Source organism: Euprymna scolopes, chromosome 4, assembly GCF_053919585.1.
Source record: "Euprymna scolopes isolate OS-2025 chromosome 4, ASM5391958v1, whole genome shotgun sequence".
Classification (NCBI taxonomy): Eukaryota; Metazoa; Mollusca; class Cephalopoda; order Sepiida; family Sepiolidae; genus Euprymna; species Euprymna scolopes.
This window is the reverse complement of record NC_136485.1, coordinates 166531315-166660718: the sequence shown is the minus strand read 5'-3', so window position 1 is coordinate 166660718 and position 129404 is coordinate 166531315. Positions and strand designations below refer to the sequence as shown.

Genomic DNA, 129404 nt, shown 5'->3' with positions numbered 1-129404 from the left:
TGTTGACGAAATCACAAATTTGACAAATTTTGTGGATCAACGTCTTTTACAAGTCATTCATAAAGAAGGATCGCATATCCCCTACTAATTATGTCAACATAGAAATTGCTATGTAGTTATTGTGTTCTAAGCATTTTTCGTAGTTCATTTAATGTTTGAAAATTATTTCAATAAACAAGTTATTAGTATATTGTATTTCTTTCTCAACCTCGTTAATAACTTGACACACTTATATCAACAGATATTCCTATCTTCTGCCATAGTTTCGCTAATACTGCTTTAAATACTTTTATTTTCTGACTGGAGTCGCTGAATAGTATTGTAAGCACTTTCTGAAAGTTTCAGGGATTTTTATTCACTCGTTCCTTAAATATTTAAAAAATGTAAACTCGTTAATAATTTGATACGCACTGTATGTTGTCCCAATTTGTACGGGACTATTCAACATGTCCGAAAAATATGTAGCCGGTACATAACAATTGTAGTATCTGTTCTGATGCAACTTAATCTATTTTATCCTCATTCAGTGCATCTGAAGTCCTTCTGGACTGAGGCAATTTATATTTTTATTTCAACCCAGTGTGCCCCTTTTTGGGGAGCTGATTTTTCTCCCAACATCAAAAGTCGACTTTATGCCTAACTTTGCCTTCATGAGAAGGTAAGTAAATCGAAACAGCTTACGTGTTATAATCACCTGTAAATAGGAGATTACTTTAGATTAAATTAAGCAACATTTTTTTATGCCACTCACAATCAAACATATATTGTTGTTTTCGTTTGCTCTGACTATTTTAAAAATGAAAAAACCTTTCTTGTGATTAAACTATTGGCCGATTTTACAATATTTTTTTCTTTCCATTTTTTTATTTGTACTCACTAGCAATTCTAACACAGGCCATCGTCAGAAATTACTCACTGATAACAATTCCCTGGATTCTGAGTGATAGCAAATTTCTCCAAATTTCCAGTACTCTCTACCTTTTTCAATAACCTTTGCTATAAAAGCTGTACATTTCCGCTTGTCAAGTAGACGAATAGTAAGATTCTTAATTTAATAAAAAGATTACTTGATAAAATCTATTGTCCTATTTTCATTACAAACGCCTTTTGCTAAAACAGAAAAAAAAAGCAGAGTCAGAGTTATATATTTTTGTTTGTTTGTTCCTTTGCGACGGTACTGCATGGCGTGGGGATCTCAGAGAAGTTTGAACACGGCTTGGGTTTGAGCGTAACGGCTTACTAAAACTTTAGCTTGCTAAAACTATTTTTTAAGATTTTTTATTTAATTTATTTTTCAGCTGTCTTTATGACATACAAAATAAATGATTACTTGTCACTTAACTGTGTGTGTGAGTGGGAAGGGGCTTGATTCCTAAAAAAAATTGTAGAACACTATAATTACTACTAAGATTGGGGGGGGGGGGGGCTTGTATATCGAACTTAGGATTAGTGGTTAGTGATAGGAATAGTCATTTATTTCAAATTTCAGGAAATAAACCTTTTCCGTAGTTAAGTGAGAAAGCAGCTATTTGTTGTTTTTTCTCTTGTGTGTAAAGACCTCTGTGAACAAAATAATATTTTAAAATAAAAGCTTAAGCTTTTTGTACAACATGGACATCTGTTTAAGGAAACCCTGAATTAACATTCCCACAGAGGAATCATAACTAAAGGCTCCATTGCGTATAGATAGCAAATTCAGTCACTGTTTTTGCAAGGGACTTACCGTGAACCAAAGAACTTTCATTTACTGATACATCTTGAATAAAATTTGAGTTTTAAAGGTATGGGTTTGTTTGTGGAGTTCCATTTGCTTTCTACAGGGAGGAAATTGGGTGTGTAGGGAAGAAATCTCTTACATTAATTGCATTTTTTTCTTCTTATTTTAACGATATTCTTTGGAGTAATAAAAAAATAGTAAAAAACAAAATTAAAAATTAAAAACAAAAAACAGGGAGAGATTCGATTCTTCTTCGTTACTTTTTGTTTTATTTTTTTTAATTCGGTGCAGCTTAGATAAGTAGGTCCCGCAGACGAGCCTCTTTCTGACATTCGGAAAATTTAGCTTAGCAACTGGTGAAACTACCGAAAAGTAACCTTTTTGAATGAAGATGGATACAAACAATATTTTTGAAAATTAATTTCTCGTTTTAAAACTCAGTATTTTCTTTAATTTTCTATTTTTGAGCGATTATCGAGACTCCTAAGACGTGATCCTCTTGTGTCGAACATTTTTTTGTTCAAAAGTACCACTCGACATTACTTGTTTTTTGTTGTTGTTGTTTTTTTTTTAACTAAATAAACTCTTTAAAACAATTGAAACACCAAAAACTTAGAAAGCTAGTGTAATGTTTTGAAGGGTTTAATATAAGAACAGAACAAAAAGAGAAATATGAAATACGACAGGATTTATTGACTCCTCTTTCAGCCCCCGCGTGGGCCTTGATTACATTACATTTCTTTGTCTCCCATTCCAAAAGAGTTCAATTAAGAGGAAAGAGGGTTAACAGTCCAAGGGAGATAATTCCGATTATTCCACATCCCCCTTTCAAGTCCCAAATTCATAGTGAAAGTTTCTCTGGTGGTTGAATTTTTCTACCACTCTTTGTATATTTTACTTTGGGACTTTCTGAGTTAAAGGATTGGATATCCTCATGTACAGTTGACTGCACATCTGTTTGGTTAGTTTGTCCCATTAAATTATTGTAGCTGCACTCAGGAATGTCTCTGGATGCATTTGGTAAGACAGATAATTCTGTCGGTGCAGCTATTTGAGGAAAATCGATGTGCTCATTTCTTTTTCGAAGATGGTTTCTGTTTCTACGAAACAATCCTGAGTCCGTTTCAACCAGGACTGATCTTGGAGTAACAGTATCTACCACTTTGGTTGGGCTCGTTTTGGGTGTTTTCACCCAAACTGTCTGTCCTTGGGTAACAGGGGTTTGTTCTCTAGTTCTATGACGTTTATCAAAATACAACTTTTGTTTCATTTTGACCCGAGCGTCTGCTTCTTTGAATTTTTTGACACTTTGTTGATAATTTTCATTTTGGTGAGGAAGTGCTGGAATGCGAGTCCTGAGTTTCCTATTCATCAACAATTCTGCAGGGCTTTGGCCATGCTGTAGTGGAGTAGTACGGTAATTAAGTAAAGCAATGTAAGGATCCTTTGACTTTTTAAAAAGATTTTTGACTGTCTGAACAGCACGTTCTGCTTCGCCATTGCCTTGAGGATAGTGTGGACTGCTGGTAAGGTGAATAAAACCATGGATTTTTGAAAACTCCAGGAAATCTTTAGATATAAATTGAGGGCCATTGTCACTTATTATCATTTCAGGTATACCGTACTTAGCAAATATTGATTTGCAGTGGTTTACGATACAACTTGCATTGGTATTTTCAAGATGTGATATTTCTATCCATCTTGAATAATAGTCTATAACTATGAGGTATTTGTGGCCATTCAATTCAAATAAATCCATTGCAACTTTTTGCCAAGGGTAGTCTGGCAACTTGGTTGGTTGTAGGGGTTCTGGCGGATATCTTCTTTCTTTTTCACAAATACTACATTTTTCTATTTTCTCCCCTATTTGCTTTGAAAGTCCTGGCTACCAAACATTACTCCGTGCCAACGCTCTACATTTCACTATACCTTGGTGTCCCTCATGAAGACGATCCAAGATGTCTTTTTGAAGATCCGCAGGGATGATTAGTCGGTTCTGATACAGTAAAAGTCCTTGGCAGACTGTAAGGTCCTGCCTTATAAACCAGTAGGGTCTTAGCTGAGGGTCTCGTGTAGCGGTTTCAGGCCAATGGTCCATTTTATAATAGTTCATGACTTGACTGCAGATTTTGTCAGAGTGTTGTTTCACCCTTATTTCTTCCAATCTCCTGTCGGTAACAGAGATGTTTTGTATAATTGAACGGATGAACATGTCTGTCTCTGTCTCCTGCTCAAATTCATGTTTGGTTGGTAGGCTGTTTGGAGCTCTAGATAGAGTGTTTGCTGTAATGAGATTTTTCCCAGCGGTATGTATGATTTCATAGGTGAATCTCATTAAGCGCATACGGAAACGTTGTATTCTTGGGGTTAGTTCATCAAGCCGTTTTGTTTTTAATAATGCCAATAATGGCTTGTGATCCGTTTCAATTATGAACTTATGCAGCCCAATCAAAAAGTCGGCAAATTTTTCGCAACACCAAGTGACTGCAAGGGCTTCTTTCTCAACCTGAGCATATCTCTGTTCCGTTTCAGTAAGTGCTCTCGATGCATAAAATACAGGTCTCCAGTCATTCCCTTGTTTCTGGAGCAGTACTCCTCCCAAGCCATAGGAAGATGCATCAGCCGAAATTTTTGTTGGCTTATCAGCACTATAATGGAGCAGTACCGGTGCAGAACTCAGATTTTTCTTTAGTGTTTTAAATGCAGTTTCCTGAGGCTCATCCCAAATCCATGCATTGTCTTTCCTCAGGAGATCTCTGAGTGGTTTTGTGGTCTCTGCTAAATTTTCAGCAAATTTACCAACATGATTTGCCATCCCTAGCAGTCGTCGCAGTTCAGACACGTTTTGTGGTCTGGTCATGTTCATGATTGCGTTAATCTTCTCTGGGTCTATTTGGATACCTTCTTCGGAAATGAGTTGCCCAATAAATTTAATTTTGCTAACAGAGAATACACATTTATCATTTAATGTTATTCCTGCTGCCTCCATTCTCTCTAGCACTATTTTTAAACGCCGGTCATGTTCCTGTTGGCTTCTCCCACTGACAAGAACATCATCTATGTCACAGATGACTCCTGGTATTCCTGACAAAATGTGTGTCATTTTGCGGTGAAAAATTTCAGGGCCTGAACTTATTCCAAATGGTAGGCGCTTATAGCAATATCTTCCAAATGGCGTAATAAAAGTGGTAAGCTTCTGAGAATCTTCATGCAACATAATTTGATGGAATCCGCTGTTGCAGTCCAGTTTACTAAATATCTTGGCTCCATCAAGTTGAGCTAATAACTGGTCCGAAGAAGGCAGTGGGAAATGTTCACGCTTCACACTTTCATTAAGTTTAGTGAAGTCAACACAAAGTCTGATTTTACCATCCTTCTTTGGAACTGCTACAATAGGAGCACACCAATCAGTAGGCATTTCGATTGGGCGGATGATATCTTCACTTTCTAATCTTTTCAGCTCATCCTGGACCTTTTGTTTCATAGGAATGGCTAGTCGTCTGGGAGTTGTAATTGAAAAAGGTTGAGCATTCTTATCCAAATGTATTTTATAAACATGCTTCAGTTTTCCTAGTCCCGTAAATACTTTTGAAAAATTTTTTTTGTATTGGTGATCTCTGCCTTCTATAGAGTTGATCTTGCTCAACAAGTTCAAAGGTTTAATTGCTGGTCCACCCAACAATGGTTCAATCAAGTCCTTAACGATGTACAACTCTTGCAGTGAATTTTTTTCTCTATAACAAAGTGTAGCATCTACTTTTCCAATCACCTTTATCTTGTTCTGACCTGGTCCATATAGTCTTTTATCCGTCTGCTTTATTATAGGAGAATTTTTCCTAAAGAACCGGTCCGGCACTACAGTAACATCAGCGCCTGTGTCCAATCTGAAGTTGACTATTCTGCTGTTCTTCGCGGTGGTGACCTTTATATTGGCTTCCCAGTCAATTTTTCCTTCCTCTTCACCGTTTTAAATGTTTCCCAATGAGATCGACCCTAGGAAGTCATTTTCTTCTTTTGCAACTCCCCTTACCGATTTTGTTCTACATTCCGATGCATAATGTCCTAGTTTTTTACATTTATTGCATGTTGCATGCATCGCTGGGCAGTCATCTCTGTCATGTGAAGTAAAATATCCACATCGTATGCACTTTCTTTTAGTCATTTTATTATTATACTGAAAATTATTTTTTCTAAATACACGGTTTATTTGTGTATCTGGTTCTGCTGAGGATATAGCTTGTGACTGTTGCTTTGAGGTTTCATGCCTCTGCTGTTCTACCCATTTGCAGGCATTTATCTAGAGTTAAGGTTTTATCGGCTTAAAATTTTTCCCTTAACATATCATCCTTCACCCCAACAACAACTTGATCCCTAATTAATCTGTTCGTTAATTGTCCAAAATTGCAACTTTTTGCAAGCTGGCGTAGAGCCGCTATATAGGTTTCTATATTTTCTTCCGGTTCCTGCTTTCGAAGGTGAAATTTGTATGACTCGTACGCTTCATGCGTTTCTCCAACAAAGAAGTCCTCAAATTTTTGCAAGACTTTTTGAAGATTATTTCGATCCTCCTCCGAATTAAAATGTAACCCTTCAAAAATATCGAAACATTCCTCACCGATTATAGAAAGGAAAACAGAAGTCTGATATACTGAATCAACCTCGTTTGACAATCGACTGACCACAGAATAATTCAAAAAATTTCGTTTAAATTTCCTCCAATTGTTTGCAACATTTCCTGACAGAGACATTTTTGCCGGGGGCGGTATATTGGCGTTGAAATTTCTTTGAGCCATAATTTTATTTCTTTCTTTTTTTTTTTTTTGTAAAAATAAAACAAACTTACTAGTTTTCTGACGAAACTCTTTTTTTTTTTTTTTTGGTAATTTACTTCGGTTGTCCGGGTTTGTTTGCTGTTTTGATGTCTTTCTTTTTTCCTTTTATATATAAAATTCTTCTTTTTTTTTTTTCGATCTCACTTCTGACTCCATGTAATGTTTTGAAGGGTTTAATATAAGAACAGAACAAAAAGAGAAATATGAAATACGACAGGATTTATTGACTCCTCTTGCAGCCCCCGCGTGGGCCTTGATTACATTACATTTCTTTGTCTCCCATTCCAAAAGAGTTCAATTAAGAGGAAAGAGGGTTAACAGTCCAAGGGAGATAATTCCGATTATTCCACAGCTAGGTAGAAAACGAAAACTTAGAAAAATAAATTAAATTTTTTTAAGACAACAGTAAACAAGTAAAAATATTTTTTTTTAAATATTATAGGATGTGTATTCTCTTTTAAAGACAATATCTTCTTCAAGAACGGTCATAAAATGTGTTTTCAATCGATATTTATTCAATAAGGGACCAGTTTTCCTACCTAGCAAAAGGGGAGTTTTCCGGGATCGAGTTTTCCTGGATCGAGTTTTCCGGGTACGAGTTTTCCGGGGACGAGTTTTCCTAAACTCTGCTTCATTACAGCTAAGAACACTGACAAAGTAATAGAAAGATAAATGACGCAAACATTTTAGGGTTAACGAGTTCAATATAGACAATTTTAATAAAATATAATCAAATAAAATGTTCATTTTTTTCGGCGAGGGTTTTCGGGTTTCTATTTTTTTCTAGTTTTTAGCCTTTTTTTCTGAAAAATTTAGCTTCAAACCACTGCAAAATGTCCAACAATGAAAGAATAACTGGCCAAAAACCCGCCATCCAACGCTAGACTCTGCGTTCGCGTTCCTTTCAAACATCTATGAAATTTTCATTTTTTTTAATAATTTTTTTTATATCATTATTATTAGGAAGGTTGCGTAGTAAATTCTGGTATGATGTTTTAGAAAGTAAATCTTCGAAATTTGTACTTTTTCTTTCTTTCAATGTTTGTAAAGTTTAGACACTTCGAATCACGACCTGAAGACTCTAAGAGAAGGAAAGGGAGGCGGCGCGAAAGGTAAGAAGAAGAAGAAGAAGAAGAAGAAGAAGAAGGAAGAGGAGGAGGAATGTCATTCGTCCTTTTCATCTTTCAAGCTTTCAAGCCGCGACATTCGCGCGTCTAGTCCACAAATGGAGTTTTCTTCACCTCAACAGTTTGAAAATGTTTCCTCTTTTTCTGAATTGAAAATTTTGGCGTTAAAAAATTTTTTTTTTCATTCGATTCAGTCATTTTTTTTTTTAATTTACAAAGCGTAAGTAAAATTTCTTTCTTTTAAATTTTCGTTCAGTTAACTTTTAGCGATTCTCACCGGAGCAAAATATAGTATCTGTTCGGTAAAAATATTACATTAAGGCCCGTCTCGCGTACGTATATGATAATGACATTTTCGGTTTGTATTACTGTACACATAGATTCGAAAAAGTTGTTAAAAAACAAATATATAACAAATAAATGTTATCAAAGGCAAGATAAGTTACTTTTCTACCAAACTGGATATATTTTTCGTGTTTTTATTCAATGTAACATGCTTATTCAGCTGGAAAAGCATAGTGTTTACCGATGTATTGGAAAATTCAAAATGGCGCCCGACACTCTCTTTAACACGGTAAGTTCAGGAAAAGATGCTATAAATAATAAACTAGACAAAATACTGTTAGAAATTCGCTCATTATATGTTACCGTGACATAAGTCGACATATATTCGGTGTTTTTTTAAAAATACTATTAAAAAAAACACCGAATATATGTCGACTTATGTCACGGTAACATATAATGAGCGAATTTCTAACAGTATTTTGTCTAGTTTATTATTTATAGCATCTTTTCCTGAACTTACCGTGTTAAAGAGAGTGTCGGGCGCCATTTTGAATTTTCCAATACATTGGTAAACACTATGCTTTTCCAGCTGAATAAGCATGTTACATTGAATAAAAACACGAAAAATATATCTAGTTAGGTAGAAAAGTAACTTATCTTGCCTTTGATAACATTTATTTGTTATATATTTGTTTTTTGACAACTTTTTCGAATCTATGTGTACAGTAATACAAACCTACTTTCCCGTTCTCATTAATTAAATCGAAACATTTCCAATTAAACAATTACGGATATTTTATTTACTTTTAAAGCAACATTGGACTTTTATAGAATAAGAATTTCGAGGGTGGAGTAATTAATATTTACCTTCATTTTGTATTTTTATAGTGAATTTAAGATGTTCCTTACAAAATTGAAATCATGGACTTTTTATGCTTGTGGGAGGGGATTTTTTTTTTTTTTTTTATAAATACATTTGTGCCAAGGAACATTAGTTTACATTTTTTAAGTGTACTGGAGAGTGTTAAGAAATATTTGAAAGTGTTTAAATAATTGTTGATAAATTTGTAAATGAGTTCCCTAATCTAAATCCTACTCCTTAAAAATAATTTTTTTAAATTTTTTTATAGGGGATTACTAGTTGAAAAAAGCTATTTAGAGTTGGGAATTGGTTTTGTATATATAAATATGAATTTAGGAAAACTCGTCCCGGGAAAACTCGCCCCGGAAAACTCGTCCCCTTTCGCTAGGTAGGAAAACTGGTCCCTTATTGAATAAATATCGATTGAAAACACATTTTATGATCGTTCTTGAAGGAGATATTGTTTTTATAAAATAGACTATAGCCCCCATAATATCTTTTGAAAATATTTTTACTTGTTTAATTTTTTTTTTTTTTTAATAAAATCGATTTTCTAAGTGTCCGTTTTCTACCTAACTAGCTAAGTTCTTAGTGGTTTCACTTTTTTTAAAGCGTTTATTATGTTCATAAACGAGACCGCATATTTTTTTATATTAATATAAAAAGAATTTACTGTTGTTTATAAAAGAGTAAAATCGATGTTTCTACCTCGCCGACTATGTTGTTTAATTTATTTGAAATCGTTTATTCGGTAAAGAAAAAAAAAACACAGAAAACAAATAAACATGTCGAGTGTTACGTGAGAACGAGAAATAATGTCCGGTATATCACATCTTAGGGGTATTGATAATTGCTAAAATATAGAGAATTAAAGATATTACTGTGGGAGATTTGGTTTTAAAAAGAAAATAATAAAGTTTAATATTTTTTAAAATATAATTTAGAGAGGGGGGGGGTAAAAACTATATCTCCTTCCGAAAAACAACCAACAAAAAATGAAATTAAAAATATTCTTGATAAACGATAGCGGAGTTTTCAATAAAATTGATTAATAAATTTATTTAGTGATTACTTTTTCTCTTAATGATTGATTTTAGAATTTTGAAGTAAAAATTAAAAATTAGTTAACGAGGGGGCACATGGGCCTGGCATCTCTCGCGCCAAAAAAAATATTTCGCTTTTAATTTATTAGTTAATTTTTGCAAAATTTGACAGGACGACAATAAATGGTGATGATTGATAAAATTATAATTTTAAATAACGCATGAGTGCATTTGGTATGAGAGAAACCAAAAACATAAAAAAAAACTATCATAATTAAAAAAAACAAAAACAAAAAAGTAACGAAAAATCGAATCGCTCCCTGTTTAATTTTTTTATTTTGTTTTTTATTATTGTTTGGGTTTGTATTACTGTACACATAGATTCGAAAAAGTTGTCAAAAAAACAAATATATAACAAATAAATGTTATCAAAGGCAAGATAAGTTACTTTTCTACCAAACTGGATATATTTTTCGTGTTTTTATTCAATGTAACATGTTTATTCAGCTCGAAAAACATACTGTGTTTACCGATGTAATACATCGGCGATGTATTGGAAAATTCAAAATGGCGCCCGACTTTCTCTTTAACACGGTAAGTTTGGGAAAAGGTGCTATAAATAATAAACTAGACAAAATACTATAAAAAAAAAACACCGAATATATGTCAACCTATGTCACGGTAACATATATTGAGCAAGTTTCTAACAGTATTTTGTCTAGTTTTATATTTATAGCGCCTTTTCCCAAACTTGCCGTGTTAAAGAGAGTCGGGTGCCATCTTAAATTTTCCAATACATCGGTATGTTTTTCGTGCTGAATAAACATGTTACATTAAATAAAAACACCGAAAACATATCCAGTTAGGTAGAAAAGTAACTTATCTTGCCTTTTATAACATTTATTTGTTATATATTTGTTTTTTGACAACTTTTTCGAATCTATGTGTACAGTAATACAACCCCTCCCCCCCCAATTCAGACCAATTGTCCATCCAAATAGCAATTTAACCCAATTTCTTTTAGCTAAATGAGATAAATTGTGTATTTTTTGAGGAAGAGGGATTGTAAAAAAAACTTCGTAAGCTCTACCACAAACCCTAAGTCTGTGTAGCAACGAATTTAGGAAAACTCGTCCCGGGAAAACTCGTCTCCGGAAAACTCGTCCCCTTTCGCTAGGTAGGAAAACTGGTCCCGTATTGAATAAATATCGATTGAAAACACATTTTATGATCGTTCTTGAAGGAGATATTGCTTTTTAAAATAGACTATAGCCCCCCCCCCCCGATAATGTTTTTAAAAAATATTTTTATTTGTTTAATGTTTTTTTTTGTTTTTTTTTCTACCTAACTGGCTAAGTTCTTAGTGGTTTCACTTATTTTAAAGCGTTTATTATGTTCATACAAAGTTAATTAAAAAATTTTTTGGTTCTTATTTTAACGATGTTTTTTGGAGTCATAAAAACAATAATAAAAAAAACAAAACAAAAAAATTAAAAACTGGGAGCGTTACTTTTTTGTTTTGGTTTTTTAATTATGATAGTTTTTTGTTGTTATGTTTTCGTTTTCTCTCATACCAAATGCAATGCACTCATGCGTTATTTAAAATTATAATTCTATCAATTATCAATATTTTTTGTCGTCCTGTCAAATTTTGCAAAAATTAACTAATAAATCAAAAGCGAAATATTTTTTGGCGTTAACTCATTTTTTAATTTTTTTAATTTTTACTTCAGAATTCTAAAATCAATCATTCAGAGAAAAAGTAATCACTAAATAAATTTATTAATCAATTTTATTGAAAACTCCGCTATCGTTTATCAAGAATCTTTTTAATTTCATTTTTTGTTGGTTGTTTTTCCGAGGGAGATATAACCTCCCCTCTCTAAATTATATTTCAAAAAATATTAAAATTTTGGTTTGTATTACTGTACACATAGATTCGAAAAATAATAAACTAGACAAAATACTGTTAGAAATTCGCTCAATATATATTACCGTGACATAGGTTGACATATATTCGGTGTTTTTTTTAATAGTATTTTGTCTAGTTTATTATTTATAACACCTATTCCCGAACTTACTGCGTTTAAGAGAGAGTCGGCCGCTATTTTGAATTGTCCAATACATCGGTAAACACTGTATGTTTTTCGAGCTGAATAAACATGTTACATTGAATAAAAACACGAAAAATATATCCAGTTTGGTAGGAAAATAACTTATCTTGCCTTTGATAACATTTATTTGTTTTATATTTGTTTTTTGACAATTTTTTCGAATCTATGTGTACAGTAGTACAAACCCAAATCGATTTTACCCTTTTATAACAACAGTAAATAAGTAAATTCTTTTTATATTAATATAAAAAAAATATGCGGTCTCGTTTATGAACATAATAAACGCTTTAAAATAAGTGAAACCACTAAGAACTTAGCCAGTTAGGTAGAAAACGGATACTTAGAAAATCGATTTTATTTAAAAAAAAAAAAAAAAAAAAACATCAAACAAGTAAAAAAAAATTTTTTTTAATATTATGGGGGGGGGGCTATAGTCTATTTAAAAAAAATAATTTCTCCTTCAAGAACGATCATAAAATGTGTTTTCAATCGATATTAATTCAATAAGGGACCAGTTTTCCTACCTAGCGAAAGAGGACGAGTTTTCCCGAGACGAGTTTTCCGGGCACCGATATGACCACCATTCTATTATTATTTTTTTCTTTTAGTTTTATTGATTTATCCCTCCTTTCTTTTGAGTTGACTGGGAAATATAGGTGTGGATGGGGTGAGGCATTTTAAATGTGAATATAAAGAGTGTTGATTTTACCAACAAGCAGCTTCTCCTTTCAAGTTCAGACTCTGCGACGCCACCTCCCAGACTTCATACATAAAGGGTGACGTGAAAAATGGAGAAGGTTTTATGTGGAGACTGAGTGCTAAGAAGACTAAAGACTTGCCAATAAATACAAGTGAGTGGGGGGAGAGGATCTCAGGATGTTGTATTTCAAGCCAGGCTTATTTCATCTTTTGACTTTTACCAATTTAGAAATTGTATCGGGATACTACTCAGGACCTGGCACAGTGCACAGTAAAAGTAGCACCACCGGTAAAAATGACATGAATTTAGAAAAACTCGTTCCCGGAAAACTTGTACCCGGAAAACTGGTTCATTTTTGCTAGGTAGGAAAACTGGTCCATTATTAAATACATATTGGGTGAAAACATTTTATGACTGTTATTGTTTTTAAAAGAGAATGCACATCTCATAATATTTAAAAAAAAAAAAATATATATATATTTTTTTTTTTACTTGTTTACTGTTGTTTTAAAAAATAAAATTGATTTTTCTAAGTGTCTGTTTTCTAACTAGCTTTGTAAGTTTTTAAGTGGTTCAACTTATTTTAAGGAGTTTATTTAGTTAAAAAAAAGAAAAACAAATGTCAAGTGTTACTTTTGAACAAAAAATGTCCGACCTGAGAGGATCATGTCTTAGGAGTATCGATAATCGCTCAAAAATAGAAAATTAAAAAAAAAATACTGAGGTAGATATAGTTTTAAAACAAGCCTCCCCCCCACCTCCAAAAGAAAATAAATTTTTATTTGGTAATGTCCAAGATCACTGCTCGGAAAAAATCAAGCTACCAAAAGTGGATACGTTAATTATGTAACGAAACCGAACGGAAGACACGAAAAACGAAACCATATATTTATTTAAAAAAAAAATACTTTAGTTTTTAAGGGTTTGTATCATCATACACATAGATTCGAAAAAGTTGTCCAGCAAAAACAAATATATAACAAATAAGTGTTATCAAAGGCAAGATAAGTTACTTTTCTACCTAACTGGATATTTTTTAGTGTTTTTATTTAATGTAACTTGTTTATTCAGCTCGAAAAACTTAGTGTTTACCGATGTATTGGAAAATTAAAAATGGCGCCGAACTCTCTGTTGAACACGGAAAGTTGGAGAAAATTTGTTAAAAATAAGAAAACTATACAAATTACTGTTAAAAACCTGCCGAATATATGTCAGCCTATGTCACGGTAACATATATTGAGCGAGTTTCTAACAGTATGTTTTACATTTTTTTTTAAATTTTTAACTCATTTTCCCAAACTTACCGTGTTCAACAGAGAGTCCGGCGACATTTTTAATTTTCCAATACATCGGTAAACACTTTTTTTTTTATATATATACATATAAATAAAGCATCGTAATTTGTAACAATAAAATAAAAATAAAATAATTTTTGCAGGAACATTACAAAAAAAGTCTGTATTAATAAATTCGATATAACTACAACATATGCAATAACCTATATCTATCAGGTATAACTGTACTCCATATCAAATGTTCTCTTGTATCTATACTGAGCATATCTTATCTTTCAGTCTTACTAAATATTCGGTTTGGGCACCAAATCAGAATCGAAGAAAAATTTATTTCTCGAACTACCAATATTATCATTGAATTAAGCATTGTTTATTTAACATTTTCACAAAAAAATATAATTGCAAAAATTATTTCTACTTTTTTTTACACTTACATTTTCAACGTAATCTTTGCATGTAAGATTCTAATATTTTCATTGCACGCAAGAACGTATAATTATCAACGTAAAATAATGTTCATATAATCTTGGAAAATAAAGTAAAAAAAAAAAAAAATTGAATTGAAAAACAGGAACATAGAAAAATAATTTAATTAAAAAATGGCAAAAATTATACGAACGTTCCATGTCGGTAAATACGGATGTACAGTTGAAAAGAAAACCAGTCTGTTTTGCACACTCTCCTCCTCTTTTGAACGACCCGCCTGTTTGTGTTTATCAACTTTACATTTCAGGTAAACATTCTGATAAATTTTAACGTAAGTCTGTGTTTTTTCAGTGTGTAATTTTTTTTCAATGATTATTGTGGGGGTCGCCTGGCCTTTTTTTGGGAACTGACTTCCTCCACAAATAATAAAAATAAGAAATCTTATGTGCAACACAAATGGAGGTTTATTTCTGGAATAGAAATAACAAACAATAACAAGTTAAAACATAGTTCTCAATATTTCAGAGTTCTTTTTTTTTGAGTTCATATGAAAGATGGAGAGTCTCTTTTTTGTGTTCTTTGAATGTTCAAATATGTAACATTGACAATATTAATGTTCGTCTGTTAAAAGAGAGTATTAATGCGCGGAGCAGTGGAAATGAATTAATTGATGTTTGTACGCGTGGTAAGTCCATATGAGAAAGCGTTGAATGAGTCGGAAGAGTTTAAAGAGACGAAAGAATGCTCGAAAGGCTAAGAGACAAAAGAAATAGATTTTGTGTTTGTGCATGTTTATATTCGATTTGATCGGCTCCAAACGAGCTCTAGAAAATCAGTTTTAAAATGTGTCCTAGGAGGAATTCCATTGGACGGAAGACATCACATGGGGTGCTTTCAACTACGTACGCACCTTTGGTATATAAAGGTCACGCCGGAATTTGCATGGGTGTCATTTTTCATTTTTTTAACGCGCCGAAACAATCAATTGCACTGCGCGCCTAAATTGTATTTAACGATTTTAAATTTGAATATTAAACTGTGCCAACTGGCACAAATACTCCCCCCAGATTGGAAAAAAATTTTTTTTTTTTAATATGTAATGTATTCCTTGAAATGTTTCGGCCAGTGGACTTTTCTACCCGTTTTTGTCGTGGGTTTGGTGTCCTCGTCATTTTCTGCTGGTCTCCCATGTTCTAAGGGAATTTGTTCTGGTGGGGAAATTGTCTGAGGGTATTCCTCAATCTATGCTGGTTTAATTCGGTCGATCGCGATGTTGTCTTTCCTGTCTTTCCGTTGGACAGTAAAATATTTTTCACTTCTGTCCAAAACTTGGTATGGTCCAGTGTAATTTGGACAAAATGGCTTTTTGACCGTATCATTCCTGATAAATACAAATTTGCATGTGTGAAGGTCGTTCGGTATATATGTTTGTTTGTCCGCCCTCCTGGTGGGGGTAAATTTGAGAGAAGACATTTTGTTCTTTAATTCCGTCACAAATGTAGCTGTGGGTGAAATATCTGTGTATGCATTAAAATACTGTCCAGGTAGTGTGACTACGGATCCAAAAACTAGCTCTGCTGGTGTGCTTTGTAAGTCTTCTTTTATTGTGTTTCGGATCATTAATAGGATTAATGGTAAATTATCTGACCAGTCCGCGTTGTTAAGACTCGTGGCCAAAGAAGTTTTTAGCTGTCTGTAAAAGCGTTCGACAAGGCCGTTTGAGTAAGGGTGATAAGCAGTAGTCTTTATGTGGGTTGTTCCCAACAATTGGTTGAACTCTGCGAAGAGTTTCGATTGAAATTGCGAACCTCTGTCCGTTGTGAGTATTGACGGTACTCCAAAAATTGCTATCCAGTCTTTTAGTATTGTTCCAGCTACTGTCGCTGCCGATGTGTCTTTCACGGGTATGGCTGTTGGCCATCTGCTGAACCTGTCGACTATGGTGAGAATGTGGGTGTGTCCTTTTGAGGGCGGTAATGGCCCCACCAAGTCAACATGGATATTGGTGAATCTGGCATCAGGCGCACTGAAAGTGCCCAGCGGTGACTTCGCGTGCCTGTGTATTTTATTTTTCTGGCAGGATACACACGTCTTGGTCCAATTTCGAATATCTGCATTCATATTCGGCCAAACAAGGCGGTCTGTTATTATTTTTACGGTGGCTCGTTTGCCTGGATGCGACATATTGTGAAAATGTAGAAAAACATGTCGTCTGATGCTTGGCGGTATGTATGGACGCGGTTGTTCTTTTGCTGTATCACAAAGTGTTGTTACACTAAAAGGTACGGGCATTTCCTTCAGTTGCAAAGACGTTTTCTGTTGTACGTCAGTGAGTGTCTTGTCCGTCTTTTGTTCTTGTGCAATTAATTCCATAGTTAACGAACTGGAATTTAGTGAAGTTATTGCAGCTCGTGATAATGCGTCCGCCACGATGTTTTCTTGCCCCTTGACGTATCTGATGTCTGTGGAATATTGGGCAATATAATCAAGGTGTCTGATTTCTCTTGGACCATATTTATCTACATGCGTATGCAGTGCATATGTTAACGGTTTATGGTCAGTGTAAATACAGAAGTTTCTTCCTTCTAACAGATGTCTAAAATGTTTAATTGACAAATAAATTGCTAATAGCTCCCTTGAAAAGGTACTGTACTTTGTCTGTGTCTTGCTCAGTTTGGCTGAGAAAAACGATATAGGGGTCATTGTATCCCCTGTCAGTTGATGTATAACTGCTCCTACAGTTATGTCTGACGCGTCTGTTGTAAGTGTAAGCTTCGATTCTTCGCTGTCCTTAATATAATTCAATTTTGTGAAATTTACTAAGTCAGTTTTAGCTTGATGGAAAGCTTTTAAAGCTGATCCGTCCAGTTTTAATTGTTTGTTTTTCGTTTTGTTCTTCAATAATGACGTTAACGGTGCAAGGATTGTGGAACAGTTGGGTAAAAATCGTCTGTAATAATTAATTATACCTATGAAGCGACGAACTTGTCTAACAGACGTAGGTTGTGGAAAATCCGTAATGGCGCTTACTTTTTCGGGTAATGGTGATATACCATCCTTATCAATTGAATGTCCAAGGAAGTTTACTTCTTGCTGACTGAAAATACATTTGCCCAAGTTTATTTTTAAACCGTAATGGGACAGTTTTTGAAAAATTTGTTCCAAGTGTTGTTTATGTTCGTCGAGGTTTCTACTAGAAATTAGGACATCGTCCACGTAAGCGAATACGAATGGAAGGTCCCTAAAAACCTCGTCTATTAACCTTTGGAAGGTTTGACAAGCGTTTCTAAGTCCGAATGGCATTCTGACGAATTCGTAAAGTCCAAATGGTGTGGTCAGTGCTGTTTTGTGGATATCTTTATCCGCCACCGGTATTTGGTAATACGCTTTTACTAAATCCACTTTGGAAAATACCGTGGCATTTTGCAGTCCGATTGCAAAATCGTGAATGTGTGGGATAGGATATCTATCCGGTACAGTTTGTGCATTTAATCTCCTGAAATCGCCGCATGGACGCCATGTTGTCGCGTCTGCTTTCTGTACCATGTGTAGAGGAGATGACCACGCACTTTTGGAAGGTCGGATAATTCCTTGTTGCAACATGCGTTGAAATTCGTCTTTTGCGATCTTGTACTTATCCGGCTTCAGACGTCTGGGGGTGGCGTAGACTGGTTGTCTATTCGTTTTAATATAATGCTTTGCATTATGTTTAATATTATCCGTGACTTTGAATGGCTGAGTAAGTTGTGGGTATTTTTGAAACAGCCGACGAATGTACGTCTCTTCAGGTAAGGCAGAACTAATCCCAGTAGACTGGTATCTTGTGGTGATACCTTTAATTACGATTTTTGTTTGGTTATCAGTCAGTGTGCGACTAGTCATGTCTACCGATAGATTAAACCGTGCTAGGAAATCTGCTCCTAATATTGGTGTCGTCACGTTGGCTATGGTAAAAATCCATGGAAATGTGCGGCGCAGGCCGAGATTGACGTCTAAATATTTTTCACCGTATGTCGGTATTTGTGTGCCATTAGCTGCTTGGAGGTGGTAAGGCTGTGGAATAGCTTTTTGTTTACGTAGAGGTGGTATCACGCTGATTTCAGCTCCAGTGTCTATTAAGAAATTATATCCATGATTATTATCACGAATAAAAAATAGACGACCTTTAGTGGAAAATCCAGCGACAGTCGTCGTCTCTACTGGCCGGAATATTCGTTTCCCTGATTCTTATTTTTAAAAGAACAAGGGTAAGTGCAACGCCGAGCTTGTGTGCCAAATTTTTTGTGGTAAAAACAGATTTCGTTCGCTCGTTCCCGTGTGTTGCTTCGACCTCTACTAAGACTTCGTTTTCGGTAGTCCGATCATTTATTAAATTAGTAACGATGGTTTATTTGTATTAATTCCTGCACTTGTCGAGTGAGATTTTCGACCGTCATTTTTAGTCCCGATATATCGCCGTCGCACGTCTGTTTCTGCTGTGCTTGTGCTGAGTTTACTTTGCGGTGCCTCAGATTTTCATGGATTCGATCTGCCATATCGGCGAGTTTTTCAATATTTGTCTCTTCCGTTGTGGGTGCTAGGATTTGTACTGTTGTGTCTGGAAGTTTATCCAGCCACAGACTTCTCATTATATTTTCGGACATTTTGTTGTCCCCTAGCAATGTACGCATGTATCGCAAAAGTTGTGACGGAGTGCGATCTCCCAATTCTACTTGGGTGAAAAGATTGCGTGACCTTGTTTCGTTTGAAAAGCCCATCCGTCGTAAGATGGCCTTCTTAAGTTTGTCATATGGGTTGTCTTCAGGCACATTCTCCAATAAATTCGCCACCTCTTCGACGACGTCTGCCGGGAGTTTTTCCACCAAGTAACAGTATTTGGTTCGTTGAGACGTTATCCGCTTTGCGTCGAAAAGGGCCTGGATTTGGATAAACCAGGTCTTTATGTTGGTAGGATTAAATGCTGGTATATTTACCGTTAACGTTGCCAGAGGTTTTTCAACACAGGAAGGTTCCATGTTTGTTTTCTTCGCTCGAAAGTGATTTCAAAGCCTTTAAACTGTCAACTGACTTTTTCCGATGACGCGGAGCTTGAAATTGTGGGCTACATAGAGAGAATGGAAATATTTCTCACAATCTACCTAATTATTTTCTTTAATTTTCGGACATTTTTTTGTTAAAAATTATTTACTAAGTAATGTCGAGTGCGACATTACTTTTATTTCTTTTTAACTAAATAAACTCTTTAATGTGAGAAATATTTCCATTCCCTCCATGTAGCCCTTTTTTGGGGGCGCCTAGCAGTGCATGAAAAAATATAAGCAAACAACAAAATTACCTTAAAATTGAACAGACGTCTTTATTAATGTAATCCTCGAGGTTGCAAAAAAAAATGCTACACTTTTTTCAGCTGCACATAACTGGCTCGGGTATAATAGGATCTTATGATCCAACAGTTCCCTTGGGAGTATCAGAGTTCGATTTACAGAGTTAACAGTTTATCCAGAGTTAAAGTCCATCTCCTTCTCGTTTCAACGTAAGTCGTCACTGTCGACAAGTTGAGAAATGTTTAACTTAGACTTTTCGTCTAAAAATGATTTGTTAACATCGGCACGCTGAAACACGTTTAACTTAGATTTTTCATCATAACGGTTCACTCATGCCTTGTTGGACAAACAAGTCCAAAAATTAATTAAACCCATTTTTTAGGGTTTTTAAAATCCCCTCGTGGGGAATATCTTTAGGCAAAGGCTGCCATATGGTGCGGCGGGAAGGGTGACGTCTCCTCCGTTCGCTGTCTTGTCAAAAAACTGTCTCCTGAAAAACAAACAGACACAAATTTCGCGCCCAATCTCTTCCGAGTGGCGTGACAAATTATTAACCAATGATGACTCCGCTGCTACTACTATAATTTCTCACACACTGCCAAGGGAGGGAATAAAAAGTAATGTGTTTGCATTACATTTTTGAAAATTTGTCGGTTAACTGACAATTACAATTTTTAATTATTATGAGCACTACAATAATATGTGTGTGTCTGTCCAACCCCTAAGATTTATAAATTTTTTTTTTTTTTTTTACAATAAAACAATGTTGATAAGTAATTACAATAATATTAAACACTAACTGATGAAGAAATTCAACTAATGATGTGTAGTTGTAGAACAATTGAAACAAACCCACTCGCCAATTTTCACGGACACGTTATGATTGTCCCTAACCAAGGGAAGCAACTCAAACTTCCACGGAAGGTCAACAAAATAATAACCTCTCCGCAGAGATATGGAGTCCTCAAACTCCCTAATTTTTCCCGTGTCAGTGATCGAACATTTTTCACCCTCCTCAATTCCGATTGAATCGAGAGATAAAAATTTTTCAATCCCTCTTTTGACATCCGAAATACCGAACAGGGATTCAAAGTTGTCCTCATAGGAACAAAGGGGGTTCAAAGCAGATTCAACAAGGAAACTGTCCGTTGGACTTAATTTATCGTATTTGCCCTTGGGGGGAGGCAACTCAGACCTTTCATCCAAGACAACTCCTGCCCTTCCCCATGGAATGAGGGTCTCATCTATCTTCCATGCCATACCTTTTAAACAGGGGGTGGCCCTTAAATTTTTAATATGTTGCAAAAGGTCCAATCCCATGATACCTTGCAACTGCGCACCGTTCTGGTCCCTATACCCAGGACACAGCCGGTAACCATTCTCTTCGAGATTGTGTATTACAGCCTCAAAGTCACTAACTTGAAATCTCAAGTTCAGGTCAGTCAGGAATAGGGCGTCATAGCTAAAAGGACTTTGAAGACCTAATTTTACAGACACCCTATACCGAAGAGCACTTAAGTTATTTTGACCCGTAAGTGTATTGATCGGCAAACGAGTCCTTTTAGCTCTTACAGCACCACCGACATGGAGCTGCTCAAGCAATTTGGAAGAAAAAAACGACCTCTGACTTCCCGTGTCCATCAGAACAAAAAAATAGACAGGGCCTCCCTCTGATTTCAAAGAAATCTTGAAAATGGGAAAAATGCTAGAACCATCCGAAGGAAGCATATTTTTTCCCACGAATGGTCTAGTCTGCTTGGGGCACATCACTGTAAAATGTTATTTAGAACCACAAGCATGACATGCATACGGAAAACCTGAATTTCCTTTGCAATCCTTTAATGAATGATTGCCCAAACAATTAGTGCAAATGCCTAACTTTTTGGCTTTCTTCAGTCTATCTTCATAACGAGGATAATTAGAGCAATCGCTCAACGAATCTCCTTTTACGTCGCACAATTTACAATATTTACTCTTAACGGTAGGAGACAGCACCGCCATCTTGGATTTTCCAACCGAAGAAGAAGAACTTGGCACCATTTTTTCCCGCCCAGAATTTTCAATGGGGGTGGCGATTAATATTTCTAAGATGTCGAAAACCTTCGACATTATAAAATTGTAAGAGGGAATTCTCTCTTCGCTCCTACAAAGAAGTTCCCTTTTAACGTTATTAGGGAATTTTTCAAACAAGACATGGGCTACTAAGGAACCGCTTGTCGAGTCCGGTCTAGAGAAATCCGTGTTAAAGGAATCGTCCAATTCACCCAATTCCGCTTTCACTTTTTTTAAAAAGAACTGTAGCTCCTGAATTTTCGTGAACCTATCAGGAGAAGAAAATATATCCTTATAAATTTTTGATTTTATTAATGAAGGGTCCAAAAATTAATCCTTCAAAATAGAAATTGCAATATTATAGTTGTCGGCTTTGATATCAAGATGCGATATTAAGTCAAATGCGCGACCATTTACTTTGCTTTTCAAAAAAATTCATTTCTCTGCCTTATCTATGTTGGCAGTGCAAAATTCAAATTTATTAATAAAAGTTCGAAACTCGAACTTATCTACATTACTACTAGGACCGGTGAAAGAAGGACAGTCTATATTAAAAGAAGCAGATTTGGAAGGATGGGTCGTTTTACTCACACTTAAAGCATCCAATCTACATTCTATACCTTCAGTAAACTTTTCGGCCTCCTGACTCAACATTTCTCTATTTTCCGACGAAGATTTAACTATCAAATCGTCGTAAAGTTTGTTGATATCGAGAAGCCAAATGGAGACTCTATTTCTTTTAGCTTCGGAGATCTCCGCTTCCTTTAAAGCACAGTCGATTCTTAATTTCTTCGACTCAATTTTGGCGGCTAATTCTTTCACCGCCATACCGAAGCCTTTAAAGGATCCCCCCAGCAAACTTTGTTACCGTGAGGCAAAGGCAAAACCAAAGTAAAAGGAAACAACAGACCAAAAGAATCACACTAAATCGTCTACATAAAAATAGCACCGATAGAATTTAATCAGAAGGACAGACACCACTTTAAATTTAAAACTGTGACAACAAGTCCCAGCAACAAAACTTTTTTGAAAATTTACCGATTTCGGTTTATTTAAAATTTAACAGATATTATTATTGTTTTAATTAGGTATGATTCCTCCTTTTTTATTTCACGACCTCGTGGGTCTTACATAAAAGGAAAGAATTACGATACGTTAGTAATATCAATATCGAATTAAAAATGTTTTCAACAACAATTTCTCTATTTATTTTAATATTCATCATTTTTCATTTTTTTTTTTGCAAGAAAAAGGGTCTACATGTGAGAAATATTTCCATTCCCTCCATGTAGCCCTTTTTTGGGGGCGCCTAGCAGTGCATGAAAAAATATAAGCAAACAACAAAATTACCTTAAAATTGAACAGACATCTTTATTAATGTAATTCTCGAGGTTGCAAAAAAAATGCTACACTTTTTTCAGCTGCACATAACTGGCTCGGGTATAATAGGATCTTATGATCCAAAAGTTCCCTTGGGAGTATCAGAGTTCGATTTACAGAGTTAACAGTTTATCCAGAGTTAAAGTCCATCTCCTTCTCGTTTCAACGTAAGTCGTCACTGTCGACAAGTTGAGAAATGTTTAACTTAGACTTTTCGTCTAAAAATGATTCGTTAACATCGGCACGCTGAAACACGTTTAACTTAGATTTTTCATCATAACGGTTCACTCATGCCTTGTTGGACAAACAAGTCCGAAAATTAATTAAACCCATTTTTTAGGGTTTTTAAAATCCCCTCGTGGGGAATATCTTTAGGCAAAGGCTGCCATATGGTGCGGCGGGAAGGGTGACGTCTCCTCCGTTCGCTGTCTTGTCGAAAAACTGTCTCCTGAAAAACAAAACGACACAAATTTCGCGCCCAATCTCTTTCGAGTGGCGTGACAAATTATTAACCAATGATAACTCCGCTGCTACTGCTATAATTTCTCACATTAAAATAAGTTTAAACACCCAAAACTTACAAAGCTAGGTAGAAAACAAAAACTTAGAAAAATCAATTCAATTTTTTTAAAACAATAAGCATGTAAACATATTTTTAAAAATATTATGGGATGTGTATTATTACCTGAAAATATACAAATGTATTTTCGGGTTTGTATTACTGTACACATAGATTCAAAAAAGTTGTCAAAAAACAAATATATAACAAATAAATGTTATCAAAGGGAAGATAAGTTACTTTTCTACCAAACTGGATATATTTTTTGTGTTTTTATTCAATGTAACATATTTATTCAGCTCGAAACCCATACAGTGTTTACCGATGTATTGGAAAATTCAAGATGGCGTCTGATTCTCTCTTTAACACGGTAAGTTTGGGAAAAGGTGTTATAAATAAAAAACCGGTTAAAATACTGTTAAAAACTCGCCCAATATATGTTACCGTGACATAGGCTGACATATATTCGGCGGGTTTTTAATAGTATTTTGTATAGTTTTTTATTTATAACACATTTCCCAAACTTACGGTGTTAAAGAGGGTGTGAGACGCCATCTTGAATTTTCCAATACATCGGTAAACACTGTACGTTTTTAGAGCTGAATAAATATGTTACATTGAATAAAAACACGAAAAATATATCGGATCAAGTAAAGAATAGATACCCTGTAGCAGACGACGCCGCCTGGCGGTGACAAGCGCACAATTCAACTAACACCGGTGATTCGACCTTGACATTGGCACAAGCACATGGCGTCGGGTGTTTGTAAACACGTCAAATAGCAAACATGCTCGAATATTCGCCAACAAATTTTTTTTTAATATATTTACAAAACATTTGAAGATTTAAAAGAAAAAGAATATATTTACAAAACATTTTTTTTAAGTAAGTAACAAAACGAACGTATTTAAATAAAAGATATTTAAATAAATGGTGTCTTTCTGTTTCGGATTTTTTCGACCCAGATTAATATTTATGTACCATGTTTTTTTTTTGGGGGGGGGGGGTTCTATGTGCGTTTTTAAGATAATTTATTATTTTTTTAATTACATTTTCACCCCAAACAAGGCGCATTGCCACCTTGGTGTAGGGGGATACTATCAAGGGCAACAACTACTGGGGTACTATGTTGGGATTTGGGCAGCAAGATGTCGGTTCACGTTACACTTGAACTTCTGCATGTCAGTACAGTTGGGGAAGCACTAAGCAGTGGCCTGGGATGGCATTCCAGAGTTTAATTATTCTTTAAAACATTACCTTCAGCGGCAATTAATATATTTTTAAAATAATATTTTTAAATATTAAATTTTGACGAATATTCGCTAGCAAGATTTAAAAAAAAAATAAAAGATATTTAAATAGATCAGTGTCTTTCTGGGTGCGTTTTTAATATATTTACAGAACTTTTAAATAACTGTTTTATTCTTTTTATCAAACAAAAATAGAACTTTTATGACATATATATTATGGTGCCCGGAAAACTCGTCCCGGGAAAACTCGTATCGGGAAAATTCGTCCCGGGAAAACTCGTCCCTTGTCGCTAGGTAGGAAAACTGGTCCCTTATTGAATAAATATCGATTGAAAACACATTTTATGATCGTTCTTGAAGGAGATATTTCTTTTAAAAATAGACTATAGCCCCCCCCATAATATTTAAAAAAAAATATTTTTATTTGTTTAATGTTTTTTTTTTCTACCTAACTGGCTAAGTTCTTAGTGGTTTCACTTATTTTAAAGCGTTTATTATGTTCATACAAAGTTAATTACAATTTTTTTGGTTCTTATTTTAACGATGTTTTTTGGAGTCATAAAAACAATAATAAAAAACAAAACAAAAAAATTAAAAACTGGGAGCGTTACTTTTTTGTTTTGGTTTTTTAATTATGATAGTTTTTTGTTGTTATGTTTTCGTTTTCTCTCATACCCAATGCACTCATGCGTTATTTAAAATTATAATTCTATCAATTATCCACATTTATTGTCGTCCTGTAAAATTTTGCAAAAATTAACTAATAAATTAAAAGCGAAATATTTTTTTGGCGCGAGAGATGCCATGTGCTAACAATCTCTCGTTAACTCATTTTTAATTTTTTAAATTTTTACTTCAAAATTCTAAAATCAATCATTCAGAGAAAAAGTAATCACTAAATAAATTTATTAATCAATTTTATTGAAAACTCCGCTATCGTTTATCAAGAATCTTTTTAATTTCATTTTTTGTTGGTTGTTTCTCGGAAGGAGATATAGTTTTAACCGCCCCCCCCTCTCTAAATTATATTTTAAAAAATATTAAAATTTGGGTTTGTATTGCTGTACATATAGATTCGAAAAAGTAGTTAAAAAACAAATATATAACAAATAAATGTTATCAAAGGCAAGATAAGTTACTTTTCTACCAAACTGGATATAATTCTCGTGTTTTTATTCAATTTAACATGTTTATTCAGCTCGAAAAACATGCAGTGTTTACCGATGTATTGGAAAATTCAAAATGGCGGCCGACTCTCTCTTAAACACGGTAAGTTCGGGAAAAGGTGTTATAAATAATAAACTAGACAAAATCCTGTTAGAAATTCGCTCAATATATATTACCGTGACATATGTTGACATATATTCGGTGTTTTTTTTTTAATAGTATTTTGTCTAGTTTATTATTTATAACACCTTTTCCCGAACTTACCGCGTTTAAGAGAGAGTCGGCCGCCATTTTGAATTTTCCAATACATCGGTAAACACTGTATGTTTTTCGAGCTGAATAAACATGTTACATTGAATAAAAACACAAAAAATATATCCAGTTTGGTAGGAAAGTAACTTATCTTGCCTTTGATAACATTTATTAGTTATATATTTGTTTTTTTGACAACTTTTTCGAATCTATGTGTACAGTAATACAACCCTAAAATTTATTATTTTCTTTTTAAAACCAAATCTCCCTCAGTAATTTCTTTAATTTTCTATTTTTTAGCGATTATCAAGACTCTTAAGATGTGATATACCGGACATTATTTCTCGTTCTCACGTAACACTCGACATGTTTTTTTGTTTGTTTTCTGTGTTTTTTTTTTCTTTACCGAATAAACGATTCCAAATAAATTAAACAACACACAACATAGTCGGCGAAGTAGAAAACTCGATTTTACCCTTTTATAACAACAGTAAATAAGTAAATTCTTTTTATATTAGTATAAAAAATATGCGGTCTCGTTTATGAACATAATAAACGCTTTAAAATAAGTGAAACCACTAAGAACTTAGCCAGTTAGGTATAAAACGGACACTTAGAAAATCGATTTTATTTAAAAAAAAAAAAAAAAAAAAAACATTAAACAAGTAAAATATTTTTTTTTAAATATTATTGGGGGGGTGCTATAATCTATTTAAAAAAAAACAATATCTCCTTCAAGAACGATCATAAAATGTGTTTTCAATCGATATTTATTCAATAAGGGACCAGTTTTCCTACCTAGCGAAAGGGGACGAGTTTTCCGGAGACGAGTTTTCCCGGGACGAGTTTTCCGGGCACCGCTGATGCTGTACACACATAGATTCGAAAAAGTTGTCAAAAAACAAATATATAACAAATAAATGGTATCAAAGGCAAGATAAATTACTTTTCTACCAAACTAGATATAATTTTCGTGTTTTTATTCAATTTAACATGTTTATTCAGCTCAAAAAGCATACAGTGTTTACCGATGTATTGGAAAATTCAAAATGGCGGCCGACTCTCTCTTTAACACGGTAAGTTCGGGAAAAGGTATTATAAATAATAAACTAGACAAAATACTATTAAAAGACCACCGAATATATGTCAACTTATGTCACGGTAACATATATTGAGCGAATTTCTAACAGTATTTTGTCTAGTTTATTATTTATAACATCTTTTCCCGAACTTACCGTGTTAAAGAGAGAGTCGGCCGCCATTTTAAATTTTCCAATACATCAGTAAACACTGTATGCTTTTCGAGCTCAATAAACATGTTAAATTGAATAAAAACACGAAAATTATATCTAGTTTGGTAGAAAAGTAATCTATATTGCCTTTGATAACATTTATTTGTTATATATTTGTTTTTTGACAACTTTTTCGAATCTGTGTACAGTAATAAAAACCCATAAATTCTTTTTATATTAATATAAAAAAGCGGTCTCGTTTATGAACATACTAACCGCTTTAAAATAAGTGAAACCACTAATAACTTAACCAGTTAGGTAGAAAGCGAACACTTAGAAAATCGATTTTATTAAAAAAAAAAAAAAACATTAAACAAGTAAAAAAAAATTTTTTTTTAATATTATGAGGATTATAGTCTATTTTAAAAAACAATATCTCCTTCAAGAACGATCATAAAATGTGTTTTCAATCGACATTTATTAAATAAAGGACCAGTTTTCCTACCTAGCGAAAGGGGACCAGTTTTCCAGAGACGAGTTTTCCCGGGACGAATTTTCCTAAATTCCTTTTTTTATGCGGGTCAGAGAAGAATAGATTTGTTTATGGCGCGCGCTCGCGCGTAAAAATGGCCGCCAAAGAATACAATTCATAATACAACTTTTTATTTTTCGCTAACTACTTATTTATGCAAAATTTCAATGCGATTTTCGTATTCAGCATCGTCGAAAACCGTTAAAAGTCGTAATTTAAAAGAAAATTGTTGAGGTGGACCTAATCTGAAAATTTACCCAATATCTCATTCAAGAACGTTAATTAAATGTGTTTTCAGTCGATATTTATTTAATAAGGGACCAGTTTTCCTACCAAGCAAAAAAGGGGGAGTTTTCCGGGTACGAGTTTTCCGGGCTCTCTCTCTCTCTATATATATATATATATGTATGGTGTCGTTTTCCGTATCTTGACTCCGTTCCGTTCTATAATCAACCACCGTATACCGTTTTTTCACATTTGATTATAAACCCTGAAAACTTTTTCACTGAAAATATTTCTCTAAATCCGGCTCATCCCCAAAATACTTCTTTCCTTACAAAACACCCTAAAATAAAACCCCCAAACCGACGTGAACGTAACGTCTCCATAAAACTGGTGATAACCTCCAAGCTCTCTGCTTCATTACAGCTGTTCTTAGCTGTATAAGAAAGTAATAGAAAAAAAAATGACACAAACATTTGGGAGTTAACGAGTTCAATACAGACAATTTTAATAAAATATAATAAAATAAAATGTTCATTTTTTTTTTTCGGCGAGGGTCTTTCTAAAAATGTGCCTTTGGGTTTTTATTTGGTCTTTTTTAGCCTTTTTTTCTGGAAAATTTAGCTTCAAACCTCTGCAAAATGGCCAAATAATGAAAGAATAACTGGCCAAAAAACCCGCCATCCAACGCTAGACTCTGCGTTTGCGTCATTTCAAATTTAATCTGAACACCTATGAAATTTTCATTTTTCTTATAATTTTTTTATATCATTATTATTAGGAAGTTGCGTAGTAAATTCTGGTATGATGTTTTAGAGAGTAAATCTTCGAAATTTGTACTTTTTCTTTCTTTCAATGTTTGTAAAGTTTAGGCAATTCGAATCACGACCTGAAGACTCTAAGAGAAGGAAAGGTAGGCGGCGCGAAAGGTGAGAAGGAGGGCAGAAGGAGGAGGAGTGTCATTCGTCGTTTTCATGTTTCAAGTCGCGACTTTCGCGCGTCTTTAGTCCACAAATGGAGTTTTCTTCACCTCAACAGTTTGAAAATGTTTCCTCTTTTTAACGCTTTTCTGAATTGTAAGTGTTGACGTTTAAAATCTTTTTCATTCGATTCAGTCATTTTTTAAATTTACAAAGTAAGTAAAATTTATTTCTTTTAAACTTGCGTTCAATTAATGTTTAGCGATTCTCGCCGGAGAAAGTGTAGTTGTTTCTTGGTAGTACCCTCCACCTTTCAGTGAAAGCGAAATCTTTCTACACTGAGGAAATGCAGAGTTCCTTTTTGGGGGGAGCTGTATTTTGTCCCAAAATTAAAAACTGACCGTGGGGTTTGTATTACTGTACGCATAGATTCGAAAAAGTTGTCAAAAAACAAATATATAACAAATAAATGTTATCAAAGGCCAAGATAAGTTACTTTTCTACCTAACTGGATAATTTTTCGTGTTTTTATTTAATGTAACATGTTTATTCAGCTCGAAAAACCTACTGTGTTTACCGATGTATGGGAAAATTCAAAATGGCGCCCGCGCCCAACTCTCATTAACACGGTAAGTTTAGGAAAAGGTGCTTTAAATATAAAACTAGACAAAATACTGTTAGAAACTCGCGCAATATATGTTACTGTGACATAGGTTGACATATATTCGGTGGATTTTTAATAGTATTTTGTTTAGTTTATTATTTATAACACCTTTTCCCGAACTTACCGTGTTAAAAAGAGAGTCGGCCGCCATCTTGAATTTTCCAATACATCGGTAAACACTATGTTTTGAGGGCTGAATAAACATGTTACATTGAATAAAAACACGAAAAATATATCCAGTTTGGTAGAAAAGTAACTTATCTTGCCTTTGATAAACATCTATTCGTTATATATTTGTTTTTTGACAACTTTTTCGAATCTGTGTACAGTAACACAAACCCTGGTGTTCTAATTGGTAAATGTCGGTGTGTTAGTAACACACCGACATTTACCAATGTGTTACTTACGGAAAAACGGTTAACTAAACTGCAGAAGCACCTATTAAGCCACATAAGTTCTATAATTGAATCCCCCTCCCGCAAAAAAAGTATGGAAAACATGAAGATGTTTGGTGCTTATGTTTTTGTAAACCGCATTAACCTTTTTTGTACCAATGTTCCTTAAATGGAACATAGTTTTCAACATACTATAGAAATTGTACTTTTGCTTTAAATTCAATTTTTATAAGTTATTTCTATTAAAGTAGCTTCATTTTACTCCAGATTCATGAAAACTTTTATAAATTATTCTTATAGTTATATTTAAAGCAAAATTACAATTTCTATAGTATGTTGAAAACTATGTTCCATGTTCCATTTAAGGAACATTGGTACAAAAAAGGTTAAAAACTACGTGAGACAAAAAAAAAGGTCCCCCAATTTGTACTTTTCTTTACCTGTAAGTCATTAAAAAAATCCAACAGACTGACAGTCCGTAATTTTTTGATTGGTAATGGTACGCCATGTGAGAAGGCAGTTTGCTAGGTGAAACAAACCGTCGTTCATGCTGCAGCGAGCGCGCGTAGTGTAAACGGAAGCTGCAAAATGGTGGAAAGTACTTTGTGGGTTCAGGGGTAAATACCATGCAAACGGTAAATTTGCCCCAAGTTTCACTATCAGATTCGTTGTCAGCGACCTTTAAAAAAAAACAAAGGTACTGGTCGCGGTAAGAGTTCCCTGCCGAACACCATCAAAAAACAATGACTTCTCCCCGCGCAGGCGCAAAGGACATGTTTTAGTTGCCATGGTACCTATTTACTATGGCTCCCCACGGGACAGAGTTAGACACCAGGGTCGTTTTTTAACGTGGAGAAAAGGTACAAAAATAAAAATTGTCTCAGTCGTGAAGGATTTCTCCTCCACCGAAAGAGAACAAGAAATGGAAATGCAGCATCCGAAGAACAGATACTACACTTTGATCTCGTCCCGAAGGCCAAGTAGTTGCCATAGTAACGAAACTTTTTATCGACATTGTTTTACTGTTTATGAATATTGAAATAAAATACATTACTACACATTTATTAATATCTTTTTTTTTTTTTACTGTTTGTGTCAATTTTATCGACTTTTTAAATAAATGTTATCAAAGGCAAGATAAATTTACTTTTCTACCAAACTGGATATATTTTTCGTGTTTTTATTCAATGTAACATATTTATTCAGCTCGAAACCCATACAGTGTTTACCGATGTATTGGAACATTCAAGATGGCGTCTTATTCTCTCTTTAACACGGTAAGTGTGGGAAAAGATGTTATAAATAAAAAAACAGATAAAATACTGTTAAAAACTCGCTCAATATATGTTACCGTGACATAGGTTGACATATATTCGGCGGGTTTTTAATAGTATTTTGTATAGTTTTTTTATTTATAACACCTTTTTCCATACTTACGGTGTTAAAGAGGGTGTGAGACGCCATCTTGAATTTTCGAATACATCGGTAAAGACTGTTTTTCGAACTGAATAAATATGTTACATTGAATAAAAACACAAAAAATATATCCAGTTTGGCAGAAAAGTAAATTATCTTGCCTTTGATAACATTTATCTGTTATATATTTGTTTTTTGACAACTTTTTCGAATCTATGTGTACAGTAATACAAACCCTAAATGTATTATTCTATCACCATTTTGTGGTACTAGTGCACTTATTGATCCGTGCTGAAATAACGTTATTTAAAAAGCCATTCTTAACACGGGGAGGGTGTTTTGTACCTATTCTCTACTTTAACCTTACAATTTGAATAAAAAACATTAAACTTTAAGCTTAGAAATACGATTTAAAATATAGCGCGGATCATAAGTGCAGTGAGTGCACTAACACCCATTTTCTTATTAATAAATGTTTAGTAATTATTTTTCTTTTAATATTCATAAACAGTAAAAACGTCGTCATTTAAAAAGAAAATAACATTGATTAAACGTAAGTAAATTTATTATTCTATCACCATTTTGTGGTAAGTAAATTTCAAGAACCGCCGACAGATGTCGTTTGTCAGCCAAAGAATCGGACCGATAACTATTGTTGTAATGAAAAAAAAAAAAAAAAAAGTTTCATTCAACACACAAAACTAAAAACACAGATGAAAAAAGTTGGGAAATTCAAGAAGATATTATTAATAAATGTGTAGTAATGTCTTTTATTTCAATATTCAATATAAGAATAATTTCAATATTTCATATATATAATATTTCAATATTCATAAACATTAACGTTGTCATTTAAAAAGAGCAAAAAAAAGTTTTAAAAAGTCGATAAAAGTGATTAAAAGTGAGATTAATAAATGTGTAGTAATGTATTTTATTTCAATATTCATAAACAGTAAAACAATGTCGATAAAAAGTTTTGTTACTATGGCAACTAAAACATGTCCTTTGCGCCTGCGCGGGGAGAAGTCATTGTTTTTTTAGGGTGTTCGGCAGGGAACTCTTACCGCGACCAGTACCAAAAGAAATTAGAGTGGTCGGTGTACTGTTTTAGCGGATCTGGATATTTACCGAATTCACTGGATTATTATTGATTGGACACTAATTAGCCAGATTATGAAAAAAAAAATTTGAAATGGGTACTCACTTTTTAGTTACAACGTTCTGATAAATCAGTCACCCATTTTTTTCTTTTTTTTTTTTTTTTTTCCCCTCCTAAATACGGAAGTGTTTTCGGAAGATATGAAATGGTCCCATGTTGACAAAGCAGGAGGCGGGAGGCGTCGGATATGAAAATTGACAACGGGATGGAAAATTATGAAACATTTCTCCAGCATGTTAGTGAAATTTATAATACTTAATAAAAAAATAAAAAAAAACATGCGACATTAAATAAAAACACCAAAAACGGTACTCCTTGGGCGTTGAGTTCCATGGCGACCAGCTGAAAAAAAAACACGCGTCGCTTTCTTCCTGGAGCATGCGCACGCAACATTTTTATATTTATTGACATTGCCGTGCCGTAGTAACTAAACAATTATTATTAATAATGTCTCACTTTTACAGACATTTGTTTTTAAATTTCTTTTTAAATGACTTTTATCGACTTTTTATTTACTGACGTCGGAGTAACTAAACGATTATTTGTCACATTATTTATTTATTTTGAAAAAAAGTTTTACTCTTTATGAATATTAAAAGAAAAGTTACTAAACCTTTGTTAATAATGTCTCACTTATACAGACATTTGTTTTTAAATTTCTTTTTGAATGACTTTTATCGACTTTTTTTTTTTTTTAATAGCATTTGCGGGTGGGTAAAAAACGAAAAAAAATAAATAAACCATTTACTGATAATTTCTCACTTTTACAAATATTTTTAACAAAAAATGTTATCAAAATCAAGATACCGAGAAATTGTCAGTAAATGGTTTAGTTATTTTTTTTCGTTTTTTACCCATCCGCAAATGCTATTAAAAAAAAAAAAGTCGTCATTTAAAAAGGTACTTGTACAGTTTAGTAAAGACATTAAAAAATGAAAATATTGAAGTTTAAATTGTATGTATCCGTTATGGGACGAAGTTCTCTGAAAAAAAATTTCACTTCATTTCATCAAGTTTTTTTACAGCGAAAAAACAATTTATGATACCGAGCAAAATGTTTGATTTTTAGGAAGAAAAGCTAGTATTAAAGATGGGGAGGAGTGTCAGCGCTTTAACTGGAGTTATCTCCCTTTGTCATTTCTAAAATTCAAACAAACGTTTTTTTTTTAATCCAAGATGGCCACCTTCAACGCGCTCTCATAAAAACGTGTTTTTCCGCTGTAAATTGTATGTATCCGTTATAGAACTTCGTTCTATAACGGATACATACAATTTAAACTTTTTTCGATATTTTCATTTTTTTATGTCTTGACTAAACTGTATTAGCGCCAAAAAGAAAATTGAAAACAAATGTCGGGTTTGTATTACTGTACACATAGATTCGAAAAAGTTGTCAAAAAACAAATATATAACAAATAAATGTTATCAAAGGCAAGATAAGTTACTTTTCTACCAAACTGGATATAATTTTCGTGTTTTTATTCAATTTAACATGGTTATTCAGTTCGAAAAGCATACAGTGTTTACCGATGTATTGGAAAATTTAAAATGGCGCCCGACTCTCTTTAACACGGTAAGTTCGGGAAAAGATGTTATAAATAATAAACTAGACAAAATACTGTTAGAAATTCGCTCAATATGTTACCGTGACGTAAGTTGACATATATTCGGTGGTTTTTTAATAGTATTTTGTCTAGTTTATTATTTATAACACTTTTTCCAAAACTTACCGTGTTAAAGAGAGTCGGTCGCCATTTTGAATTTTCCAATACATCAGTAAACACTATGCTTTTCGAACTGAATAAACATGTTAAATTGAATAAAAACACGAAAATTATATCCAGTTTGGTAGAAAAGTAACTTATCTTGCCTTTGATAACATTTATTTGTTTTATATTTGTTTTTTGATAACTTTTTCGAATCTGTACAGTAATAAAAACCCTAAATGTCTGTAAAAGTGAGACATTAATAAATTTTTAGTAACTTTTTTCTTTTAATATTCATAAAGAGTAAAACTTTTTTTTCAAAATAATGTGACAAATAATCGTTTAATTATTACAACGTCAGTAAATAAAAAAAGTTACGTGCGTTTGCGTCAGGAAGGGAGTGACGCGTATTTTTTTTTTTTTTTGCTGGCCGCCATGGAACTCAACGACCAAGGAGTACCAAAAAATACACACACACACACACACACACACAAACGATAAAGTAAACAAAAAAAAATGTTTTGGTTTTCAAATAGCGCTCGCGTAAACTATTATGAATATGTCATTTCAATTTTCTGTTTAAAAAAAAAAACAATGTTTCATGAAAAACTTTCCCGTTCTCATTAATTAAATCGAAACATTTCCAATTAAACAATTACGGATATTTTCTTTATTTACTTTTAAAGCAACATTGGACTTTTATAGAATAGGAATTTCGAGGGTGGAGTAATTCTTAATATTTATCTTCATTTTGTATTTTTATAGTGAATTTAAGATGTTCCTTACAAAATTGAAATCATGTTTTTTTTTTTTTTTTTAGATAAATACATTTGTGCTAAGGAACATTAAAAATTCATTCTACAGTTTACATATTTTTTTAAGTGTACTGGAGAGCGTTAAAAAACATTTGAAAGTGTTTAAATAATTGTTGATAAATTTGTAAATGAGTACCCTAATCTAAATCCTACTCCTTAAAAATAACATTTTCTTTTTTAGGGGATTACTGGTTGAAAAAAAACTATTCAGAATTTAAAGTTGGGAATTGGTTTTGTATATATAAATATAATGTACATTTATAACCCAATTCAGACCAATCGTCTATCCAAATAGCAATTTAACCCAATTTCTTTTAGCTAAGTGAGATAAATTGTGTATTTTTTGGGGAAGAGGGATTGTAAAAAAACTTTGTAAGCTCTACCACAAACCCTAAGTCTATGTAGCAACAGTTCCTCCAAATCCCTTAATTTTATCATTAAGCTCGAGTTCAGATGCCCCCCCCCCCCCCCCGTTCCAAAAAACGAATGCTTTACATCTAAGAATTAAAATGATTAGATGCCATTCAAATGCAATCTGGTCAAAAAGTGAAAAATGATGTTAGACTCGTGTGTGAAACTGATACCTTAATCTAAATTACTGCTGTTTTTATTTTTTTTCTTTACTCAAGTTTTTCAGAGTGTTAATACTAATGTTGGGATGATTAATTAGAATCGGGAATCAGAAAAATCAGAACTTTTTAGGGTATCAGAATTGGAAAAATTATTTCCGATTCTAAAAAAGGGTTCTATAAAAAGTTTTTCTTGACAATAAAGAAACAAAAATGAATTTATTAGAAGTTTTTTTTTTATTTATTATTATTTATAACATAAGACCAAGGGCCACAAGGTCACAGATTAGGAATTCCATTCGCAAATTTACCATTAGATTTTCAAAGTTTATGGTAAACAAAGTAAACATTCTATTCCCTGATGCACACACAGGTGCAATAATAAGTGAAGAATTGCACAATGTCTTGGATGAGTATAAAATCTTCAATAAAGTTTTCTTAGTCTTGCAGGATTCATGAACAAATATGGTTGCTGGTGTCAGAGAATATGATTTAGAATAACTATCATACATTGTAACTCAGGCTGTGAAAACAACCATTACATACATAACAGAAATAAAGTTTCTCACTTTAATCGCTTTCTATTAGTAATTAGTAAATTAACTGAAATACAGGATCAGCTCCGTTTGAAAAAAAACACTCATTCAAGGTGTGACCACATGGTGGAATTCAACATATATCCTGAAAACAAATTAAGAACAACAAAAAGCTCTTGATGATAATAAAGAGTATACACTACCCTGCTTCGGTTGGAGAAGCACGAACATGTGTAAATGACAACATGTCAACTTTGAAAGCAACTGACAAAAAAATGTCACAAAAATGCTTTCAATCACTCTTTGTATACGAAGACAATAGGAAGTAAAAGTACAATTATTTCTAATTTAATTTTGGCCATCATTTTTAAGGTGTGGAAAGTGAACATTGCATCATTTATAATTGCAAAATTGCACTGATGGACAATTTTTAAAGTATCATCAAATAAAACTGAATTAAATGACAGTAATTTCTTTACATCATGATTATTATGCCTATTTTTTTTAACAATTCCAGCTGCAACTTAATTATAAGTTGATAAAAATGCTGACATATTCCATTTTGGTGGCAAAAATAAAGTAGTAAATGTCATAAACGCATACTAATTTGAAAATCACATGTCATAAAAACTATTAAAAGATACAATATTTCATGTCTAATCAATACTGTAGAAAGCTATTCGTCCAAATGTCAGAACTTTACACTATGTACTTCTTAAATAGTATTCGCAAGAAAATGTAATTTTATGTAGAATTTTTCACTTTGTTTTTCATAGTGATCTAATTAAGTAAACATGTTCAATATCAATTTAATTTTAATAAAAGAGAGAACTGAATGTTATCAGCAATAGTCCTTTATACAATTGTTATTTCTTTGCGATTCTGTTGAATTCTTCACTTGGCACTGATTACATTTGTCCATTTGAGGTAGTTCCTTCAACCCCTTCCCCAGTCAAACACATACAGAGAAAAAAAAAACTCCAGTTGTCCTTCTTCAATGCTTGTGGCACAAATCACTTGTTTTGTATTTATTAAATTGTTAGGTGAAAGTACAGACTAGTTAGAAAAACACCCTCTCCTCCACATAAGAAATGGCTTTCCAAAAACATACTCTGCATAAGTATTATTGGTTTTTTAATTTTTTTTTTTTATTCTTTTAACGTCTTTATTTTATTTTTGTATGGGCTTTGTTCAAGTTAACACTGTGATTGCTTAAAATGATTTATTTCTGGTTGGTGCAGACCGTTCTGCTTTACGTTGAATGCCCAGAAAAAGTCCCTTCTACCAATTTTAAAATAACCAAACGAACTCGGCTGTTGTTTAGAATAACAATATTTTTTCATCTGGTCAACATTAATTAGAAAGGAGTTTTTTCATGGCATATATGAAACAGAATGATTCGAAGAGATTTGTTAATTTTTTTTTATTTCATCCGAGAATTTAGGACACTATAAGATTCCTACCTTAACAATTTACTAACGGGGACTTGTTCAAAAAATTGTCCAGTTGAAGAAATCACGAAGAAGCAAGTCACAGAATTTCAATCCTATCGATAATACCTACAATTTTAGCTTTATTTCTTTCAAAAGCTATCCCATCTAATTCTGGTATTTCTGACTTGAGTGGTAAAACCAACACAAAGTCAAGTATCTGCAGAATGTCTTCTTGGTTCCTCCTCTTCTCTTTTATCTCTCTCCCAACAATCGAACACAGCATATAATAACAAAACTCTAAAGCACGTCTGACAGCACTGACTTCTGCCAACAGTCTGCCCCTCCTCTTAACAACACAGGCTTTTTATATCGCAAAATCGTTCACCTCTATTTGCATATTCTTCTAACTCACGTGATCACTACTCTATAAATAAGAGTCTTGACCATTTCTTTTCTTTCTTTTTATTTATTTTTGGTGACCGACCCGCACGTGGTCTATCCAGGTAAGTCACGCATTTCTCCACACTCCCCCCTGATCTCATGATCACAAACAGGACATGCGGGCAATCGTCGTTGGCGGGTACTCCTTCGAAGAAGCACTTCCTCATTGCTGTTTTCTTCATTACCACCATCATTACTACCAGTCTGTTCCATTATCCCGTCTCGTGGTTCCATAGGCGGTGTCTCACAATCAGGGCAGGGGGGCAGTATCCGTCTTTGTCGGGTACTTCTCCGAAGAATCGGAGGCGTCATCTCCTCGGTATGCTCCATCATCCCTTCTCGCTGGGTTTCGCAATCACGGGGGGTGGGCAGTATTCGTCTCTGTCGAGTATTTCGATGAGGCATTACTTCCTTGTGTCCATCGCTCTCCTCACTATTGTCATCAGTATGTCCCATCATTCCCTCATCTGGTTCTGTTGGTGGTGTTTCTATGCTCACCTGAAGGGGCAGTAAGTGATCAGGATCATCTCTGAACGGTGTGTGATCCTCCTCATCGTCCTCAGAATAAGAAGAGGTATAACAAGGGCGGATATCTTTTACGTGACGTGGTATGCCACCAATCAACATGGTCTGAGGACTTATGATTTCATCTATTTTTCCCTGGAAAAATTTCGTAGTGCACCCAGCATTTGGGGGTTTTATCCAAACAAGGTCTCCCACCTGATATGGTGTATTGACAACACTCACCACTGATGGTATGGCATCAACTCCTTTCACACGCTGTTCATATTGGTAAATCCCATTGGCTGGTGCAGTTGCTGGTGTTGCATTGTCCTTGGGTGTTATATTATACCAGTACACAGCTTCTGGAATAGAGCACTGCGTCCTGGCTGCAATTCTTTTGATGGTGCGGTGACACCGTTCTGCTATACCATTACCCTCGGGATAATATGCACACCGATAATGCATTTTAATCCCCCATTCGTGCACGAATTTCTGAAATTCTTGACATCGAAATGTGGCGGCATTATCAGTCAGAATTTCAATCGGGGCACCACGTTCAAAAAAGACGGCTCTCAACTGTTGTATAATGCTGGCTGCATCCTGTCGTGTCAACAGGCGCCATATTGTGAAACGCGTCGGGCCACAATCCGTCATGGTCAAAAAATGTTTGCCCCCATAATGTGTTATGTCCATCCCTACTCGCTGCCAGTTGCCCTCCACCTCGAGCTTCCCTTTTTGCCATTGGGATGGTGCCGGATCAATTCTCTGACACTCTTCACACGAACGTATGGCTGCTTTCACTGATGCTTTTGTAGTTGCAGGGCATACTCTTCGGACAAAATATGCAGTCCTCTGAATTCCAGGATGTCCAATCTGCTGGTGTATCATACGGATCTGGTCAGGTGTTAATTGATCCGTTACAGTCGCGCATGTTTGTTGTTGAAGATCGGATCCCTGCCTCATTGCATCGATCCACCTCTTTGGTACTCGAGTCAAGCTATCAGCCAAATTCTGCATCGACGAGACTAACGTAATGTCTACCTGCAAGCTGTATTCGTCAACTAGACGCTTAATTATTGCTAGTCTCCTTCGTACTAGCATTTCACTTGCAGCTCTAGTCTTAACTCGAGCCTTTCCAGTCAAGGTGTCGGTTGACCAATGGTAAACACACAATGAGTCAGTGTGGAGATGCACAACATTAGTCTGCCATTGCAATGCGAGATTAAGACCTTTTAACGTGGCATCAAGTTCTGCCAAATTTATATGTTGGGCATCATTTTTCGGACGAAGCCAGCATGCATCTTCCACAACAACACCTAGTTGCTCCAACACGACACCTGTAGCCAACGAACTTGCGTCAACCCATGCATTTAGTTCGTTTCCAGACACTTGCCACTCACCCCGGGCAGGGTCATTCCTATGCACTCTGGACAACATTTCAGCCATCATTTGTTGGAGAGAATCATCATCCGCAACATCGTCCCATCCTTTTGTTACTGTAGTCACTCGTCTTTTCACCACTCCTGTTGCCGATCGGAGCCATCCACAGACAGGTAGATGTCCTACCAATTTACCACAGATAGAAAACACAGTACGTCTTGTTAATACATTGGGTAACTTTGGAAGTGGGCTCCCTCGTTTCCATCGCAACGTATTGCCCTCCTCCCAGACCTCGAGGCCTAGCACGGGCACTCCATCCTTTAGGCGCTTAGGGTCTTTGCTTATTAACCCAAACGCTTTCAGTTTTATTCGAACTGCATCCGCAGACATTATGTCCTCATTAACATAGATGTCATCTATGTAGGCTGAAGCAGCTTTTGCTGTGGTCTCATCCTGCATCAAAACAGTTTTAATAATGGTTGTCATAATCAAGGGTGCTACGTTTAGGCCAAAACCCAAACGTGTCAACCAATATAGTTTTCCTTTGAGTAGTACTGTCTGAAACGGCCATAATGACTCATGGACACGTATCTGCAGGTAGGCCCTCTTTAGATCCAGAAGTGCTACATTGCTCCCTTTTTGACGCCACTCTCTCAGTTTAGCAGCGCACACATCTGCGTTTCCGGTAAACGCATCAACATGCCGATTCAACTCTCGGTAATCCATTACGGGACGAATTTTTTTCTTTGGTAGGTTGTTCAACAGCCATGAGCGGAATTAATCCCTTGGGTGGTCCCAGACGTTCCTGTGGGTATGGTATTAACCAACCGTTGTCAATCCACATCTGAAGTTCTTCTTCATATGCGGCCCTATTCTTGGTAGAAACTGCATACTCTGGAATCGTGTTGCACAGCCGATCTGGTTCCTGGCCCATGGCCCATTTCCACTTTGCAGTCCACACCCTTTCGTTGTCATCAAATGTAGCACAGAAGTCCTTTTCTTCAATCGACATGGCTGCACAGACGTCTTTCCCTTCTCCAAGCCTGATACCTCTAGCTGCTGTGATTGTAACGCCTCCTAGTGCTTGTATTGCATCAATTCCAAGCAACATGTCGTAGCCAAGGGGTTTCTCCTGCATCACCAGAACGTCAACTTTAGCTGTGTCACCCTTCTCAGTGCAGATTGTGACTGTCCCTTCACCACAACATACCCGTGATAAGCCATTGATGGTCATAACGCCAACTGGGTTCCTCCGCCACACCGGACAGCAATGGGCACTAACTATAGACCGGGAACACCCCGTGTCTATAAGTGCTGAACACTGCACATCATCAAGTTTAACGCTAATGACAGGCAATCCTGTGTTTATTGGTTGGCAGGGGGCAAGGGTAGTGATAGTACCTTGCCCCCAACTTCGTTTCCCGAACAGTTGCGAGATATGTGCCCAAACTTATTGCAGCGATAGCATTGCACTGGTCTCTTTGATTGTGGATATACACCTCTCCTATCACTCCGGCACTCTTTAGCAAAATGATTGGCCTCCCCACATTTATAGCACACTGGGGTGGCATGCTTATTACTATCTGGAAGAGAGTCCACATTGCCTCCATGTCGAAAACGAGCTGCTGCTGCAATTGGTTCCTGTTCCTTACAGATGTTTCGAGCTCGGGCCAATAACTCATCAGTTGACAATTCATCGATTCTTGATGATGCCCGCAACAGTTTACTGACCTCCTCGGGTAGGCCTACCAAAAAAGCACAGCTTAATATTTTATCGTTGACCCCACCAAACGGTACAGATAATTTTCGCAGGTCGGCTAGGTACACGTCGACTGTTTCCTTGGGTTGAAGTGTCCGGCTCGTGAACTGTTGCCACGCAACAAATGGATCTGTACCAAACGCTGTATACAGGCTCTGCTTGATTTCATCCCAGTCTGGTTCATCCCCGAGTTGTTGGTAGACTGCATAGGCCCCTCCGGTTAGCCTCAAAGGGATAACTGTGGCTGGTTCTTTAATTTTGCACAGTTTACAGATTTTCTCTGCCTTTTCAATCCATTCAACGACAGCCGGTCCAGTGGTAGATCCGTCGAACTCGGGTATTAAGCGAATGTCGAATCTGTCCATTGTTAGTAACCGCACACCAAGCGCCGAAATAGCTTAAAACCAACATAAAGTCAAGTATCTGCAGAATGTCTTCTTGGTTCCTCCTCTTCTCTTTTATCTCTCTCCCAACAATCGAACACAGCATATAATAACAAAACTCTAAAGCACGTCTGACAGCACTGACTTCTGCCAACAGTCTGCCCCTCCTCTTAACAACACAGGCTTTTTATATCGCAAAATCGTTCACCTCTATTTGCATATTCTTCTAACTCACGTGATCACTACTCTATAAATAAGAGTCTTGACCATTTCTTTTCTTTCTTTTTATTTATTTTTGGTGACCGACCCGCACGTGGTCTATCCAGGTAAGTCACGCATTTCTCCACAAGTGGAATCCTTACAACTGTTAAACAATTCAATGAATCAATAGAAACAAGATTTTCATCTTATCTAAATTATAAAAACTTGTCTACTTTTCTTGATCCAAGATTCAAATTTAAATTTCAAAAGAATGACATGGAAAACAATATTAAGAATTGGATTCTACATCTTCTACTGATGATAATGAAGCAGAATCGGCAGGATACACTTCAAGTTCTGTTGAGGGTCAAGAAGATCAAAGTGAAACTGTATCTCTTTCAAACCTGTTTGATGAATTAGCTTCGAATAAGTCTACAGTAACAAATCAAAACTTAGAGCAGGTAGAAGCTGAGTTAAACCTGGAGACTACAACGGAAATACAAGAATCACGATTTAAACTTAAACAGAAGTAAATCCCTTATTGTTAAGTGCACAAAAGAACTTGACCATTATGTAGCTTTACAAATTCTCGCAAGAGTTGATGATCCATTTCATTGGTGGAAGAAGGAGACCTTACCACTGTTGAGTAAACTGGCCTCAAAATATTTAAGCGGATCACCTTCATCTGTGGAGAGTGAGAGATTCTTTAGTACAGGTGGTAATGTGTATGAACTGATGAGGAACAGGCTGTGTCCTGAGAACAGAGAAACTCTAATATTTCGACATTACAACTTAAAAGTGTTCAACTTTAAATACTCTGAGAGGAGGCAGGCAGCAAGAATAGAAGAGGAAATAGAGCAGCAGCAGGTGCAGAACATCAGCTTATACTTATTCACTTAAATAATTACAATTTATACTTTGTAGTTGGTTTGTAATTTCTTTTTTATCTAATTGTTTAATTATATTCATTTAAGAATTGGAAATTTGTGTTTTGTAATTTTAGTTAATAAAGGCTAAAAGCCATAATAGTCGCCAGACACTCGAGTTAAATAAGCAGTTACTATGTACATGTATCAATGCTATCTGATGAGTTTCTTGGCAGTGATGAAATGATTTAAGTTTAATAGTAAAGAGAAAAGTAATTAATCAGTCAATTAATCGGTACAACCCTAGTTACCAACTAAACTTAAGGGTAGAAGTAGGAAAGTGGCAGATTTATGACAACAATGACGTATATTATGCTAAAGTTGAATCAGGAACATGACAGATTTAAAACAAACAAAATTGCTTACATATTCTTGACCGTCTGGTCTAAACGTGGGATCACTTTACATATTTTTATGCGAAACTGATGTTTTATTTGTTTTACCACTAAGTTTTTCAGGTGCTTGATTGCTTAAAAATTGGGAATCACATTTTTGTTTTTTGTTTTTGGTGAATTAACATCGGGCGCAGAGATGTAATAATACCTTATTATAATTGCAAAGAAATTGGGGGTGGAAAACCCTCAAAAAACAACAAGTGCCAACACTTTCATAAGAATGTAGTGTTTACAAAAATGTTTAAAAATGAAATAAAAACGGTTTTATCCTGAAAAACAAATACTGATATTAATTTATTGGTAATTATAAAGAAATTTAATATAAAACTATTTCTTTAATTGAGTCCGAGATCAGTTTCACACAAATTTAATGTAAAATGAACTTCTATTTCTGAGATATCCTATCTTTTTTTTTCTATGAGAGTTAAATTCTGTGTATTTTGGAGGGTGTCTATTTAAAAAAAATTATGCATGGTTTTACGACCTTGTCAGACTTAGCAGTAAAAAAAATTAGTGAACATTCCTAAAATGTTTCAATGCATGGGAATGATGATTTGATGTTAAATTTATATACGAAACCGATCTCCGACTCGAAATTCTAAGTTAATTTTGGAAATTTTACAGTATAGACAACAAAACGAAATAGTGGTAATAAACAAATATGTAACCAACATGTTACCAAAGGCAAGATAAGTTACTCTTCTGCCTATCTAGAAAAATTTTGTGTGGTTTGACATATTTTAAAGCGTCTATTGAATTTGTATTTCTAAGAACGACAAGATGGCTGACATCGGACATTTAACTGGAAAGTCTCAATAATCGCTTAAATCATGAAAAATAAACTAAATACTGATTCACCCAATAAATGTTATGGTGACACTTATTGGGTGGATTTCTACCAGTATTTTGTTTATTTTTCTAGTTTTGAGCCATTACTAACACGGCAAAGACGACATGTTCCTGTCGGCCATGTTGTTAGTAGTAGCGTGACTTATTTCGTCTTTGATAACATTTTTTGTTTATTTACCATTTTTTCATTTTGTTGTATATACAGCAAATGATATTTTTTCTTTCTACAAATGTTTTCAGTGTTTTTACATGTAATCACTTATGAATTAGAATTTTTTTTTTTTTTTTTTTTTTTTTTGGCAGTGGATGCGTATTTAGTTTAAGGTGCCCATCTACACATTTGCCATTATTGTTAATAGTAGTATTACTATTATCTTGGTTTATCAAATCAATCTATTAGCTGACCAAATCTAATAAAAACTAAACATTCTTTGATAAAGGAAAGACACATTAGTTTTAACTCCCCCCCCTTTACATATTAAGAATGGTTTTCTGAAGAGTACTATTATTTAGAAAATCTTTCTTAACATGGAAGAGGGCGTTGTTACACCATTTTTGTATTTTGCATATCAATCGACTTTTTTCAATTGTTTATTGAAAAAAAATTTAAATGGGACTTTTACACTAACAAAATTAATACAAATCTTGTTTCAAAAGAAAAATAAATCTTTAGCTGTCTCACGATTTTCAATAAATTGTGAGGAAAATATTTGAAAAAAAAATAGAATATGTGCATTTTGTACATTTACAAAAATATATGGATTTATTTAACAACTTATCGATTAAATCGTAATATAGGAACCACTACAGGATGCATAATGATTAAAGTTTGTAAGGAGATTGTTTATCTTCCAAACTGTCATGACCGATTCTTTTCACCTTCAGTGAAAGGAAAAACTCGGTATTTTTATTTTAGGCTTTGCCCAACACAACTACACACGTGTCTAGGTGAGTAATGAGTTCAGAACAGCACTTAAATATTTAAACTAGATAATATATAAGTATAAAGTACTTTATTAAAACAAAGCAACTTTACTTTGCAAATCACAATCGTTGCTCATTCTCTATCCCTATTTTTCTTTTATCACTCACTAGTTCCCACTTCCTCTTTGAGAGTGATCTGCTTGTTCTATTATACTATAAGTTCCTGAATTTCAAATAATTACAACTTTTTATATCACTCTATGGATTTGCGTAGCGAAAAAAAAAAATTAAGTACAGAGTCCTGGAGGGGGACTAAATAAACTACATTTAGCCATGTATTTTTAATGTTTGATTTGACTATTAAGTGAAGGGTTTAATTCTCTTTTTCATAAGCGATATATACATTTGTTGCCTACATAACCCCCAAAGCTAAGCAATGATGAGGCTGGCCAGTACCAGACGGGTGACCATTTTGGGAATCCTAGGCGTCGTATGTGTTGAAAACAACTCCTGCATCGAATATCACGGTTGTATAAAAAAAAATTGCAGTTTTAGCAAAATGTTCAGTTATCGATTTTTTTTCTTTTTAAACTTTAGCAAAAAAATAAAGTTTTTTTTTTTTTAAATCTGAAAGATAATTATGAACATATTCAACTTATTTTACACTTCAAAATACATTCCAAAATTTGGATTTTTAACCTTAAAATCTGATACATGCACAGTTTTTTTTTTTTTTTTTTTGCTTGCTACAATCCTAACCCTCCCCACAATACAATATATATTGCTCAGTTTCGGGTAATTATTTTAAGTATGTTTATACCAACAAATAAAGAAGGGGGGTTATAGGCAAAATCGATTATGAAAAAAAAATACACAATTATAAAGTTCATTCTTCACTTAATTGGTGAAAATGTATTGATTGAATAATTACTTGATTTTTGGTAGATTTTTAAAAAGACTCTGTCAAAAAAATGCTTACTTTATCCTTTTGTTTTAGCCGTGCCTAGATGTACACAAATTAAAATCAAAATGAGATAATGTCTTTGGAAAGTTAGGAACAAAATATATAATTAAGAATTTACTTTGAAATAATTACTCTATATAGATATTCTCAATTATTTGTTAATTTGAAGCAAAAAAAAAAAAAAAATTCAACCTCCTTTGACAATGTCTTTTACATCATATCTTTACAAATTAAGTGCTCCTCCATTTGATAAGATGATAGTTCAAATTGGTTAATATTTGACCTTCAATGAATAATGGAGAAATTGGATGTGTTTAGCTGTTGATATTAAATACTTAGCTAAAAGAAACCTGTAAATGGACATTTTGTTTAATGAAGAGCTGTATCACATATACTGCGCTGTTACTCCCAACAGCTCACGTATATTTAATTATTACGTTCTCTTTAATAGTTATTACCAAATATAAATGTAAAATCATTGGAAAAAATATCTAAAAATTAAAAAAAATAAAAAAAGACAAAACGTTTGAAGTCCAAATTGTTTCAAGAATACTTAGTTGTAACATTTTCACTAAAAATATACAATTATAAAGTCCTACACAATATTGAAGACCAAACTTAAATTAATTCTAAAGTGTTCTTAATCGGAAAAAAAAGCCAAATTTTTTAAAAGGCCAAAAATACAATTTTTGAAAAAAGAAAAAAAAGGCCAAATTCGCCAAATTTGGCTTTAAATCTGGCAACCCCTTTTTCTTACTGGTCAAAGGGAAATAACTCTTGATCCTGAAAATTCTCCGATTGAAATTAACAATAAATTATTGTATTTTGAATTTGATAATTAAATACTAATTTTAAAAATTAATTTATTGAACCGAATGAGTTTGTTTAAAAAAATAAAAATAAAATATTCAAATACCAAAAGCTTATTTATTAACAAAACAAACAACCGAGATGACTCATCTGACGAAACGAAAACAAAAGCGTAACTTAGTTGCCTGGTTTTGTCGTGATTTCTTTTCTCTATCTTATCGCATTTTTTTTTTTTTTTTTTTTTTTAATCGTTATTTTTTGTTTTTCTATTCTATTTATTTTATTATTTTCTATAAAAAATAAAAATGATTTCGGTTTCATATTTGTCTCTTGGGGTACGTTTTTAGGATTACACCGGTTATTTGAAAATACGATCGTGGCATTGTTTAATATTTGTTCTTTTAAAAACGATATAAAAATAAATATTCGATTAAATAAAGCACATTTGTAACCAATTATTATTTTAAGCAAAATATATTTTCTCCTAATACTTTTTATAATTACAAATTAGCACTTGAAAATCGAACTCGATTTAATCGAAAAAAAAAAGTAAACAATAATAATGTATTCCTACGCGCATGTTGGAAATTGGAAGATTCTTTATTTAAATTGCTTTAATGTTAAAATAAAAAATATTAACTCTGCAATTATATTTTAAAACTATTATAATAGTATACAGAAAGAAGTTGGATAATTTTCTGGTAAAATGATTATTTGTAGATTTTTTTATTGTTGTTTTAGTATTTTTTTTCTATGCTCGTTTCTAGTTTTCCGAGCACCTGCTAATTTAAAGAGCGCGTTTTTAATGAACTGCATCGCTTCTCGGCCTTATGGCTAAGATCAAAGTGTAGTATCTGTTCTTATCAGCTTAATATCTGATACGTCCCCGATTTGGGGACTACGATATTAAACTGATTTTTGCAACATGGCGAAGAGTTAGGGGCTTGCTCCACCTTTGCCACGGGTTGACCTGGTATTGCAGTACCTCCAGGATTATCAGCCCAGTTTCCCACCAGGGAAACAAATAATCAAATCTAAAAACAGACTCTCAACTCTTCTTGTCACATGACACACATACTAATAATAGCAAGTTACAGTCATCATTATTGCTGCAATTGTTTTGTTTAATTAGTTGAATATAAATATTTTCTTGAATATTATTATAGGCTATTATATGCCCATGAATAATATCTTTTCTTTTGTATTGTTTCCTTAGGTGTATCCTGCATTCATGTTTATGGATGGTGAATAAAATATGGAGAAATGTTAAAAAAGCAATGTCTTGCTGAAATATGTGCTAAGTGATGATCAGTGTGACATTTTTAAAGGTTCAATCCTCAGTACGAACGATACTGAAATACTGAAGATACAATTGAACATTACCTGAGCATTCTCTGCACAGCATATGGAACCACAAGAAGATGTTGTTAAAGAAAGGGTTCCAATACAGATTCTAGAGTTTGACAAGTTGCATATAAAAAAGATTGTGAAAATAACATCCAAAATGAGAAGAGGCAGAACAGTTGGCAAACAAAAATCTCAAATGGAAGCATGTCTAGCTCAAGCCTGAATACTTGTGCAAGAGGAGGACGACCGTCTCTACTGAATGTCCCCTGTTACCTCGGCTATAAACAGCTGAGGGAAGTGTTTAGCCAGTGGGGAGATGTTGAGTCCAACCTCGTGTTGGGGGATTACAAAATTAACGTGTGCATTGACCGCACCAGGTTCAAAGCTATTCTGGCCCTGCTCAGGTTCAAGCCATGAATGTTGTCCATAATCATCGAGGGCAGGAGGCCCCACTTTTGGCACTGCCAGCAGCTGGGACACATGCTAAAATTTCCCAAACAGAAATCCCTACTGCTACCATTTCATCAGCAAAAAACAATCTTTGGGTGGACCAAAAGTTGCAACTCCTGTTGTCCCTGAGGTGGAAACCGGTTGGAGCATGGTGACCAAAAAGGGCAAAGCCACTAGCCCCATCAAGACAACCTCTAACCAACCTCGGGTCACAGCGGAGCCTCTGTGTCCCGGTAGAACAGCAAAATCATTATCACCAGCAGCGCCACAGGCACCCAAAAGTCCCCGAAAAAAGGAAAAATCAAAGACCACCACTGCAAACACTGTGGCTAAGATCAAAGTGTTATATCTGTTCTTATCAGTTATGAAATGGTCTAGTCTCACCACTTAATTGTGAAGCAGCACTCACACCTGCCTAGCCAAACTTTTGTCTGTCTTTCTCTGCTCTTCTCCTCACGGGGGATCGAGACTGTACTAACCACCCACTTTCTCTCTTCCAGTTTTGTTGTTACTTTTTTCATTCCTACCCCCCTCCGGTAGGAATGGTCTAGTTCTCCCCCCTTAATTGCGGAGCAGCACCCTGTCTGCCGAGCCAAGATTGTCTCTCTCTCCCTGCTCTTTCCCTCATGGGGGATTGAGCTGCAGGGGGAGGGGGGGATCACCCACTCTTTCTCTCTTCCTCTTTTAACACTCCCCCTCTCAACATATCTCCCCTCCTCCCCCTCTTGGTGCCATTTTCTTGGTGTCCATTCGGCCAACACCCCGGACGCTGTCTCCAAGTCGGTCTGTGCAAATCGGTCTGTGCAACATTTAATGCCAAATGAGGAGAGGAGAAAAAGTGGAAAGTGGTCCACAGCCCATGGATCCCCAAACCAAGGAGCAGAAATCTACCCAGGAAAGCAACTCTACAGCAAGGGAAGAGGCGACTGTAAGTGAAGGTGAACCACAGTCCCTCTATCCCCTACACCAATAGCAACAACATCCACCGCCGCTCTCCCAGAAAGGGAGCTTCAAGCAAAGAGCAGGCGACGCCCACAAGCGGAAAAAGTGAACCACAGCCAGTGACACCACAGGGTCATCGTTCCCCAAGAGCCGCTAAGAAGTCTATCTAGGCTCCCCACAAGGGGAGATCACCAGCAAGAAAGGGAGATAGGCCAGCGTTACTGGTGATGGTAACCATAAACCAGTAACAATACAAGTCCCTCAGTCCACATCATCATCATCTGCCAAGAGCACCAACCCAGCTCCCCAAAAGTACGATTCCACCAAAGGGGAGAAAGACTATTTCTCAGGGAGAACCGAGGAACTCATCAACGCTACCACTGAGTCCATTAAGTTTCTCTTTGAGGAACCTGAGAAGGATGTCCAGCAGGCAGCAAGCGCTCCCCAAGAGGACAGTCGTCCTGCTAAAGAGGCAACAAAACTATCCAGAAAGTGCAGGTGAATGTGGGAGCCCAACAGAAGAGATCCAGAGCGGCAGCTGGATCCAACGCAGCAGCACCTGCTACAAGAACCACCGAAAACTCCTCCTCACAAAGGGGAAGCAACAGCAACTCCGCAGTGTCCACCACGGAAGAAAAAAGGAGAAGTCCAGAGAACAGGGAAAGGCAAACCGACAAACAAGGAATGGCCAGCCCTTGCACCCCAGACCCAACAAGCTACTCTCAATCAACCGCAGTCCCAGAAGGACAGCCAAAAAACGGCGACTGCATCTACCAGTCAAGAAGAGGGATCAACTTGGGGTCCGCAATCCAAGTTGACACTGCAACTGAAAGGCAAGCAGAGGGCATTACATCTCAAACTGCTGACATTCAAAAAAGTTAGCAATCGGCAAAATTTCCTTAACGCATTTTTGATGATGACCTTCATGTGAGCAGATCATGACAACCACACCCAGGTCCTTTGGATCATGATCAAGGCGGCCAAAGAAGCCTTTGAGAAGAAGATCGTAGATGATGAGGACTCCTCGTTCAGATCTGACAGCGTGAAAACAGAAGGTAGGGTCTCCATTTATGTTCACCCTTCATTCTACAGGGTATGCAAGGTAACTTTCTCGTTGGACGTGGGAGGCAGGAAGCCCCACTGTTGGCACAAAAAGACAAGCGTCCCTGCTGCCAAACCCACAGAGGAAAAATATACTTCAAATTATAAGACTTTCTTTTTTCAATGAATTGAACTCTTTTTCTCACTCACACACACACACACACACACACTATAATTTTGAAAATTGTCAATATGCTTATTAAAACATTGCAGAGTCATTAAATAGCTTGAACTCCACCGGACCGACCCCATTGTGTGTGGCAGTCAGGACTTAAAAACCGACCCCTTTTTTTTTTTTTTTTCTTTTTTTTTTTCACCACTAATTGGAAATCGTGACCTGGTTTTTTGCATGTTTTCTTTCTTCGTCTTTTATCCCCTTGAAGCAGAGATGGTCTAATTTCTCACCTCTTAATTCACTTAGCAGCACTCTGACCTGCTAAGCAACCACAAAGTCTTCCTTTGCTGCTCTCCTAACAGGGGATCAAGCTGATAACCAACTTTCCTTTCTCACTTCTATTTTGAGAAGAACTCACAGAAGCAATACCCTTAAAAGGGAACTCCGCCCCCTGGAGCTCCCCAAATAGAGGATTAAAGTCAGCAACAAGGTCGAACCTAACAAAAAAAAAACCCTCGCCTAAACTATCAGAAGGATTGTTCTGAAACCACTGCCGGGGGACTGGGAGGTGGTTCCTTGTCATTTCCAACCTTTGGGAAAATTGTGGAAAAAATGGGAGAGCTCCTCCAAAAATGAACTGCATCGCTTCTCGGCCTTTTGGTTAAGATCAAAGTGTAGTATCTGTTCTTCAGTGCAAAAACTTTTGCTCTTCAGCTACTTGTCTGCGAAGGGATCTGCCACCGGGCTCTTTAGCCAGGTTCAAGGGTTTTTACGTCTGCAAGGACCAGACCCCCTCCTTTGGGGAGTCAAGACCTTGATCTTAGCCTAAGATTTAGTTTTAAGTTTTAGTATTAAGGTTTTCTTCTTTTCTCCCTCTGTCTGGGAGGAATGTCTACTTCTCCCTAATTACTACTACCCGCTAGCCTTTGTCTTCCTTCGCTGCTCTCCCGTTGGATTGAGCAGACCGGGTCTCTTTGTCGCTTCCTGTTGGCGTTGTACGAGGGAACGGTTTTGGGGTTAATACCTTTCGTTTCTGCCTTCTCTCTGGGAAGAGATGCCTATCCCTCTCTTTCCTTAATTGCGACGCGGCACTCAGACCCACTGGCCACCACTACGTCTTACTTCTCTGCTCTCCCTCCCCGCAAGGGGGGATCGAGCTGACTAACCCGACTTCCCGCGAGGGAGGTCAACTCTCTTTTTCTCTTCACCCCTGACCGCCCCCTCCATCCCCTTTGTCCCCCGCAGTTTTATTTTTCCTCCCTCCCAAGCCTGGTCTGCGTAAGCAACCAATCCCCCTTCTACGATTCCAAGCAGGTGGGGTATACCACCCCAAATGCGGAACATCGCTCCCCTCGAGGAATCCCCGGAAAAGGGAGTCAAATCCCGGCCACGGGTCAGTGGAGAAATGGAGAGAAGAGCTGGACAAGATCTTGTTGACAGCAAGGTAGGGCCGCAGCCCGCGGCGACCCTGGACATTACAACCATAGCCCATGAAGAGCCACCAAGCGCGTTCCCAGCTCCCCAAGAGGACCACTCCCCACCAGAGGCGACTGCGAGTGGAGAAAAGGTACCACAGCCCATGGCAACTGGAGCCCCGCAGTCCCCTACATCAAGGCAGAAACAAGCTACCGCCTTTGCTCCCCAGGAGGGGAGCAAAACACCCAGGAAAAGAGGGAAGGAGCCAGTGAGTGAGGCCAAAATCACTGGAAAAGACAGCCCTCAACCGGTTACGGCATACGCCCCTCGAGCCCTACCATCGTCACCAACCAAGATCGCAAGTCCTGCTCCTCCAGAGGTCAACTCCACGCAAGGGGAGATGAACCAAGAAAAGGATTTCTCGGAGAGAACCCTGGACATCATAAACTCCACCATTGAGTCCATTAAGGTCCTCTTCGGGGAACCCGTGAACAATCCCCAAGCAGCTCCCCAGGAGGGGAGCCGCCCTAACACATCAGCTCCTGCCACGATTACCACTGAAGCTGCGTCGGCAGGAACAAAGTCCCCAGCCAAGAAGAAAAAGGGAGAAGCCCGGGGAACAGAGCCAAGCCCACGAATCAACAAGGAATGGCCAGCCCTGACTCCCCAGAGCCAACAGACTACCACTAAGCAGTTGCAGAAGCAGGATAGCAAAGAGGCATCTGCATCCACCAGTCAAATGGAGGGTGCAACTTGGGGTCCACAATCCCAGCTGACACCGGACGAATACAGGGAGCTATTCGAATCAACATACAAAGAGCTTACGGACGGGAATACCATCCAGCCCCTTCCGGGCTCCGTTGAAGATATGAAGAAAAGAATAGTCTCCCTGATAACCTCCGACATCAGAACGAAAAGCCTGGCGGGTATCGGAAAAGATACCATGGTGGATGTACTGCTGGAACTGAACATCCCAGTTAGGTACATCTGCAGAAAAAGCTTTGCAATGTATGATATCCTGCTCCCGACCCAGCAAGAGGCAGAAAGCATCGCAAAGAGGTCGCAACTCCGCTCAAAGAACATCAAGCTCCAGGTGGAGTACATGAGTCAGAGGAAGACAACAGTCTCTGTTCTCAACGTACCCTGTTTTTTTTTTTTTTTTTTCTTTTTTTTTTGTTTTTGTTTTTGTTTTTTTTTACATGAAGTTCACCACTTATCAAGGCCCAATGGCCACTCAGGGATAAGAGTTATTGTGTGTACAGTAATCAAAGGGATAGTGTAGCAATAATATTGGAGAATTGGTAAGGTGTCATTACTTAGGGGGGAGGTGGCGGTTCATCAGGAATTTGTTTGTGTTGAACTTGAAGACATCCAGGTTGAAGTCGGGAGGGAAACAGGCAAGCGGAACAGTTCCACAGGCGTGCAGTTCTAAGAAAGAAGCTTTGTTCATGGTATCTACATTTTGATTTAGGCACAGATAGGGAGTGGGGAAAATTATTGACGGTGGTTTCAGCTAGTCGGGTGTTTTTTGAGAAAGATTGGCGAAGGGGGACCAAAGAATGGAGCTCAGACGAGCACCTGCCACGGAAATAACGATAGAAAAAAGACAGGCTCGCTACGTCTCTTCTGTAGGAAAGAGGTTGCAGTCCTGGAGCCCAAACAACTAGGAGCTTTTTTCAGATAGTACGGAGACGTGGAGTCAGTGGTTCTGGTTAAGGGGAAAAGAAACGTCCTTACCGGAGAGTACAAGCTGGAGATGCGCCTCAACAGGGAGAATTTCCAAAAAATCCCGGCGACACTGAAGTGCGAGGAGGGGACGCTGTCCATCATAGTGGAGGGCAGGAAGCCGATTTGCTGGCAGTGTCAGAAGCAGGGCCATATGCCGAAGGATTGCCCCAAAAAGGTCCAAGCCAAGGCCCCAGTAAGAACTGCTGCTGACAAGACAGAAGCCAAAACCACAACAGCAAGACCAGCAACGCCAGGTACCAGCGAAGGATAGACCACGGTCACAAAGAAGGGGAAAACCAGGACGGTCAGCTCCTCCCCCAGCCAACCACCAGCCGAGGTGCCGACAGTAGTGGCAAACAAGACTGTCGTAGCAGCTCAAACCGCCTTCGCAGTACAGCAAAGCACGCAAGAAAAAGTCGAGGCTTCCGGTTCAGGCAAAAGAAAGCTGCAAGAGTCGGAAGAGGAGACGGTGTCGGAGGAAGAGGCAACTGCAAGCACCTCTGAATGCAAAGACAGGAGGGAGCGGAAGAATAAAAAATAGAAAGCTAGGGGAAGCTCACTAAGTCCCCTGCGCGGGGACGCTTCCAACAACAACAAGAGTGAGGTGCCGGAAGTTAAATTAGCCAACAACCCTCTGCCTCCCACCCCCATGCAGGCCGAAACGAGCTCCCCCGCCTCAGACGAGAACCGATCTGCGACAGCCAAGAAGCGGACAGCCAAGCCGAAGAGAAGGAGGAGGAAGCGCCTGGCGAGTACAAACACCCCAACACCAAATCCTTGCCCCCTGTGCGTAGGGAATGATCACGCAAACCACCGTTCCTGCAATCAACGGGAAAAGAGTTGCAGATCCCAGGAACTTCGCTGACGCCCCACGACTGATGACCTTTGTCAGAACAGACAAAGGTAAGAGGACCAAGACCCTGTAACTTTCTCGTTGGACGTGGGAGGCAGGAAGCCCCAATGTTGGCACAAAACGACTTACACGAGGAAAAATATACTTCAAATTATAAGACTTTGTTCAATGAATTGAACTCTTTTTCACACACACACACACACACACACACACTATAATTTTGAAAATTGTCAATATACTTATTAAAACATTGCAGAGTCATTAAATAGCTTGAACTCCACCGGACCGACCCCATTGTGTGTGGCAGTCAGGACTTAAAAACTGACCCTCCCCCCCCCCCTTTTTTTTGGGGGGGGGGACCGGCACCACTAATTGGAAATCGTGACCTGGTTTTTTTTGCATGTTTTTTTTCTTCGTCTTTGCTCCCCTCGAAGCAGAGATGGTCTAATTTCTCACCTCTTAATTCGCTTAGCAGCACTCTGACCTGCTAAGCAACCACAAAGTCTTGCTTTACTGCTCTTCTAACAGGGGATCGAGCTGATAACCAACTTTCCTTTCTCGCTTTTTTTTTTTTTTTTTTTTTTTTTTTTTTTTTAATAAAATTTCTTTGTTTCCGCTTTCCTCTCAGGGCAGAAATGGCTGAACCCTTTTCTTAATTGCTCAGCAACACTCTGACCTGCTAGCACCCACTGCGTCTTCCTTCTCTGCTCTCCCCCTCACAGGGGAACTGAGCTGCTAACTCCCACGTCCCCGCAAGGGTAGGTCACACACACTTTTCCGCTTCAGACCCCCACCCTCCATTTCCCCTATTTTTTCTTTTTTATTTTTCCCCCTCCCGCTACACTTTGGTCCGCGTCACTAGGTAGGTGGCTCGTTCACTGCGCATAGGATGCTGGCCAGAAGAGGAACATTACTCCCCTGGAAAGTTCCCCAATGGAGGGAGCCTCAGCTACCAAACCAAAAGAGGCCAAGAATGGTGGGGGTAAGGCTGGAGCTAGCGGTGACCCAGGATAAGCCATTACCAGTGGATCAACCAAGCCCAATCCCTGCTCCCCAAATGAGGAAGCAGAGCAAGTGACGTATTAGGGAACGAGGTACACCTCAGGTGGACTACAACCGGTGGCACCTCTAGCACCTCAATCCCCAGCAGCAAATTACAGAAAGAAAGGACAAGGAGACCAACATTTTGGGTGGACCACAGCCGGTAGCACCCCTGGCTCCTCAGTTCCCTGCGCCATCACCAAAATGCACCACCCCTGCAACCCAGGAGGCCGACTCTCCTATGTCGGAGGGAGAAGATTCCAGTAGAACCAAGGCGCTGATAAACGCCACCAAAGCATCCATGAAGGTTCTCTGTGGTGAAACAAAGGAATCACTCGCAATCCAAGCTCCCCAAGAAAAAAGGGAGCAGCAAAAGGCAAGAGTGGGACTACACTACCATCCGCAAAAGCCCCAGACACCACCACACCAAAAGAAGTGGTAACATCACCAGCTCCAAAGATAAAACTCCTGCAGGAGAAGTTTCGCCATGTGGAACATGCTGCTCCCCAACCAAGAAGATGCAGTAACGCTGTTCAGGACCAACCATAGATGGAAAAACATCTGACTCTAATAATCTAAAATTAAACAAAACACAGACTCCTTACAAGCTAGACTCCATCTTCAGTGAATTAACGGAACATGCAGCCTTGGGCCTCCCTACAAACAGGCAGTTTTAATTTTAGTAGGTCAGCACCATACACCGGATTAATGGTCCCAATGATCACACATGGCTACACCATTTTCCCCACATCTGGTGATCCCGACTTCAGCAGATTGGTATATTTCCATAAATTGGTGATTCTAGATTTTTCTTCTTCTTTCACGCATATGCGTCCTCCCTCGATACAGCGGTCCCAACGACAGCACATTGGACAATTCACCCACCAACTGGATTCTGCCTAAATTGATATCAACGGTGACTATCAATGCCTCTTTATCACCAACATTCCCATTGAAAATAAGATACAATGGCGACCAATCCTATATTATCAACCACAGCCACCTAAGCTGTGTTAAAGATCCTGCCATTTTGGACACAGGATCAAACTTTGTGGTTCGTTCACGTATAAGCATAATTCTTCACACAGAATCAATAGCGAGTTAACTAAGCTCAACCATGTGATGGCCTCATTAGCGCTTGAGGCTAACAGACATTAGCAAAACCCACGAGATTACTCTCCACCCCGACATGCTAACAAACAGAACTATACTTGTCGACAAACCAACCGCCACCATGATAACCATCTGTGCCATTATTAAGCCCGTTTTGGCAAAAAAACTTTCAATTCTCTATTTATGAAACCTGTTGACAAGGTGGAAAATGACCGGGCACAATATTTACTTGTCAGATCTCAGCAAAACCCACAGAATGATGAAGAATGAAATAACCTACAACACTTTGCCAACTTGTTGTTCAAGCACTTTACTTTTATTGAAACTAGACATGAACATTCATACATACCTCTCAAACGCAGAAAAACCGTTTTTTCAAAATTGCACCAATTATCACATCCAGACATCCGCACGTGACGTTTCATTTGGACTGACATCAACAGATATGTGATTGGACATGCAGTTGCATCCCTTGCCAGAAGTCCAAGGTTTATCAGCACATTAAGAGCCCTCCTGCAACATTCTCAACTCCTAAGGCCCGTTTTAAACATATTCATATTGACATCGTGAGTCCACTCCCACCTTCAAAGGATTTTACATATCTGCTCACTTGTGTTGACAGATTTTCAAGATGGCCTGAAACTTTCCCTATTATCGATATTTCAGCTGAAACTGTTACCAAAACTTTTTTTGCGTATTGGATATCCCATTATGGTGTGCCTGAAACAATTACAAATGACAGAGGTAGACAATTTTACTCTTATCTTTTGTCTGAGCTCTTGCATTTGCTGAGATGCAAACACATCCGTACTACTTTTTATCACCCAGCAACGAATGGCATGGTTGAATGCTTTGACTGTTGTTTGAAGCCAGGCTTATTTCATCTTTTGACTTTTGCCAATTTAGAAAATTGTATTGGGATGCTACTCAGTGTCTGGTACAGTGCACAGTAAAAATTACACAAATGAACAGATAGAAAAATAGCACAAAATAAGAACATTTCGCTAAGAAAAAATTAGGATTGTTCAGGAGAAGCAGGGTTAGAGGATGGGCTAAACTTTCTCCCATTTAGTTTTACAGATAACCTCCACCCATAATATTTTTTAATGTGGGTACATTTTTACTTTCTTTCAACCTTAACAATCCACCTTTTAAAATGACTTTTAAAGGTTCTCTGGTATACTGAAAACGAATATCACATTTAAATTTGGCGCAATCAAGTAATTTTCCAAATATTAAGCAATGTAATTCCTTATGTTATGACTGATGCTCTGAAAAAATGGCAAAAGTGAATACATAGGTAAAAATGCAATTTGACAATGGAAAATGGGACCATTCAAGAAGTGTGGGTTAAGCTCCCATAAGCTTTAATCTAATTTAAAATAGGGTTAATCCTCTTAGCTTTAGTTTGGAAAAAGTTGGTTTGGTTAGACTCAAATTCTGGAGAAGCACTGAACAGAATAATTGAATTTAGGAAAACTTGTCCCTTATTGAATAAATATTGATTGAAAACATTTTATGACCTTTCTTGAAGGATATCATTTTGAAAAGAGACTATACCCCCCCCCCCCTAATATTTAAAAAAAAAAATTTTTTTATTTGTTTACTGTTGTGTTTTGGAAAATAAAATCGATTTTCTAAGTGTCCGTTTTTTACCTAACTGGCTAAGTTGTTAATGGTTTAACTTATTTTGAAACATTTGAGTAAAAAACAAAAACAAACAAAAAGTAGCATCGAGTGTTACGTGAGAACGAGAAATAATGTCTGACATGAAGGTATCACATCTTAGGGGTCTTGATAATCGCTAAAAAATAGAAAATTAAGAAATACTGAAGATTTAGTTTTGAAAAGAGACTATACCCCCCATAATATTTAAAAAAAATATTTTTACTTGTTTACTGTTGTTTTTAACAAAAATAAAATTGATTTTTCTAAGTGTTCGTTTTCTACCTTGCTTTGTAAGTTTTTAGTGGTTCAACTTATGTTTTAAGTTTTAGTCAAAAAAAACAATGGCAAAACAAAAAAATGTTCGATATGAGAGGATCACGTCTTAGGAGTCTCAATAATCGCTCAAAAATAGAAAAACGAAGGAAATACTGAGATAAAGTGTTATAACAAATAAATGTTATCAAAGGTAAGTTACACTTCTACCTATCTGCAAAATTTTTTAGTGGTTTTACTCGCCTTAAAATGTGTAATTGGTTTGAAAATCAGTGTTTATTGGTACATTTGAAAAAGCAAAATGGCAGTGTGCTTGCTGTTGAATACGGTAAATTTGGGAAAATGAGTTTAAACTAAATAATTGCACAAAAATGTCCGCCTATGTCATGGTGAGTTTCTAACAGTATTTTGTATAATTATTTAGTTTAAACTCATTTTCCCAAACTTATGGCTACATTGAAGCAGTTACATTGAATAGATGTCAACTCTACTACATAATTGATTTTTTTTTTTAATAAAAGTTTTAAAATAAAGCTGTAGTGTTGTTTTCTTTAGGGCGACAATTTTATTGTTCTGGAAATGTATATTTTTGCATGCATAGGAGATATGTTTAGTCAATTTATGCCTACCAATTTTTACCCAAATTAAAACTGATTTTTATAAATGGAAAAAAAAAAAAAAATGGGGGTTGGTGGCAGGTAAGCTTGAACCCGGAGCCTTGAGGCCAATGCTTGCGAGACAATTTTTAAGTGTTTTTAATGAGGTCAAATCCGCACTTAATTTTACTGCGGGATAGTTTGTTTGGTTTTTTTCTTTTTTTTTACCCAACTTTTTCTGGTTTTGTTTCCCCAATATGTTGGTAAACCAGCTCTCCCGTATATTAGGGGAGTATCCAAAAACCGACATTGAACAAACGGCTATTTGCTTTCTGGATGCTACCAGCCCGTAGGCCGAGAACCGTGCCTTAGTTTCACTTTTATATGAAAAAGCCGAATCAACACGAGGGGCCAACATAGCAAGAATTGTGTAAAACTCAATGTAAATAAATCTAGCCGCGACGCACATTCGCAATTCGTACATATTATGATCAAGGTATATAAGAAGTTCTCTTGGATATACAAAAACTCTCACACACGTTTTGCCTTTTTTTTATATATATATATATTGCAATCATGAAGGGAGACCTTTATTTTATTTTTGATTTTGCTATTTTTGCAAAAATTGTTTTACAAATACCAAATACATCGTTTTTGTCTTGTGATAAGATGCAACAAAAATATTAAGCAATATTTGTGAAAATAAAACTATTTTTCTGAATTTTTTTTTTTTTTTTTTACTTTTTCACCCAATGTGACAGAAACACTCTTTCTGCACATACTGCCATTCAAGGCAACCAATTAGATCTTATCAAAGCATTATATCAGCAGCAGTCACTAATTCAACATAAAAGGAGTGTTTATTCACTTAGAGCTCATTCAAGTCCTTTGTATCCTAGCCTTGACATCTGATCCTGTTTCCTGGTGCTCATTCTCCAGCTCACTCCCTCTAGCTCTTTTCATGCAGCATCTGTTCCAGCTCGTACATCTTATTCTAGCAATCCTGGTTCCAGCAGACGTCATAACTCTTGTTGATCCAAGGTTCATACTATCTAGGTTCCAGTTTCCTCATTTCTGTTGATTCAGTCCTTCCTCCAGAATTATTCTTTTTTTCAACCATCTCTGGTTCCAAAAACGTCACTCAACCTTTTCCTCCAATTTTCCATTATTTATTCTTGTATTTTTGATGCAATAAATACAGCCTCTATTTTACAAGTGTTCTTTGCCATTGTCAAAAAAAGTGTTTTAGGATGCAAGTCCTGAGTTCAACATAATTAAAAAACAAAAATATCTTTTATGATGTACGTACCCATCATGGAACGAAAATATGGCACGTTTTGACTTTTTTTTTTTTTTAAATCTTGTTGAACACAACAGCTGAATCAAGCTAAGACGACTCCTAATAATTATGTATTGAAGATGGATGCTTTTAGCAGATAAGTTGTGAATTTGTGATATTTATTTTTTTTATTAGATGCCAATGTTAATATTAATTATTGATTTCATTTTTTAATTTTTTTTTTTTTAGATAGGTAGGTAGTTATATATATATAAGATAATCTGTTATCACTTGTGCCTTTTTACCTTAATTTGACCCATAGTGCGGGGGAACCTATTGATATTTTCTCCCCTAAGAAAAGGCTTACTTGAACTGATATTAAGTACGATACTTAGTATTTTAATAATGTATTAATACTTTTTGAAAACCAATTTCAAGCCACTTTTCACATCCAAATTAATGCAAAATGGCAAGTCTGCTCGCCATGATACAATAAAATACGATATTGCAATTTTGTATGAGAGACTTGTATTTTTTTTAACCTATATATCCACGTGGAGACACTGGTCCCTTAAGCTAGACTTACATGGGTCACGTGCAAAAATAAATTACTTTAGCTGAAATCAAAACTAAAACCTGAAGACACTGAGTTGAGTACGATAGCCATTAGGTCAGCTTGATGATTTTTTTTTAAAAAATCTGACATTCCCATGTACCAAATTTTCAATTTTGACCCCTTAGCAGCCCTTTTTCTGGATGAAAACTCGTGAAAAAAATTTCATGTCTGATTACCCTATGTATCAAATTTCAAATTGGTAGATCTAAAATTCGTTACGTGCATAGGTTGAGAAGTGTCCTCTCACACACATTCTCACTTTTACGGATATGTAGAATTGTCCGATTAATAGATTCTCTAATGCTGATTTATCAGCAAATTTTGTTGACAAATGATACTAATATTAATTCTATTGGAAAGACAAGTTAACTCACTCTTGATTGTTAGTGAAAATTTATCTGAGACATGTATCGCTAAATCATATGAAGTAACATGCATGACGCGCTTTTAATATGTACAACTGCACTGAATTTGAGACAAATAGACATAAGCATATGGAAAATTTCCCTTTCTGGTTCTATTAAATTATCATTTTTCTTTTCTTTAAATCACTGTCAAAGGAAATCATTATTTCATATTGAGGAATTGTACAGTAAATTGTGACGATGTGTGAACCAAAAATAAAGCATTCTTCAGTCATACCTTGTTCCTCATTTTTGGCTGGCTTAGTAATTTATTTCGATAAGATATACATTATCTATTTAGATCAGACATTAGTCATTTAAATACGTAAAAAATTAACTAAATATTAAAAAACCATTATGACAACTAGTTTCTGCTGGAAGTATTTTTATGGCAATCCCAATAATACAACTGCTTGAAAGTTATGTTAATCACATCAAACAGTAGCAAATCAGCAAAAACTTTCACAATAGCTAATATGTTAAACCATCTTTGAAAGGTTCGTGCAAATAAGAAAAATAAGCAAAATGAATATTCAGCGACAGACATTCCAGGAACAAGTGGCAGCAACTACAAGCCTCCAGTGAAACACCAAGATTGCTGTTGATATTAAACCATACTCTAACATTAGATTTAATAAGCTTGTTGCAAAACTTTGCTCAAATGACGGCATTCCATCAAAAATATACTTCACTGCAAAATACTTTGATATATTTACAAAAATAAAACAAAAATTGTTTCTTACTGAAATTAGCAATATTTCATGAACTACAGACATTTGAACAGTGCAGAGCTGTGCTTTGAGTGGTTCCATTCTCTGGTGCAATAATAAGTGAAGAATTGCACAATTTTCTGGATGAGTATAAAATCTTTAATAAAATTTTCTTAGTCTTGCAGGATTCATGAACAAATATGGTTGCTAATGTCAGAGAATATGATTTACAGTAACTATCATGCATTGTAACTCAGGCCGTGAAAACAACCATTACATACATAACAGAAATTCGGTTTCTATTAGTAATTAGTAAATTAACTGAAATACAGGATCAGCTTAATTTGAAAAAACACTCATTCAAGATGTGACCACATGGTGGAATTCAATATATCCTGAAAATAAATTAAGAACAACGAAAAGCTCCTGTAACGTGTGCTGTTGATAAGATTCCTACTTTAACAACTTACCAATAGGAAGTTGTTTGAAGAAAAAGAAAAAAAATTTAGTTACGGAGCTCATTTGAAGAAATCACCAAAGAAGCAAGTAACAGAACATCAACCATATCAATGATGCGTACAAATTTAGCTGATGTTTTTTTTTTGTCAAAAGCTATCCAATCTAATTCTAGTATTTCTGACTTTAGTGGAATTTTTTACAATTGTTGAACAATTCAGGTTATCAATTGAAACAAGATTTTCATCAATGATAAAAACTTGTGTATGTCTACTTTCCTAAACCCATAATTCAAATATTATTTTTAAAAGATGGAATAAAAAAACATATTTAGAATTGGATTCCACATCTACTTTTCACTGATCAGCAGTATACACTCCTGAGATTGAAGAAGCACAAACGTGTAAATTACAACATAGCAACTTTGAAACCAACTGACAAAAAAGTAACGAGTAAAAATGTCACAAAAATGTTTTCATCACCCATAATATAAAAAGACAGTAGGAAATAAAATTATTTAAATTCAATTTTGGCCTTCATTTGTAAGGTGTGAAAAGTGAACATTGCATCATTTATAATAGTAAAATTGCACTGATGGACAATTTTTATGGTATCAAATAAAACTGTATTAAATGACAGTAAATATGTACAATCAATATAATTCTATGCATAATGATTATTATGCCTATTTTTTTAAAACAATTCCAGCTGCAACTTACTTCATTATAAGTCGATAAAAATGCTGATATATTCAATTTTGGTGGTGGAAACAAAGTACCAAATGTCATAAACATATACTAACTTCAAAATCATATCACAAAAAACTATTAAAAGATCTGGAATTTTTTTTTAAGCCTAATCAATACATATTGTAGAATGCTATATAAATGTCAGCTCTTTAAACCATGTACTTCTTAAATAGTATCCTCAAGAAAATGTATTAATTATATAATATAATCATCTTATGTAGTACTTTTCACTTTGTTTAACATGGCAATGTAATTAAGTAAATATAGGTGTTCAACATCAATTTAATTTTAATAAAAGAGCTGCATGTTATCAATAGAATTCTTCATACAATTATTATTTCTTTGCGATTCTGTTGAATTCTTCACTTAGCACTAATCCATTTGAGGTGGTTCCCTCAACCCCTTCCCCAGTCAAACACAGAAAAAACTTGTTTTGAATTGTTCATTAAATTGTTATGTGGAAGTACAAACTAGTTAAAAAAACAGCCTCTCCTCCACACGTTAAGAAATGGGTTTCCAAAAAAGTTCTCTGCATAAGTAGTTTTACATCTTCATTTTATTTTGTATTGGCTTTAAGTTAACGCTGTGATTTATTTCCGGTTTGTGTGGACCGTTCTACTTTACGTTGAATGCCCAGAAAAAGTCCCTTCTGATTAATGTTTACCAGTTTTTAAATAAGCAAACGAACCTGGCTGTTTTTTTTTCAGAATAACAATATTTTTTAACTGGTAAACATTAATCAGAAAAAACTTTTTCATGGCAAATATGTGAAGCAGAATGATTTGCACAAACCGGAAATTTTTAATAACAGATTTTTTTTTGTTTTTTTACAAGAATTTGTGAATCCATTTGAAAAAAAAAAAAAAAATCACTAAAGAAGCATGTTTAATCATATCAATGATAATACCTACAATTTTAGCTTTGAGGTTATTTCTTTCAAAAGCTGTTCAATCTAATTTTGATATTTCTGACTTTAATGGAATCCTTACAACTGTTAAACAATTCAATGAATCAATAGAAACAAGATTTTCATCTTATCTAAATTATAAAAACTTGTCTACTTTTCTTGATCCAAGATTCAAATTTAAATTTCAAAAGAATGACATGGAATACAATATTAAGAATTGGATTCTACATCTTCTACTGATGATAATGAAGCAGAATCGGCAGGATACACTTCTTCAAGTTCTGTTGAGGGCCAAGAAAGTCACAGTCAAACTGTATCTCTTTCAAACCTGTTCGAAGAATTGGCTTTGAATAAGCGTGCAGAGGCTGTTCTTGTGGCCTTCGGGCCAGTAGCGGAAAAGGAAGTAATCAGTTCTGGTCAATGTGGGGGCAACCCTTCATATCGGACAACTGCTTTTTAAGTAAATTAGTTTGGTCAATGTAGGGGAAACCCTTCATATCAGACAATTGCTAATTTTGGACCCTGCCAGAGTGCCTCCTTGGGGGAACTGGTTTTTCCTCCCCACATTAAAAAAATGGCCTTCTGCCTAATTTGCTCAGTGGGGAAGCAAACAAGTAAAAAGCCTACTGTAACAAATCAAAACTTTGAGCAGGTAGAAGCCGAGTTAAACCTGGTGACGGCAACGGAAATACAAGAATCACAATCTACATTTAAAAGGAGTAAATCCCTTATGGTTATGCACAAAAGAACTTGACCATTATGGGTGGAAGAAGGAGACCTAACCACTGCTGAGTAAACTGGCCTCAAAATATTTCACCAGATCACCTTCATCCGTGGAGAGTGAGAGACTCTTTAGTACAGGTGGTAATGTGTATGAACCTATGTGAAACAGGCTACATCATGAGAATAGAGAAAGTCTAAAGTCAGAACTTCAGCTTTTAGTTATTCACTAAAAGAATTACAATTTGTACTTTGTAGTTGGTTTGTAATTTCTTTTTCATGTAATTGTACAATTACATTCATTTAAGAATTAGAAATTGTATTCTGTAATTTTGATTAAAACAAAAAGCCATAATAATAACCAAACACTTAAATTGGCAGTTACTATGATAATGTGTCGAAGCTATCTGATGAGTCACTTGGCAGTGATGAAATTATTTAAATTTAATAGGAAAGAGAAAAGCAAATTTGCCGATTACCAATTAATCGGTACAGCCTTAATTATAACAATACATACTGAAGTTTTGTTCCTGGGTAATTTAGTTTTTTCCATCCCCAGCCTTTCTCCCTCACAATAATCTGAAGAGAAATGATGTTGATAAGAGCAATAGTTCGAAGGGAACCTTAATAAACGCTAGATACTACCTGGGAAATTAGCATGTTTCAAAATCTTGAAATACGCCCTGAGATGAAATACTGCTGCCACATCTGTTTGCCAACATAATTAAAGTGTGTAACTTGGATTTTTTTGCAAAAGACATCATGAATCCCTTTATTAAGCCAAAGACGTTATTTCTTTGTTTTTGTAATACGTTTTTTGAATGACTTCAATTATTTATACGGAAGTGCATTTTTACCTAAATGCGAGTTGGGAATAATTTTCACTTTCACCAATTTGGTACCCCCAAATGGGGAGCGGCATATATATAGTTTTAAAGATATTGACAAATTTCCTGTTTTTATATGCATATAGATGTGCAATATATTGAAGTACATGAAGTTGAAAAACTATCACAATAAAAAAAATTGCTTGTCACTAAAAATTCTGACATAAATTGGATAAAAAAACTGTTTATTACACCCGAGAAAGAATTGTAGGTTTATAAAAAAGAACAGATTACATTCAAATTTTATCAAAATACAAAAAAAAAAAAAAAAAAAAAAAATTTGTCACAAGTGGAAATTTGAGAATTTTTTGAGAAACTCTTATTCAACCCAAACAAGTCATATTGGACGTAAGGGTCTACTATTCTATACCATGTCTACAGAGACACTATGTAAGGAGTTGAGTAGCAAGATGTCTGTTCACACTGCATTTAAATTTCAACACGAAAAGCAGTTCAGGGATGAGAGGTTCTTAGGAAAAAAAAAAAAAAAAGAAACTGTTCATGAATATCCCATTTGATGAAATCCCTTTTAGGGGTATTGCTTCTGTGAGTTCTTCTCAAACTGGAAGTGAGAAAGGAAAGTTGGTTATCAGCTCGCTCCCCTGTTAGAAGGCGAGCAGCAAAGGAAGACTTTGTAGTTGCTTAGCAGGTCAGAGTGTTGCTAAGCGAATTAAGAGGTGAGAAATTAGACCATCTCTGCTTCGAGGGGAGCAAAGACGAAGAAAAAAAACATGCAAAAAACCAGGTCACGATTTCCAATTAGTGGTGCCGGTCCCAAAAAAAAGAAAAAAAAAAAAAAGAAGGGGGGTCGGTTTTTAAGTCCTGACAGCCACACACAATGGGGTCGGTCTGGTGGAGTTCAAGCTATTTAATGACTCTGCAATGTTTTAATAAGTATATTGACAATTTTCAAAATTATAGTGTGTGTGTGTGTGTGTGTGTGTGTGTGAAAAAGAGTTCAATTCATTGAACAAAGTCTTATAATTTGAAGTATATTTTTCCTCTGTGGGTTTGGCAGCAGGGACTCGTGTAAGTCTTTTTGTGCCAACAGTGGGGCTTCCTGCCTCCAACGTCCAACGAGAAAGTTACAGGGCCTTGGTCCTCTTACCTTTGTCTGTTCTGACAAAGGTCATCAGTCGTGGGGCGTCAGCAAAGTTCCTGGGATCTGCAACTCTTTTCCCGTTGGTTGCAGGAACGGTGGTTTGCGTGATCGTTCCCTACGCACAGGGGGCAAGGATTTGGTGTTGGGGTGTTTGTACTCGCCAGGCGCTTCCTCCTCCTTCTCTTCGGCTTGGCCGTCTGCTTCTTGGCTGTCGCAGACCGGGGAGCGGTTCTCGTCTGAGGCGGGGGAGCTCGTTTCGGCCTGCATGGGGATGGGAGGCAGAGGGTTGTTGGCTAATATAACTTCCGGCACCTCACTCTTGTTGTTGTTGGAAGCGTCCCCGCGCAGGGGACTTAGTGAGCTTCCCCTGGCTTTCTATTTTTTATTCTTCCGCTCCCTCCTGTCTTTGCGTTCAGAGGTGCTTGCAGTTGCCTCTTCCTCCGGCACCGTCTCCTCTTCCGACTCTTGCAGCTTTCTTTTGCCTGAACCGGAAGCCTCGACTTTTTCTTGCGTGCTTTGCTGTACTGCGAAGGCGGTCTGAGCTGCTTGTTTGCCACTACTGTCGGCACCTCGGCTGGTGGTTGGCTGGGGGAGGAGCTGACCGTCCTGGTTTTCCCCTTCTTTGTGACCGTGGTCCATCCTTCGCTGGTACCTGGCGTTGCTGGTCTTGCTGTTGTGGTTTTGGCTTCTGTCTTGTCAGCAGCAGTTCTTACTGGGGCCTTGGCTTGGACCTTTTTGGGGCAATCCTTCGGCATATGGCCCTGCTTCTGACACTGCCAGCAAATCGGCTTCCTGCCCTCCACTATGATGGACAGTGTCCCCTCCTCGCACTTCAGTGTCGCCAGGATTTTTTGGAAATTCTCCCTGTTGAGGCGCATCTCCAGCTTGTACTCTCCGGTAAGGACGTTTCTTTTCCCCTTAACCGGAACCACTGACTCCACGTCTCCGTACTGGCTGAAAAAAGCTCCTAGTTGTTTGGGCTCCAGGATTGCAACCTCTTTCCTACAGAAGAGACGTAGCGAGCCTGTCATTGTTCTATCGTTATTTCCATGGCAGGTGCTCGTCTGAGCTCCATTCTTTGGTCCCCCTTCGCCAATCTTTCTCAAAAAACACCCGACTAGCTGAAACCACCGTCAATAATTTTCCCCACTCCCTATCTGTGCCTAAATCAAAATGTAGATACCATGAACAAAGCTTCTTTCTTAGAACTGCACGCCTGTGGAACTCTGTTCCGCTTGCCTGTTTCCCTCCCGACTTCAACCTGGATGTCTTCAAGTTCAACACAAACAAATTCCTGATGAACCGCCACCTCCTCCCTAAGTAATGACACCTTACCAATTCTCCAATACTATTGCTACACTATCCCTTTGATTACTGTACACACAATAACTCTTATCCCTGAGTGGCCATTGGGCCTTGATAAGTGGTGAACTTCATGTAAAAAAAACAAAAACAAAAAAAAAAACAGGGTACGTTGAGAACAGAGACTGTTGTCTTCCTCTGACTCATGTACTCCACCTGGAGCTTGATGTTCTTTGAGCGGAGTTGCGACCTCTTTGCGATGCTTTCTGCCTCTTGCTGGGTCGGGAGCAGGATATCATACATTGCAAAGCTTTTTCTGCAGATGTACCTAACTGGGATGTTCAGTTCCAGCAGTACATCCACCATGGTATCTTTTCCGATACCCGCCAGGCTTTTCGTTCTGATGTCGGAGGTTATCAGGGAGACTATTCTTTTCTTCATATCTTCAACGGAGCCCGGAAGGGGCTGGATGGTATTCCCGTCCGTAAGCTCTTTGTATGTTGATTCGAATAGCTCCCTGTATTCGTCCGGTGTCAGCTGGGATTGTGGACCCCAAGTTGCACCCTCCATTTGACTGGTGGATGCAGATGCCTCTTTGCTATCCTGCTTCTGCAACTGCTTAGTGGTAGTCTGTTGGCTCTGGGGAGTCAGGGCTGGCCATTCCTTGTTGATTCGTGGGCTTGGCTCTGTTCCCCGGGCTTCTCCCTTTTTCTTCTTGGCTGGGGACTTTGTTCCTGCCGACGCAGCTTCAGTGGTAATCGTGGCAGGAGCTGATGTGTTAGGGCGGCTCCCCTCCTGGGGAGCTGCTTGGGGATTGTTCACGGGTTCCCCGAAGAGGACCTTAATGGACTCAATGGTGGAGTTTATGATGTCCAGGGTTCTCTCCGAGAAATCCTTTTCTTGGTTCATCTCCCCTTGCGTGGAGTTGACCTCTGGAGGAGCAGGACTTGCGATCTTGGTTGGTGACGATGGTAGGGCTCGAGGGGCGTATGCCGTAACCGGTTGAGGGCTGTCTTTTCCAGTGATTTTGGCCTCACTCACTGGCTCCTTCCCTCTTTTCCTGGGTGTTTTGCTCCCCTCCTGGGGAGCAAAGGCGGTAGCTTGTTTCTGCCTTGATGTAGGGGACTGCGGGGCTCCAGTTGCCATGGGCTGTGGTACCTTTTCTCCACTCGCAGTCGCCTCTGGTGGGGAGTGGTCCTCTTGGGGAGCTGGGAACGCGCTTGGTGGCTCTTCATGGGCTATGGTTGTAATGTCCAGGGTCGCCGCGGGCTGCGGCCCTACCTTGCTGTCAACAAGATCTTGTCCAGCTCTTCTCTCCATTTCTCCACTGACCCGTGGCCGGGATTTGACTCCCTTTTCCGGGGATTCCTCGAGGGGAGCGATGTTCCGCATTTGGGGTGGTATACCCCACCTGCTTGGAATCGTAGAAGGGGGATTGGTTGCTTACGCAGACCAGGCTTGGGAGGGAGGAAAAATAAAACTGCGGGGGACAAAGGGGATGGAGGGGGCGGTCAGGGGTGAAGAGAAAAAGAGAGTTGACCTCCCTCGCGGGAAGTCGGGTTAGTCAGCTCGATCCCCCCTTGCGGGGAGGGAGAGCAGAGAAGTAAGACGTAGTGGTGGCCAGTGGGTCTGAGTGCCGCGTCGCAATTAAGGAAAGAGAGGGATAGGCATCTCTTCCCAGAGAGAAGGCAGAAACGAAAGGTATTAACCCCAAAACCGTTCCCTCGTACAACGCCAACAGGAAGCGACAAAGAGACCCGGTCTGCTCAATCCAACGGGAGAGCAGCGAAGGAAGACAAAGGCTAGCGGGTAGTAGTAATTAGGGAGAAGTAGACATTCCTCCCAGACAGAGGGAGAAAAGAAGAAAACCTTAATACTAAAACTTAAAACTAAATCTTAGGCTAAGATCAAGGTCTTGACTCCCCAAAGGAGGGGGTCTGGTCCTTGCAGACGTAAAAACCCTTGAACCTGGCTAAAGAGCCCGGTGGCAGATCCCTTCGCAGACAAGTAGCTGAAGAGCAAAAGTTTTTGCACTGAAGAACAGATACTACACTTTGATCTTAACCAAAAGGCCGAGAAGCGATGCAGTTCATTTTTGGAGGAGCTCTCCCATTTTTTCCACAATTTTCCCAAAGGTTGGAAATGACAAGGAACCACCTCCCAGTCCCCCGGCAGTGGTTTCAGAACAATCCTTCTGATAGTTTAGGCGAGGGTTTTTTTTTTGTTAGGTTCGACCTTGTTGCTGACTTTAATCCTCTATTTGGGGAGCTCCAGGGGGCGGAGTTCCCTTTTAAGGGTATTGCTTCTGTGAGTTCTTCTCAAAATAGAAGTGAGAAAGGAAAGTTGGTTATCAGCTTGATCCCCTGTTAGGAGAGCAGCAAAGGAAGACTTTGTGGTTGCTTAGCAGGTCAGAGTGCTGCTAAGTGAATTAAGAGGTGAGAAATTAGACCATCTCTGCTTCAAGGGGATAAAAGACGAAGAAAGAAAACATGCAAAAAACCAGGTCACGATTTCCAATTAGTGGTGAAAAAAAAAAAGAAAAAAAAAAAAAAAAGGGGTCGGTTTTTAAGTCCTGACTGCCACACACAATGGGGTCGGTCCGGTGGAGTTCAAGCTATTTAATGACTCTGCAATGTTTTAATAAGCATATTGACAATTTTCAAAATTATAGTGTGTGTGTGTGTGTGTGTGTGAGTGAGAAAAAGAGTTCAATTCATTGAAAAAAGAAAGTCTTATAATTTGAAGTATATTTTTCCTCTGTGGGTTTGGCAGCAGGGACGCTTGTCTTTTTGTGCCAACAGTGGGGCTTCCTGCCTCCCACGTCCAACGAGAAAGTTACCTTGCATACCCTGTAGAATGAAGGGTGAACATAAATGGAGACCCTACCTTCTGTTTTCACGCTGTCAGATCTGAACGAGGAGTCCTCATCATCTACGATCTTCTTCTCAAAGGCTTCTTTGGCCGCCTTGATCATGATCCAAAGGACCTGGGTGTGGTTGTCATGATCTGCTCACATGAAGGTCATCATCAAAAATGCGTTAAGGAAATTTTGCCGATTGCTAACTTTTTTGAATGTCAGCAGTTTGAGATGTAATGCCCTCTGCTTGCCTTTCAGTTGCAGTGTCAACTTGGATTGCGGACCCCAAGTTGATCCCTCTTCTTGACTGGTAGATGCAGTCGCCGTTTTTTGGCTGTCCTTCTGGGACTGCGGTTGATTGAGAGTAGCTTGTTGGGTCTGGGGTGCAAGGGCTGGCCATTCCTTGTTTGTCGGTTTGCCTTTCCCTGTTCTCTGGACTTCTCCTTTTTTCTTCCGTGGTGGACACTGCGGAGTTGCTGTTGCTTCCCCTTTGTGAGGAGGAGTTTTCGGTGGTTCTTGTAGCAGGTGCTGCTGCGTTGGATCCAGCTGCCGCTCTGGATCTCTTCTGTTGGGCTCCCACATTCACCTGCACTTTCTGGATAGTTTTGTTGCCTCTTTAGCAGGACGACTGTCCTCTTGGGGAGCGCTTGCTGCCTGCTGGACATCCTTCTCAGGTTCCTCAAAGAGAAACTTAATGGACTCAGTGGTAGCGTTGATGAGTTCCTCGGTTCTCCCTGAGAAATAGTCTTTCTCCCCTTTGGTGGAATCGTACTTTTGGGGAGCTGGGTTGGTGCTCTTGGCAGATGATGATGATGTGGACTGAGGGACTTGTATTGTTACTGGTTTATGGTTACCATCACCAGTAACGCTGGCCTATCTCCCTTTCTTGCTGGTGATCTCCCCTTGTGGGGAGCCTAGATAGACTTCTTAGCGGCTCTTGGGGAACGATGACCCTGTGGTGTCACTGGCTGTGGTTCACTTTTTCCGCTTGTGGGCGTCGCCTGCTCTTTGCTTGAAGCTCCCTTTCTGGGAGAGCGGCGGTGGATGTTGTTGCTATTGGTGTAGGGGATAGAGGGACTGTGGTTCACCTTCACTTACAGTCGCCTCTTCCCTTGCTGTAGAGTTGCTTTCCTGGGTAGATTTCTGCTCCTTGGTTTGGGGATCCATGGGCTGTGGACCACTTTCCACTTTTTCTCCTCTCCTCATTTGGCATTAAATGTTGCACAGACCGATTTGCACAGACCGACTTGGAGACAGCGTCCGGGGTGTTGGCCGAATGGACACCAAGAAAATGGCACCAAGAGGGGGAGGAGGGGAGATATGTTGAGAGGGGGAGTGTTAAAAGAGGAAGAGAGAAAGAGTGGGTGATCCCCCCCTCCCCCTGCAGCTCAATCCCCCATGAGGGAAAGAGCAGGGAGAGAGAGACAATCTTGGCTCGGCAGACAGGGTGCTGCTCCGCAATTAAGGGGGGAGAACTAGACCATTCCTACCGGAGGGGGGTAGGAATGAAAAAAGTAACAACAAAACTGGAAGAGAGAAAGTGGGTGGTTAGTACAGTCTCGATCCCCCGTGAGGAGAAGAGCAGAGAAAGACAGACAAAAGTTTGGCTAGGCAGGTGTGAGTGCTGCTTCACAATTAAGTGGTGAGACTAGACCATTTCATAACTGATAAGAACAGATATAACACTTTGATCTTAGCCACAGTGTTTGCAGTGGTGGTCTTTGATTTTTCCTTTTTTCGGGGACTTTTGGGTGCCTGTGGCGCTGCTGGTGATAATGATTTTGCTGTTCTACCGGGACACAGAGGCTCCGCTGTGACCCGAGGTTGGTTAGAGGTTGTCTTGATGGGGCTAGTGGCTTTGCCCTTTTTGGTCACCATGCTCCAACCGGTTTCCACCTCAGGGACAACAGGAGTTGCAACTTTTGGTCCACCCAAAGATTGTTTTTTGCTGATGAAATGGTAGCAGTAGGGATTTCTGTTTGGGAAATTTTAGCATGTGTCCCAGCTGCTGGCAGTGCCAAAAGTGGGGCCTCCTGCCCTCGATGATTATGGACAACATTCATGGCTTGAACCTGAGCAGGGCCAGAATAGCTTTGAACCTGGTGCGGTCAATGCACACGTTAATTTTGTAATCCCCCAACACGAGGTTGGACTCAACATCTCCCCACTGGCTAAACACTTCCCTCAGCTGTTTATAGCCGAGGTAACAGGGGACATTCAGTAGAGACGGTCGTCCTCCTCTTGCACAAGTATTCAGGCTTGAGCTAGACATGCTTCCATTTGAGATTTTTGTTTGCCAACTGTTCTGCCTCTTCTCATTTTGGATGTTATTTTCACAATCTTTTTTATATGCAACTTGTCAAACTCTAGAATCTGTATTGGAACCCTTTCTTTAACAACATCTTCTTGTGGTTCCATATGCTGTGCAGAGAATGCTCAGGTAATGTTCAATTGTATCTTCAGTATTTCAGTATCGTTCGTACTGAGGATTGAACCTTTAAAAATGTCACACTGATCATCACTTAGCACATATTTCAGCAAGACATTGCTTTTTTAACATTTCTCCATATTTTATTCACCATCCATAAACATGAATGCAGGATACACCTAAGGAAACAATACAAAAGAAAAGATATTATTCATGGGCATATAATAGCCTATAATAATATTCAAGAAAATATTTATATTCAACTAATTAAACAAAACAATTGCAGCAATAATGATGACTGTAACTTGCTATTATTAGTATGTGTGTCATGTGACAAGAAGAGTTGAGAGTCTGTTTTTAGATTTGATTATTTGTTTCCCTGGTGGGAAACTGGGCTGATAATCCTGGAGGTACTGCAATACCAGGTCAACCCGTGGCAAAGGTGGAGCAAGCCCCTAACTCTTCGCCATGTTGCAAAAATCAGTTTAATATCGTAGTCCCCAAATCGGGGACGTATCAGATATTAAGCTGATAAGAACAGATACTACACTTTGATCTTAGCCATAAGGCCGAGAAGCGATGCAGTTCATTAAAAACGCGCTCTTTAAATTAGCAGGTGCTCGGAAAACTAGAAACGAGCATAGAAAAAAAATACTAAAACAACAATAAAAAAATCTACAAATAATCATTTTACCAGAAAATTATCCAACTTCTTTCTGTATACTATTATAATAGTTTTAAAATATAATTGCAGAGTTAATATTTTTTATTTTAACATTAAAGCAATTTAAATAAAGAATCTTCCAATTTCCAACATGCGCGTAGGAATACATTATTATTGTTTACTTTTTTTTTTCGATTAAATCGAGTTCGATTTTCAAGTGCTAATTTGTAATTATAAAAAGTATTAGGAGAAAATATATTTTGCTTAAAATAATAATTGGTTACAAATGTGCTTTATTTAATCGAATATTTATTTTTATATCGTTTTTAAAAGAACAAATATTAAACAATGCCACGATCGTATTTTCAAATAACCGGTGTAATCCTAAAAACGTACCCCAAGAGACAAATATGAAACCGAAATCATTTTTATTTTTTATAGAAAATAATAAAATAAATAGAATAGAAAAACAAAAAATAACGATTAAAAAAAAAAAAAAAAAAAAAAATGCGATAAGATAGAGAAAAGAAATCACGACAAAACCAGGCAACTAAGTTACGCTTTTGTTTTCGTTTCGTCAGATGAGTCATCTCGGTTGTTTGTTTTGTTAATAAATAAGCTTTTGGTATTTGAATATTTTATTTTTATTTTTTTAAACAAACTCATTCGGTTCAATAAATTAATTTTTAAAATTAGTATTTAATTATCAAATTCAAAATACAATAATTTATTGTTAATTTCAATCGGAGAATTTTCAGGATCAAGAGTTATTTCCCTTTGACCAGTAAGAAAAAGGGGTTGCCAGATTTAAAGCCAAATTTGGCGAATTTGGCCTTTTTTTTCTTTTTTCAAAAATTGTATTTTTGGCCTTTTAAAAAATTTGGCTTTTTTTTCCGATTAAGAACACTTTAGAATTAATTTAAGTTTGGTCTTCAATATTGTGTAGGACTTTATAATTGTATATTTTTAGTGAAAATGTTACAACTAAGTATTCTTGAAACAATTTGGACTTCAAACGTTTTGTCTTTTTTTATTTTTTTTAATTTTTAGATATTTTTTCCAATGATTTTACATTTATATTTGGTAATAACTATTAAAGAGAACGTAATAATTAAATATACGTGAGCTGTTGGGAGTAACAGCGCAGTATATGTGATACAGCTCTTCATTAAACAAAATGTCCATTTACAGGTTTCTTTTAGCTAAGTATTTAATATCAACAGCTAAACACATCCAATTTCTCCATTATTCATTGAAGGTCAAATATTAACCAATTTGAACTATCATCTTATCAAATGGAGGAGCACTTAATTTGTAAAGATATGATGTAAAAGACATTGTCAAAGGAGGTTGAATTTTTTTTTTTTTTTTGCTTCAAATTAACAAATAATTGAGAATATCTATATAGAGTAATTATTTCAAAGTAAATTCTTAATTATATATTTTGTTCCTAACTTTCCAAAGACATTATCTCATTTTGATTTTAATTTGTGTACATCTAGGCACGGCTAAAACAAAAGGATAAAGTAAGCATTTTTTTGACAGAGTCTTTTTAAAAATCTACCAAAAATCAAGTAATTATTCAATCAATACATTTTCACCAATTAAGTGAAGAATGAACTTTATAATTGTGTATTTTTTTTTCATAATCGATTTTGCCTATAACCCCCCTTCTTTATTTGTTGGTATAAACATACTTAAAATAATTACCCGAAACTGAGCAATATATATTGTATTGTGGGGAGGGTTAGGATTGTAGCAAGCAAAAAAAAAAAAAAAAAAACTGTGCATGTATCAGATTTTAAGGTTAAAAATCCAAATTTTGGAATGTATTTTGAAGTGTAAAATAAGTTGAATATGTTCATAATTATCTTTCAGATTTAAAAAAAAAAAAACTTTATTTTTTTGCTAAAGTTTAAAAAGAAAAAAAATCGATAACTGAACATTTTGCTAAAACTGCAATTTTTTTTTATACAACCGTGATATTCGATGCAGGAGTTGTTTTCAACACATACGACGCCTAGGATTCCCAAAATGGTCACCCGTCTGGTACTGGCCAGCCTCATCATTGCTTAGCTTTGGGGGTTATGTAGGCAACAAATGTATATATCGCTTATGAAAAAGAGAATTAAACCCTTCACTTAATAGTCAAATCAAACATTAAAAATACATGGCTAAATGTAGTTTATTTAGTCCCCCTCCAGGACTCTGTACTTAATTTTTTTTTTTCGCTACGCAAATCCATAGAGTGATATAAAAAGTTGTAATTATTTGAAATTCAGGAACTTATAGTATAATAGAACAAGCAGATCACTCTCAAAGAGGAAGTGGGAACTAGTGAGTGATAAAAGAAAAATAGGGATAGAGAATGAGCAACGATTGTGATTTGCAAAGTAAAGTTGCTTTGTTTTAATAAAGTACTTTATACTTATATATTATCTAGTTTAAATATTTAAGTGCTGTTCTGAACTCATTACTCACCTAGACACGTGTGTAGTTGTGTTGGGCAAAGCCTAAAATAAAAATACCGAGTTTTTCCTTTCACTGAAGGTGAAAAGAATCGGTCATGACAGTTTGGAAGATAAACAATCTCCTTACAAACTTTAATCATTATGCATCCTGTAGTGGTTCCTATATTACGATTTAATCGATAAGTTGTTAAATAAATCCATATATTTTTGTAAATGTACAAAATGCACATATTCTATTTTTTTTTCAAATATTTTCCTCACAATTTATTGAAAATCGTGAGACAGCTAAAGATTTATTTTTCTTTTGAAACAAGATTTGTATTAATTTTGTTAGTGTAAAAGTCCCATTTAAATTTTTTTTCAATAAACAATTGAAAAAAGTCGATTGATATGCAAAATACAAAAATGGTGTAACAACGCCCTCTTCCATGTTAAGAAAGATTTTCTAAATAATAGTACTCTTCAGAAAACCATTCTTAATATGTAAAGGGGGGGGAGTTAAAACTAATGTGTCTTTCCTTTATCAAAGAATGTTTAGTTTTTATTAGATTTGGTCAGCTAATAGATTGATTTGATAAACCAAGATAATAGTAATACTACTATTAACAATAATGGCAAATGTGTAGATGGGCACCTTAAACTAAATACGCATCCACTGCCAAAAAAAAAAAAAAAAAAAAAAAAAATTCTAATTCATAAGTGATTACATGTAAAAACACTGAAAACATTTGTAGAAAGAAAAAATATCATTTGCTGTATATACAACAAAATGAAAAAATGGTAAATAAACAAAAAATGTTATCAAAGACGAAATAAGTCACGCTACTACTAACAACATGGCCGACAGGAACATGTCGTCTTTGCCGTGTTAGTAATGGCTCAAAACTAGAAAAATAAACAAAATACTGGTAGAAATCCACCCAATAAGTGTCACCATAACATTTATTGGGTGAATCAGTATTTAGTTTATTTTTCATGATTTAAGCGATTATTGAGACTTTCCAGTTAAATGTCCGATGTCAGCCATCTTGTCGTTCTTAGAAATACAAATTCAATAGACGCTTTAAAATATGTCAAACCACACAAAATTTTTCTAGATAGGCAGAAGAGTAACTTATCTTGCCTTTGGTAACATGTTGGTTACATATTTGTTTATTACCACTATTTCGTTTTGTTGTCTATACTGTAAAATTTCCAAAATTAACTTAGAATTTCGAGTCGGAGATCGGTTTCGTATATAAATTTAACATCAAATCATCATTCCCATGCATTGAAACATTTTAGGAATGTTCACTAATTTTTTTTACTGCTAAGTCTGACAAGGTCGTAAAACCATGCATAATTTTTTTTAAATAGACACCCTCCAAAATACACAGAATTTAACTCTCATAGAAAAAAAAAGATAGGATATCTCAGAAATAGAAGTTCATTTTACATTAAATTTGTGTGAAACTGATCTCGGACTCAATTAAAGAAATAGTTTTATATTAAATTTCTTTATAATTACCAATAAATTAATATCAGTATTTGTTTTTCAGGATAAAACCGTTTTTATTTCATTTTTAAACATTTTTGTAAACACTACATTCTTATGAAAGTGTTGGCACTTGTTGTTTTTTGAGGGTTTTCCACCCCCAATTTCTTTGCAATTATAATAAGGTATTATTACATCTCTGCGCCCGATGTTAATTCACCAAAAACAAAAAACAAAAATGTGATTCCCAATTTTTAAGCAATCAAGCACCTGAAAAACTTAGTGGTAAAACAAATAAAACATCAGTTTCGCATAAAAATATGTAAAGTGATCCCACGTTTAGACCAGACGGTCAAGAATATGTAAGCAATTTTGTTTGTTTTAAATCTGTCATGTTCCTGATTCAACTTTAGCATAATATACGTCATTGTTGTCATAAATCTGCCACTTTCCTACTTCTACCCTTAAGTTTAGTTGGTAACTAGGGTTGTACCGATTAATTGACTGATTAATTACTTTTCTCTTTACTATTAAACTTAAATCATTTCATCACTGCCAAGAAACTCATCAGATAGCATTGATACATGTACATAGTAACTGCTTATTTAACTCGAGTGTCTGGCGACTATTATGGCTTTTAGCCTTTATTAACTAAAATTACAAAACACAAATTTCCAATTCTTAAATGAATATAATTAAACAATTAGATAAAAAAGAAATTACAAACCAACTACAAAGTATAAATTGTAATTATTTAAGTGAATAAGTATAAGCTGATGTTCTGCACCTGCTGCTGCTCTATTTCCTCTTCTATTCTTGCTGCCTGCCTCCTCTCAGAGTATTTAAAGTTGAACACTTTTAAGTTGTAATGTCGAAATATTAGAGTTTCTCTGTTCTCAGGACACAGCCTGTTCCTCATCAGTTCATACACATTACCACCTGTACTAAAGAATCTCTCACTCTCCACAGATGAAGGTGATCCGCTTAAATATTTTGAGGCCAGTTTACTCAACAGTGGTAAGGTCTCCTTCTTCCACCAATGAAATGGATCATCAACTCTTGCGAGAATTTGTAAAGCTACATAATGGTCAAGTTCTTTTGTGCACTTAACAATAAGGGATTTACTTCTGTTTAAGTTTAAATCGTGATTCTTGTATTTCCGTTGTAGTCTCCAGGTTTAACTCAGCTTCTACCTGCTCTAAGTTTTGATTTGTTACTGTAGACTTATTCGAAGCTAATTCATCAAACAGGTTTGAAAGAGATACAGTTTCACTTTGATCTTCTTGACCCTCAACAGAACTTGAAGTGTATCCTGCCGATTCTGCTTCATTATCATCAGTAGAAGATGTAGAATCCAATTCTTAATATTGTTTTCCATGTCATTCTTTTGAAATTTAAATTTGAATCTTGGATCAAGAAAAGTAGACAAGTTTTTATAATTTAGATAAGATGAAAATCTTGTTTCTATTGATTCATTGAATTGTTTAACAGTTGTAAGGATTCCACTTGTGGAGAAATGCGTGACTTACCTGGATAGACCACGTGCGGGTCGGTCACCAAAAATAAATAAAAAGAAAGAAAAGAAATGGTCAAGACTCTTATTTATAGAGTAGTGATCACGTGAGTTAGAAGAATATGCAAATAGAGGTGAACGATTTTGCGATATAAAAAGCCTGTGTTGTTAAGAGGAGGGGCAGACTGTTGGCAGAAGTCAGTGCTGTCAGACGTGCTTTAGAGTTTTGTTATTATATGCTGTGTTCGATTGTTGGGAGAGAGATAAAAGAGAAGAGGAGGAACCAAGAAGACATTCTGCAGATACTTGACTTTATGTTGGTTTTAAGCTATTTCGGCGCTTGGTGTGCGGTTACTAACAATGGACAGATTCGACATTCGCTTAATACCCGAGTTCGACGGATCTACCACTGGACCGGCTGTCGTTGAATGGATTGAAAAGGCAGAGAAAATCTGTAAACTGTGCAAAATTAAAGAACCAGCCACAGTTATCCCTTTGAGGCTAACCGGAGGGGCCTATGCAGTCTACCAACAACTCGGGGATGAACCAGACTGGGATGAAATCAAGCAGAGCCTGTATACAGCGTTTGGTACAGATCCATTTGTTGCGTGGCAACAGTTCACGAGCCGGACACTTCAACCCAAGGAAACAGTCGACGTGTACCTAGCCGACCTGCGAAAATTATCTGTACCGTTTGGTGGGGTCAACGATAAAATATTAAGCTGTGCTTTTTTGGTAGGCCTACCCGAGGAGGTCAGTAAACTGTTGCGGGCATCATCAAGAATCGATGAATTGTCAACTGATGAGTTATTGGCCCGAGCTCGAAACATCTGTAAGGAACAGGAACCAATTGCAGCAGCAGCTCGTTTTCGACATGGAGGCAATGTGGACTCTCTTCCAGATAGTAATAAGCATGCCACCCCAGTGTGCTATAAATGTGGGGAGGCCAATCATTTTGCTAAAGAGTGCCGGAGTGATAGGAGAGGTGTATATCCACAATCAAAGAGACCAGTGCAATGCTATCGCTGCAATAAGTTTGGGCACATATCTCGCAACTGTTCGGGAAACGAAGTTGGGGGCAAGGTACTATCACTACCCTTGCCCCCTGCCAACCAATAAACACAGGATTGCCTGTCATTAGCGTTAAACTTGATGATGTGCAGTGTTCAGCACTTATAGACACGGGGTGTTCCCGGTCTATAGTTAGTGCCCATTGCTGTCCGGTGTGGCGGAGGAACCCAGTTGGCGTTATGACCATCAATGGCTTATCACGGGTATGTTGTGGTGAAGGGACAGTCACAATCTGCACTGAGAAGGGTGACACAGCTAAAGTTGACGTTCTGGTGATGCAGGAGAAACCCCTTGGCTACGACATGTTGCTTGGAATTGATGCAATACAAGCACTAGGAGGCGTTACAATCACAGCAGCTAGAGGTATCAGGCTTGGAGAAGGGAAAGACGTCTGTGCAGCCATGTCGATTGAAGAAAAGGACTTCTGTGCTACATTTGATGACAACGAAAGGGTGTGGACTGCAAAGTGGAAATGGGCCATGGGCCAGGAACCAGATCGGCTGTGCAACACGATTCCAGAGTATGCAGTTTCTACCAAGAATAGGGCCGCATATGAAGAAGAACTTCAGATGTGGATTGACAACGGTTGGTTAATACCATACCCACAGGAACGTCTGGGACCACCCAAGGGATTAATTCCGCTCATGGCTGTTGAACAACCTACCAAAGAAAAAAATTCGTCCCGTAATGGATTACCGAGAGTTGAATCGGCATGTTGATGCGTTTACCGGAAACGCAGATGTGTGCGCTGCTAAACTGAGAGAGTGGCGTCAAAAAGGGAGCAATGTAGCACTTCTGGATCTAAAGAGGGCCTACCTGCAGATACGTGTCCATGAGTCATTATGGCCGTTTCAGACAGTACTACTCAAAGGAAAACTATATTGGTTGACACGTTTGGGTTTTGGCCTAAACGTAGCACCCTTGATTATGACAACCATTATTAAAACTGTTTTGATGCAGGATGAGACCACAGCAAAAGCTGCTTCAGCCTACATAGATGACATCTATGTTAATGAGGACATAATGTCTGCGGATGCAGTTCGAATAAAACTGAAAGCGTTTGGGTTAATAAGCAAAGACCCTAAGCGCCTAAAGGATGGAGTGCCCGTGCTAGGCCTCGAGGTCTGGGAGGAGGGCAATACGTTGCGATGGAAACGAGGGAGCCCACTTCCAAAGTTACCCAATGTATTAACAAGACGTACTGTGTTTTCTATCTGTGGTAAATTGGTAGGACATCTACCTGTCTGTGGATGGCTCCGATCGGCAACAGGAGTGGTGAAAAGACGAGTGACTACAGTAACAAAAGGATGGGACGATGTTGCGGATGATGATTCTCTCCAACAAATGATGGCTGAAATGTTGTCCAGAGTGCATAGGAATGACCCTGCCCGGGGTGAGTGGCAAGTGTCTGGAAACGAACTAAATGCATGGGTTGACGCAAGTTCGTTGGCTACAGGTGTCGTGTTGGAGCAACTAGGTGTTGTTGTGGAAGATGCATGCTGGCTTCGTCCGAAAAATGATGCCCAACATATAAATTTGGCAGAACTTGATGCCACGTTAAAAGGTCTTAATCTCGCATTGCAATGGCAGACTAATGTTGTGCATCTCCACACTGACTCATTGTGTGTTTACCATTGGTCAACCGACACCTTGACTGGAAAGGCTCGAGTTAAGACTAGAGCTGCAAGTGAAATGCTAGTACGAAGGAGACTAGCAATAATTAAGCGTCTAGTTGACGAATACAGCTTGCAGGTAGACATTACGTTAGTCTCGTCGATGCAGAATTTGGCTGATAGCTTGACTCGAGTACCAAAGAGGTGGATCGATGCAATGAGGCAGGGATCCGATCTTCAACAACAAACATGCGCGACTGTAACGGATCAATTAACACCTGACCAGATCCGTATGATACACCAGCAGATTGGACATCCTGGAATTCAGAGGACTGCATATTTTGTCCGAAGAGTATGCCCTGCAACTACAAAAGCATCAGTGAAAGCAGCCATACGTTCGTGTGAAGAGTGTCAGAGAATTGATCCGGCACCATCCCAATGGCAAAAAGGGAAGCTCGAGGTGGAGGGCAACTGGCAGCGAGTAGGGATGGACATAACACATTATGGGGGCAAACATTTTTTGACCATGACGGATTGTGGCCCGACGCGTTTCACAATATGGCGCCTGTTGACACGACAGGATGCAGCCAGCATTATACAACAGTTGAGAGCCGTCTTTTTTGAACGTGGTGCCCCGATTGAAATTCTGACTGATAATGCCGCCACATTTCGATGTCAAGAATTTCAGAAATTCGTGCACGAATGGGGGATTAAAATGCATTATCGGTGTGCATATTATCCCGAGGGTAATGGTATAGCAGAACGGTGTCACCGCACCATCAAAAGAATTGCAGCCAGGACGCAGTGCTCTATTCCAGAAGCTGTGTACTGGTATAATATAACACCCAAGGACAATGCAACACCAGCAACTGCACCAGCCAATGGGATTTACCAATATGAACAGCGTGTGAAAGGAGTTGATGCCATACCATCAGTGGTGAGTGTTGTCAATACACCATATCAGGTGGGAGACCTTGTTTGGATAAAACCCCCAAATGCTGGGTGCACTACGAAATTTTTCCAGGGAAAAATAGATGAAATCATAAGTCCTCAGACCATGTTGATTGGTGGCATACCACGTCACGTAAAAGATATCCGCCCTTGTTATACCTCTTCTTATTCTGAGGACGATGAGGAGGATCACACACCGTTCAGAGATGATCCTGATCACTTACTGCCCCTTCAGGTGAGCATAGAAACACCACCAACAGAACCAGATGAGGGAATGATGGGACATACTGATGACAATAGTGAGGAGAGCGATGGACACAAGGAAGTAATGCCTCATCGAAATACTCGACAGAGACGAATACTGCCCACCCCCCGTGATTGCGAAACCCAGCGAGAAGGGATGATGGAGCATACCGAGGAGATGACGCCTCCGATTCTTCGGAGAAGTACCCGACAAAGACGGATACTGCCCCCCTGCCCTGATTGTGAGACACCGCCTATGGAACCACGAGACGGGATAATGGAACAGACTGGTAGTAATGATGGTGGTAATGAAGAAAACAGCAATGAGGAAGTGCTTCTTCGAAGGAGTACCCGCCAACGACGATTGCCCGCATGTCCTGTTTGTGATCATGAGATCAGGGGGGAGTGTGGAGAAATGCGTGACTTACCTGGATAGACCACGTGCGGGTCGGTCACCAAAAATAAATAAAAAGAAAGAAAAGAAATGGTCAAGACTCTTATTTATAGAGTAGTGATCACGTGAGTTAGAAGAATATGCAAATAGAGGTGAACGATTTTGCGATATAAAAAGCCTGTGTTGTTAAGAGGAGGGGCAGACTGTTGGCAGAAGTCAGTGCTGTCAGACGTGCTTTAGAGTTTTGTTATTATATGCTGTGTTCGATTGTTGGGAGAGAGATAAAAGAGAAGAGGAGGAACCAAGAAGACATTCTGCAGATACTTGACTTTGTGTTGGTTTTACCACTCAAGTCAGAAATACCAGAATTAGATGGGATAGCTTTTGAAAGAAATAAAGCTAAAATTGTAGGTATTATCGATAGGATTGAAATTCTGTGACTTGCTTCTTCGTGATTTCTTCAACTGGACAATTTTTTGAACAAGTCCCCGTTAGTAAATTGTTAAGGTAGGAATCTTATAGTGTCCTAAATTCTCGGATGAAATAAAAAAAAATTAACAAATCTCTTCGAATCATTCTGTTTCATATATGCCATGAAAAAACTCCTTTCTAATTAATGTTGACCAGATGAAAAAATATTGTTATTCTAAACAACAGCCGAGTTCGTTTGGTTATTTTAAAATTGGTAGAAGGGACTTTTTCTGGGCATTCAACGTAAAGCAGAACGGTCTGCACCAACCAGAAATAAATCATTTTAAGCAATCACAGTGTTAACTTGAACAAAGCCCATACAAAAATAAAATAAAGACGTTAAAAGAATAAAAAAAAAAAATTAAAAAACCAATAATACTTATGCAGAGTATGTTTTTGGAAAGCCATTTCTTATGTGGAGGAGAGGGTGTTTTTCTAACTAGTCTGTACTTTCACCTAACAATTTAATAAATACAAAACAAGTGATTTGTGCCACAAGCATTGAAGAAGGACAACTGGAGTTTTTTTTTTCTCTGTATGTGTTTGACTGGGGAAGGGGTTGAAGGAACTACCTCAAATGGACAAATGTAATCAGTGCCAAGTGAAGAATTCAACAGAATCGCAAAGAAATAACAATTGTATAAAGGACTATTGCTGATAACATTCAGTTCTCTCTTTTATTAAAATTAAATTGATATTGAACATGTTTACTTAATTAGATCACTATGAAAAACAAAGTGAAAAATTCTACATAAAATTACATTTTCTTGCGAATACTATTTAAGAAGTACATAGTGTAAAGTTCTGACATTTGGACGAATAGCTTTCTACAGTATTGATTAGACATGAAATATTGTATCTTTTAATAGTTTTTATGACATGTGATTTTCAAATTAGTATGCGTTTATGACATTTACTACTTTATTTTTGCCACCAAAATGGAATATGTCAGCATTTTTATCAACTTATAATTAAGTTGCAGCTGGAATTGTTAAAAAAAATAGGCATAATAATCATGATGTAAAGAAATTACTGTCATTTAATTCAGTTTTATTTGATGATACTTTAAAAATTGTCCATCAGTGCAATTTTGCAATTATAAATGATGCAATGTTCACTTTCCACACCTTAAAAATGATGGCCAAAATTAAATTAGAAATAATTGTACTTTTACTTCCTATTGTCTTCGTATACAAAGAGTGATTGAAAGCATTTTTGTGACATTTTTTTGTCAGTTGCTTTCAAAGTTGACATGTTGTCATTTACACATGTTCGTGCTTCTCCAACCGAAGCAGGGTAGTGTATACTCTTTATTATCATCAAGAGCTTTTTGTTGTTCTTAATTTGTTTTCAGGATATATGTTGAATTCCACCATGTGGTCACACCTTGAATGAGTGTTTTTTTTCAAACGGAGCTGATCCTGTATTTCAGTTAATTTACTAATTACTAATAGAAAGCGATTAAAGTGAGAAACTTTATTTCTGTTATGTATGTAATGGTTGTTTTCACAGCCTGAGTTACAATGTATGATAGTTATTCTAAATCATATTCTCTGACACCAGCAACCATATTTGTTCATGAATCCTGCAAGACTAAGAAAACTTTATTGAAGATTTTATACTCATCCAAGACATTGTGCAATTCTTCACTTATTATTGCACCTGTGTGTGCATCAGGGAATAGAATGTTTACTTTGTTTACCATAAACTTTGAAAATCTAATGGTAAATTTGCGAATGGAATTCCTAATCTGTGACCTTGTGGCCCTTGGTCTTATGTTATAAATAATAATAAATAAAAAAAAAACTTCTAATAAATTCATTTTTGTTTCTTTATTGTCAAGAAAAACTTTTTATAGAACCCTTTTTTAGAATCGGAAATAATTTTTCCAATTCTGATACCCTAAAAAGTTCTGATTTTTCTGATTCCCGATTCTAATTAATCATCCCAACATTAGTATTAACACTCTGAAAAACTTGAGTAAAGAAAAAAAATAAAAACAGCAGTAATTTAGATTAAGGTATCAGTTTCACACACGAGTCTAACATCATTTTTCACTTTTTGACCAGATTGCATTTGAATGGCATCTAATCATTTTAATTCTTAGATGTAAAGCATTCGTTTTTTGGAACGGGGGGGGGGGGGCATCTGAACTCGAGCTTAATGATAAAATTAAGGGATTTGGAGGAACTGTTGCTACATAGACTTAGGGTTTGTGGTAGAGCTTACAAAGTTTTTTTACAATCCCTCTTCCCCAAAAAATACACAATTTATCTCACTTAGCTAAAAGAAATTGGGTTAAATTGCTATTTGGATAGACGATTGGTCTGAATTGGGTTATAAATGTACATTATATTTATATATACAAAACCAATTCCCAACTTTAAATTCTGAATAGTTTTTTTTCAACCAGTAATCCCCTAAAAAAGAAAATGTTATTTTTAAGGAGTAGGATTTAGATTAGGGTACTCATTTACAAATTTATCAACAATTATTTAAACACTTTCAAATGTTTTTTAACGCTCTCCAGTACACTTAAAAAAATATGTAAACTGTAGAATGAATTTTTAATGTTCCTTAGCACAAATGTATTTATCTAAAAAAAAAAAAAAAAACATGATTTCAATTTTGTAAGGAACATCTTAAATTCACTATAAAAATACAAAATGAAGATAAATATTAAGAATTACTCCACCCTCGAAATTCCTATTCTATAAAAGTCCAATGTTGCTTTAAAAGTAAATAAAGAAAATATCCGTAATTGTTTAATTGGAAATGTTTCGATTTAATTAATGAGAACGGGAAAGTTTTTCATGAAACATTGTTTTTTTTTTTAAACAGAAAATTGAAATGACATATTCATAATAGTTTACGCGAGCGCTATTTGAAAACCAAAACATTTTTTTTTGTTTACTTTATCGTTTGTGTGTGTGTGTGTGTGTGTGTGTGTGTGTGTATTTTTTGGTACTCCTTGGTCGTTGAGTTCCATGGCGGCCAGCAAAAAAAAAAAAAATACGCGTCACTCCCTTCCTGAGAACGCAAACGCACGTAACTTTTTTTATTTACTGACGTTGTAATAATTAAACGATTATTTGTCACATTATTTTGAAAAAAAAGTTTTACTCTTTATGAATATTAAAAGAAAAAAGTTACTAAAAATTTATTAATGTCTCACTCTTACAGACATTTAGGGTTTTTATTACTGTACAGATTCGAAAAAGTTATCAAAAAACAAATATATAACAAATAAATGTTATCAAAGGCAAGATAAGTTACTTTTCTACCAAACTGGATATAATTTTCGTGTTTTTATTCAATTTAACATGTTTATTCAGTTCGAAAAGCATACAGTGTTTACTGATGTATTGGAAAATTCAAAATGGCGACCGACTCTCTTTAACACGGTAAGTTTTGGAAAAAGTGTTATAAATAATAAACTAGACAAAATACTATTAAAAAACCACCGAATATGTCAACTTATGTCACGGTAACATATTGAGCGAATTTCTAACAGTATTTTGTCTAGTTTATTATTTATAACATCTTTTCCCGAACTTACCGTGTTAAAGAGAGTCGGGCGCCATTTTAAATTTTCCAATACATTGATAAACACAGTATGCTTTTCGAACTGAATAACCATGTTAAATTGAATAAAAACACGAAAATTATATCCAGTTTGGTAGAAAAGTAACTTATCTTGCCTTTGATAACATTTATTTGTTATATATTTGTTTTTTGACAACTTTTTCGAATCTATGTGTACAGTAATACAAACCCGACATTTGTTTTCAATTTTCTTTTTGGCGCTAATACAGTTTAGTCAAGACATAAAAAAATGAAAATATCGAAAAAAGTTTAAATTGTATGTATCCGTTATAGAACTTCGTAATACATACAATTTACAGCGGAAAAACACGTTTTTATGAGAGCGCGTTGAAGGTGGCCATCTTGGATTAAAAAAAAAACGTTTGTTTGAATTTTAGAAATGACAAAGGGAGATAACTCCAGTTAAAGCGCTGACACTCCTCCCCATCTTTAATACTAGCTTTTCTTCCTAAAAATCAAACATTTTGCTCGGTATCATAAATTGTTTTTTCGCTGTAAAAAAACTTGATGAAATGAAGTGAAATTTTTTTTCAGAGAACTTCGTCCCATAACGGATACATACAATTTAAACTTCAATATTTTCATTTTTTAATGTCTTTACTAAACTGTACAAGTACCTTTTTAAATGACGACTTTTTTTTTTTTAATAGCATTTGCGGATGGGTAAAAAACGAAAAAAAATAACTAAACCATTTACTGACAATTTCTCGGTATCTTGATTTTGATAACATTTTTTGTTAAAAATATTTGTAAAAGTGAGAAATTATCAGTAAATGGTTTATTTATTTTTTTTCGTTTTTTACCCACCCGCAAATGCTATTAAAAAAAAAAAAAAGTCGATAAAAGTCATTCAAAAAGAAATTTAAAAACAAATGTCTGTATAAGTGAGACATTATTAACAAAGGTTTAGTAACTTTTCTTTTAATATTCATAAAGAGTAAAACTTTTTTTCAAAATAAATAATGTGACAAATAATCGTTTAGTTACTCCGACGTCAGTAAATAAAAAGTCGATAAAAGTCATTTAAAAAGAAATTTAAAAACAAATGTCTGTAAAAGTGAGACATTATTAATAATAATTGTTTAGTTACTACGGCACGGCAATGTCAATAAATATAAAAATGTTGCGTGCGCATGCTCCAGGAAGGGAGAGACGCGTGTTTTTTTTCAGCTAGTCGCCATGGAACTCAACGCCCAAGGAGTACCGTTTTTGGTGTTTTTATTTAATGTCGCATGTTTTTTTTTGTTGTTTTTTTTTTTTTTAAGTATTATAAATTTCACTAACATGCTGGAGAAATGTTTCATAATTTTCCATCCCGTTGTCAATTTTCATATCCGACGCCTCCCGATATATTGCTTTGTCAACATGGGACCATTTCATATCTTCCGAAAACACTTCCGTATTTAGGGGAAAAAAAAAAAAAAAAAAAAAAAAAAAAAAAAATGGGTGACTGATTTATCAGAACGTTGTAACTAAAAAGCGAGTACCCATTTCAATTTTTTTTTTCATAATCTGGCTAATTAGTGTCCAATGAATAATAATCCAGTGAATTCGGTAAATATCCAGATCCGCTAAAACAGTACACCGACCACTCTAATTTCTTTTGGTACTGGTCGCGGTAAGAGTTCCCTTCCGATACCCTCAAAAAACAATGACTTCTCCCCGCGCAGGCGCAAAGGACATGTTTTAGTTGCCATAGTAACAAAACTTTTTATCGACATTGTTTTACTGTTTATGAATATTGAAATAAAATACATTACTACACATTTATTAATAATATCTCACTTTTAATCACTTTTCGACTTTTTAAAACTTTTTTTTACTCTTTTTAAATAACGTTAATGTTTATGAATATTGAAATAAAATACATTACACATTTATTAATATCTTTTTTTTTTTTACTGTTTATGTGTCAATTTTATCGACTTTTTCTTTTCTTATAATGAAATATTATATATGAAATATTGAAATTATTCTTATATTGAATATTGAAATAAAAGACATTACTACACATTTATTAATAATATCTTCTTGAATTTCCCAACTTTTTTCATCTGTGTTTTTAGTTTTGTGTGTTGAATGAAACTTTTTTTTTTTTTTTCATTACAACAATAGGGCGGTTCTTGAAATTTACTTACCACAAAATGGTGATAGAATAATAAATTTACTTACGTTTAATCAATGTTATTTTCTTTTTAAATGACGACGTTTTTACTGTTTATGAATATTAAAAGAAAAATAATTACTAAACATTTATTAATAAGAAAATGGGTGTTAGTGCACTTATGATCCGCGCTATATTTTAAATCGTATTTCTAAGCTTAAAGTTTAATGTTTTTTATTCAATTGTAAGGTTAAAGTAGAGAATAGGTACAAAACACCCTCCCCGTGTTAAGAATGGCTTTTTAAATAACGTTATTTCAGCACGGATCAATAAGTGCACTAGTACCACAAAATGGTGATAGAATAATACATTTAGGGTTTGTATTACTGTACACATAGATTCGAAAAAGTTGTCAAAAAACAAATATATAACAGATAAATGTTATCAAAGGCAAGATAATTTACTTTTCTGCCAAACTGGATATATTTTTTGTGTTTTTATTCAATGTAACATATTTATTCAGCTCGAAAAACAGTCTTTACCGATGTATTCGAAAATTCAAGATGGCGTCTCACACCCTCTTTAACACCGTAAGTATGGAAAAAGGTGTTATAAATAAACAAACTATACAAAATACTATTAAAAACCCGCCGAATATATGTCAACCTATGTCACGGTAACATATATTGAGCGAGTTTTTAACAGTATTTTATCCGGTTTTTTATTTATAACATCTTTTCCCACTTACCGTGTTAAAGAGAGAATAAGACGCCATCTTGAATGTTCCAATACATCGGTAAACACTGTATATGGGTTTCGAGCTGAATAAATATGTTACATTGAATAAAAACACGAAAAATATATCCCGTTTGGTAGAAAAGTAAATTATCTTGCCTTTGATAACATTTATTTAAAAAGTCGATAAAATTGACACAAACAGTAAAAAAAAAAAAAAGATATTAATAAATGTGTAGTAATGTATTTTATTTCAATATTCATAAACATTAACGTTGTCATTTAAAAAGAGTAAAAAGAAAGTTTAAAAAAGTCAATAAAAGTGAGATATTATTAATAAATGTGTAGTAATGTATTTTATTTCAATATTCATAAACAGTAAAACAATGTCGATAAAAAGTTTCATTACTATGGCAACTACTTGGCCTTCGGGACGAGATCAAAGTGTAGTATCTGTTCTTCAGATGCTGCACTTTCATTTCTTGTTCTCTTTCGGTGGAGGAGAAATCCTTCACGACTGAGACAATTTTTATTTTTGTACCTTTTCTGCACGTTAAAAAACGACCCTGGTGTCTAACTCTGTCCCGTGGGGAGCCATAGTAAATAGGTACCATGGCAACTAAAACATGTCCTTTGCGCCTGCGCGGGGAGAAGTCATTGTTTTTTGATGGTGTTCGGCAGGGAACTCTTACCGCGACCAGTACCTTTGTTTTTTTTTAAAGGTCGCTGACAACGAATCTGATAGTCAAACTTGGGGCAAATTTACCGTTTGCATGGTATTTACCCCTGAACCCACAAACTACTTTCCACCATTTTGCAGCTTCCGTTTACACTACGCGCGCTCGCTGCAGCATGAACGACGGTTTGTTTCACCTAGCAAACTGCCTTCTCACATGGCGTACCAATCAAAAAATTACGGACTGTCAGTCTGTTGGATTTTTTTAATGACTTACAGGTAAAGAAAAGTACAAATTGGGGGACCTTTTTTTTTTTTTTTTTGTCTCACGTAGTTTTTAACCTTTTTTGTACCAATGTTCCTTAAATGGAACATAGTTTTCAACATACTATAGAAATTGTAATTTTGCTTTAAATATAACTATAAGAATAATTTATAAAAGTTTTCATAAATCTGGAGTAAAATGAAGCTACTTTAATAGAAATAACTTATAAAAATTGAATTTAAAGCAAAATTACAATTTCTATAGTATGTTGAAAACTATGTTCCATTTAAGGAACACTGGTACAAAAAAGGTTAATGCGGTTTACAAAAACATAAGCACCAAACATCTTCATGTTTTCCATACTTTTTTTGCGGGAGGGGGATTCAATTATAGAACTTATGTGGCTTAATAGGTGCTTCTGCATTTTAGTTAACCGTTTTTCCGTAAGTAACACACCGACATTTACCAATTAGAACACCAGGGTTTGTGTTACTGTACACAGATTCGAAAAAGTTGTCAAAAAACAAATATATAACGAATAGATGTTTATCAAAGGCAAGATAAGTTACTTTTCTACCAAACTGGATATATTTTTCGTGTTTTTATTCAATGTAACATGTTTATTCAGCTCGAAAAGCATACAGTGTTTACCGAAGTATTGGAAAATTCAAAATGGCGCCCGCGCCCGACTCTCTTTAAAACGGTAAGTTCGGGAAAAGGTGTTATGAATAATAAACTAGACAAAATACTGTTAGAAATTAACATAAGTTGACATATATTCAGTGTTTTTTTGGTTATCCTGACGCTCCGCACTTCTTTGTTTTCCTTGGAAGTGACGTCACACAAATCTTATAATACGGATAGCTACAATTGTAAAAATAATGTTTTATTTTTCTTTCATTTTGAGCTCCTTTTTTCTCCCGTTTAACTTTTTTTTCTCTCCCATTTGTTATTTTGAGCGGAGAATTTATTTTATTTTCATTTTTTCGATCCGGCGTTACTTTTTATCATGCAGTACTGACTGCACTTTACGACCCGAGCTACTTTTTAACGCTATTATTTAGAAACCTATTATTTAACATGGGGAAGGGAGGGTGTATTGTAACTATTCAGTACTTTCACCTAACAATTCAATTAAAAAAAGGTAAATATGAAGAATTACTCCACCCTCGAAAATTCCAATTACCACTCTTAATGGTTTTCGGGGTCGCTGAAAACGAAAATAACGTTTAAAATTACGGCAAACGAGTAGTTTCCAAGATATGAAGAAATGTTAGTTCTAAAAAGTGGGGGATCACTTTTCTATAATAATTTAACGTAAAATGCTCACCCATTTTTTTTGGGGGGTGGTGGAGGTTTTCTTTCTACCATCGGAAAATTCTTTAAAATTACCTGTTTACATTTGGTGGGAAGCGGTGTAAAATAATAAACAGTTCTTCTGCTTGGTTATTGTCGGCACGTCACTTATGTTAAAACTAGGCACCGCCAAAACTGGGGGGGCAGGTCGGTCAGTACTTTTTGACGGACCGTCTTTTTAAAAATCTACCAAAAATCAGGTAATTATCCGATCAATACGAAATTTTCAGCGATTATTAGAAGAATGAACTTTATAACAGTGTACTTATTTTTCATAAACGATATTTAGATATTTTTTTTTTTTTGCTTACAACCCCCCCCCCCCCTGTTTTGAAGTGGGAACAAATATGCTTAAAATAATCATCTGAAACTGAACAAAACATATTGTGTTGTTGTAACGGACAGAATTATAGATTAAAAAAAAAAAAAAATTGTTTGCATACCTTATTTTGACGTCTGAATATCAGAACTTCGATTGTGTTTAATTATCCCGCTTTTGAGTTTTGAAGTGTGAAATTCGGTGAATATGTTAAGTGAAATAATTAATTTAAGTTAAGCAAAACAAAAAAAAATTTTTTTTTTAATATTTATACGAAAAAAGCCATTTTAAAATTTTGGATAAATAAATTAACAATTTTTTTTTAGCGAGCCGAATAATGCATGACCATTATTAAACAGGGCATGCTTTGAATAATCGATACAAAAAAAAATTCGATAAATGTGCCCTTTGTGTTAAAAATAGCATCATTTTTTTCGATCTCGTTTGAAAACGTTTGCCGCCTTTCGACTACGGTGGACCAAACGCGCTGAAATAATTTTTTTTTTATTCTGCTTTAAATTGCCCCCCCCATTTTGGGGAGCCTGGCCCCCACACACATACACATTAAAAACCAAACTCATACAAATGGTCACCCATCTGGTACTGGCCAGCCTCAGCTTAATAATACATTGAAATTTTCGTCACTGAAAAATAAGTTTTTTTGGCCTATTTGGTCTTCCATAGTTTTCTTCTTATCAAAAGAAGACGTAAACAGAGTCGATCTGCATGCACTCTACGTCGATGCGAAATATCTGGTTACCTATATGAATAAGTGGAATTATTTGAAATTCAGGTACTTATATTATAATATTTTTGCATATTCTCTTAGAAAATCATCCTAAATCTTAGTTAGGCAAAAAATAAATAAATTAATTATTTCAAAAACCCTTTTTTTTTTAATATTTAAGTACGTTTTTTGTGCAAGACAAAAAATGTCAATTGTTAACTTTTTGGGAAAATTTAACATTTAAAATTAAATTAAAAATAGTAGAAAAAGTTTTACATTATTCTGTTTTCTATATGATAAAATTCAGGTTTTATCTTTCTGGAAAAAAAAAGTTACTCAGAAATAATGGATTTTAATAAATGTAATTTAGTTTTAAAAAACAACAACAACTTGATTTTGCGGCCATTTTTGGCGGTGCCTAGTTAAAACGGTTAATTGAACTGTTAAAAAAACTATACAAGTAAAACAAAAACAAACGGGAGAAAAAAGGAGCTCAAAATGAAAGAAAAATAAAACAAATTTATTTTTACAATTGTAGTCATCCGACGGATGACTACAATTGTAAAAATAAATTTGTTTTATTTTTATATCTTTTTATATCTTATATCTTATAATACGGATGACTCATCCGTATTATAAGATATGTGTGACGTCACTTCCAAGGATAACAAAGTGCGGAGCGGAGCGTTAGGATAACCGTTTTTTTAATAGTATTTTGTCTAGTTTATTATTTATAACACCATTTCCCGAACTTACCATGTTAAAGAGAGAGTCGGGCGCCATTTTAAATTTTCCAATACATCGGTAAACACTGTTTTTCGAGCTGAATAAACATGTTACATTGAATAAAAACACAAAAAATATATCCAGTTTGGTAGAAAAGTAACTTATCTTGCCTTTGATAACATTTATTTGTTATATATTTGTTTCTTGACAACTATTTGTACAGTAATACAAACCCGAACACCATTTAACATTTTTCGAAGATTTTACTGTTTACATTGGGGGGGGCCCACCCCCCAATGTACCCCCCACCCCCCAATGTACACAGAAGTTTTGGTAAAACTATACAAACACCGTGACAGCGAATTAACCCTAACCCTAACGCTGTCACGGTGTTTGTATAATAATACCGAATTTTTTGTGAAAAATTAAACACTTCTGCTCGGCGTACGTCGGCGCGTTACTTACGGAAAAACGGCAAATTAAATTGCAGAAGCACCTGTTAAATATTATACGAGTTTTATAATTGACACCTCTTCAAAAAAAAAAAAAAAATAAATAAAATAAAATAAATAAAAAAACGAAAAATAAAAATGCTTTTGTAGACCGCTCGTGAAAACTTGATTTTTTAGATCAATTAAAAAAGCATCAAAAACTACGTAAAAACAGAAAAATGAACCACATTGTTTTTGAAAACTTTCTTGTTATTTTAAATGTCTAAAAAATTCTTCCGCGATGTGACAAGTCACCTTACTACATGCGTCCATGTGCGAACGCATCATGTAAGAATAGCATAAACGATGCCGATGCGTGCGATGAGTTGGTTCAAAATAGTGCAAACGGTAAATTTGCGACGGGTTTAGATATCAGATTCGTACTCAGCGACCCCGAAAACCTATAAAAAAAAAAAAATTTATTGGTTGGTGTTTTGTTGTAGTTAAAATAAACATTTACTCATTAAATTTTTCTCCTGGTTGCCATGGAACTCAACGCCCAAGGAGTACATAACCCCCCCCCTCTCCAACTAGGAGTGCTTTCCTTTTGTTTTATTTTTTTCAGCTAATTTAAAATTTTCCACCCAAAAAGTGCTATAATGTATTTTTGAAAATTAGAAAATTCTATGTTCTGTAAAAAAACCTCCAACGTAATTTGCTTGGTGAAGCCGTCATTTATGCTACAGGGCGCGTAGGAATTTGACACCTCTAACACGAAACTGCGAATAAAATATAAAAATCTCGTAATTTCTGTTAAAAGTGGGTTGTTTATTTTCTTTAGTGATTATACTTCCAAAATAAACTATTAAAGTGGTTTTAAAAATAATAGAAATATATTTTTTTTTTTTTAACAGTAATGAATTTTCCGAACTCAATATTTTTCAATTTTTAAACTTTAAAAATCTATCAAAATTTTTCTATTCATTCTATTTTTACGATATTTTCAGGGTCAATGTGAAATTTTATGTTCTTTCCAATAAATCGAATATAATATTTTAGACAAAGTTTTTTTTTTAAATTCACGCCCCCCCCATTTTTAAGTGTCTATTAAAAAGTAAATAATTAATTTAGTCACCGAAAAGTAAATAATTAATTTACTCACAAATTGAAAAGAAAAGGTCAATAAATAATATATTCAAATTAAAAAAAAAAAAAGTGTTTTTTTTTAGAATTTTACCTGTAAAGTTTTGAAGTTTAAAACCTTTTTTTTTAAACCACGTTATTTGTTTTTTCTTTTTTAATGGAACCTTGGTCCTTGCTCCTTTAATTGAAAAAAAATTAGGACTTGAATTACATTTTTCAAGGAGTGATAAGCTTGGAAAGACAGGGGGTCGAATAATTCACGCCTCCCATTTTGAAATGTCTAATAATAATTTAGACACCGAAAAGTAAATAATTAATTTACTCACAAATTGAAGAGAAAAGGTCAATACATAATATATTCAAATTTAAAACAAAAAAAAAATGTAGTTTTTTTAGAAATTTACCTGTAAAGTCCGAAGTTTAAAACCTTTTTAAAAAAAAATACTTTTTTTTTTTTTTTTTAATGAAACCTTGGTCCGTGCTCCTTTAATTGAAAAAAAAAAAAATTAGGGCTTGAATTGCATTTTTCAAGGAGTTATAAGCTTGGAAAGATGGGGTGGAATTATTCACTATTTTCACGAAATTTCTGACACACCTACGCATGCACGTAGCGTAAACGGAAGCTGCAAAATGGTGGAAAGTAGTTCGTAGGTTCAGGGGTTAATACCATGCAAACGGTAAATTTGTCCTAAGTTTGACTATCAGATTCAATCAATTACTTATAAAAAACAAATTAAATTGGTCGGTGTTCTGTTGTAGCGGATCTGGATATTTAACAAAATATCAAAAAACCTATCAGTATACAAATTATGAATTTAGGAAAACTCGTCCCCGGAAAACTCAACCCCTTTCGCTAGGTAGGAAAACTGGTCCCTTATTGAATAAATATCGATTGAAAACACATTTTATGATCGTTCTTGAAGGAGATATTGTTTTTTAAAATAGACTCGCATAATATTTTTTTTTAAATATTTTTACTTGTTTAATTTTTTTTTTTTTTTTTTAAATAAAATCGATTTTCTAAGTGTCCGTTTTCTACCTATCTGACTAAGTTCTTAGTGGTTTCACTTATTTTAAAGCGTTTATTATGTTCATAAACGAGACAGCATATTTTTTTTATATTAATATAAAAGGAATTTACTTATATAGTGTTGTTTATAAAAGGGTAAAATCGATTTTTCTACCTCGCCGACTATGTTGTTTATTTAATTTATTTGGAATCGTTTATTCAGTAAAGAAAAAAAACACAAAAAAACAAACAAAAAACATGTCGAGTGTTACGTGAGAACGAGAAATAATGTCCGGTATATCACATCTTAGGGGTCTTGATAATCGCTAAAAAATAGAAAATTAAAGAAATTACTAAGGGTGATTTGGTTTTAAAAAGAAAATTTTAATAGGTTTGTATTACTGTACACACATTCGAAGAAGTTGTCAAAAAAACAAATATATAACAAATAAATGTTATCAAAAGGCAAGATAAGTTACTTTTCTCCCAAACTGAATGTATTTTTTGTGTTTTTATTCAATGTAACATGTTTACTCAGCTCGAAAAACATGCAGTGTTTACTGATGTATTGGAACATTCAAAATGGCGACCGACTCTCTTTAACACGGTAAGTTTGGGAAAAGGTGTTATAAATAAACTAGACAAAATACTTTTAAAAAACGACCGAATATATGTCAACTTATGTCACGGTAACATATATTGAGCTAATTTCTAGCAGTATTTTGTATAGTTTATTATTTATAACACCTTTTCCCGAACTTACCGTGTTAAAGAGAGTCGGCCGCCATTTTGAATTTTCCAATACATCAGTAAACACTGTATGCTTTTCGAGATGAATTAACATGTTACATTGAATAAAAACACGAAAATTATTTCTAGTTTGGTAGAAAAGTAACTTATCTTGCCTTTCATAACATTTAGTTGTTATATATTTGTTTTTTGACAACTTTTTCGAATCTGTACACATAGATTCGAAAAAGTTGTCAAAAAAAAACAAAAAAAAACATAAATGTTATCAAAAGCAAGATAAGTTACTTTTCTACCAAACTGGATATATTTTTCGTGTTTTTAGTCAATGCAACATGTTTATTCAGCCCTCAAAACATAGTGTTTACCGATGTATTGGAAAATTCAAGATGGCGGCCGACTCTCTTTTTAACACGGTAAGTTTGGGAAAAGGTGTTATAAATAATAAACTAAAAATACTATTAAAAATCCACCGAATATATGTCAACCTATGTCACAGTAACATATATTGCGCGAGTTTCTAACAGTATTTTGTCTAGTTTTATATTTAAAGCACCTTTTCCTAAACTTACCGTGTTAATGAGAGTCGGGCGCGGGCGCCATTTTGAATTTTCCCATACATCGGTAAAGACAGTAGGTTTTTAGAGCTGAATAAACATGTTACATTAAATAAAAACACGAAAAATTATCCAGTTAGGTAGAAAAGTAACTTATCTTGGCCTTTGTTGATAACATTTATTTGTTATATATTTGTTTTTTGACAACTTTTTCGAATCTATGCGTACAGTAATACAAATCCCACGGTCAGTTTTTAATTTTGGGACAAAATACAGCTCCCCCAAAAAAGGAACTCTGCATTTCCTCAGTGTAGAAAGATTTCGCTTTCACTGAAAGGTGGAGGGTACTACCAAGAAACAACTACACTTTCTCCGGCGAGAATCGCTAAACATTAATTGAACGCAAGTTTAAAAGAAAGAAATTTTACTTACCTTGTAAATTTAAAAAATGACTGAATCGAATGAAAAAGATTTTAAACGCCAACACTTACAATTCAGAAAAGCGTTAAAAAGAGGAAACATTTTCAAACTGTTGAGGTGAAGAAAACTCCATTTGTGGACTAAAGACGCGCGAAAGTCGCGACTTGAAACATGAAAACGACGAATGACACTCCTCCTCCTTCTGCCCTCCTTCTCACCTTTCGCGCCGCCTACCTTTCCTTCTCTTAGAGTCTTCAGGTCGTGATTCGAATTGCCTAAACTTTACAAACATTGAAAGAAAGAAAAAGTACAAATTTCGAAGATTTACTCTCTAAAACATCATACCAGAATTTACTACGCAACTTCCTAATAATAATGATATAAAAAAATTATAAGAAAAATGAAAATTTCATAGGTGTTCAGATTAAATTTGAAATGACGCAAACGCAGAGTCTAGCGTTGGATGGCGGGTTTTTTGGCCAGTTATTCTTTCATTATTTGGCCATTTTGCAGAGGTTTGAAGCTAAATTTTCCAGAAAAAAAGGCTAAAAAAGACCAAATAAAAACCCAAAGGCACATTTTTAGAAAGACCCTCGCCGAAAAAAAAAAATGAACATTTTATTTTATTATATTTTATTAAAATTGTCTGTATTGAACTCGTTAACTCCCAAATGTTTGTGTCATTTTTTTTTCTATTACTTTCTTATAGTGTTCTTAGCTGTAATGAAGCAGAGAGCTTGGAGGTTATCACCAGTTTTATGGAGACGTTACGTTCACGTCGGTTTGGGGGTTTTATTTTAGGGTGTTTTGTAAGGAAAGAAGTATTTTGGGGATGAGCCGGATTTAGAGAAATATTTTCAGTGAAAAAGTTTTCAGGGTTTATAATCAAATGTGAAAAAACGGTATACGGTGGTTGATTATAGAACGGAACGGAGTCAAGATACGGAAAACGACACCATACATATATATATATATAGAGAGAGAGAGAGAGAGAGAGAGGGAGAGAGAGAGAGAGAGCCCGGAAAACTCGTACCCGGAAAACTCCCCCTTTTTTGCTTGGTAGGAAAACTGGTCCCTTATTAAATAAATATCGACTGAAAACACATTTAATTAACGTTCTTGAATGAGATATTGGGTCAATTTTCAGATTAGGTCCACCTCAACAATTTTCTTTTAAATTACGACTTTTAACGGTTTTCGACTATGCTGAATACGAAAATCGCATTGAAATTTTGCATAAATAAGTAGTTAGCGAAAAATAAAAAGTTGTATTATGAATTGTATTCTTTGGCGGCCATTTTTACGCGCGTGCGCGCGCCATATACAAATCTATTCTTCTCTGACCCGCATAAAAAAGGAATTTAGGAAAACTCGTCCCGGGAAAACTCGTCTCCGGAAAACTGGTCCCCTTTCGCTAGGTAGGAAAACTGGTCCCTTATTTAATAAATGTCGATTGAAAACACATTTTATGATCGTTCTTGAAGGAGATATTGTTTTTTAAAATAGACTATAATCCTCATAATATTTAAAAAAAAATTTTTTTACTTGTTTAATGTTTGTTTTTTTTTTTTAATAAAATCGATTTTCTAAGTGTTCGCTTTCTACCTAACTGGTTAGTGGTTGAGTTCTTACTGGTTTCACTTATTTTAAAGCGGTTAGTATGTTCATAAACGAGACCGCTTTTTCATATTAATATAAAAAGAATTTATGGGTTTTTATTACTGTACACAGATTCGAAAAAGTTGTCAAAAAACAAATATATAAATGTTATCAAAGGCAATATAGATTACTTTTCTACCAAACTTGATATAATTTTCGTGTTTTTATTCAATTTAACATGTTTATTGAGCTTGAAAAGCATACAGTGTTTACCGATGTATTGGAAAATTTAAAATGGCGGCCGACTCTCTTTAACACGGTAAGTTCGGGAAAAGATGTTATAAATAATAAACTAGACAAAATACTGTTAGGAATTCGCTCAATATATGTTACCGTGACATAAGTTGACATATATTCGGTGGTTTTTTAATAGTATTTTGTCTAGTTTATTATTTATAATACCTTTTCCCGAACTTACCGTGTTAAAGAGAGAGTCGGCCGCCATTTTGAATTTTCCAATACATCGGTAAACACTGTATGCTTTTTGAGCTGAATAAACATGTTAAATTGAATAAAAACACGAAAATTATATCTAGTTTGGTAGAAAAGTAATTTATCTTGCCTTTGATACCATTTATTTGTTATATATTTGTTTTTTGACAACTTTTTCGAATCTATGTGTGTACAGCATCAGCAGTGCCCGGAAAACTCGTCCCGGGAAAACTCGTCCCGGGAAAACTCGTCTCCGGAAAACTCGTCTCCGGAAAACTCGTCCCCTTTCGCTAGGTAGGAAAACTGGTCCCTTATTGAATAAATATCGATTGAAAACACATTTTATGATCGTTCTTGAAGGAGATATTGTTTTTTTTTAAATAGACTATAGCCCCCCCCCATAATATTTAAAAAAAAATATTTTACTTGTTTAATGTTTTTTTTTTTTTTTAAATAAAATCGATTTTCTAAGTGTCCGTTTTCTACCTAACTGGCTAAGTTCTTAGTGGTTTCACTTATTTTAAAGCGTTTATTATGTTCATAAACGGGACCGCATATTTTTTATACTAATATAAAAAGAATTTACTTATTTACTGTTGTTATAAAAGGGTAAAATCGAGTTTTCTACTTCGCCGACTATGTTGTGTGTTGTTTAATTTATTTGGAATCGTTTATTCGGCAAAGAAAAAAAAAACACAGAAAACAAACAAAAAAACATGTCGAGTGTTACGTGAGAACGAGAAATAATGTCCGGTATATCACATCTTAAGAGTCTTGATAATCGCTAAAAAATAGAAAATTAAAGAAATTACTGAGGGAGATTTGGTTTTAAAAAGAAAATAATAAATTTTAGGGTTGTATTACTGTACACATAGATTCGAAAAAGTTGTCAAAAAAACAAATATATAACAAATAAATGTTATCAAAGGCAAGATAAGTTACTTTCCTACCAAACTGGATATATTTTTTGTGTTTTTATTCAATGTAACATGTTTATTCAGCTCGAAAAACATACAGTGTTTACCGATGTATTAGACAATTCAAAATAGCGGCCGACTCTCTCTTAAACGCGGTAAGTTCGGGAAAAGGTGTTATAAATAATAAACTAGACAAAATACTATTAAAAAAAAACACCGAATATATGTCAACTTATGTCACGGTAATATATATTGAGCGAATTTCTAACAGGATTTTGTCTAGTTTATTATTTATAACACCTTTTCCCGAACTTACCGTGTTTAAGAGAGAGTCGGCCGCCATTTTGAATTTTCCAATACATCGGTAAACACTGCATGTTTTTCGAGCTGAATAAACATGTTAAATTGAATAAAAACACGAGAATTATATCCAGTTTGGTAGAAAAGTAACTTATCTTGCCTTTCATAACATTTATTTGTTATATATTTGTTTTTTAACTACTTTTTCGAATCTATATGTACAGCAATACAAACCCAAATTTTAATATTTTTTAAAATATAATTTAGAGAGGGGGGGGGTTAAAACTATATCTCCCCCCCCCCCCCGAGAAACAACCAACAAAAAATGAAATTAAAAAGATTCTTGATAAACGATAGCGGAGTTTTCAATAAAATTGATTAATAAATTTATTTAGTGATTACTTTTTCTCTGAATGATTGATTTTAGAATTTTGAAGTAAAAATTTAAAAAATTAAAAATGAGTTAACGAGAGATTGTTAGCACATGGCATCTCTCGCGCCAAAAAAATATTTCGCTTTTAATTTATTAGTTAATTTTTGCAAAATTTTACAGGACGACAATAAATGTGGATAATTGATAGAATTATAATTTTAAATAACGCATGAGTGCATTGGGTATGAGAGAAAACGAAAACATAACAACAAAAAACTATCATAATTAAAAAACCAAAACAAAAAAGTAACGCTCCCAGTTTTTAATTTTTTTGTTTTGTTTTTTATTATTGTTTTTATGACTCCAAAAAACATCGTTAAAATAAGAACCAAAAAAATTGTAATTAACTTTGTATGAACATAATAAACGCTTTAAAATAAGTGAAACCACTAAGAACTTAGCCAGTTAGGTAGAAAAAAAAAACATTAAACAAATAAAAATATTTTTTTTAAATATTATGGGGGGGGGGCTATAGTCTATTTTTAAAAGCAATATCTCCTTCAAGAACGATCATAAAATGTGTTTTCAATCGATATTTATTCAATAAGGGACCAGTTTTCCTACCTAGCGAAAAGGGACGAGTTTTCTAGGGTCGAGTTTTCCGGAGACGAGTTTTCCGAAGACGAATTTTCCCGAGACGAGTTTTCCGGGCACCATAATATATATATGTCATTATAAAAGTTCTATTTTTGTTTGATAAAAAGAATAAAACAGTTATTTAAAAGTTCTGTAAATATATTAAAAACGCACCCAGAAAGACACTGATCTATTTAAATATCTTTTTTTTTTTTTTTTAAATCTTGCTAGCGAATATTCGTCAAAATTTAATATTTAAAAATATTATTTTAAAAATATATTAATTGCCGCTGAAGGTAATATTTTAAAGAATAATTAAACTCTGGAATGCCATCCCAGGCCACTGCTTAGTGCTTCCCCAACTGTACTGACATGCAGAAGTTCAAGTGTAACGTGAACCGACATCTTGCTGCCCAAATCCCAACATAGTACCCCAGTAGTTGTTGCCCTTGATAGTATCCCCCTACACCAAAGTGGTTGCGCCTTGTTTGGAGTGAAAATGTAATTAAAAAAATAATAAATTATCTTAAAAACGCACATAGAACCCCCCCCCCAAAAAAAAACCCAAAAAACATGGTACATAAATATTAATCTGGGTCGAAAAAATCCGAAACAGAAAGACACCCATTTATTTAAATATCTTTTATTTAAATACGTTCGTTTTGTTACTTACTTAAAAAAAATGTTTTGTAAATATATTTTTTTCTTTTAAATCTTCAAAAGTTTTGTAAATATATTAAAAAAAAATTTGTTGGCGAATATTCGAGCATGTTTGCTATTTGACGTGTTTACAAACACCCGACGCCATGTGCTTGTGCCAATGTCAAGGTCGAATCACCGATGTTAGTTGAATTGTGCGCTTGTCACCGCCAGGCGGCGTCGTCTGCTACAGGGTATCTATTCTTTACTTGATCCGATATATTTTTCGTGTTTTTATTCAATGTAACATATTTATTCAGCTCGAAAAACGTACAGTGTTTACCGATGTATTGGAAAATTCAAGATGGCGTCTCACACCCTCTTTAACACCGTAAGTTTGGGAAATGTGTTATAAATAAAAAAACTATACAAAATACTATTAAAAACCCGCCGAATATATGTCAGCTTATGTCACGGTAACATATATTGGGCGAGTTTTTAACAGTATTTTAACCGGTTTTTTAGTTATAACACCTTTTCCCAAACTTACCGTGTTAAAGAGAGAATCAGACGCCATCTTAAATTTTCCAATACATCGGTAAACACTGTATGGGTTTCGAGCTGAATAAATATGTTACATTGAATAAAAACACAAAAAATATATCCAGTTTGGTAGAAAAGTAACTTATCTTCCCTTTGATAACATTTATTTGTTATATATTTGTTTTTTGACAACTTTTTTGAATCTATGTGTACAGTAATACAAACCCGAAAATACATTTGTATATTTTCAGGTAATAATACACATCCCATAATATTTTTAAAAATATGTTTACATGCTTATTGTTTTAAAAAAATTGAATTGATTTTTCTAAGTTTTTGTTTTCTACCTAGCTTTGTAAGTTTTGAGTGTTAAAACTTATTTTAATGTGAGAAATTATAGCAGTAGCAGCGGAGTTATCATTGGTTAATAATTTGTCACGCCACTCGGAAGAGATTGGGCGAAATTTGTGTCTGTTTGTTTTTCAGGAGACAGTTTTTCGACAAGACAGTGAACGGAGGAGACGTCACCCTTCCCGCCGCACCATATGGCAGCCTTTGCCTCAAGATATTCCCCACGAGGGGATTTTAAAAACCTTAAAAAATGGGTTTAATTAATTTTCGGACTTGTTTGTCCAACAAGGCATGAGTGAACCGTTATGATGAAAAATCTAAGTTAAACGTGTTTCAGCGTGCCGATGTTAACGAATCATTTTTAGACGAAAAGTCTAAGTTAAACATTTCTCAACTTGTCGACAGTGACGACTTACGTTGAAACGAGAAGGAGATGGACTTTAACTCTGGATAAACTGTTAACTCTGTAAATCGAACTCTGATACTCCCAAGGGAACTTTTGGATCATAAGATCCTATTATACCCGAGCCAGTTATGTGCAGCTGAAAAAAGTGTAGCATTTTTTTTTGCAACCTCGAGGATTACATTAATAAAGACGTCTGTTCAATTTTAAGGTAATTTTGTTGTTTGCTTATATTTTTTCATGCACTGCTAGGCGCCCCCAAAAAAGGGCTACATGGAGGGAATGGAAATATTTCTCACATTAAAGAGTTTATTTAGTTAAAAAGAAATAAAAGTAATGTCGCACTCGACATTACTTAGTAAATAATTTTTAACAAAAAAATGTCCGAAAATTAAAGAAAATAATTAGGTAGATTGTGAGAAATATTTCCATTCTCTCTATGTAGCCCACAATTTCAAGCTCCGCGTCATCGGAAAAAGTCAGTTGACAGTTTAAAGGCTTTGAAATCACTTTCGAGCGAAGAAAACAAACATGGAACCTTCCTGTGTTGAAAAACCTCTGGCAACGTTAACGGTAAATATACCAGCATTTAATCCTACCAACATAAAGACCTGGTTTATCCAAATCCAGGCCCTTTTTGACGCAAAGCGGATAACGTCTCAACGAACCAAATACTGTTACTTGGTGGAAAAACTCCCGGCAGACGTCGTCGAAGAGGTGGCGGATTTATTGGAGAATGTGCCTGAAGACAACCCATATGACGAACTTAAGAAGGCCATCTTACGACTGATGGGCTTTTCAAACGAAACAAGGTTACGCAATCTTTTCACTCAAGTAGAATTTGGAGATCGCACTCCGTCACAACTTTTGCGATACATGCGTACATTGCTAGGGGACAACAAAATGTCCGAAAATATAATGAGAAGTCTGTGGCTGGATAAACTTCCAGACACAACAGTACAAATCCTAGCACCCACAACGGAAGAGACAAATATTAAAAAACTCGCCGATATGGCAGATCGAATCCATGAAAATCTGAGGCACCGCAAAGTAAACTCAGCACAAGCACAGCAGAAACAGACGTGCGACGACGATATATCGGGACTAAAAATGACGGTCGAAAATCTCACTCGACAAGTGCAGGAATTAATACAAATAAACCATCGTTACTAATTTAATAAATGATCGGACTACCGAAAACGAAGTCTTAGTAGAGGTCGAAGCAACACACGGGAACGAGCGAACGAAATCTGTTTTTACCACAAAAAATTCGGCACACAAGCTCGGCGTTGCACTTACCCTTGTTCTTTTAAAAACAAGAACCAGGGAAACGAATATTCCGGCCAGTAGAGACGACGACTGTCGCTGGATTTTCCACTAAAGGTCGTCTATTTTTTATTCGTGATAATAATCATGGATATAATTTCTTAATAGACACTGGAGCTGAAATCAGCGTGATACCACCTCTACATAAACAAAAAGCTATTCCACAGCCTTACCATCTCCAAGCAGCTAATAGCACACAAATACCGACATACGGTGAAAAATATTTAGACGTCAATCTCGGCCTGCGCCGCACATTTCCATGGATTTTTACCATAGCCAACGTGACGACACCAATATTAGGAGCAGATTTCCTAGCATGGTTTAATCTATCGGTAGACATGACTAGTCGCACACTGACTGATAACCAAACAAAAATCGTAATTAAAGGTATCACCACAAGATACCAGTCTACTGGGATTAGTTCTGCCTTACCTGAAGAGACGTACATTCGTCGGCTGTTTCAAAAATACCCACAACTTACTCAGCCATTCAAAGTCACGGATAATATTAAACATAATGCAAAGCATTATATTAAAACGAATAGACAACCAGTCTACACCACCCCCAGACGTCTGAAGCCGGATAAGTACAAGATCGCAAAAGACGAATTTCAACGCATGTTGCAACAAGGAATTATCCGACCTTCCAAAAGTGCGTGGTCATCTCCTCTACACATGGTACAGAAAGCAGACGCGACAACATGGCGTCCATGCGGCGATTTCAGGAGATTAAATGCACAAACTGTACCGGATAGATATCCTATCCCACACATTCACGATTTTGCAATCGGACTGCAAAATGCCACGGTATTTTCCAAAGTGGATTTAGTAAAAGCGTATTACCAAATACCGGTGGCGGATGAAGATATCCACAAAACAGCACTGACCACACCATTTGGACTTTACGAATTCGTCAGAATGCCATTCGGACTTAGGAACGCTTGTCAAACCTTCCAAAGGTTAATAGACGAGGTTTTTAGGGACCTTCCATTCGTATTCGCTTATGTGGACGATGTCCTAATTTCTAGTAGAAACCTCGACGAACATAAACAACACTTGGAACAAATTTTTCAAAAACTGTCCCATTACGGTTTAAAAATAAACTTGGACAAATGTATTTTCAGTCAGCAAGAAGTAAACTTCCTTGGACATTCAATTGATAAGGATGGTATATCACCATTACCCGAAAAAGTAAGCGCCATTATGGATTTTCCACAACCTACGTCTGTTAGACAAGTTCGTCGCTTCATAGGTATAATTAATTATTACAGACGATTTTTACCCAACTGTTCCACAATCCTTGCACCGTTAACGTCATTATTGAAGAACAAAACGAAAAACCAACAATTAAAACTGGACGGATCAGCTTTAAAAGCTTTCCATCAAGCTAAAACTGCCTTAGTCAATTTCACAAAATTGAATTATATTAAGGACAGCGAAGAATCGAAGCTTACACTTACAACAGACGCGTCAGACATAGCTGTAGGAGCAGTTATACATCAACTGACAGGGGATACAATGACCCCTATATCGTTTTTCTCAGCCAAACTGAGCAAGACACAGACAAAGTACAGTACCTTTTCAAGGGAGCTATTAGCAATTTATTTGTCAATTAAACATTTTAGACATCTGTTAGAAGGAAGAAACTTCTGTATTTACACTGACCATAAGCCGTTAACATATGCACTGCATACGCATGTAGATAAATATGGTCCAAGAGAAATCAGACACCTTGATTATATTGCCCAATATTCCACAGACATCAGATACGTCAAGGGGCAAGAAAACATCGTGGCGGACGCATTATCACGAGCTGCAATAACTTCACTAAATTCCAGTTCGTTAACTATGGAATTAATTGCACAAGAACAAAAGACGGACAAGACACTCACTGACGTACAACAGAAAACGTCTTTGCAACTGAAGGAAATGGCCGTACCTTTTAGTGTAACAACACTTTATTGTGATACAGCAAAAGAACAACCGCGTCCATACATACCGCCAAGCATCAGACGACATGTTTTTCTACATTTTCACAATATGTCGCATCCAGGCAAACGAGCCACCGTAAAAATAATAACAGACCGCCTTGTTTGGCCGAATATGAATGCAGATATTCGAAATTGGACCAAGACGTGTGTATCCTGTCAGAAAAATAAAATACACAGGCACACGAAGTCACCGCTGGGCACTTTCAGTGCGCCTGATGCCAGATTCACCAATATCCATGTTGACTTGGTGGGGCCATTACCGCCCTCAAAAGGACACACCCACATTCTCACCATAGTTGACAGGTTCAGCAGATGGCCAACAGCCATACCCATGAAAGACACATCGGCAGCGACAGTAGCTGGAACAATACTAAAAGACTGGATAGCAATTTTTGGAGTACCATCAATACTCACAACGGACAGAGGTTCGCAATTTCAATCGAAACTCTTCGCAGAGTTCAACCAATTGTTGGGAACAACCCACATAAAGACTACTGCTTATCACCCTTGCTCAAACGGCCTCGTCGAACGCTTTCACAGACAGCTAAAAACTTCTTTGGCCACGAGTCTTAACAACGCGGACTGGTCAGATAATTTACCATTAATCCTATTAATGATCCGAAACACAATAAAAGAAGACTTACAAAGCACACCAGCAGAGCTAGTTTTTGGATCCGTAGTCACACTACCTGGACAGTATTTTAATGCATACACAGATATTTCACCCACAGCTACATTTGTGACGGAATTAAAGAACAAAATGTCTTCTCTCAAATTTACCCCCACCAGGAGGGTGGACAAACAAACATATATACCGAACGACCTTCACACATGCAAATTTGTGTTTATCAGGAATGATACGGTCAAAAAGCCATTTTTGTCCAAATTACACTGGACCATACCAAGTTTTGGACAGAAGTGAAAAATATTTTACTGTCCAACGGAAAGACAGGAAAGACAACATCGCGATCGACCGAATTAAACCAGCATAGATTGAGGAATACCCTCAGACAATTTCCCCACCAGAACAAATTCCCTTAGAACATGGGAGACCAGCAGAAAATGACGAGGACACCAAACCCACGACAAAAACGAGTAGGAAAGTCCACTGGCCGAAACATTTCAAGGAATACATTACATATTAAAAAAAAAAAATTTTTTTTCCAATCTGGGGGGAGTATTTGTGCCAGTTGGCACAGTTTAATATTCAAATTTAAAATCGTTAAATACAATTTAGGCGCGCAGTGCAATTGATTGTTTCGGCGCGTTAAAAAAATGAAAAATGACACCCACGCAAATTCCGGCGTGACCTTTATATACCAAAGGTGCGTACGTAGTTGAAAGCACCCCATGTGATGTCTTCCGTCCAATGGAATTCCTCCTAGGACACATTTTAAAACTGATTTTCTAGAGCTCGTTTGGAGCCGATCAAATCGAATATAAACATGCACAAACACAAAATCTATTTCTTTAGTCTCTTAGCCTTTCGAGCATTCTTTCGTCTCTTTAAACTCTTCCGACTCATTCAACGCTTTCTCATATGGACTTACCACGCGTACAAACATCAATTAATTCATTTCCACTGCTCCGCGCATTAATACTCTCTTTTAACAGACGAACATTAATATTGTCAATGTTACATATTTGAACATTCAAAGAACACAAAAAAGAGACTCTCCATCTTTCATATGAACTCAAAAAAAAAGAACTCTGAAATATTGAGAACTATGTTTTAACTTGTTATTGTTTGTTATTTCTATTCCAGAAATAAACCTCCATTTGTGTTGCACATAAGATTTCTTATTTTTATTTTTATTATTTGTGGAGGAAGTCAGTTCCCAAAAAAAGGCCAGGCGACCCCCACAATAATCATTGAAAAAAATTACACACTGAAAAAACACAGACTTACGTTAAAATTTATCAGAATGTTTACCTGAAATGTAAAGTTGATAAACACAAACAGGCGGGTCGTTGAAAAGAGAAGGAGAGTGTGCAAAACAGACTGGTTTTCTTTTCAACTGTACATCCGTATTTACCGACATGGAACGTTCGTATAATTTTTGCCATTTTTTAATTAAATTATTTTTCTATGTTCCTGTTTTTCAATTCAATTTTTTTTTACTTTATTTTCCAATATTATATGAACATTATTTTACGTTGATAATTATACGTTCTTGCGTGCAATGAAAATATTAGAATCTTACATGCAAAGATTACGTTGAAAATGTAAGTGTAAAAAAAAGTAGAAATAATTTTTGCAATTATATTTTTTTGTGAAAATGTTAAATAAACAATGCTTAATTCAATGATAATATTGGTAGTTCGAGAAATAAATTTTTCTTCGATTCTGATTTGGTGCCCAAACCGAATATTTAGTAAGACTGAAAGATAAGATATGCTCAGTATAGATACAAGAGAACATTTGATATGGAGTACAGTTATACCTGATAGATATAGGTTATTGCATATGTTGTAGTTATATCGAATTTATTAATACAGACTTTTTTTGTAATGTTCCTGCAAAAATTATTTTATTTTTATTTTATTGTTACAAATTACGATGCTTTATTTATATGTATATATATAAAAAAAAAAGTGTTTACCGATGTATTGGAAAATTAAAAATGTCGCCGGACTCTCTGTTGAACACGGTAAGTTTGGGAAAATGAGTTAAAAATTTAAAAAAAAATGTAAAACATACTGTTAGAAACTCGCTCAATATATGTTACCGTGACATAGGCTGACATATATTCGGCAGGTTTTTAACAGTAATTTGTATAGTTTTCTTATTTTTAACAAATTTTCTCCAACTTTCCGTGTTCAACAGAGTGTTCGGCGCCATTTTTAATTTTCCAATACATCGGTAAACACTAAGTTTTTCAAGCTGAATAAACAAGTTACATTAAATAAAAACACTAAAAAATATCCAGTTAGGTAGAAAAGTAACTTATCTTGCCTTTGATAACATTTATTTGTTATATATTTGTTTTTGCTGGACAACTTTTTCGAATCTATGTGTATGATGATACAAACCCTTAAAAACTAAAGTATTTTTTTTTAAATAAATATATGGTTTCGTTTTTCGTGTCTTCCGTTCGGTTTCGTTACATAATCAACGTATACCCTGTATTTAAGAATTCAGGTGATCGCTCATCCCCCTCTCAGTACAGGCCAATAAGTCTCCTGTGCGTCATGAGTAAGTTGCTAGAATCTGTGTTAAATACAGAAGTAATCAAACATCTCAACAAAAATAACCTTCTTAGTGACACTCAATATGGTTTCCGTTCTGCTAGATCTACAGCAGATGTCCTTACAGTTATATCGCATAGAATTAGCAAATCTCTCGACGGTGGCAATCTTTCTAGGGCAATTGCTCTTGACATATCTAAAGCCTTTGATAGGGTATGGCATAAAGGTTTACTTCATAAGATCGCTAGCTATGGTATAGCTGGAAAAGTCTTCTCAATTATTAAATCATTTCTTTCTGATAGGTTCATAAGAGTAGTAGTTGAGGGGCAAAAATCAGAAGCTCACAGTATTAATGCCGGTGTCCCTCAGGGATCCATCCTGGGCCCAACTCTTTTCCTGATCTACATTAATGATCTTCCAAATCATATCCTTACATCATTTGTAGACATTTATGCTGACGACACTACCATTTATGGTAGCACATCTAAGACAGTAAACGACCAAGTTCTCTCCAATTCTCTCTCCTCTGATCTTGAGCACGTAGTACAATGGGGAAAGGAGTGGCTGGTTACTTTTAATGCATCTAAAACCAAGCTTCTCTCTTTACATCATCAACATTCTAATCCACATTTGTCATCAATTGAAATGAATGGCTCTCGTCTTCAGGAGGCCTCAAGTTTTGACAAGCTTCTGGGCTTGACCATTACTCCTGATCTTAAATGGAACACGCATATCAAATCTGTTGCCAAGGCCGCTGGAAAAATGGTGGGATCTTTCTATCGATCCAGTAGATCGATCACTGCTGATGCTATTCTCTATCTATATAAGAGCCAGGTACGTCCAAGGATGGAATACTGTTGCCACATCTGGGCAGGAGCTGCTAGAAAGGACTTGTCCTGCCTTGATAGAGTTCAAAATAGACTTCGTAGCCTCGTAGGAGATGTCCTTTTCTCCTCCTTGCAACCTCTATCTCACAGAAGAGATGTTGCGAGTTTGTCTCTGATGTATCGTTATTTTCATGGAAAGTGTTCAACTGAGCTTCAATCTCTGGTCCCCCCTCGCCAAACTTTCACAAGAAACACTCGTCTAGCTGTAAACACTATCAATAATTTCCCCCACTCTTTATCTGTGCCTAAACCTAAACGTAGATTCCATAAACAAAGCTTCTTTCTTAGAACTGCACGCCTGTGGAATTGTCTTCCGTTTTCCTGCTTTCCGGCTGACTACAATATGGTTGTGTTCAAGTCTAAAGTAAATAAGTTCTTGATGAGCCGTTCCATATAAGTTATTAAATTTACCAAATTTTCATTACTAATGATTACTATATGGACCAATTTCTACTGTACACTCTTTAACCCTTATCTTTGAGTGGCCTCTGGGCCTTGATAATGTGGTGATACCTTTGTAAAAAAAAAAAAAAAAAATCCACTTTTGGTAGCTTGATTTTTTCCGAGCAGTGATCTTGGACATTACCAAATAAAAATTTATTTTCTTTTGGAGGTGGGGGGGGAGGCTTGTTTTAAAACTATCTACCTCAGTATTTTTTTTTTTTAATTTTCTATTTTTGAGCGATTATCGATACTCCTAAGACATGATCCTCTCAGGTCGGACATTTTTTGTTCAAAAGTAACACTTGACATTTGTTTTTCTTTTTTTTTAACTAAATAAACTCCTTAAAATAAGTTGAACCACTTAAAAACTTACAAAGCTAGTTAGAAAACAGACACTTAGAAAAATCAATTTTATTTTTTAAAACAACAGTAAACAAGTAAATATATATATATATATATATATTTTTTTTTTTTTTAAATATTATGAGATGTGCATTCTCTTTTAAAAACAATAACAGTCATAAAATGTTTTCACCCAATATGTATTTAATAATGGACCAGTTTTCCTACCTAGCAAAAATGAACTAGTTTTCCGGGTACAAGTTTTTCTAAATTCATGTCATGTTTACCGGTGGTGCTACTTTTACTGTGCACTGTGCCAGGTCCTGAGTAGTATCCCGATACAATTTCTAAATTGGCAAAAGTCAAAAGGGAATAAGCCTGGCTTGAAACACAACATCCTCTCCCCCCACTCACTTGTATTTATTGGCAAGTCTTTAGTCTTCTTAGCACTCAGTCTCCACATAAAACCTTCTCCATTTTTCACGTCACCCTTTATGTATGAAGTCTGGGAGGTGGCGTCGCAGAGTCTGAACTTGAAAGGAGAAGCTGCTTGTTGGTAAAATCAACACTCTTTATATTCACATTTAAAATGCCTCACCCCATCCACACCTATATTTCCCAGTCAACTCAAAAGAAAGGAGGGATAAATCAATAAAACTAAAAGAAAAAAATAATAATAGAATGGTGGTCATATCTGTTGATAACAGATTAATCATGGGAGTCATTTCCCATAAATAAGATTCTAGCCAAACGAAAATCAGTTTGCCACAAAGAGTTAAACTGCATGCTCCTCTTCCAGGGTTAGGAAAACTCAACCATGAAAAACTCTTCGATTTTGGGTAGGTAGGAAAATAGGGCCATTATTAAATAAATATGAATTGAAAACATATTTTGTGACATTTTCTTTTCTTGAAGGAGATATTGTTTTTAAAAGAGACTACCCCTCCCCCCTCCGTAATATTTTTTACAAACAATTTTACTTGTTTACTGTTGTTTTAAAAAAGATAATATCGATTTTTCTAAGTGTCGTTTTCTACCTAGCTGGCTAAGGTTTTTGTGGTTTAACTTATTTAAAAGCGTTTATGCAGTTCAAAAAAGACTAAACACCCATAATATTTTTTTAAAAATATTTATACTTATTTACTGTTATTTATTCATTTATTTATTGCGGGTTTATTCATTTATTTAGTCCGCAATGAATAAATAATACAAATTACTCACCTCAATAAGAATTCCAATTACTTAATAATTATTTACTGTTATTTTAAATTTTTAAATATAATTAAGGGATGGGGGGGAGCTTTTTAAAGACTATATCTCCCTCAAAAACAAAACAATAAACAACAGGTCCTGGATATGACCTTAAACTATATCCGATGGTGATTAGCGAGGCCCCAGCTTGTGGGCTTTGGCGAGTGTGGAGACACCCTTTAATTGCCATTGCTCCCAGGTCCACTCTGACCCGGAGTGGTAGTACCTGTTAGGGTCCCAATTATGGGTTAAATAGAAACCGACTTGAAAAAATATATATATTCTGTTAAAAAAATGTTCTTCAAAATAATTTGATTCGGCATTAAATAACCTGAAAAGCGTTGATATGCCATAAAACAAAAACAAACAACCAACAATAAACAACAATAATTGAAATTAAAAAGATTCTTGAATAACGGAAGTAGAGTTTTTTTTGTTATTTTTTTTTACATTAGATCCGCCTCCACAATTCTTTTTAAAATGACGACTTTTTTAGGCTTTCGACTATTCTGAATAAGGAAATCTCATTTAAATTTTGCAGACAAGTAGTTTTCGAGATATAAAGAACCGTATTATGCACCGTAATTCACTGGCGGTCAGGTTTATATGCACGCATGAGAAACAAATAGATCCAGCTCCACAATTTTCTTTAAAAATGTTAAGAACGGCTTTTGAAATAAACACGCCCACCTCCCTATATAAAGAACAGCTTTCTGAATAAACACTTCCAACCTCCTCATGATAAGAACAGCTTTCGGAATAGACACCCCCAACCTCCCCATTTTAAGAACGGCTTTCAGAATAGGTACTCCTAACCTCCTCATGTTAAGAACGGCTTTGGGAATAGACACCCCCAATCTCCCCATGTTAAGAACGGCTTTTGGAATAAACACCCCATTGGGGGGGGGGGTAAAAAATATTTGTGCCACATTTGTTGTTTATTGTTTTGTTTTTAAGGGAGATAGAGTTTTTAAAAAAGCCCCCACCCCCCATCCCTTAATTATTATCTAGAAAAATTTTAAATAACAGATTTAACTGTGAAGTTCGTTGTCAGCATACCTACCCGCAAATACTATTAAAAAAAATTGGGGTGGGGGAGCAGTGTCAGTCGCAGAAAAGGATTAGTTTTCTGCTAAGTGGCAGTGTCTTTCACAGAGAAGTAGATTTGTTTATCGCAAGCACATAAAAACATGGCGGTCAGTGAATTACAGTGCATAATACAGGTCTTTATATCTTGAAAACTACTTGTTTCTTTTTTTAGCAGTTAGGCTTTTTTTTTTAATTTCGTTTCATGTTGGTTTGAAAATATAGTTTTTTTTTACTAATGGTCATAAAATTTTAAACATAGAATAGTATTATAATCTTCAAAAAGCCTGCAAATTTTCATATAATTTATATATATATATATATATATATATATATATATATATATATATATATATATATATATATATATATGTACGTATTGTTTTTAAAATATAATTATCCACTGATACATGTTTCATCATCTACAACTCATCAGAGTGTCTGAATCTAGCGAGATTCGAAATCGGGACCCAATGGTAGGAAGCCTTAACTCCGACCACTGGACCATCTCGCACGACTGTTTGGATATCGTGATTTACGTATATGTTATATATTTGTTTCTCTTTTTGCAAAACGTTTTGAATGAATTCAATTATTTATAAAAAAGTGCATTTTTACCTAAATGCGAGTTGGGAATAATTTTCACCTTTTACCAATTTGGTACCCCCAAATGGGGAGTAGCATATGTATCGTTTTTAAAATATAATTATCAACTGACACTAACTATATATATATTATATATATATATATATATATATAGAGAGAGAGAGAGAGAGAGAGAGAGAAATGTGAAAGTGCCCCAGGGGTCTATCCTTGGACCTCTGTTGTTCCTAATATTCATAAATGACCTCCCTGACAAAATTGCCTCTGAGATGGGTATATATGCTGATGACACCACACTATAACAGGCACGACAGGAAAACAAATGACCACATATCTAAAGAAATGGCAGCAACACTAGAGGATGACCTCTAATCTGTAGTGGAATGGGGACAAAAATGGATGGTCACATTCAATGCTGCCAAGACTAAACTAGTTTCATTCAATAATTACAAGAAACCCTCTCTACCACCTATAGCAATGGCCAACGACTCTTTATCTGAGAGTATATCTTTCAAACTCCTTGGCCTAACGTTCACAGGAAACATGAGTTGGAACAATTACATTGAAGGCATTGCCAGGGCCTCTGCAAGAAAGGTGGGCTCTCTATACCATGCTAGAAAACTACTAACACTTGAAAGTATCCTATACCTCTATAAGGCCACCATTCGCCCATGTATGGAGTATTGCCGTCATATTTGGGCTGGTGCATCTGCTACTAGTCTCTCGCTCCTTGACAAGGTTCAAAAGAGAGTCGCAAATCTGATAGGCCCTGAACTGGCATCTAAGCTTTAGCCTCTGTTCCATCGACGAAACGTTGCATCCCTCTGTCTGTTCTACAAGTATTTTAATGGTGAACGCTCTGACGAACTGCAAGCACTTGTGCCCCCACGACGTGAACACCCTCGACAAACCTGACAGGCTGCTAAATCCCACCCCCACACTGTAGAGATTCCTAGATGTAAAAGATCTTTCTACTCCAGTAGTTTCTTCCCTAGAACCGCTAGACTTTGGAATTCCATTCCAGGTCCCTGCTTCCCCAACTGTACTGACGTGCAGAAGTTCAAGTTTGTGAGCAAATATATTCACCCATTGTTATTTGTGTGAGCTTCATTAGTACAGGGATTGAGTAATTAGTCCCTTTACAGTTTGAACTAGTGCAGATTTTTAATGGCGTGTGACAGAGTCCCATATGTGTGATAATTTCAAACAACAGTGATTTAACCTCCTGTGCGTCATGAGTAAGTTGCTGGAATCTGTGTTAAATAGAGAAGTAATCAACCATCTTAGCAAAAATAACCTTCTTAGTGACACGCAATATAGTTTCCGTTGTGCTAGATCTACAGCAGATGTGCTTACAGTTATATCTCATAGGATTAGCGAATCTCTCGACAGAGGCTACCTTTCTAGGGCAATTGCTCTTGACATATCAAAGGCCTCTGATAGAGTATGGCATAATGGTTTACTTCACAAGATCTCCAGCTATGGTATAGCTGGAAATGTCTTCTCAATTATTAAATCATTTCTCTCTGATAGATTCATAAGAGTTCATAATTAACGGATACTCTAACTTAACAGCTAAATCTGACCCCCAAGATCGCCATAGGCATGGAATATGTGCCTACATTAAAGATGGCTTCCCGTGTGGCAGGGATATCTCTAGAGAAGATCCTAATTTACCCTATATGTGCCTCAGGGTTGCACTTGCTAACACCACTGCATTTATATTTGCCCTCTATCGGCCCCACAACAGCGGAGTTACTATCTTTAAGAGCATATCTGAGAAAATAGGCCATATACTGTCTGCACATCCCTCGGCTAACATCCATATCTGTGGTGACTTCAACATCCATAATGTGGAATGGCTGACCCATTCAAATAAGACAGACGATGAGGGGAGGTTTTGTCATGATTTTGCCATTGCTTATGACCTCACTCAAATTGTTCGCGAACCCACCCATGGGCCCGATACACCCGGTCAATATGCAAGCCTCCTAGACCTTTTTCTCTCAACTTCCTCTGAGCTATGTTCATGTTCCATTCATTCTCCTCTAGGATCCTCCGACCACTCCGTCGTATCAGTTAAGATAAAAACGAAATGTAATAAGTCCCCAGACGTACCCCTCCACTGTACTGTATACCGATACTCTATGGCTGACTGGGATAGCTTCCGTACATTCATATCTGATTTACCTCTGCACTCCATGTTTAAAAAGGAAGTGTCCTCTATAGTATCAGATCTGACCGAATGGTTAATTGTAGGCATAGACCAATTCATACCATCTAAAAAATTCCAACAAAAACCTAACAGCCAGCCATGGTTCTCCTCAGAATGTGCTGCTGCTATCGTGCACAGAAATCACTTTTTCCATAGCTACCAACGTAATAGATGCACTGAGACTAAAGTTGCTTTCAGGACTGCCAGCAACCACTGTAAAAGAGTAATAAAAAATGCAAGAGAGCTATATGCCCACTCTGTTAAATCCAAGGTAGCTGATCAGCGGCTTGGTTCCCACCAGTTTTGGCAAATAACAAATAGGATCCTGAACAGAAGTGTGCGTTCTATCCCAACCATTATCAATGGACCAGAGGTCATCTCGTCAGCGTCAGACAAGGCCAAACTATTTACAAAGAACTTTGCAGCTAATTCTACCCTATGCGACGAAGGCTATCAACTCCCCATATTTCCTCCTATAACACAGAACAAGCTAGGTAACATACAAATATCCATGCATGAGGTCGCCAAGCTAATCAAGAACCTTGATTCCAGTAAAGTAACTGGCCCTGACGGCATCCCAATTATAGTGTTAAAAAAGCTTCAACCAGAACTTGCTCCCATACTTACGAAACTGTTTAAGCGCTGCCTTAAGGAAAAGTGCTTTCCGACTCCCTGGAAGACCTCATCAGTTTGCCCTGTATTTAAGAATTCAGGTGATAAGTCATCTCCCTCTACGTACAGACCAATAAGTCTCCGGTGTGTTATGAGTAAGTTGCTGGAATCCATATTAAATAGAGAAATAGTCAACCACCTCAGCAGAAACAACCTTCTTAGTGACACACAATATGGTTTCCGCTCTGCAAGATCTACCGCAGATGTGCTGACGGTTATATCTCACAGGATTAGTGAATCTCTTGACAAAGGCTTCCTTTCTAGGGCAATTGCTCTTGACATATCAAAGGCCTTCAACATGGTATGGCATAAGGGTCTACTTCACAAGATTTCCAGCTACGGTATAACTGGAAATGTTTTCTCAATCATTAAATCATTTCTCTCCGATAGGCTCATAAGTGTAGTGGTCGATGGACAAAAATCGGAGGCCTGCAATATAAATGCTGGAGTCCCTCAGGGGTCAATCCTGGGCCCAACTCTTTTCCTGATCTACATCAATGACCTCCCTAAACACATACTTAAATCATTCGTTGAAATCTATGCTGATGACACGACCATCTACGGCAACACATCAAAGGCTGTAAATGACAAAGTTCTCTCTGATTCTCTCTCCTCAGATCTCGAGCGCGTGGTACAGTGGGGGAAGATGTAGCTGGATACCTTTAATGCATCCAAAACCAAACTTCTATCCTTACATCATCAATGCTCTGATCCCCATCTGGCATCAATTGGGATGGATGGCTCTCGTCTGGGAGAGGCCCCGTGTTTTGACAAGCTTCTGGGTTTGACCTTTACTCCTGATCTGAAATGGAACACGTACATCAAGTCTGTTGCCAAGGTCGCTGGAAAGATGGTGGGATCCTTCTACCGCTCCAGAAGATATCTCACTACTGATGCAATTCTCTATCTATATAAAAGCCAAGTACGTCCAAGGATGGAATACTGCTGCCATATCTGGGTAGGAGCTGCTAAAAACAGCCTATCCTGCCTTGACAGAGTACAAAATAGACTTTGTGGCTTAGTGGGGGATGCCTTTTTCTCTACCCTGCAACCTTTCTCCCACAGAAGAGACGTTGCAAGCCTATCCTTGTTTTATCGTTATTTCCATGGCAGGTGCTCGTCTGAACTCCAATCTCTGGTCCCCCCTCACCAATCTTTCACGAAAAACACCCGTCTAGCTGAATCCACTGTGAAAAATTTCCCCCACTCTTTATCTGTGCCTAAATAAAAACATGGATTCCATGAACAAAGCTTCTTTCTTAGAACTGCACACCTGTGGAACTCTGTTCTGTCTGCCTGCTTCCCACCGGACTACAACTTGGGTGTCTTCAAGTCCAACGTTAACAAATTCCTAATGAACCGCCCCCTTAAGTAAACACTTCATCAAATCTCCACACTAACGTAATGTACTTGCAATAACCCTTATCCCTGAGTGGCTTCCGGGCCTTGATAAGTGGTGATCACTGTGTAAAAAAAAAAAAAAAAAAAAAACTACTTTCTCTAACATATTTAACGAAACCTAATTTTATTATGTAAGTTTATTTAATAATGAATAAATATCGGAAATTCTATGAAAATATGAATATTTTTATTTTATTTTTGCTAGATTTTTAAAACATGGGTGTGTCAACGGCTTAAAAAATATCACTACATAGGAGCATTGTTTTTAAGCGTCCATAATGTAAACAATTTTTGTCTCACATTTTCATTATTTTTGTATGCTGTAAAAAATTAAAAAATTTAGCAATTTATTTAAAGCTGTTTCTTTTAAATGGTAAAAAAAAGTTAGGATGATAATATTAAATTAAATTACAGTTACATACAGGGGGTAGGGAATAAAACTGAGGCGCGCCTTCTAGACAGTGTTGCCAACTGAGATTTTCAAAACCCGCTAGATTGGGGACATAAAATCTCCAGAATATCGATAGGTTTTTTACTTTTCGTACCAGAGATTTTGAAAACCCGCTAGATTAACAAAAAAAATCTCCAAAAAACAAAACAAAAAAAAGAAACACTAGATTTTAACTTTGTACCATATATATAAATTTAGTCGTTATGCAGAGTATTGAGTGTGCATATTTAAACATGAATTTAAAGGTAAATTCAATTTTTACGGTATCTTTTGTTTATTAAATTGTTAGAGAAAATTGATTGAGATTGTCGGACTGACTTCCTCATCTTGTTATAGTCACAACGTTTCGGCCGTTTTGCCCTCCGGCCTTCATCAGGTGTTTTGTATCAAACTGGGGAACCGTTTGTTAGGAGTCTCGAACCCAACCCTTTATTATTATTACGGAGGTACCATGTTCGGACTCCAGCTAGGCTCTGGGACATAGTTGTTGATTCTCTGTTTTGAATGTTACTTTTCACTGTCTTCGTTCAGGATTGAACTCAGCACCTTTGGGTAACTGTAAACTTTGATACAACGTCTAGGACCACTCGACCATATGTCACTAGATTGGGTTCGAGACTCCTAACAAACGGTTCCCCAGTTCGATACAAAACACCTGATGAAGGCCGAAACGTTGTGATTATAACAACCAAGATGAGGAAGTCAGTCCGATAATCTCAATCAATGAAAACACCTCATCTCAAAAATACAGACAATTACTGTTAGAGAAAAGTTCAGAATAGTTAACAAAAAAGCCCATCCTCCCACATTAAGAATAGGTTTCTAAATAATAAATAATAACGTTATTATTTCAGTGCAGTATTCTGCATAAGTACCATACATTTACAAATTAAAAAAAAAATTTTTTTTTATTACATTTTCACCCCAAACAAGGCAAATTGCCACTTTGGTGTAGGGGGCTACTATCAAGGGCAACAACTACTGGGGTACTATGTAAGGATTTGGGCAGCAAGATGTCGGTTCACACTACACTTGAACTTCTGCACGTCAGTACTGTTGGGGAAGCAGGGACCTGGAATGGAATCCAAAGTCTAGCGGTTTTGGGGAAGAAACTATTGGAGTAGAAAGATCTTTAACATCTAGGAATCTCTACAGTGTGGGGGTGGGATTTAGCAGCCTGTCGGGTTTGTCGAGGGTGTTCACGTCGTGGGGGCACAAGTGCTTGCAGTTCGTCAGAGGATTCACAACTAAAATATTTTGTAGAACAGGCAAAGGGATAGAACATTTCGTCGATGGGACAGAGGCTGAAGCTTAGATGCCAGTTCAGGGCCTATCAGATTTGCGACTCTCTTTTGAACCTTGTCAAGGAGCGAGAGACTAGTAGCAGATGCACCAGCCCAAATGTGACAGCAATAATCCATACATGGGCGAATGGTGGCCTTATAGAGGTACAGGATACTTTCGGGTGTTAGTAGTTGTCTAGCACGGTAGAGAGAGCCCACCTTTCTTGCAGAGGCCCTGGCAATGCCTTCAATGTAATTGTTCCAACTCATGTTTCCTGTGAGCGTTAGGCCAAGGAGTTTGAAAGATGTACTCTCAGATAAAGAGTCGTTGGCCATTGCTATAGGTGGTAGAGAGGGTTTCTTGTAATTATTGAATGAAACTAGTTTAGTCTTGGCGGCATTGAACGTGACCAACCATTTTTGTCCCCATTCCACTACAGATTGGAGGTCTTCCTCTAGTGTTGCTGCCATTTCTTTAGAAATGTGTTCATTCGTCTTCCTGTCGTGCCTGTTATAGAGTGTGGTGTCATCAACATATATACCCATCTCAGAGGCAATGTTGTCGGGGAGGTCATTTATGAATATCAGGAACAATAGAGGTCCAAGGATAGACCCCTGGGGCACTCCCGCATTTATATCATATTGTTTAGATGTACGACCGTCGAGGACAACCTGGATTTTTCTCTTATCTAAGAAGGATTTAATTATGTTAAGTATTCTACCAGTGATACCGTATGATCTAATTTTCCTGAGGAGACCCTCATGCCATACCTTGTCAAAAGCCTTAGATATATCTAGAGCTACCGCTCTGCCCTCCCCCATTTTGTCCAGTGAATGGTATACATGTTCAGAGATTACAGTTAAGATGTCTGCTGTGGAACGAGCTTGTCTAAATCCATATTGTTGGTCAGTCAGAAGTTTAGCATCTGTAAGGTGATGGACTAGAGCATGGTTAATTAAGGTCTCAAATATTTTGGCAAAAAGTGGGAGGAGGCTAATGGGGCGATAATTTAATGGGTCAGTCCTTTCGCCAGAATTCTTGAATACTGGTACAACAGAAGGAATTTTCCAACAGCCCGGAAAGCAAGCTTCATTAAGGCATTTGTTGTAGAGTTTGGAGAGAACTGGAGCTACTTCGGCTGAGCATTTTTTTAATAGCACAGCTGGGATGAGATTGGGTTCACATGCTTTTGAAGTGTCAAGGTTTTTATGATAGCATGCACCTGAGCAGGGGTGATTTTCAGATCATCTAGCGTGACGTCTGTCCGCATAGGAAAGTCAAGTAGGGGGTGGTTGGAAGGGTCCAATGTGGAGTTTGAGGCAAACCGACTGGCAAGCATGTTAGCCTTCTCGGTTGCTGAAGAGACAACCTCGTGTTTGTTGGTTAGTGGGGGAATTGTTGATTGCCCATTATTTACTACACTGTTGTAGATTTTCCAGAAGTCTCGAGTTCCTAGTTTTTGTGCTTCGATGCGTTTTTTAGTGGTTTCGTAAATTCTCTCTTAGCTGTCGCTATTTCTTTCTTAACATTATTTCTAGCTTCTATATACTTCAGTCTGTTGGGACTGGGCTTATGTCGGTTAAATCTGCGGTATGCATGCTGCTTTTGAGCAATGGCAATTGCGCAAGTCGAAGTAAACTATTGGGGAGAGTGGGACTTACTATAAAATTTCCGCATGGGAACATGCACTTCGATTGCAGTTTTGAACCAGTTAGTGGTCTCATTTGCACACTGTTCAGCAAGGAGAGAAAAAATATTTCCCCATGGGGCATCTCTGATTAGTTCCCTGATGGCTTCCCAGTCAGCCTTTTTATAATATCTCGTTGTTTTGAGCACTGGCTCTTCAGTTTTGGCTCTAGAGTTTAGGGCGATTTCAACCATTATCACTGCATGATCAGCATTCCCGAGTGAGCTGTCGGCCTTCGTTATGCAATCATCGGGAACTGTGGTCAAAAACAGATCTAGAAGTGATGCGTGTTGTTCTTCCTGGTCAGGGAAACGGGTTGGAAACGTAATAATTTGTGATAGGGAGTGAGATATAGTGAAGCTATGAGTTGTGCTGCCCGCTGCGGCGCTGCATCTGTGTAAGTAGATAATCCAAGCCAGTTTTTGTGGTGGACATTAAAGTCACCAAATACATGTACTACAAATATAATAATATTACGGCTCTCCCTCTCCCTCTCACACACACAGTAAGAAACAAATTATGAAATCACAATTTTTATAAAAAATTAAATTGCAAATTTAAGATCACAATATCGCCGAAGAAATTGTCGGCAAAATACAATTCACATAAATATTTACATAATACAAATAACAACAAAAATATCAACTGTGCGTGCGTGTGCATTATACTTGAATATCTAAAACTAAAAATACATTTTAAGTAAAAACATTATTACCTAATTATACGTCATGTCGAAATTAGTAAAAATTCCAAAAATAACAAAATATGCTCTAATAGATATAAAAATTATAGATCTTCTATTTGAGCATTTTTTAGACTACCCCCCCCCTAAAAAAATCATTATTATCCATGCATAATTTTGTACTTTGAAATTGCGAAAGTTAAGGGAAAACAAGGGAAATAAATCAGTCGATATTGACTGCAATAAAAGAAACATAAAACTGCATTTTTTTTTCTTTAATTGTAATGTTCTACTCGATTATTTTTCAGAATTGTTGAATTTTTATTAAGTTCGACAGGCAATTAGCAAGTGTGCTTCTTTTTTTTTTTTTTTTTTTTTTTTTTTTACTTAAAATGCATTTTTGTATCAAATTATAATGCCACGGATCAAATCCACAAACCACAGAAAACAAATTAACATTTGAAAAATAAACATTTTTAAGAAATTGCAAAAAATCAGACAACAAAATAACAAGTCGATTAATTTGTTGTATCATGAGAAAAAAAGAGACAAAATTAGTAGATAATATTGGGGAGTAAACCGCTTCAATATACCTCCCCTTAATTAATGTTATTTAAATTATTTGTCACATATTTAATAATTTAAATGTTAAAAAACAAGCAATGTAATTCGTGAACGATTTATTTTAATCATTTGTTTTCTTTTTTTTTTTTTAAATGATTATCACAAGTTAGTTACAGTATTAATAAATTACTTTTTACCATTAAAATTTAAGATAATCTGATAAGTCGTCAGAATTATTTTCAGTTTCAAAACAATCCTCAAGTGTTTGAAATGTGCTAGAGGTCAGTTTTCTAAAACAAACAAGGGATATAACCACGGCTACAACTCGCCCGAAAGAGCGTCAAGTAAGGGAGATAATTCAAGGGCACGTGCTTGTCCTCCAATCTTTGTCTGTTATAAACTTATTAGACCAAAATCAGCTATGATTCCTCTAAGACTACTGTTTACAAAAACTGGTAATCCATCCAGATTATGTTCTGCTTTAATCCAATCATGTTCAATATCAACATCAAGAATATTCCAGGGCGATTCTCATCCTGATGAAGGCGTTACCGATAGTATCCAACAACGACCACCTTTACCATTGGTCACCGGTAGACAGCTTGACTACCCAAATAAATATCGACCAGGTCAGCAAGTATGGCTAGAAACATTGAATACAACATCCGACCAAAAACTGGGAATAGTAGACCTTCATCCAGACATATTTGCAGCTTTCCCCCGCTTGGATTTGATACATGCTAATATTCGATGGCAGAACATGTACAAAAAGATCAAATATGATTTTGCGCCGAGCCGTGCTGAAATGAGAGGCGGTGGTAGAAAACCCTGGCCACAAAAAGGCACTGGTCGAGCCCGCCATGGTAGTATAAGGTCACCTATCTGGCTAAAAGGTGGCAGTGCTCACGGGCCGCGTGGACCGGAAAGTTTTTATTATATGTTAAATGATACCGATCGAGTTTGGGGACTCCGGAGCTGTCTTACTGTAAAGTTTGCGCAGAACGATTTACACATCGTGGACTCTTTGGATCTCCCCACGGACGATCCTGACTACATCGAAGGTTTGTTTGCAACGAGATTCTGGGGATTTTCAGCTTTATTTATTGATGATACTGACATTATGCCCAAAAATATATCCTTAGCTTTGAATAAGATCGACCATTTTAATTTAATGCCTGTTTACGGACTAAATGTGTACAGCATGCTAAAACATGAGACCCTCGTGCTCACCTTAGCGGCCGTTGAGAAGATCGAAAAGAAACTCCTTTATCAAATGCATAAAACAGAAAAACAAAGAAAAACAATTATGGGATATAGTTAGCGAAAAAAAAAAAAGGGAGGGTTGTATTACTGTACACATAGATTCGAAAAAGTTGTCAAAAAACAAATATATAACAAATAAATGTTATCAAAGGCAAGATAAGTTACTTTTCTACTAAACTGGATATATTTTTTGTGTTTTTATTCAATGTAACATGTTTATTCAGCTCGAAAACATTCAGTGTTTAGCGATGTATTGGAAAATTCAAAATAGCGCCCAACACTCTCTTTAACATGGTAAGTTTGGGAAAATGTGTTATAAATAATAAACTAGACAAAATACTATTAAAAAAACACCGAATATATGTCAAGTTATGTCACGGTAACATATAATGAGCGAATTTCTAACAGTATTTTGTCTAGTTTATTATTTATAACATCTTTTCCTGAACTTACCGTGTTTAAAGAGAGAGTCGGCCGCCATTTTGAATTTTCCAATACATCGGCAAACACTGTATGCTTTTCGAGCCGAATAAACATGTTACATTAAATAAAAACACGAAAAATATATCCAGTTTGGTAGAAAAGTAACTTATCTTGCCTTTGATAACATTTATTTGTTATATATTTGTTTTTTGACAACTTTTTCGAATCTGTGTACAGTAATACAGACCCTTTTAAAATCTGGTTCTTATCCCGAATTTCCTGATATAAAAAGAATAAATAAAAAAACAATCGCCACTTGTGAGTTGTGCATTTTGCAACTGTTATTTTGGAAATTTTTTTAAGTACTCTTTAGAGGATGAAAATACAAGGAGAGGAGGAAAATGCAAAGTTTCGCGTAACTTTTAGGCAAAAAAAAAAAAAAAAATCTGTAGCCTTTCGTGGTTTATTTTCTAAACAAAATGTACATGTTGCAGGGTCGGTCACTGAAGGAAGGAGCGATATCACAACATAAATATATTTGCGTTGAATGAATAATTTGAATAAAAAAGGTGTATGATAAATTCAGGATAATGTTATTTTCATCCCCCCCCCCCATTGATATAACATTGCATTGCTGGTATGAGAAAATAAGTTTATGATGTTTCTTATCTTAAACATTATTACATGAAGGGTACTTGTACAGTTTAATCAAGACATTAAAAGGCGAAAGTGCACTGGGGGGGGGGGCCACCCGAAGACGATCAATGCACGGTTGCCGCACTGGTTGTTCAATCTACAAAGGGTGTTTATTCCGAAAGCCGTTCTTACCATGGGGAGGTTGGGGGGTGTTTATTCCGAAAGGCATTTTCTCATTTTCAACCTCCTCGTAATCAACTTTTTAAAGGTAAATCTTCGGGTGGTCCCCTCAGTAGTGCACTTTCACCCATTAAAAAAATTAAATATAAAAAAAAGGGGGTAATATCCATTGAAAGCGTACGGTGGTTATAGGAGAAAATAAAGCTGTGTTACGCATTATAAATGTTTCTTTTCTGCGCCTTATGTTATACATTAGTACATTAGGGGTCATTTCGAGTTAAAACTTTAGGTGCTAGTGCAGAGAGTGA

General features: G+C 36.1%; 2 protein-coding genes, 1 long non-coding RNA gene, 2 other non-coding genes and 2 pseudogenes across 6 annotated transcripts; 4 read left to right on the top strand and 3 right to left on the bottom strand.

Moving 5' to 3' along the window:
• The first annotated feature begins 29311 nt into the window (after positions 1 to 29311).
• On the top strand, positions 29312 to 49619 carry LOC145269933 (uncharacterized). The gene is made up of 2 exons (XR_013865291.1): positions 29312 to 29448; positions 48738 to 49619. It is a non-coding gene; the product is annotated as an uncharacterized LOC145269933 (long non-coding RNA).
• Positions 48336 to 48531, top strand: LOC145273804 (U2 spliceosomal RNA). Its single transcript, XR_013866526.1, has one exon. It is a non-coding gene; the product is annotated as a U2 spliceosomal RNA (small nuclear RNA).
• A 2498-nt stretch (positions 49620 to 52117) lies between the features above and the next one.
• Positions 52118 to 52275, top strand: LOC145273877 (U2 spliceosomal RNA; annotated as a pseudogene).
• Positions 52276 to 69386: 17111 nt separating this feature from the next.
• LOC145269886 (uncharacterized) lies at positions 69387 to 100772 on the bottom strand. Of its 2 annotated transcripts, none has more exons than XM_080125641.1 (2): positions 100280 to 100772; positions 69387 to 74760 (listed from the first exon to the last, which is right to left on the bottom strand). In XM_080125641.1, exon 2 carries the CDS (start codon positions 70686 to 70688, stop codon positions 69387 to 69389), a length of 1302 nt encoding a protein of 433 aa, XP_079981767.1. In that variant the 5' UTR covers positions 70689 to 74760; positions 100280 to 100772. The 2 variants fall into 2 exon arrangements, with proteins under 2 accessions (XP_079981767.1, XP_079981765.1); XM_080125639.1 differs by having other exon boundaries at positions 100339 to 100771.
• LOC145273869 (U2 spliceosomal RNA) lies at positions 71223 to 71380 on the bottom strand (annotated as a pseudogene).
• On the bottom strand, positions 74967 to 75162 carry LOC145273798 (U2 spliceosomal RNA). Its single transcript, XR_013866525.1, has one exon. It is a non-coding gene; the product is annotated as a U2 spliceosomal RNA (small nuclear RNA).
• A 26135-nt stretch (positions 100773 to 126907) lies between the features above and the next one.
• On the top strand, positions 126908 to 128861 carry LOC145269879 (large ribosomal subunit protein uL4m-like). Its single transcript, XM_080125627.1, has one exon. It carries the CDS (start codon positions 127016 to 127018, stop codon positions 127913 to 127915), a length of 900 nt encoding a protein of 299 aa, XP_079981753.1. The 5' UTR covers positions 126908 to 127015; the 3' UTR covers positions 127916 to 128861.
• The last annotated feature ends 543 nt before the right edge of the window (positions 128862 to 129404 follow it).

Excerpts from the sequence above, each read along its gene's own strand:
- LOC145269879 (XM_080125627.1), top strand. The coding sequence starts at position 127,016 with ATGATTCCTCTAAGACTACTGTTTACAAAAACTGGTAATCCATCCAGA.
- LOC145269886 (XM_080125641.1), bottom strand. The coding sequence starts at position 70,688 with ATGCGGAACATCGCTCCCCTCGAGGAATCCCCGGAAAAGGGAGTCAAA.